The sequence below is a fragment of the Electrona antarctica genome (genome assembly GCF_951216825.1).
Source record: "Electrona antarctica genome assembly, chromosome: 20".
Classification (NCBI taxonomy): Eukaryota; Metazoa; Chordata; class Actinopteri; order Myctophiformes; family Myctophidae; genus Electrona; species Electrona antarctica.
This window is the reverse complement of record NC_136801.1, coordinates 23,215,507-23,359,685: the sequence shown is the minus strand read 5'-3', so window position 1 is coordinate 23,359,685 and position 144,179 is coordinate 23,215,507. Positions and strand designations below refer to the sequence as shown.

At 42.3% G+C, this 144,179-nt stretch overlaps 1 protein-coding gene across 1 annotated transcript; it reads left to right on the top strand.

The window, feature by feature from the left end:
* The first annotated feature begins 59,438 nt into the window (after nucleotides 1–59,438).
* Nucleotides 59,439–142,686, top strand: LOC306913022 (RNA-binding Raly-like protein). The gene is made up of 3 exons (XM_079489519.1): nucleotides 59,439–59,577; nucleotides 125,630–125,905; nucleotides 142,560–142,686. Exons 2-3 carry the CDS (start codon nucleotides 125,653–125,655, stop codon nucleotides 142,571–142,573), a joined length of 267 nt encoding a protein of 88 aa, XP_079345645.1. The 5' UTR covers nucleotides 59,439–59,577; nucleotides 125,630–125,652; the 3' UTR covers nucleotides 142,574–142,686.
* The last annotated feature ends 1,493 nt before the right edge of the window (nucleotides 142,687–144,179 follow it).

Here is a 144,179-nt window from a genome sequence, read left to right as displayed (position 1 = left end):
ATACGGCCATCCTCGTCGCCAAATATGTTGTATATTCGTATGAAATAAAGTACACACGGACAAGGCAGCTTCAAACCATGTGTTCACTTCTTTACTTCCTTCTTACTTCTCATTGACCTCATGACATCATCAATACAATACCATTCACCTTTTCGCATTAGGGCCCCCTAGTCTACCTTAGGGCATTGCACCTTCAGACCATACACAGTATATCACAAAAGCCAGGAGGGGAAAGAAGCGTACCGCCTATGTAGATGTGCTGCGGCGCGACAGCTTGGCTAACAACACTGCAGAGCTCAAGAACCTGATGTTGGATAGGAATTTGTGGAGGGCAGCGATCCAGCAATCCCGAGTTGGTGTTGGCTAGACCTCACTCTCGCAGCAACTACTAACTACTCCTACAGATTTAGTCCAAACTTCACGCAAATTGGTTTACACTATCTCTGTAGTCGTAAATAGTGCATTTATATAGCGCCTTTATCCAAGATGCTTTACATAGATTGTGCATTACATTCACCCATTCACACACACATACACACATTCATACACATATGGCAGAGGAAACCATGCAAGGCACCAAGGTTTACACACGACAAATTAGACCGTTCCTCACCCAGGAGTCAGCCCAGCTCCTAATCCAGACAACAGTCTTATCTAAACTTGACTATTGTAACTCCCTCCTTACTGGCCTACCGGCATGTGCACTTAAGCCTCTCCAACTGATCCAAAATGCCGCAGCTCGCCTGGTCTTCAACCAGCCAAAATTCTCACACGTCTCCCCCCTTCTCCGCTCTCTCCATTGGCTTCCGGTCGCTGCCCGCATACAAAACTCTGATGCTGGCATTCAAAGCAACCAAAGGTATGGCTCCCCCATATCTTGCAAGTATGATCGAACCCTATACAAACCCTCCCGCTCACTCAGATCAGCCTACGCAGGGATGCTGGAAGTACCTTCACTAAAAACGCCAGGACAACGGTTCGAACTGGGAACCTTGCGGTTGCCATCCCAGTGTAAATATGATTATTTTGGGGGCCCGTGGCCTGAAAAGTGTGGGAACCCTTGGTTTAAGAGGTTATTGTCCCCTAACCAAGTCAGCCACCAAGTTGGAAAATAACACAGAAGGACATGAAGTGGTAGAAAGAGCCATGGGCTGAATGGTCCAGTGACTATCAGATAGAGATCCACTTTGTCCTCTTAGGGAGGGGAAGCGGCCATTAGTCAGGCAGTAATCTAATCAATGCTGTTGTGCACGAGAGCGTGGGCGGTGCGCGACGGATCGCTGAGCGGCATTATTCTTAGTCACGTTCTCGCCGGTGAGGGAGGGACATTAGTGGCCCAATCAGGACCGCCCTATATCTCTCCGAGTGAGGAGCATGCAGGGAATGGAATACAGCCCTGAGGCAGAGAATGGAAGAGGGAGTATAAGGATATGGAACAGTGGTGGAAAAATAACTCACGTGATTTAGTAAAAGTATCAATACGGCTATAATGTAGAAATACTCTGTTACAAGTAAAAGTCTTGTAATTTACTTGCGTAAAAGTAGGCTACAAAAGTATTGCTATCAAAACATACTCAACACATTGATTGCCAGGTATTAATTTATTAAAAACCTGATACATTTTGAAATTATTTTGTAATATGGGTTACAGTACAAAAGCAAAACTTACTTACTTACTAAGTAAGTAAGTACAAAAGCAAAAGTACTTATTATGTAGAAGGCCTGTTTCACAAATTTTCAAATTTATAAAAATCTTTTGAAAATAGCATATCTACAAGCTCACAATGCATGCGTTGCATTAGATCGGCGTATCGAAGTAATTAGTAATTATCGTGGAGTAAAAAAGTACAATATTTGCTTCTGAGATGTAGTGGAGTAGAGAATTTTGGTTGAAATTGTACAGTACTTGAGTAAATGTACTTATAGTTACTTTACACCACTGATAAGGAAGGATGGAAGAGGAGTATGTTGGTAAGGAACAGTTGTGGAAAAGGACTCTAATGTTTTAGTAAAAGTATCAATACTGTAATGTAGAAATGTATTAAAACAATCTTTTGAAAATGGCCAAAATCTATGTAGGGCTGAAGTGGGTTGGAGATAAGAGGGTTCTGCCCGACAGACAACAACGATATAATACTTTGAATCATGTCCTGCTTACTTGCTGTAACACTTGCTTTTGCTAACATCTGTGATCTGTCCTTAAGTTATTCATTTGGCATCAGTGCTGTGAGAATGCAGTGTAACGAGTCAATGATATGCACTGCAGTGTAATCACATGAGCTCTCATTAGAGGACGTTAAGTACAAAGTGTAGGTTAACCTACGTATACCATGGGCACACAAAAATGCGACCCACCTGGGGCGTTCGACCCCCTGTTTTGGAACGACTGTCATGCTAGCATTCTCTTTAACCCAAAAAACAAATGTAATAATTTACTTGGCAGCTTGCGGTGCATAAACATGTCTCACTTGATGTTGAGAGACCTGGAGAAGTTTGGCTTTGTTTCAACTGGCAGGAGCAAAGATGAAGCCACAACGTTTTGTAAATGGAGTACTGATATTTTACTAGGCATGCAGAAATATATCGCTGAACCGATATTATGATAAAAAAAAGGACAGCCATGGCTATAAGAAGATATGAGTCACCTATAAAGTTCATAGTTTTGGGATTGATTAACAAGGCTTTTGGCCTCCTCTCAAAGAAAAGAAACACAGCTGCCAAAACTATAGTATCATCATCACAGATGGCATCTTTGTAAACTCTACTGTAGGCCTATGATTAAATGATCGCTTCTCTACATAATACTATATGTTATTTACAATTTAAATGTATGCATTTAGCAGATGCCATTAATCCAGGGCGATTTACAGTAAGCCAGGGCAACACAAGTTAATACATCCAATGCATAGAAATAGTCATCTAGGATCAGAAGTAAATCAAGAACCTATCATCAGTCTAACAGTAGAATATCCAAAGAAAACCAGGACATGAAGACTATACTTTACGTTACAATCTATACTGTACGTTACAATTGTCACAGCCCCTGTAGTTGGCCTACTAGGGCCTGTGGTTTGTTAGGTAGCCTAGGCCTATGTCTTTGCTTCCTACAAGTTCTGAGTTGCTAATCAGTGCTTTGGGAGCACCTGGCCAGTACTCCCAGTGTGCTCTATAAAGGGCTGGGAGTTGGCCGGCCTCACTCTCTCTCTCCTTCCATGAGAGCAGCAGCATTTGTTTGCACCATTCAACACTGTACGTTACAATCGTATCGTCTTGGTACTGTACCTCATGTGAGCTCAGCCCGGAGTTTATGGAACAGCATTCTAAGTGGCCGGTGTGCGTGCGTGCGTGCGTGCGTGCGTGCGTGCGTGCGTGCGTGCGTGCGTGCGTGCGTGCATGTGTGGTGTGCACACGCACGGTTCCAGGTCCCTATAGCTAAATGGAGAGTCTGTAACCAAATGGACCCTTATTATAGATCTTTAACTTTTGGGAGCCCAATAGTTAAACTAAACATTTAGCTGTGAAGCACTTTGAGCTGCATTTATGTATGAAAGGTGCTATACAAATAAAGTTTATTATTATTATTATTACTTAATTGACAAATCTACACAACTAGAATGTAGAAGAATTGTTATTTTGATCAACATTTGCCTGTTAGTAGGGTGGTTTCTTTTTTATAGACCCCCCCCCCCCTCCTCCCTAAAAAATGGAATTCAAGTTTCACAAAACATTAAAATAAAGAAAGAATGAAATTCCATGAATGTAAAATATATAGTAGACATGATTAAATCTATCATTAGTTTGTACCCAGATGGGGACGGATGTCAAATGTCCCTTTAGGGTATAGGCCTCAAGCAAAAACATTTGCCAACCACTGTTCTCAGCAGCTTATAGCTTTGATCTATTCTACACACAGCATGTATATCTTCCCATCTTTACCATGCTGCTAAATGCTAATGCATCCTACACTGGGTACAGAATTATGGATCAAAAACGTGGCTTCTCTCCAAATCTCACCGTGGCGCTGTGAATGCCACGTTCATTACCATCAGTCGGAGCCCCGTCCGGCCCGATGAAGAAAACTAAGCCTTGATTTCACGAGAAGCCGAGATGAGAGCAGAGGATTAGCAGCCTGTCGACACGCTAAGGGGAACTCACAGGGTCTCTGTGAAGCTGTCTGCGGTGTGATAGTTCATCCTTATTAAGGAATGTGAGGATTTACAAATACCATATCTATAATAAATCATGATCAAAGTGGGTATGATTCAAAGTTTATTGCAAAAAAGGAGTACTTCTCTAATTTGTCCCTCTTCGCACAATCTATTTCCATACTGTAACTTGCGCAAATTCAGTTGTATTTCTATTGAACAAAATATTCCGTAGACAATAACAATCATCGATGGATTATAGTTATTTTTTATTTAATTTAGCTGTTTTATACGAGGCTATAGTCTTTGGTGTTTTATTGAGTTAGTATCAGTCCATTCGTATAATTCCCACACCATCGTTACATCGTCTCCGACTGTCGGGTGGAAACCTCATATGTCCAAAACTGTTACTTTTCAGGATTCAAAACGGGAAAAGTTTAAATATGGAGATAAGAGGTTAATTCTGCCCAACAGCAACGATATGATTCAATATTAGCCATGTTTAAGAGGATTGCTTTCCGCATGCAGTTCCCGGAGCTAAAGTACCTCATGTCACCATGTTGGAACACAGCGTTAAAAGCATAGATATTAAAAAAAATTGATGCCTCATTGGCTTCTGCAGTTCGTTGGAGCCATGTGTGTTGACGGGAGGGCGGAAGAATTTACACTGGTACGCCGGAAAAGTGGACGGCACACATTAAGTCACGCTGCCACTCAAGTGACTACTGGCCAATCACAGCGCAGCTTTTCCGGGACTTATCAGACCCGAACATGCGCTCTGTGACGCACACTCATACTTCCGCTGGGCTTCACAACAAGGAATCTCGGGAATGTTTTGCCCTCCCTTGTGCACATACGCTCCAGAGCCGAAAGGGGCGTCTACCTTTATATGTCTATGGTTAAAAGGAGGGCCCTTCAGGAACACAACTCCCATGGATGCAAACAGCTCATTGCTGTCGGGCAGAAACCTCTTACTGTATATTTCGACCTGGCATCCCTGATTCAGGCACGTTCTGTGTTTTTATGTGAATATATGTTCAACATTAAAATTTGCTGAAGTAGTAGATGTACAAGCTACAGTAACAACATGTTGTGTTGTGAGCAGTTGTTTTTCTACTTTTGTTTTTCCTAACGTCACTAGTCAAGTAAATTATCTATAGAGAGTAACATTGGGTCATCTTAGAATCGTCTCATATAAGCATTGTGGTCCAGCGATATTGTCGGGGAGGTGTCTATGTATCGTCTACGACGGGTTGTTTATTTTTGGAACACAGTTCTTATTTAACGCGAAATAACAAAGAGGAAAAAAAAGCTGCGTAGGATGTGAAATGACGTCAGACTAAAGAGATGAAATATGTTTTCATGTGATTTACTATGTGAGATATGATATCTTTGCTGTCGGGCAGAAACCTCTTATCACCATATTAGCTTTTTGTGTTTTTTCGTAAATTAACACCGTGCTTGATCATACTACTACAAAAGCATCAAAACATGGCATGAAGTGACACATTTCGAACTTGTCGGCCTGCTACTTTTGCTGTTTTTGAATTTGAATCCTGAAAAGTAACAGTTTTGGACATATGAGGTTTTCCACCTGACCGAGATGATATAATAATGTTTTCCACAAGACGAGGCTAGACTTTCGTCCGGCGTAGTAAAAGTGAAATGAAAGGTAATCACACGGGGAGATCTGCCTTGAAATGGAAGGTAATGAAATGGGGACACGTCTTATTTCTAGGGCAACGCAAGGTTAATTAAACTAGCTTCTCCATGCAGTACAACATCCAATAAACATGGCGATGAGGCATGCAAAGCAGACATAATGTAAATAGCGTGACGGACAGGGATTGTTCCTTGGCAAAGGTCATATCGTTAGGATCAATACTGATACACAGTATTGACGCTGGTACTTCAATATCCTTATCAACACGCCTCTTGTTTTATTTTTTTGCATCATCAGATTGAACTGTTCTAGCAAGCATATCATGGAAACAGTCTAAGAACCTGATAGAGGGAATCTTGACTTTTAACATGGCAATGTGGTATGGCAATCCTAAGAAGCAAGCTGCAGCGAATAGTGAAACTAGCCTAAAAAATCTTTGGGAAGAGACAAACAATTAAGTTGTATCTATAAGGAAAGCTGTCAAGATAGCAAATGACTCCTCATCCACTCTGCAGGGAGTTCGAACTACTTCCCTCTGGTAGACGGTACAAAATACCAAAAGCTAACTGTAACATCTTTAAAAATTCCTTCATTCTTAATGCCATTAAGGCACTAAATTATACCATGTATCGCTAGATTTGTTTTTAATGTATTTGCCACTGTTGTCCTGCATTTTTGCCATGAAGATAAGTGTGTGTAAGTGTTGTTGCTGTTGTTGTTAAATGAATAATTAAATAAATGAAACTAACTAACTAAGTACTCTGTAGGCTACCAGTGGAAAGTTCAATACGAAGCCATCAAAGGAGAGAATGAGGAAGAATGGAGACACAATACTGATGTGTTTTTATGGACATTTTTAAAAGCATCCATATGTTCGTCTGTGGATTTCTCGATGGATTGACTTCAAAGCCATCAGGGGTCAGTTTATTAAAGCAATATTCAAAGCAGGGTTACAAAGTGCTGCTCTGTCTTCCCTCTCAGCTTCCATAACATCGCAATAAAAGCACCTGCCTCTTTGAAAACACATCATCTGTCTCTCCATCTCCACGCACGCACGCACGCACGCACGCACGCACAAAGACATGAAAAAAACATGTGAAAAGAGTACAGATGAACATGCCGTGTTTCCGTGTCAATTTAGAAAGTATAATTTAACCCATACGTTTACCATGGAATTAAGTCTTGGTGTGTCGCTATATGTGATAGGAACACATCTTTTACACTGGAGCACTGGTTCTCAAACTTTTCCATGACAAGGACCCCCAAGGACCCCCACTATGGTGTGTTATTCGAAAGACTATTTGCAATCAAAATGAACACTGTTGGTTTCCAGACATGCTTTCTTACTTCCAGTCAGAATGTGTGCCTTAAAACCATTCTTCTGGCCATCATAACAGCGGTTCTGAGAAGGCTTTTTGAATAGACCACAATTACATTGATTGGAGAGCTCTTTGCAATCTGTGAAACACGAAGGACAAACAATGCATTGGTGAGGAGGAATGACTCATATCTCATTTGCATATTGATTTGTTGAAGTTGTGGAATATAATGAGACACCATTGGATGCTGCATGCCATTCCACATACCAATAGTATGTCAGTAAAGTGATCTGTGAATCTGTGAATACACATAGGCTACTTCCTGCTTTGATGAAATGAAATGTCTTGCAGATATTGGGGGGAGGCGCTATTATGGTTATCGACGGCAATATATTGTCACGGTATATCGTCTATGTCAGTTGGAAACCTCATCATATCAAAAACTGTTACTGTTCAGGATTCCAATTCTAAAGTAGCGAACGTATAGCAGATCTACAAGCCCAATATGTGACGCGAGTTTGGAGCTTGTGGGTCTGCTGTTTTTGATGCTTTCGTGTGACGCTGTATGATCAAGTAGAATATGGAGATGAATATGGAGATGAGCAGCGATATCTTGATTAATAGGATCAACGACGGCTCCAGAAAATTGTGACTGGGGGGGACTATGGGGGGGCTGCTCAGAGACTATGGGGGGGATATTCAGAGACCATGGGGGGGCTATTCAGAGCCGGGGTCTAATGAAGTTTGGTTTACATAGAAGGCAGTCAATTCACCCTTTGTCAAGTCCCGCCCGTGTTTCTGCCCCTCTTCGCACCCATTGGTTGCCGTTTCGTGGTTGGACAAATCCTCTCTCTCCATCCACTACCATTGAGAACAAAAAAAAAACAGGTTTTTCAGTTGCTCTGTATTGATATTCACAGGTGCAGCATGGTGACTGGGCATATCATGTTTGTTTTTAGTTTTTTCCAAAAATGGAGCAAATTCAACATAAACTAGGCGGAACCAGGGCGGAACAAGGCAGAAGAGCCTGGTGGTTAATCAGTCAGGGACCAATCAGAAGGCTGACAAAGGGTGAATTGTGTGTGTGTGAGTGTGTGTGTGTGTGTGTGTGGGGGGTGGGGGGGTGGGGCTAGAGTTGACCAGAGGGGGCTAAAGCCCCTTAGAAAAATCTATTAACATGGAGGCGGACGGAGGCAAACTTTTTCACTTCCAGTACATTTGCTGTTTACTTGGTAGCCTATAGCAACCCAGACCTATTCATACGGTGGTGAAGAGCGTGATGAAACTTAAACATAAATAGATTTGTCCCTTACAGCGGTAACAACAACCATCCCTGCTCCGTCGGCGGTAAGCAGCTCGTGATGAGGCATCCAGCATTCAGAGAACCTCAGAGACGCCTCCTTAATGTGCTTTTGAAAGTGTTGAAACTCCAGGCCTCTGACAGGTTCCATTTTCCAGATGAAAATGTCCTTTATACATCAGCATGAAAACAACCTCCAGCTGCCTAGAGCCCATGTTCCTATCACACCTGCTCATCTACGTCAGCATACAGTATCCACTCACTGGGACCCGTGGTGTAAAGAAACCAAGTACATTTACTTACAGTAAGTACTGTAGCCTACTTAAGTCGAATTTTGAGGTATTTGCACATTGTATGTTTTACTTGAGCGTTTCCAATCTCCAATACTTTTACTTCTACTCCACTACATTAATTTGAAAACTTGAGTTACTAGTTATTTTGTAGATTTGGATTATCATTGCAAAACATACAGTAATCACTTCAGCCCCTATCGGTCATTTAAAATGGCCGAAATGTATATTTTAAAAATACTTTTATGCTCACTTCTTACTGTACTTTTACTTTTGGTAATTTAATTAATGTACTCAAGTACATTTTGAATTCCGGGCTTTTATTTGTAACTGAGTACTTCTATTGCAGATTTACACAGCAACCACAACGGTACAGCATCACACCTGATAATCTATGCCAGCATGCTCTCTCGGGGAGACCTGCTTTTTGTGTTTTTGCTCACCCATTTGCTTTTTCTTTCATTCCTTTCCCATAACCGTTCTAAATCCTGTCAGCTGGATCAGAGATGGCCTGCTCTTGAGGCTCATGCCAGTTGTGTGGACGGAAAAGCTTCCAACATCTTCACACACACACACTGTGCAAAACAGCTTTATTGATCAAAAGTGGGCAAACAGAATCCTCATCCTGTGAGCATACTGTATTCACCTTGCACGTCCTTCTCAAAGTTAGTTTTGTTTAAGATGGAATGTGATTTTTGTTATGTGTCTATGGAGTTAAAATTACTCTAATAGACCCCCAGGTGTGGTTAGAATATTCAAATATGTCTTCTCTGTGTATTTTTGGTTTCTCAAAAGGCCCAATCGAGGCCCAATCGAAATGACAGTGATATAGTGACATCACAATATCATCCCCTCCCCGTTTATCATACAACAACGGGTGCGGGTTCAGCTTCAGTTCAGGTGGATCACCACCCCATCACCACCCACCAGGCAAACCAGGCATACTTAATGAACTGGTGGGTGTGGGCAAAAAAAGTACAAAGACATGCACATCCAACCCAAACTTGGGCAGGTGCTGAGCGGTGAGTAGTATACAAAGATAAAAAATGAAGACACTCGCACACTGTGGGCTCCGATGCTAGTGATAAGTGCCTTTATTTGCACAAGTAGGTGACTGTGACGTTTCGAGCACAATGCTCTTCCTCAGACTCAGTGTGGGCGCCACATACAAACATATTTTTTATGTGGAAAGGAAAATATTTCTCCTCTATAATTATAGTACCTGATGATTCAAGGGGGGGGGGGTACTCACGTCACTACCTCTTTTAGATTGACAAGAGATGCTTGATTGTGTGATGCGTTTAGTATCCAATTACCCCATGACATCCTTGTTTGGGTATATCTTATTAGGCAAACATTTTACACACACACACACACACACACACACACACACTGAGCTCGCCTCCCATTATACGCTCCGCCAAACGATAGTTTCTCGGGCAGTACAGTTCCCATACCAGCCTGATAGGACAATCCACGATCAGCTCCTTGGTCTTGTGGACGTTGAGGGAGAGGTTGTTCAAAGAATGTACAAGGCATGGCCGCGGGAAGATATTTACAGTAGGAGGTGCTGTATGTTCAGCAGGGGGTGCGTGTGCACGTGCCTCGTGCACATGCATTTTTGTGCATTTTCGTGCATTTTAAGTACGAAAAGTGGCTTAAACTTTCCCTCTCCACACGCATGAGCAAAATAACACAGGCAGGAGTATTTCCAAATGTTCTATACTTCTACTCCACTACATCTCAGAGGCAAATATTGTACTGAGTATTGAAAAATACTTAAATTACTTAGTAGATTTTGATTATTACAAAACAATAAAACATATATTAACCACATCAGCCCTATACAGTTCATGTTGCCCTTTTGAAAATAGCAGATCTACATCAGAGATGCCTAGAGATCGCTTGTTGACGGCCTATGTCGCAGAAGGGGTAGTCTACATCGACATTTTACATAATGAGTACTCTCTACTTTTGGTACTTTAAGAACATTTTGATACCAATACTTTTGTAATTGTCATTTAAAATTTCAGACTTTTACTTTACTTGTACTGTAGTATTTCTACATTGTAGTATTGATACTTTTACTGAAGTAAAAAAGAAAAGGGTACTATTTCCACCACCATTATACTAAACTACAGTAAACACAGTACATACAGTACGTCATGTGGGATTTCCTCATGCCTGAAAAGATCTGAGGCAATACTCATGGGAAGTTTAGATGCTTTGGAAGAACTGAGTTATATTTCACTTTCATCTTTTCTAACAAGGCAATAGATGGCATGTTGATTGTGGTTCCTTCCTGTAGTGCAGTGGTTCTCAACCAGTGGTCCGGGGACCACCGGTGGTCCTTGGAAGGGATTCCAGGTTGTCCCATCGCAGCGCATGGAACCGCCCGGTTGCCTTAATAGTGTGAGATTTATAGATTTTGGGGCATAAATAATATATTAGAAGCTTTTTTGTTCTCTAATCGCTCTTAATCCAGAGCGATTTACAGTAAGCAAGAACAGAAAACATGGTAATACATCAAAACATAAAAATTGTCATCATGAATCCTACGTAAGCTTATAGATTATTACAGTGGAATATCTATCTAAGGAAACTATACAGTATACACTAGAGTGCTATGTCTACATAAAGTGCTATTTAAATTACATAAATTGAGCCTAATTCCCATTGCAATCAGAACTGCAGACACTCCCAATCTTCCTCCGTAGTCTGAAAACCCTTCTCTTCAGACGCCATCTTAGCCCGTAGCACTTGCCCTAGCCTCAACGACCTTACAGGCGTATGCAAAGGCTCAACTTATGTAACTTAGATAGCATTTTATGTAGACAGCACCAGAGCCATAGAGTAAGGTCACATTCACACCAGAAAGCTTTACTGCGATTAAAATGAATCCTGCTGCGCATTGTCCGAAAGTTCGCTTCGTTTGGCAGGTGTGAAGGCTCATTCGAATCCTAATGCGCAGCAAAGAACCGCATTCTACTCCGCCCAAAAATGGGGGTTTTATGAGTATAATTTTATCACCATAGATTTCACTGTGTAGGCTAGTTTATGAATGGAACACATTGATAAAGGTCCCCCCTGCTGTGTTTCCAATTGCTGCGGATGACAGTGTGAAGGCAAACCGCAGCAAATGAAATATGCAAGAATTCCAAATTCTCCGCCCATTCGCATCGAGTCTACCGAAGTATTAGGTGGGAATGTGACCTAAGACAGAGTTACGCAAACTCCGTTCACTTCATGGGGCCAGTCCAATGGCGGCTCTTAGCATGGGGATACGTTTACGGAATGCATTGGAGTCTATGGGCTATGAGTCTTCTGCCCCCTCAATATCGCAACTCTTCTATTAGATGGCTCTGATTAGCACTACTAGACCTGTACGTGCCCGTCGGCTACTGGACTACTGGAGAACGATGCAACTTGGGAACCTAATAATACCCGTTGTCAACTTGTCATAGCACCTGTTTCAACTGTCTGTCTGTGTCCCACATGGAGATCTCTGTATATACCTGTCTCTGAAGAGGGCAAACTGACTGACTGTGAGAAGTGGACTGGTTAAGTAGGCAAATCAATTATTGTCAGGTGTGGGGTTGCCATGGCAATCAATTGGCTGAGGCAGAGGCTGGAAATTGCACAGGTGAGGGGATTGAAGCTCATTAGGCCCACTGGCAGAGCCTGAGCAGAGCCTTTTGTGGTGGTTCTGGAGAACCATGGGTCCGACCCACTCGAGTCCGGGCACTGCACTCCCTGTGGGGGTGTGGAACACGTGTGTCGAATATGAAGTCGGTGGGGCAAACGGATCTCGAGTTACGTGCATTACAACCGTACACACACACACACACGCACGTACGCAGAGACGTGGCGCATTTATAGTAGGATAGTATATATGCATAGTTTCATTATATAGATATTCCACTGTTAGGTTCCTAGCTTACGTATGTTTCATGATGATTCTTTTTGAGTGGTGCAACCACTCCCTTACAGAGCTATGTGTGTGGGTGGATGGGTGGATGGCTGGCTGGCTGGCTGGGTGGGTGGGTATGAGCAGGAAAACAGCATGGTTGTTTTTCACCACCTGTGCGCAACCTAACACACACACAAACACACACGCACGTATTAACTGTATATATGATGCTTTCGGGTGTGCCAGTACAGTACAGTACAGTACAGTACAGTACAGTACAGTACAGTACAGTACAGTACAGTACAGTACAGGGACCGCCACACGGTAACTCTGTCATTTCTCAACCGTTTCGGATGCGGGGCGGCACGCCAGAACCGGCCCGGCCCCCTGGGCACGTTCCTGGCGGTCTGGAACTTTTTGATCAACCTTTGTCTAATGGTACTACATCAATACAAATCAAATGCCGAATAAATACAGTACAGGCAATGCCCAACATTTGCGGTATATTTATTGGAGAATAAAACACATTTTGAGCCAAATGGGGATTTATTCAAAGCAGGACACCATCAACAAAACAACACACAATTAACTCTTAATGGAAACGTATTGATCAAAAGAGACAAGATTGAGATGGAAATTCAAATGACAGCACTGATACATGTGATAATAATATATCACGTCCCCCAAAATAATAAATATTTTACAACGGACCAGATATGCAAAACTATCCTTCAGTTTGTATCCCCTTGTGGAGGCTATAGTTCCATGGGGCTTGTATACAGTACTTTCTTTACCGTGAAAATGAATATTTCAGCAATACATTCCTTGATCATGCAATTTTAATGTCATTGCAAAGATGGCCTGAAAGAAGCATTTGCTGTATCATATTAATAATTTGCTCACAGGAAACACACATTGAATATATATTTTACTTACCCTTTCTGTCGGGTGGAAACCTCATATGTCCAAAACTATTTCAGGATTCAAATTTAAAAAAATAGCAAAATTAGCAGATCTACAAGCTCTAAACGTGTTGCTTTGTGCCGCGTTTAGAGCATGGTGATCTGCTAAACTTTTGATGCTTTTGTGTGATGCTGTGGTATGGTCGAGTAGGGCATTAATTTAAGAAAAAAACAAAGACAAAACACGGAGATAAGAGGTTTCTGCAGCAACGTTATATTCTCACTAATAGGAGATTACATACTCTGTATGTAGGCTTCATATCGTTGCTGTGGGGCATGAAATAGCCTACCGTGCATTTCCAGAATATAAGTCAAAGTCATACGATTTGTCACCCACGTTACCGCAGTAAAATTTGTTCTCCGCATTTGACCCATCTCTTGGAGCGGTGAGCCGCAGCCAAGGAGCGGTGAGCTGCAGCCGTGCCGCGTTCGGGAATCATTTTATTAGTAGATTTGACCCCCCCAATCCAACCCCTTGATGCTGCGTGTCAAGCAGGGAGGCATTGGGTCCCATTTTTACAGTCTTTGGGATGACCCAGCTGGGGATCGAACCCCGACCTCCCAGTTTCAGGGCGGACACTCTGACCACAAGGCCACTGACTGGTATTCCATCGTTTCATGAATGTTATCTTTTGTCATGACGCAACGCAACATGCTATCTATGTAGATCTACTATTTTCGCTAATTTTAATTTGGAACATTTTCCCATATAAATACAAATATTGCACTGAAAAAGTATCAACCTTCAGGATCACCATTTTCACAGCATTTTGCAATAACATAAAACGTATAGTATTCCTGCATCTTGATGCTACCTTACTGGTATGGATATTTAGATTAAAATGAAATATAGCATATATTTCAAAGTAAAAAAAAAATGCTGATGAGTCATACGGCAAATGTTGTGAATAAGATTTACTGTGATTAATAGATGGTTTTGCTTCAGTGCATTCTGCATAACAAGTGTATTCCCAACAGCACTGAGTTCAATTAAAGAATGATCTGCATGGTATACTTATTACATTAAGTAGAGTCAGACCATGGCCCAATTCATTCACATTTTCAATCCTCTCTCTCTCTCTCTCTCTCTCTCTCTCTCTCTCTCTCTCTCTCTCTCCCTCCCTCTCCCTCCCCTCTTATTAGTATGCAGTGTTTTTCTCTGGACCCATGATGTAGGTACCTGAGTAACCTGACTCTGAGCGCACGCACGCACGCACGCACGCACGCACGCACGCACGCACGCACGCAGAATGGCAGCAAGACAGAACACACTGCAAGAGGCAGACAGACAGACGGGCATCTCATGGGTGCTACTGGAATCTGCCAGACCCCCCCCCCCCTCTCTCTCTGCCAAGTCTCTCTCTCTCTCTCTCTCTCTCTCTCTCTCTCTCCCTCCCCTCTTATTAGTATGCAGTGTTTTTCTCTGGACCCATGATGTAGGTACCTGAGTAACCTGACTCTGAACGCACGCACGCACGCACGCACGCACGCACGCACGCACGCACGCACGCACGCACGCACGCACGCACGCACGCACGCACGCACGCACGCACACAGAATGGCAGCAAGACAGAACACACTGCAAGAGGCAGACAGACAGACGGGCATCTCATGGGTGCTACTGGAATCTGCCAGATCCCCCCCCTCTCTCTCTGCCAAGTCTCTCGCTCTCTCTCTCTCTCTCTGCCAGGTGTCTCTCACCTCTCTCGTCCACTCCCGTGTTATCAGTGCTGAACACATGTCCACCGGTGCCATTACATACAGACTGCTAATGGAGCTCGCCAGTCTGAGAAGGACCTCCCATCCATTCGTTGCATGCTCTGCACGGCTGCGGCCCTGTGAGTCAAACACTGTTATTGGCTACTACGACACGGCAGGCATAGACACACACACACACACACACACACACACACACACACACACAGGCACATGCATGCAAGCAGAATTCTAAAAAGCATTAACCACTTTAGTGGTTTTGTTGAAAAAAGAAACACAATTGTGCATCGACTCCTCCACATGAGTCATATATGACTCATATGTGGAGGAGTCGATGCACAATTGTGTTTCTTTTTCCAACAAAACAAAATTTCAGATAACTCACAAATAGATTGAGACCGATGATATTCATTACTTATACAATGCAAATACAAGTGTGAATGTTATATTTGATCTTGGCGACTGGCGTTCAGGCCCCGCCATGCATTACTCCCTGCTCAGCACATTAGCAGACAACCATTTAAGAGCAGGGAGATATACATCTGCTACATTTTCAGGCTGCATGGGCCTGAGACGATACCTAGAACTATACCTAGAAATCATCCCATTGAAAGGGGCTGTTATCATGCACCCGTTATCATCCCATAGCTATGGTCCAGTATAGGTCCCTCCCTACTGGCCTGCCAGGAGGCTCTGGTAGGCTGTTTCCTATGGCCAGCCCTGTGTTATTGCATGTGCTGTCAGCGTTTCCACACCTAAGCGCAAAACGGTCTTAAACTGCGCACTTCTTAAGCTGTGCGCAGCTTATTTTCCGAGTTTTTAGACAGCTGGTGGATGGAAAAGAAGCTCCACCTCCGCGGAAGACTTGCGCGGAGGAGAGCGTTTCCGGGAATCTGGCCGCCGCGCAAGTCTTCCGCGGAGGTGGAGCTTAATTTCCATCCACCAGCTGTCTAAAAACCCGGAAAAAGAAGCTGCTTACAGCCGAGAACATGCGCGGCTCTTTCGATAGTGTGGCAGCACCTTGTAACGGGGCGTCACATTGAAAAACAGCATGAAACCCCAATCCAGCAGCGGCCTCGGCAGCATGCCTCGCTAATCATTAGACTTTCAGCCACAAACTCCTGGGATCCAATCAGCTCAGAGGCGCGCCGTCAAACGCAGACTCGAGGGGGTGCATACTTAGTTTAGACCAGTCATTGGTTAGACATGGGTTAAGGTTAGGTTTAGGTGTGCTGCCCCGTGGGAGGTTAGGTTTAGGGTGAGGGTTTGTAGTTGTAGGACTAATGACTGGTCTAACCAATGAGTAGTCTAAACCAAGTACTGTCTAAACTAATTACTGCACCCGACTTGAGACATGAGCTAAGGCGAGCGAGTTGCCGTGCCGAACGTTGCGAAGTCCATCTCTGCCGACTTAGTGAGTTACATGTCCCGTTAGGCACAGAATCGTGAATCATATTTATAAATCATAAAGCACATTTACAACAATCAAAATTTACCAAAGTGCTGTACAGGGTGAAAACAAAAACATCAACAGTTAAAATATGTACTGTACGTAAGTGGAACAACTGACAACAACATCATACGTACAACAAATGGATCAAGACACAAACATTAAGTGGCGTTAAAAGCTAAGGAATAAAAGTGTGTTTTAAGAAGGGATTTAAAATACTTGAAGGAACACAAGTGTGTTTTAAGAAGGGATTTAAAATACTTGATAGAGTTGGCACTTTGGTAACCCTTCATTTTACGGTACGGTAATTACCAGGTAACTACCAGGTAATTACCTGGTAATAATAGGTAAGTACCTGGTATTACCTGGTAACAACCAGGTAGTAGTTATAAGTATTTGCCCATTAATTACCTGGTAATTACATGGTAACTTCCAGATACATTACTCAGTAATTACTATGTAATTACCAAGTATTACCCAGTATGTATAACTATTTACTGTATAATCTCCTGGTAATTATATGGAACTTACCATGGTAAATTACACACTGGTTGCCAGGTAATTACCAAGTATGTTCCTGACAATTACCAGGTATTTATACGTTTTTAGTATGTAATTACCAGCTAACTACCCGGTATTTACTCTGCAACCAGGCACGATACCCTGGTTGCAGGTACTATAGGTATGTAGGTACTATAGGTATACCAAGTATTTTCAACAACTACCAGGTATTTACTCTGCTACCAGGCAAGTTACCCAGTAGGTACTAGGTCATTACCAAGTATTTTCCTGACAACTACCAGGTAATAACATGGTAACTGTATTCACTGTGTTTACATGGGTACTACCCATGAAACACGTGGGTAGTAGCCTACCAGGAAATTACCAGTTGTACTAGGTAATTTCCTGACAACTACCATGTAATTACCTGATAGGTAACCAGTAAGGAAGGAGGAACTGTACTGTAAAAGGAAGCGTGCTCTATTTCCATGATATTACCATGTACCTACCTGGCAATTGTAGATTATAATCCTCCCCATTACCCATCAGGGTGTATTTTGAACTTTCAACTTTGAATTTTGAACTGGCAATAACTGTTAATTACCAGGTATTTACTGTGTAAATTAACAGGTAAAACCAAGCAAGTTACCGTGTAAGAAAGGTGTAATTGTACTGTGAAAGGAAGCGTGGTTTGTTACAGTGAAAGTACAGGGTAATATTATGGAAACAAACCACGCTTCCTTTCACAGTACAGTTCCACCTTTCTTACACGGTAACTTGCAAGGTTTTACCTGTTAATTTACACAGTAAATACCTGGTAATTAACAGTTATTGCCATGGGTAGTACCCATGTAAACGTATTTTTTGTATTTTGAACTTTGAACTTTGAACTTTGAATTTTTGAAACCTTGCAAGTTACCGTGTAAGAAAGGTGGAACTGTACTGTGAAAGGAAGCGTGGTTTGTTACAGTGAAAGTACAGGGTAATATTATGGAAACAAACCACGCTTCCTTTCACAGTACAGTTCCACCTTTCTTACACGTTAACTTGCTTGGTTTTACCTGTTAATTTACACAGTAAATACTTGGTAATTAACAGTTATTGCCGGTTCAAAATTCAAAGTTCAAAGTTCAAAGTTCAAAATACAAAGAATACGTTTACATGGGTACTACCCATGGCAATAACTGTTAATTACCAGGTATTTACTGTGTATAATAACAGGTAAAACCTTGCAAGTTACCGTGTAAGAAAGGTGGAACTGTACTGTGAAAGGAAGCGTGGTTTGTTTCCATAATATTACCCTGTACTTTCACTGTAACAAACCACGCTTCCTTTCACAGTACAATTCCACCTTTCTTACACGGTAACTTGCTTGGTTTTACCTGTTAATTTTCACAGTAAATACCTGGTAATTAACAGTTATTGCCAGTTCAAAATTCAAAGTTCAAAGTTCAAAATACACCCTGATGAGTAATGGGGAGGATTATAATCTACAATTGCCAGGTAGGTACATGGTAATATCATGGAAATAGAGCACGCTTCCTTTTACAGTACAGTTCCTCCTTCCTTACTGGTTACCTATCAGGTAATTACATGGTAGTTGTCAGGAAATGACCTAGTAACAACTGGTCATTTCCTGGTAGGCTACTACCCACGTAAACACAGTGAATACAGTTACCATGTTATTACCTGGTAGTTGTCAGGAAAATACTTGGTAATGACCTAGTACCTACTGGGTAACTTGCCTGGTAGCAGAGTAAATACCCGGTAGTTGTTGAAAATACTTAGTATACCTATAGTACCTACATACCTATAGTACCTGCAACCAGGGTATCGTGCCTGGTTGCAGAGTAAATACTTATAAATACCAGGTAGTTAGCTGGTAATTACATACTAAAAACTTATAAATACCTGGTAATTGTCAGGAACATACTTGGTAATTACCTGGCAACCAGTGTGTCATTTACCATGGTAAGTTCCATATAATTACCAGGAGAATATACAGTAAATAGTTATACATACTGGGTAATACTTGGTAATTACTGAGTAATTACTGAGTAATGTATCTGGAAGTTACCATGTAATTACCAGGTAATTAATGGGTAAATACTTATAACTACTACCTGGTTGTTACCAGGTAATACCAGGTACTTACCTATTATTACCAGGTAATTACCTGGTAATTACCGTACCGTAAAATGAAGGGTTACCTGCACTTTTTATATTGAGGGACAGCAGGCTGTTCCACAGTCTGGGAGCAGCAGCAGCAAAGGTGCGGTCGCCACTGGGGGGGAGGAGGGCAGAACACAGTCATGGAGCAGAGGTGCTCTGTGAAACCCAGTGACTCCCATTGAAAATGAACTGCGAGCTGCTCTGCCCTCCCTCTCCCCCCGGAACAGAGATTTAGTTTCAGTAGTGTGTACAGCAGCAGCTGACCTCAGTGCCCTTTTTGGGGTGTAGTGTTACACAAGTTCTGACAAATATAAAGCTGCCAGGCCGTGCAGCGAATAGCGATGTATACTGTAGGTGAATTTAAAAAAAAAATCTTAAAATCTATTCTAAAAGGGACAGGGAGCTAGTGCAGTGCAGCTAAAACTGGGGTTACTGTGTGTGCTCTCGCTTTTTTGTGCCAGTAAGGAAGCGAGCAGCCACGTTTTACACCATCCGATGGATGCTCTTAGACGGCCAATGCTGTCATTTGCTGATGGCCCGCCCGCCCGTCTGCAGTTATAAATCCAGTTTAGCATGCTTCTACTGGTTGAGAAACACTGCATTACATGAACCACTCTCACGTGCCTATTGCCTCGTAGTCGTCAGAAAAGATTAAAGTGAAATATAACTCACAGTTCTTCCAAAGCATCTAAACTTCCCATGAGTATTGCCTCTGATCTGCTCAAGCATGTTAAAGCCCACATGACGTACGTACTGTGTTTACTGTAGCTTATAGTACCTGTACATGCTCATTTGTACATGCCGGGCCCGGGAGGCCATGTTCACATCATGCTTATAAACCTCTCGAGTGTACAGTATCTGCCTGAACTAGCTTGCAGGCTATGCATCATTTTTGCATCACTCTGTACTAGGCAATGGCAAAATGGTATGTTCTTCCTCTGAATGTTTTTTTTATTTTTATTTTATTTTGCAGATTCATCAGATTTTATATCAACACTTATAGCGTCGCAGTCCCGCCCCTGAGAAAAACAACAAAAAAATGTTGTACTATGCCCTTTTATTCTTCTTGCTATTAAAGTATTTGTTCAGCTTACAGGTCTTTAAATAAATACTTTCTGAAACGTCTATGGGAAAAATGATTTGGAAATTAGTTTCTGGGCCGCTCGTCGGGCGCGGGACTGCGACGCTCTATAGACACTTTGTTTTCTTTCTTCTGATACATTCATTAATCACTTTAAAACAGGCCTCCCTATTTTGGGCATGTCATTACAGTCAGAACAAAAAAATCATCAAAGCCTCTACTACGCCATGCAGCCACAGCATCAAACACATTTGACAGTATAAAATGCACTATAACCAAAATGGAAAACATGCGATGAAGGGCATTGTGACGGCCATCCATCAACGGGGTATACAGATACTGTAGGTACCCCTTTCCCTAAAATGATGTCCCGAGGTGGCCAGTGTGTCACAATGATGCATAATGCATGAATGTTGCCTTTTAGATGTTGTTAGGAAGGAACAAGATTGAACAATATTAGCCTTGACTGTGTTTTATATTCAAAGAAATGTCACAATTTGCACTAAAATTGAGACAACATAATAACAGTGTTTACGTGCCTGCTAACAGAATCAGCAAGTCGCACACGCACGCAAGCACGCACTGACGCACGCACTGACGCACACACACGCACTCACGCACTCACGCACGCACGCACTGACGCACGCACGCACACACGCACGCACGCACACATGGACCTCTTCCAACTACAAAAGCTGTTTTATTAGCCACAAATTGTTGTTCAAATGCAGTCTGGCACACTGGTCTGGCATCATTGTGTTTCCAGTTTTCAGTACTTTTACTTCCACTCCACTTCATTTCAGAGGGAAATAATGTTCTATTACTACAAGTACTTTCTACGTTTGGTTCATTTTGGTATCCGGCGCCGCTATACCTTTACTCAAGTAAATTTAGAATGTCTGACTTTTACTTGTAACAGAGTATTTCTGCATTGCAGTATTGACACTTTTACTTAAAACATGTGAGACACAGTCATTTAGAACAGAATAATAAAGTATAGCCATGCATTTTAAACAGGCAGGCCACAACATCAGTGCTATCAGGTACGTTGGCTCTCAGGGAATGTTCTAAAACCTAACCTAAGGTTCCTGAAAACCAAATTCTTCTTAAAAAAATGTAAATAATGTTGGTGCATAGCAACAACTAATGAGACACAGAGGTAGCTCCCGGTTTCAAAGGTATAACAACGTTCAATGTATAGGTTGCACCAGGTCTAAGTGGGTTAAACGAGTAGTTCGACATTAAGCCAATTCCTGTAACCTAGCAGTCTTGTCTTTTTAACCCAATTTGTGCCAGCATTAATTAATCCCTCGATAGCGTATTGCCAAGGTTTTATCGCGCATAACACTTACTTTGAAGAGCCAAATATCCGTAACCGGATGTTACAATGACAAACTGCTGTGTGTGGTGTCATGCCCGGATGTTGTTATCTCGGTCGGTGGTGGAAAAACCTGACCGCGAGTGTCAGCCTGCCTGCTACAGCCCGTTGAAAACCCTTGTATTCACCAGAAACGGCCCCCTCAATGTCCTTTCTGAGATACAGAGCTTTGAATACAGGGTTTATAATGGAAGTGGATGCACGCGCATCTTCAAAATGGCCACGGCCAGTGTTCCACTTTGTGTTGATGCGGGTAGCAATATTATAGCTATAGCGATACGATCGGATTAAAAGATGGATTAAAGAATACAAGTCCTCAAACACGAGAGTCTCGTGTTTGGCGGGCTAGGGTACTAATTTAAACCTTCGTGATCCTCGTTTCTGGCGTACTCCGTCTCCGTGTTAATATTGCATTTTAACATCTTGTTTTTTTTTTATTCTGTATACTGTAGCTGCCTGTGTCTGATTATCTGTTTAGTTCAGGGAACTTATGTATTGTTCTTTTATGTGGCAGGTATTTTGTATGCAGAGGAAATCTTAAGAAGGTGGCCGCACACGCCAATAGCCAGAGTGCCAATATTTTATTAGGACGTAGCAGCTGGGTAAGACAAATTAATCCAACGTTTCGGCGGTTAAGCCTTCATCAGGGAAGGCTTAACAGGTATTTTGTATGGACATATTTTGTCTGGGCATGTGGGTTTGTATTCATAATCATTCAAATAACCAGTCAGTAGCAGTATGCCAATATATGGGTTCTGGCTGGGCAACTGGATATCCAAAGTACTCGACGGTGCGGGCACCAGACTCCCTCGAGGTCTTGCTGAGGTGTGCGTCGAGTTGGGCATAGCGGTCTGATTAGTGGCTGTGGACAAATGGCCTTTCGAGAACTACTTTTTACGACCACGGATATGCTCTAAAATTGTGGAAAACAATTTTAATTTCATGTTGTCTTTGAAAGAGAGAGGACTCCTCATTCCTGAAATAAAGTGTTTTTCAGTTGCTTCATATCGATATTCTGTGTATTCAATTCTTATTTTAAACTTGATGTCAGTAAAAAGGAACATCACAGGTGCAGCATGTTTGGTTTCTCAGCTTGTGGGTGTGATGAGGACTTACACACGTGGACTGTTTGCACTGTAGATGCGCACGCATGCACACGTTTCATGCATATGCACACGCGTGTGTGCGCACACACACAGATGACATGATCTGATCACTTAGTCTAGGAACAAGCTAAGATATGTATGCACTTCATTTAGGAGAGAATATCTCAACTGTTCTTGGCTAATATGACCACCGCAAACAACTTGGGAACTATGGCTAATTCTCTATCCGGGACGAAATACCTGAAAATGACCACACCCTATTTAAAATGACCGCTAGTTGAAACATGGCTCTAACTTCTAAACCGTTGGAGCTACAGATTTTCTGAGATGCTCAAAATGTTCAGAATACTCATGTTTGAATACTCAATAGACCATATGCACACGGCGGTCATCTTTCCACAAGTTAATGGCAGGGTGGAAACTAGCCGCAATTTGCCATTGACCGCCCATACATCTAAACAGACAAAGTCCTATCTAATTGTATTAAGTTATGTCAAACTCACAAACATTGCACGCACACACACACACACACACACACACACACACACACACACACACACACACACACACACACACACACACACACACACACACACACACACACACACACACAGTGCATTAGGCTACTACTATCCTGAGAATGGGCTTTTTAAGGTAACATTTTACATTTTACCCTATATCTTATACATAGGTGGCATGAGAAATTGTCCATCTCCTCACCAACATAACTTTCACACATAATAGTTCTCATATAGCAGCGGAGAGGACTGATTATTTATATAATCCATTCCCTGACGAACAGCGTATAGAGGCCATTTCACAATCCTCAAGCAGCAGAAGGGAGCCAGAGTGCCGACATCCATAAAGCTTCAAATGTGATAAGACAGCAATTGATTTGCAAATGATCCACTTAGGATGTTGGAAACCAAACCCCCCTACATGCTGGAACTGCGGTCGAGTTGCTGAGTTAAATGAATGACTTCTGTCATATCGTTGATGTCGGGCAGAAACCTCCTATCTCCATATTCTAACTTATTTTATTTATTAATTTATTTTTTATTATTGTGGTTTTTTTTAGGTAAGTAAATGAACTCTATGGGAGCCAACCCAGGGCAAAGCCAGGAGGGGAAAGAAGCGTACCACCTACGTAGACGTACTGCGGCGCGACAGCTTAGCTAACAACACTACAGAGCTCAAGAACCTGATGTTAGATAGGAAATTGTGGAGGGCAGCGATCCCGGAACCCCGAGTTGGTGTTGGCTAGACCTCACTCTCACAGTGCGTTTTAACAGCGGGAGAACAACGGCGAGCGACACTTGGAATTTCATCGGCTATCTTCTGATCACCCACTATCGCCTGACGATATCGCCACAAAAGATGAATTATTTTCATCTTTTCGGGCGACGTTCCTCCGCCCACTTTTCGACTATCGCCTGTTCGCCTGCTATCGCCGCCGTTCGCCGGTAGTTGCCAGGTCCCATAGACAAATAATGCACTAACGGAAAATTCGTCTGTCTGTCGCCCACTGTTAAAATGCACTGTTACAGACTTGATCACACTGCAGCCTCACACAAAAGCATCAACAGTAGCAGATCCGCAAGCGTATCAAGCTTGTAGATCTGTTATACTTTCGAATTTGGAGCCTGAAAAGTAACAGTTTTGGACATATGAGGTTTAAACTCCACAGAGACGATAAGAAGGATGGAGTGCGTCCCCTTTCTCAGCAATTTCAAAGGAACGTGCCAGAAATTGGAAATGAGCCTTTGGCAAAGAAAGGAGGATCTACCAATTCATATAGGATAGAGCAGAAGCTCTTTTTCACACATACATCTTGGAGTAGATACATCAGTGGATCAGGGGTAGAGTGGCCCAGTTTGATCCTTGGCTCCCCCGTGTCCTTGAGCAAGACCCTGAACCCCTAATTAGCAGGTTGGTGACTTGCACCGCCACCGTTTTCGGTGTATGAATGTGAGAACGGGTGAATGAAATGCACAATCATTGTAAAGCACCATAAGGCATAATAATGCCTCTCTCCCGTTTCTCTTTAAAAGAGAAGGACACACACACATGCCCTTGTGAAAATGCCTTGTGAAGAAGTATCTAAAATGGCTGCTGTCAGCTGTTGGAAATCACATGGTTTCTGGGACTATTATGTGGGTTGAGGTATTCATAATTTATATTGTTTTGATGACTTGAAATCCAAGATGTGGGTTTTCAGTTCAGAAGGGTCCGTTTTTCTATAGGTTCTAATGGTTCTGCTAATGCTGAGTTCAAATATGCGTGGTGCAACTTAAATGCAATAGATGGAAAACATTTCATTTCAAAATGTAAACACACGTGTGAATATTCTATTTGGTGTTCAGGCTCTGCTATGCATTACTCCAACCCTTAAGAGCAGGACAATATTTATACATATACAACAACCTAGGTTAGAAAATATGCCAAGAAAAAAAAGGGGGGGCAGATTAGTCGGTTTATGATTGGATGTCACTGCACCCAAAGTTGTGGGACACTTTTGGGGCATTTCCCATCCACCAGATGCCAACCGAGACCAATGGGCGAGGTCTAGCAGGTCCTAATGGAGCTGGCAAAACATAGTGTCGTATTGGCCTTTCCACACATGAAGGTCCAATTTTTCATCATTAGGGAGGGAGACGGATTGTACATTTCTTCTGCAAACTGTGCCATAGGCTCTGGCCTGCATGTCCACAGGTGACATCTGCACTCTCTCAGCTATAGGGGTGTAACAATACATTTTAACAGCGATACGATATGTATCACGAATCACGATACATGGTTGATTATGCGATACATGGACGATATTGGTTCATTATGTCGATACGATACGAGTCAATGATTTGAAATTGATACAGTAACTATTTAGCAAATACATTAAATACGTGTGAAACTTGTGGATAGCGCAGGTTTTTTAAGGGAAAGATTTGTTATTATGAGTAAACAAAGTGATTCTCTGGCAAATAGATGGACATTGTATTCAAACACATATGGACAAACCCACGCCTTGACATGAATACAATACACACACTTATTGATAGACTAATAAAAGCTATATGGAATCTTTTTAAAATGTGTCTGTGTAAATTCAGGTCAGAGTCCTTGACACCAAGAATACTGGCTTGGATTATTAACATTACTGATTGAAGTTGCATGGGCACTGATTTTTAATCATTTTTCCTTGGCTACAAGAACGATTACATCAGCTGTGTCCTTATAATTATTATAAGTATAATTGGAGACACTTCTGGCACGTCCAGTCATTGATTTGTTCAGTAAATTTTACTCATGCATTTTGTTGACGATTCACACATTTATGCTGCATTCCCATGGAATCGGACGGCAAATCGGACTTCATTTTAGTGGACGGGAGCAGGACGGTAAACGAAACAGGACGGCACGGCAGCCAGAACCAGCGGCAGTAACGGCAGACGGCATCAATGTTAAAATAGTTCATCTTTTACCGTTCCGTACAGCAGGTTTTGCCGTTTGCCGTCTACCGCTTGCCTGATTGGCTGATCCCATGTGAATGCAGCATTAGGCCTACAAGAGGGTATCATCAGCTAGGTGATCAAGTTTTAAATATCAATACATTGAAGTCATGTAGAGTCGACTCTACATGACTTCAATGCATAGATATAGAAAAGTGTAAAACAAAATGCACACTGTAATATTTACATCATGACTACTTGAGTATACTGTAACGTTTAGCACCCTGAGCTGGAGTCGAACCCCGGCCTCCAACTCAGTAGACAAGACAAGCAACAAGCCGCACCAAGAGAGCTAGCTCCCTTGGAGGAGCAAGTTACGGCCGGGTCTTTCGCAGGGTCGTTACACTACCCCCTCCTTTCTGAATCGTGCCCCCGCGCTTCTCGCTTCACTCCTCGAGTTCCTCACGTCCCTCGCGCAAGGGCACGCTCCAGGGGTCCTCGATCCCTTCCGACACCAATGTAACGTTCAGCATCCTGAGCTGGAGTCGAACCCCGGCCTCCAACTCAGTAGACAAGACAAGCAACAAGCCGCACCAAGAGAGCTAGCTCGCTTGGAGGAGCAAGTTACTGCCGGGTCTTTCGCAGGGTCGTTACAATATTTACTGGAGGAAAATACTTTGTCCACCAGACAGGGGCATGCAGGCAGGGCCAAATCATAATCTCTGCCCTCCGGCCTGTCCGCCTGGCAGAGATGATTATCTGAAAGAGGAATATGCTTGCTGGCCAATTTCAACGAACAAATGCCAGTAACTGGGTGAAAAGGTGAACACGCACGCACGCACGCACGCGCACACAAACACACACACACACACACACACACATCATTTGTATGTATCATTATAGGCCTACTGTAAGAATATGACTATAGTATTGGCAACAAGAAAACATCTGTATTTCAACAGAGAGTAGAGGAGAGAGAGAGAGAGGGAGAGGGGCTCTATTTCAACAAATAGACTAAACTTTATTGTTTGAGGATCTCTCGTCTTTGAAGCATTTTTTAACTTTAAACGTTACACTCCTCTGAATAGAAAATGCCATTACCCTGATCTGTGTTAAGTGAATATAAAGGTTTCTCCATCTGCCTGGTGAATGGATTTTATGGATTTTACACAAAAGGTGTAATAGAGACAGGGCGACAACCTATAGCTGTCTTTGTTTTGGCAAATTGTGAAAGTACCGTAAGGATATATGTGACGTAATCTAACGGGAGGCCAGTCATTGTGCAGCTGACAGCTTTTCACTAGATGATAAAGACCGCATTGTTGTTTTCATCCAAAATGAGTTAATAGCACAGGCAGACTCTACTAAATGATGTCTGAAATAAATGTAAGAGCTGAAATTGACATGTGAAATAAATGCTTAAATAAATGCTTAAACATGTATAGGTAGGTGTAATGCTACAGCTGACAATGCTAACATTCTATTACAGTTCCCTGCAAAATTATGCAAATTTGTGGTAAAATCCGTTATTTCTACCCAATCGTTTTGAAAGGTATTACTAGTCTGTTGGCTTGTGTCTAATGTAAATCTCAGAGAAAGATGTATTAACAATTATATTTTGTGAAAACTGTCACGTTCATGTATTGTGGTCCTCCTGGACTACTGGTTCCAGCCGGTTCCTGCGGGGGCAGTGGCGAACACAACAAAGATGCGGAAATGGTCAGCTTGTTTTTTAACGTACTCCTCTGTTGTACTCGAAAACATATATTTTTCATAAATATATTATGGAATTTTACTATTTTTATATTTTAGCTGAAATAGATATGAATGCAAAATGTGGCATGATGCAAGTTCTTGTTTGTGACTTTATAAAGTCACAATATTTTATTTTTAGAGTCTCATAATAAAGTGCTTTGTGCTCAAGCAAGGTCCTGGGACCTTCATCAGTAAAGTATTCCATGAGCAGATATGATGGCATCCAGTGTTAATGCATTTGTGTGCAAAGCCCACACCGCCAATAACGTGTGTTGACTCACTGTTTTCAGTTTTTTACGGTAAATGGTGTGGTGTCCATAATCCATAATATTCATAATTATGCTATGTCTATGTAAAATGGTCAACTACATTTCTGTGCTAAGTCAATCATCATGGGTGAGAAGGAGACTCTCTGTCTGAGAAGCTCATCACCTCAGAGGTTCCCATGGTTCCCCAGGGTACCCCCTGCAGGTAGCCTGCATGGGAACCTCTGTGTTTGAGGCTCTGTGAGGTGTGAGAGAAATGTAGCATTCTATTGTCTCAAGGAACCTTCTGGGATGTTTCTGAAGACACCAAATGTTTCTTTTCACTCTCTATGTAAAGTCTGTAACTCCCCCCAGAATTCAACTTGTTTTGATGTAAACGTATATGTTGTCAATGAAACAGGGGAGTCTTAACTGGCCGCTTGCTGCGGTCAGTCATGGAGCCCCTGAGCTCCAGGCTCAGGGTCTAAGGCGAAGCTCTGCTGTCTTTGTCTTCATGGTTTCAATAAATGGTACATCACACTCCGAGGAAAACTCTCTCTGCCTGCGTTTCTTCATCTGATGCTTTGACAAGGTTTTCACTACTCTACTCTCTAGTTTGTTTTAGAGAACATTATTCTTCTCTATAGTTTGTTAGTTAAGTTGTGTGAAAATACACAACAATGGCACTCTCCGCTAACCTATGAGTCACCACTTGACTCTCAGCGAAGCAGAAAGTACGTGATCTAAAAAAAAACCTGCCACGTTCACTTTCTCTACTTCCTTGTTCTGCATTTTTGGTGAGATATGCTTCAGTATATTTAACCTCGGTACCCAGGCTTTTGTTTTCGTTCGCGTTCGGCTCAAAAACTGAAAGCCTGGAGGAACGTGACACATTTCCTGGTCTATAGGAGAGTAGGAGTGGGAGTCGCTTTCCTCCGCTGATTTCTACCAGGGAGGGGGGGGGGGGGGGGGGGGGGGGGGGGGCTCTGATCCATGAACCAATATTCTCCAGCGGTTGCTCCAAGCACGCCCGCCCCTCTAGACCAGAAAGCACGCTGGCTATAGGTCAGGCTACACAGCATTTGTGTGGGTTTCTCCTTTTATATTTTGCCAAAATTGATCAGTGCATTGATTGGTCATGCAGGCCAGCATTTAAAGCACGCTTTAAATGCTATAACCTCAGGATGACTTCACCCATTTTCAACCTATTTTCATATAATTGGTCCTCACAAATGCTCATGAAAATATGGTATATACCATTTTTGTCTACTCTGTCTGTGTCTCAGGGGAGGGCTGTGGATATTTCAGAAACCCGCCTACCAGTGACATCATCGATGGGGAATCAAAGCTAATAGAAACTACAGGCTTTCTATTCCTGGAAAGTTAGCATGCTATAATGGAACACATGCCTAATGATGATGCCACTGGAAAGTGTCCACAGCCCTCCTATGACTGAGTAGAAAATGTACCATTTCATCATGAGCATTAGTGAGGTGAGGAGTGGACCAAATACAATTATATGAATACAGGTTCAACATGGTCATCCTTTAAGCTATAGCATAAGCAGAGCTGCTTGCTAATTCTTCATGCATCCCTTGAGATTAAACTGCTTGTGAATTCCTCCCATGTGTACAACATGTTGTCACTCATATGTCAGATCAATGCATCAGACACGTGAGCTGACCTTCTCAACATAACAAGAACACACAAGGAAGGGTCGACAAAACATCAGCCCTCCATTAACACAGTCCAAGCTGCGCCATCGTAAAATCAACTATAGGGGAGTGGTTTCATGTCAAGGCCCATTGTTTATTCGGCATTTGAGCCACAGACCACCCTTTGATGAGATTTAGCCTCTCAGACCCAAAACGAAAGAATATTTTGTTATCGTTGGATAACATATTTTGTCCACAATTCCATGCTGTATTGATGTGGTACCATGGGAGAGATATCAGGCAAACATTTGTAAATTAAGTAATGCAGATCCATCCATCGATCCATCTTCAACCGCTTATCCGTAGTCGGGTCGCGGGGGCAACAGCTCCACCAGAGTGCTCCAGACTTCCCTCTCCAGAGCAACATTAGTGACTTCCTCCTGGGGGATTCTGAGACGTTCCAAGGCCAGTGAGTCGATGTGTTTCCTCCAACTGCGCCTTGGTCTGCCCCGGGGTCTCCTCCCAGTGGGACGTGCGTCGAGGACCTCCCTAAGGAGACGCCCGAGAGGCATCCTAACTAGATGCCCGAACCACCTCAGCTGGCTCCTTTCCAGGCGAAGGAGCAGCGGTTCTACTCCGAGTCTCTCTCGTGTGACTGAACTTCTCACGCTATCTCTAAGGGAGATACCAGCCACCCGTCGAAGAAAACTCATTTCGGCCACTTGTATTCGCGACCTTATTCTTTCAGTCATGACCCACACTTCATTAGGTGAGAGTAGGCACGAAGATTGCTCGGTAGACAGAGAGCTTTGCCTTCTGGCTCAACTCTCTTTTCGTCACTACAGTGCGGTACAGCGACTGCAATACCGCCCATGTTTAACAATAATTTGTTAAACATGATATTGTAAAATTAAACCAAATGGACCCGTAAAGGTCCATTTAGTTTACAATCTCAAGAGTTAAAGATCTAATAAAGGTCCATTTATCAACTCCCCATCTTTTAGCTGCAGGGGACCACATGGAATCCCCTCAAGGACCACTGGTGGTCCCCAGACCACTGGTTGAAAACAACTGAACTAGGGCAATATTCTCTCAAATTAACTATTCCCATGAAAGGTACGTGCTTTCAGCGATATTGGCAGAGCTCATTGGAATTTGGTGCTGCATCGCATATTGTCCATTTATTCCTGAGTGGATTGTCTATCAAAAAATGCACTTAACCAATAATTCATAACCCTGCAAGGATGAGTGTTTGGAGCTCGAGCTGGTGCGGAGGTGAGGCCACTAATCAATCAACTCCTCCAATAGGCAACCGGCGAAACAGCCGAAAGGTATAGTCACATTAATTGTGGTTTATAAATATTTTTGGTGAGAAAGATGTGCATGTATTTTTTTTAATCGACTCCAGTAGAGAGACTGAATGTATTGGAATGTTTTTGTCGGCCAGAAACCTCTTATCTCTGTCTGTATTCTAACTTTGTGTGTGTGTTTTTTTCTCGTAAATTAACTTGATCATCCTACAGCATCACACAGTAGCAGATTTAACGTGTCGTGCCTTGTTTAGAGCTTGTAGATCTGCTATTTTGAATCCTGAAAAGTAACAGTTTTGGACATATGAGGTTTCCACCCGACAGATGAGGTGATGTTTTGTTATTTCTCCTTCTTTTATTTACACAGGACAGACGCAACACACAGGCCTCCAAACAGAATCAGACCGAGTCCTCAGTCCTGTACCTTACAATACAGTTAAGTCACAAAGATAAAGTGCAAAGCCGTTGGCTCGGCTCTATACCTCGAAAGGAAGCTTCACGGTTCCCACAGTTCATTCAGCATGACGTGTTTCAGCTATTTGGATCAGAATAATAAAAATTGCACGCTCGAGTTATAAGAATACCTTATATAGCCTCGACAACTCACTCGCTCTCTCTTCTCTCATTAATGCACACGCACGCACGCACACACACACACACACACACACACACGCACGCACACAAATTAAACACAAGGGAGAAAGACTTTATTATATTAGACTGTAATACTTAATGGTGTGTATGCACGTTCAATATAGATACATTACAGTATAATAGCCTACAGTCACGAAGGTAATATCAGTACGCATTGCGGGTCACTAAACTCCCCTGTCGAGTTCTATATTATTCTCCCTGCGCGCGGCTGCAGCACAGGCCAACAAAAGTTTATGAGGTGCGGGTGCATTCTGACCCGGAGTGAACTCCTCCTGGCAGTGTGCCAATCAACGGCGCCATGAACCTTTCTCTCCTCTTTTCTCCCCGTTGCAAAAATGCATCTCCCAATAACTCTATCTCTGCTTATTATTACCACCACAGGCCAAGGGTGGCAGAAACACCGTACCACCCGCACAGCAGGAGCAGGAGGTGGGAAACAAAGTGCGAAAAGTATACTCACATTTTTCATTTTAAGTAAAAGTATCAATACTGCAGTGTAAAAGTACTGGAATTAAAACATTACTTGAGCAAAAGTACAAAGGTATTGGTATCAAAATGTACATAAAGTACCAAAAGTACAAAGTATAATATACAATATATTATATATAATTTGAAAATGGAAACGGGCAGAATGTCCCGTTTCACACGTTTTCAAATGTCTAAACATTGGCTATTAAGTAACTAACTAATAACTAAAGTTTTAATTGTAATGGAGAGTGAAAGTACAATATTTTCATCTGGGATGTGGTGGAGTAGAAGTAAAAGTTGGAAAATTGGAAATACTTTAGTAGTAGTAAAAGCACCTCCAAATTGTACTTAAACTTAAGTAAATGTACTTTCGACGCACCACTGGAGGGGAATCACATGGTGGTGCGTGGGTGTCTGCTGTGCATGCTGCAGATAATGTAGCCTACGCTTGCTTTCTGTATATCGGTGGGTGTAGTAACACAGTGTGACTCAGTATTCCAATCCTCACTACCTCTGATTACATTATCCCCTTCCATCTGGGAAAGCATCTGGGTCATTTTAGATTTGAGATATGCATGCGCAGTTTGCGCACACGTTCGTGTGTGTGTGTGTGTGTGTGTGTGTGTGTGTGTGTGTGTGTGTGTGTGTGTGTGTGTGTGTGTGTGTGTGTGTGTGTGTGTGTGTGTGTGTGTGTGTGTGTGTGTGTGTGTGCGTGCGTGCGTGCGTGCGTGCGTGCGTGCGTGCGTGCGTGCGTGCGTGCGTGCGTGCGTGCGTGCGTGCGTGCGTGCGTGCGTGCGCCATAATATATATGTAGATCTGCAATTTGTTTGAAAAATCGTGAACATTTGTGCACGTGCGCTCGGGAGTACGTCGGATTTGTTTCCGGTGGGGGTTGGCCTCCGCCAGGGCTGTGCATTGTCACCTATCCTGTTTGTGAATGTCATAGACAGGATCTCGAGGCAAAGTCGTGGCAGAGAGGTTATACGGCTCAGTGAGCTAAGGGTTGCTTCATTGCTTTTTGCAGATGATGTGTCGGCCTCAGATCTCAATGGATTAACAATCCAGGCTGCAGCTCTACTGTGTTCCACAGCGAAGGAAGCCACCTCTCACCTCCCTTACGCACATCCTTATTATATCCCCATACCAAGACACTGAACCCCAAATTGCTCCCGATGTGCTGGTTGGTACCTTGCATAGCTTCCGCCGCAATCGGTGTATGAATATGTGTGTGAATGGGTGAATGTAATGCATCTATGTAAAGCGCCTTGGATAAAGGCGCTATATAAATGCACCATTTACCATTAAATAAAAACTAAGCTATGATGACTAAAACTAATATATTTAGTATATTCAGTACTGACAATTTCGTCAAGGAGTGCCTTGATGTGACCCGTTTTCACTAGTTTGATAGTCCCGGGGAGACATCACATTTCTCTTTTTGGGTCTTGCGCTAAAACGTTTGGGAACCACTGCTTTAGATGACTTCTCCTGCTGAGAGGAGAAACATTCGCCCCATGGCTGCCCTGCCCACTGAGCCCCGGTTTAGCTTTTTTTGATTTATTGAAATCCACTGTCGGGCATGAATGCTGACTCACCGGCTTGTGTGGTGAATGCCAGGCTGATTTCTCAGAGACAGAGTCTGTGCTGTGTCCCCCTGCTTTCAGCCCACTTAGCGGCATCATATTGGCATTCTTTCTTCCCTCAGGATGGCAATGGAGGGAGTCATTTTTCAAGCAGTGCCACATATTCACAAGGCTGCACTTGAGTTCAGTGACTGATGCTGAAAACCATGCACAACAGAACAGCATTTTACTTACAAATCCATTGCTTTCTTTGTAGGACATGGGAAATCCATATATTGGTGGATGTACTCCTCAGAGGCAAATATTGTACTTTTGACTCCAACTATTTGGATTTATTTATTATTATTATATAAAAAACCACTTCAATCCTTCTATTTAAAGTTCACAATGTGTCGCTTTGCACATTTCAAACATGTGCGTGCATGCATGCATGGCTGGGAGGCACGTAATAATCATTCATTCGCCTCAGGCTCCCCAAGCGGATCCCAGTTCTCAACTCATTGCTAAAGATGGGATGATGATCAGTCAGTCCATAATCAAGCAGCTCGGAATTAACAAACACACTTTGGGATTGATAGCAGCTAGGTCGTCACTAATGGCAACACAATAAAGGCACAGTGTGCCACAGGGACGAGTGCAGTTGGAAAAAAACGATAAATGAATGTGTTGCTCTTCACAACTCACGCTGTCCATTTCACTCATCATTATGTTTGACTTGAATTTGAATCTTCTTTCTATTGGAGTGAATTTCAAACTCATTAGCAGTGGTACCAGTGGTCGAAAAAGTACTCACATTTGTTTTACCTAAGTAAAATTATCAATACTGTCTGCAATGTAGAAATACAAATGTAAAGTAAATGTGAGTAAAAGTACAAAAAGTATTCAAATGTATAACATATATAAAAGTATTTTGACAATAGCAGATTACAACCTCACAATGTATCTAGGGTTTAATTGGTTAATGTATGTTTTGTAATAATAATCGCACCTCTCAAAAAAAGAGGCAAAAGCATAAATCATTAAAATAATAGCAACAAATGCAATGAATGAGGCAAAAACAGTGAGGACATGAATAACAACACAGAGAATTAAAAATAAACTAAAAGAAAGAGTGAAGAAATAGGTCTTTATTGAGCTGTGCTTTATGGAGACTGCCTGTCTTAGGGAGTTTATTCCAAGAAGCAGAAAGGTGCTTCACCGTGTTTTTTTATATGCCATTGTAAAGATAAAAGATAAAGATAAAGAAAACTTTATTGTCCATTAAATTGACATAAAATGGAAATTTGTCTTTGGCACACCGGCAGTCAGTTACAACAATAAAACATTACAAAAAATACACAGGTGCATTAAAATACTATATAAAAATGCATTCACATTAACAGTGATCATGAGCAGTGGCGATTAGACTATTTAAACATTTTCTTATTTAAAATGTCCACAGCAGTTGGCACAAACGAAGTTTTGTAACCCTTCTTTTTTGCTAATTTTGCCCTAAGCCTCCTGCCCGATGGCAACAAGTCAAATTCAGAGTGAAGAGGATGGGTAGAATCATTGTAAATCTTAATTGCTTTTTTGGTTATGGAGCGGTTGTATATGTCCTGAAGTTGCAGTTGTTTGTCTCCAATGATCTTACTTGCCTGGTTGACTACCTGGGTGAGCTTGTTTTTATCTCTAACTGAGAGATTCCCAAACCAGGACACGATGTTAAAAGTGAGAACACTCTCAGTGAGTGATCTATAGACCATGGTCAGGGTGTGTTTACTGGCATTAAAACTTCTCAGTTTCCTGAGAAGGTAAAGCCGCTGCCTTGCCTTTTTGTAGATGTTATCTGCATTGGTCTGAAAGGTGAGTTTATTGTCTATGGCAATAGACACCAATTTTGGGTAGAAACAGGAACTCGGTTTGACTCCTCCCCTTTCTTAGTCCACTTCCTCCCGCGTGCTTCTGTGTTCATTCCTACTAACAACAACACTATACATGTTTAAAGCAGTGATCCTGATAGATCTAATGGAGGCATCATTACTTCCTATTATGAGTCAAACCACTGATATCACAGACTGCAATCCTATTCCTTGGGTGTGAAACAATAAACCATGCCCAAAAAACATGCCATTATTACAGAATCTCTGCATGCCACACTTGACCAGAATCTAGACTGTTTTCGAACCTACGGAAAATACAGTTTAAAACATGGCAATGAATACAGAGCAAAATCCTGATTCCTGCATGATGTTAAATGGCGCATGGTTTTGGTATTATGGTAAATTTAATCGATCATATCTTGTAATAGTGTCTTTCTACCAGGCGATTAAACACTGCAGAATGTAAACACGTTTTCCATATCTCTGATCTCGGTGTGCTTGTGCAACTGACGCATGCAACCTGAACCGCAGCTTCTATATTCTGTGGAGAAAAATAAAATTGTGTGGAAACGCGACACGTGAGCCCATAGATTAGCCCTGAACCGCAATTTCACCCTGTTTGTATGCACTTTCTTCATTTACAGCCCTTACATCTACATAAATGTTCAGATTTCAAATATATCTAGCTCACCCCAGGGCCACGGATGTTACAATTCCGCTCGGGCAGGTATAATTTTAATTATATTGTTAAATAAAAAAGCATTTTAATCCGATCAATTTTCTCAGTTTTTTCGCCATATGCTTTCAACTAGCCTACGTGCCCCTATCAGTTGGGAGCTGTGATACATTATAAACTCTATGAGAATATGGCCAACAATACGGAAGATATGAGTGCATATAGCCACACAAGTATAATTTTAACATCTGTGGCCCTGGTGTGAGCACTTTATATTTGAAATCTGAACATTTATGTAGACGTTAATGTTGTAAATGGAAAAAGTTGAAGTTCTGCCATGACGCTCGTGTCATCATGGCATCATGTGTTGTGAACCATGGCTAAATCGTTTCATATTTTCTTATTATTACACGGCTTGGTTGAATGCTTGATTCTGATTGGTCAATCGCCAAATTCAGCGGTGTATTATTTCTGGATAACAGACCGCTCTGCTCTATAACAGACCGATGTCTAATTAAAAGCTCGGAGCATTTCTAGAGGATTTTATGTTGTAAGTTGTAACCAACATGATAGCCATGTAAACTAACACACAATGTTATTTAACTAAACAACATGCTTTCAAGAATGTTTTTGAAAACATTTGAAGTGAGAAATAGAAATAGTACCCGAAAATGTATTCCATTTGATCAACACTCGAGGCGACTCGTTGTGCTCTGTGGGGCCAACTTGGAATGCTTTCAATGTATTAATTCTGAGTAGCCGTGTAATAAGTGGGATAATGTATGGCTGTATCGTCCAACAAATGTCTCTGAAAGTGATGCAAAGGTTCGTAATGGTAAGCTACGGTAAGCTATATAACTCAATGAGGACCATTCTGTTTCCCCCGAGCTAAAACCAAATGTGATGTTTTTGGCCGTTCCTTTCTATCTCCGTAGGCTATATATGTGTATAGTACGATTACATTATATTCAACATTTTATGCGTTTCACTTAAGACCACAATAAATATTGTTACAGGAGGCTCATTTTGGTGCAGTAAAAACAAAAAGAGTCACTTTGTGGTATGAGTTAACTGTTTGACAGTATTGCTGGACTCCCTTCATTTCACAGCGGCTTGTCTCACAGTCTGAGAATACAGGCTGACAGATATGCGAGCCTGGTGTAATTGGGACTCACATGAATTGCCTGCATTCACACACCTATCTGGGTGATGGGCTTAGATGATTGAATAACTCTTTTACAAGCGCTTTCTTTCTTTTTCTTTCTTGCTCTCTCCCCCAAGTTTTTCATACAATGTAATCATTATGCCAATTAATTTCCCGAAACTTGTAGTCTTTGACTAGACTAAACCACTGTACTGTTGGTCATGTATAGGAGGGGGTGATGCTGTGTGTGTGTGTGTGTGTGTGTGTGTGTGTGTGTGTGTGTGTGTGTGTGTGTGTGTGTGTGTGTGTGTGTGTGTGCGTGTGCGCGTGAGTGAATTGGCACGGAGGCCATGGAGAAGATATTCTCTACATGGTGGGAGTTGACTGGAATCAGCCTCTCTGGATGTCGTTGACGTTTCTTTTTCTTTAACCTTTATTTATTCAGGGAAGTCAGTTGAGAGCAAGCTCTCTTTTTCAATAACGCCCTGATTATAGTACACAACATACAATATAAACACACAATATAAGAAACAATCCAGAGTGAACAAGTACAGCTAGATCTCAAATGGATCCTTACAAGTCTTTTAAAACGTTCAAGTGAAATCAAGTTGTTCAGTTTTAAGATTGGTTGTAGACAGTTCCACATGTGAGGTGCATAGTAATGAAAGGCTGTTTTACCCAATTCGAAATTCACAATGGGGACTTCTAACATAAGGTAGTTTTGGGAGTGGGTGTGATGTTGGCCAGTTAGCCTTCAACCTTTAGCCTTCAACCTTTTTAAAAGTAGATCATGGTCTACACTATCAAATGCCTTAGAAAGGTCAATAAATAAAGCAACACAGTCCTGTTTTTTGTCCAGGGCATGAACAAGGTCATTTAGTGGCAGCTGACGCAGTGCTGTGTCCTTGTCTAAAAGGACACGTCACCGGAGGGCCAGACGGGTACCAGCTCTGTTGAAAGTCTGGCCAAGTTGTTTGAATGTCTGATGAAATTCTGGGGTTTTCTTCAATAACCTCAGTGGTGCATTCAGTTTTCGTGCAGCACAACCAGATTCTCACAGATGATTTCTCCAAAAGCAAGGCCTAGCTTGTGTACCACATAGCACATACACGGTTGATGGGACAAGGGATATGTGTTTTGGGAAGGCTCGAGGACCATTACATCAGTATCTTCAGAAGTAACAATTGCAGCTTTACACCAGAAGGGGGGGAGGGGGGTGCGTGCGTGCGTGCGTGCGTGCGTGCGTGCGTGCGTAACATGGTTAATAGTGCTTCCACTTGCCCAGGCATTATATTGTGAGTGTTCTGTCACTTTAAGAGTTCGAGCGGTTGCCTTTAAGGGAATGACGCGCACGTCCAATTTCATCTGTGCTATGAAAGCGGTAGGTTGTGTTTATTTTGCTCTGCAGATTATTTTATTATTTTCATTTGCAATTGTGCATTATATTAATGTATATTTTACAGGATACAGACTGTATTTTCATTGTACTGCATCTCTTCGGTTCTGTAGGCTATATTAACTTCCTATTTCATCTGTGCTATGAAAGCGACAATATTAATGTTGAACACACTGAAGAACAGAGCAGTGATTGCCTGCACGTTGTCTGTTTTGTTAAGAATAAATCCAGTCACTGCTGTCTGCTGAGATCCTGGTCTGTGGTACTTCCAAGTTCACACAACACAACGCAAAGATCACGTCTGTTACATGTGCATGCGTGCATGCTGTGTGTGCATGGAGCTTAAAGCAATACTGTACTTTTGTACAGAGATAAGATGTACCTTTGATTGAAGGTCGTCCTTACTTTAGCATCGTAAATAAATGGTAAATGGTGCATTTATATAGGGCCTTTATCCAAGGCGCTTTACATAGATTGTGCATTACATTCACACATTCATACACCGATTGCGGCGGAAGCCATGCAAGGTACCAACCAGCACATCGGGAGCAATTTGGGGTTCAGTGTCTTGCCCAAGGACACTTCGACATGTAGACAGGAGGAGCCGGGATTCAAACCGCCGACCCATGGATCATTGGACGACCTGCTCTACCTCCTCAGCCACAGTTGACAGCATGAAGTCAGCTGTCGAATCTTTTCTTTTTATTAGATGACAACGTTTTGGTCTAAACGACCTTCATCAGGTATGCCGGCTCCGACACACCTGTCCTTGTAGGAGTGCACAAGGCCTTTTCGTTACAAAGAATCTTTCTTTTCTGAAATGTGACAGCTAGGTCACATGCTGCGTTCCTCAACTTCCTCAACAGTTCTCAACTGAAATTACTGTGTGGATGGATGGTAATGGTGACGGATGATGCATACCTGACATTTACAGCTAGAGACCTGGCCGTTATTACCCTGGCACTCATTTTCAACATTTTACTATGTCATTAAATATACCTTAGAGCTGTTGTGTGGAAATAATAAAAAGTCCCCCCATTCTGTGTTTCCTAGAACTGGAGGTATGAAAAAAATCATTAACATTGTGAATCACATCTTGATGACATCATCAAGATGTGATTCACAATGTTAATGATTTTTTTCACACACGCTATCAAAATCACTGACTGACTAACTGACTGACTAACTATGCTTATATGAGACAATTTAAAATTAAACTTCTACGGCCCTGGAGGACCAGGGGATGAGCGAGTGACATCAGGACTTCGGTAGAGATTTCACCGTCTGTCCGCTGACATAATGAAGTGACATTATTCCGGTAGACGGTAGAGTGTCTCAGCCCTGCGGTCGCTTTTCGCCTTTAAGGCGAGACATGGTAGGTGAATAGGGAAAAAAAGTTAACTAATAGCTATCACAATGAAACTTCTCCAGTTACTTATATTAAAACTAAGATTTTTTGTATTACAAGTTTTCTGAAATTACATGTTTAAATATGCAAATTAGGCATTATATGTGCTAATTTGCATACATTTCGGGACGATAAATCTGAAGATCGGATAAAGCCAGGTTCAAAATGATAGTTTCATTTTGTTGACATATTAGAGACAGAAAATTACAGAAGGGATTTTAGATATCTCTCATTATCACAAATCAGAAAATAGTGTCAACAGGCATAAAAAAACCCAATTTTCGGCATGTTTTTAGGTATAAAATGTGATGTAAATCAGGCTGTGAATGATATATCAACAAACCCATCTGTAAATATCTGCAGAATATAGTTATGAATAAGACTGGAAAGTTTGGTGTACGTGAGTGCAACTGAAGTGGAGATTCTTTGTCCCAGGTATGAGGAAAACTCATTTTGAGTAAACGGCCTTTAAAGAATTGTATTGTAAAATTCCAAAACGTTTTATTTGAAGCCACTATTTTGAGACAAAATAGCTCATCCAAACCTTGGCAACAACATATAATGCCATGTATCATTGGAAAGGTCTGGACCTCGAGCTGACTGTGGTGTGATCCAAATATGGTCACTTCCTTTGTACCAACAACCAATCATGAAAATTGAGAGGGTGGATTTTCACCCAGCAAAACGAGCTGTCATTGGCTACAATAAACTACTAAAATAAACATCTAAATCTGTGTTTTGAATGTTTATTTTGCTTCAGTTTGAAAGAAAACATGTTTAGGAAGCAAAATAGCAAAAATTTGCATCGGTCGCATACGCTATATGTCATAACTGTGCGCAGGATGCGGCACATTCTAAAAAGAGCATGATCTACAAGCTACATGCATCTCTATTGTTATCAGTTGATAGCTTGTAGATCTGTTCTATTTTCACATGCCATGCGACAACTTGCTATACTGTACTATGAGTGCATAAAATGAATGAATGAAGAAAAACACTTCACGCTCATTAGTAACGAGTAACGCAGAATTTTTTGGCAGAGTATGGTATAATATTACTGTTTAGGGAGAGTAATGTGTTACACTACTCGTTACTGGGTATAGTAATAATATTACAATAATATATAACTACTAGTAACGTGTTACTGCCCAACACTGCTCACTTCACACAGGTGTGATTTTTGGAATTAAAAGTGAGGATAGGTATATACAATTGTGTAGTCTGCATAGTAGTGGACATCACAGTGCAATGGTAATAATCATGTTGTTAATATATATATAATTTTAAAGAGGGCCCAGTATGGACCTCTGTGGGACACCGTTAAGCCATCAGCAACAACTGCCTGTGTTCTCCCGGGCAGGTAATTTGAGAACCAAATGCATGCATCTCGCAACGTGTTTGAGTGAGTTGTAACCGGCCACGCATGTCGGGAGTAGCGGTGTTGTCAGACTAATGCCTGTCGAACTGTTATTAAGACGTTGGTCCAACCAACGCATGCACCTCCTTTAAAAGACCACTTCACCCATTCCCAGAGGTGCAAAGTAAGTACATGTACTGCACGTACTGCAACTTAAGTTCAATATTGAGTTACTTGACTTTGCTGGAGTATTTCCAATTAACTTCTACTCCACTACATCTCGGAGGCAAATATTGTACATTTACTCCACTACAATTACAACACTTTAGTTACTTTTTTTTTTTTTTACATTTCCATACCCTTTGAAACGAAATATTCCACATAATGAGTACTTTTACTTTTAGTATATGACTATAGAATGTCCCCATGTCTCAGGAGTGGTCTTCAACTTGTAATTTGCTAGTGAAAGACTATTGGATGCTTTTGCAATGGACCCTCTTAGGGGTTGCATGCCTGCCATTGTTGTGGGCTTGAATCCCACCCAAGGATCTATGTTGCATGACAACCATCTTTGTTGCACACACATCCGCTTCTTCTTTAAAAAACAATATGGTTGTAATGGACACAGTGGCACATTCTGGAATGATGTTGCCTCACAGCTCGAATCTCCCGGGTTCGATTCCGCTGTGGGCACTGGGGGCGTGTTCTCTCCTCCGTGTCGCCAACGCCCCTCCTCTAAATTGGGTTAGCGAGAGGGCCTTTATGTTATGTGTGGAGTTTTCATGTTCACCCTGTGCCGGTGTCCCCTATAGGGTAGGTACCCTCACAAAAAACATACATTAATTCTGGTCTGTATACTGGTCAGCCTGATGGAGGGGAAAGGAACTTTTCGGAATACGTCCAACTGGGGAAACTCCTTATGCATGGAAGGAAGTATGAGCTCAGTTTGGGTCTCTCCCCAGGTTGGCAGAGGGAGATTCATGCCCAGGATTACAGCTTAGGCAATTGGCATAAGGTGAAAAATGTGATACAAAATCGTGGCTCGTATATGATGAATACAAGACCAGATTCCCAAACTAAAGGAAGCCAATTACCAGAGACTTCCACAAGGACACTACAGAACATTTCCTCTTAAGTAATTAGAAACTCAACCATGAATTATTCATGCAATTTATTATCATAAATGTAATTATTATACCAGTGTTACTTCAGGCAGTCCCATTAAAACATTCTGGATGCACAGAATAGTGCATTGGAATGAAGCTCTTAAAATTTATTTTGTATTCAAGCATATCACTCGATTCACTCCTAATAGACAACAGGATTTCTCATTAGGTTTTCATAATGGAAAATGCCAAATATATACATACTAATATTGTTAGCCATGATAATAATGATATAATTACATTTCTGTTAATATTAACAGCAATAACTGAAACCAAAATGTGCAGTGAGTTGAGAAATCAACTAGAAATAGTGCTCCTCGGAGCACAGTTCTCCACCAGGTCAGGAACGTTTGTTGTGTATGAGTAGTATAAACAAGTGTTTTGTTTAGTTTTTTTGTATATATGTTTGTTTGTTCGCTAAAATGAGCCTCCTGGTGGTGCTATAATAGGGCAATATGTTAATAATTATAACAGCTTAAGTGCCACAGACGTTAAGACAGAATTACCTTACTTTGTCCCTGGTGCCAGGGCCGAGTTTTGTTTAATCCACATTAACACTTTAATTGCCCGGAACTATTTAATCCATTACATTCATGCGCCCAGTCAATTTATAAACACGGATGCCTTTTCCGGACGGACCGGCCGGAAGTTCATGATGTTGTGTAGCAGCTAACAATAGCCACAGCACTCGAGAGTCGATCGACAACAACGGGAGACAAGAATAAATCTATCGAGACTAGCGACTGGACCGCGGAGCGCCGTCTAACACAAGAAATGTGTTTTGTAAAAATTGGCCTCATGATGGCACTATAACAGGCCGTTCTGGAAAATGTGGGGCAGAGGCTCGGAATTGGCATCCAGAGAGTGCGTGTGCACAGTTTGGCAGCGACCAGGCGAACCAAAAGAAGTAATGAGCTTGTAGCCTCCCATAGCCAGCCTTCATCTGCCTTTGCAATGCATATTGCCCCAGGCAGATTCTGGCCCCTCTCAATTGTGGGAGAACTTCATGGCTGAAGTGGTGACGAGCCAACCAGATTCGTCAAATATGGGGCGGGACATTGCGAACAAAAATCTAATACTGAGAGGGAGGAGGCTAATATCCACACAGTGATATTAGTATCGGATTCGCTACGCAAGGCTAAAGAGCTTGTAGATCTGCGTTTTTTTTGAATAATCTTGAAAATGTGTGCAAATCTTTGAATATATACATTTTTTAAAGCAAACATTTTAAACTCAAATCTTTGCTTTTGGGGGTCCCTGGAACTAAATATTATGAAATGGGGGGTCCACGCCTCCGCGGCCAAATACATCATATGTTTTTCTGAAACGTTTTAGAAGACATTTTTAGAATAGGCCTCAGGTCTTAATGGGCTAAGCAGCAATGAATGGATGGACAGACTTCTCTTGGCACAACAATGATGAAGAATGCTGACTTAACATGTTTTTCCACATAAACAGGCGGTTCGGGCAGAAAGACCTAAGCCAAGACCTATAAGGCGTAAGCCAACAGAGATTTTATAATAGATTTTAGAAGTTTATAAGCTAACTACATGAATATTAATTGTGCCTTCAAACCCCAGGCCCTTACACAGGAGGCCACACTCGCATCTAATTATTGATTTCATGTTCTCCATTGCAGCTACTTGAAAAATGTTGCTGTGCCAGGCAGTTACATTGTTTAAAAACAAATATTTTCACATCGAAAGACTTCTCTGTCTTTCAAGCATAAAGGAAATATGACCTGATAGTTAACACTCGTTCAACTTGGTGCACATGAAAATTCCAAATGGTTTTAAATCTGCAATTTGTATTGCATGTATTGTCTCTGTCGGGTGGAAACCTGTACAAAGCTATTACTTGTGAGGATTCAAATTCAATAAAGTTGCAAACAGCGATAACCGGGCCCTCGCACGTTACGGGCAAATATGGACTAATCAGAACTGGGAGCAGAGCTAGTAACTCTACTGAAGGACAAGGATTCCAGTGAGGTGACTCATGACGACAGAATGAATGGACCATTGTAAAGTGCTTTGAGTAAGCACGTAGTCCATAGAAAATCACTATACAAATGCAATCCATTATTATTATTACTGTTCAAAGGTTATGGCAGATGATGATCAACATATTGACCAATCAGAAGAGGGGGCGTGGCTAAGTTACACCAATGAAGGTCAAGGACTCTGAACCAATTAGTCCAATGACACCACCCACATGTCTGTATGACAAACCGTTATAGGACAGAACTATCAAATATCTACCGATCAGAAGGGGGTGGGGCTAAGTTACACCAATGCATGACAAGTACTCTGAACCAAGTCTGTATGACAATCAGTTCATACTGTACTTACATTAAAAAAAAAATCACTTCCAGTTTGGTGCTGAAGTTTGATGCTTCGACACGGTCACGCCATTTCATGAAAACCCACGATTTTGATAACTTTTCATTGTTACGGTATTTTGTGCACATTGGAACGGACCATCCTGCTAGGAGGAGTTCGTTAACACTTTGACTTCTAAACACGAGTTGCTCGAGTTAATTCATTGTAGAACACATCCCCTGCGGTTCACGAGTTGCCTGAGTTATGTTTCCATTGTTTAATCCACGTTTTTAATCAGTATTAAGTCATATGGGCAGTCCACCGGACAGAATGGGATATGAGACGCGTTTTGATGATGCCATCGCAAAAAAGGTGCGTCGCTCCGGTGTGCAAAGGGTTATGGGAAATTGAGTCCCTATTTACAATGGAGAAGCTGCTGGAGGAGGAAGCCGTGCGCTGCCCGGTCTGTTGTTGTGGTCGCCACTATGGAATACTTTTCTACACTACAACAAGCGATTACACCGTTTTAAAGTGGATTTCCATGACAAGCAACTCAGCGGTCGGTGCAGTGGCTGTTCAAAGGTAACTTTAAACATAGGCAGTCTAGCCTGAAAGACAAAATGCCACAATAAATTCAAAATGGTTGACTTCCTGTTTGGTTTAGGTCATGGCGACAAGAGACTGTTTTGTAAGTTGGGACATGATACAGGTGTGTACCAATTTCCAATTTGTAGAAAAGCACAAAGTTTTGTAGGAGGCGCTATTGAACCATTTGGCCATGCCCCTTTTTGAGACCATTAAAATACGTAGCCACATTTTTCGCCACTTGTGAGTATGTGCAAAGTTTCGCAACTTTTCGAGTACGTTTAGTGCCTCAAAAACACGATTAATTCGGGGGAATAATAAAGAATAATAATATCATTGAAAATTGTGATCGTTAGAATGTCTCTAGAACATGTTTTATTTATTATTGTGAAAGATACATTATTAATTTATTATTATTATTATTTTAATAATTATTATAAATGTGCAAATGTGCACTTTAGGAATGCTGTTCTGATCCATTCGGAAGACATGTCCGAGCCATCTGAGCCGTCTGTGTTTGACTTCCAGTACCACATTGCAACAGTTTGTCTTTTTGTGCACGTCCTTGGAGATCTTTTCTGGCCAAACGATGCGACATATCTTCCAGAGACACCCATTGTGGAATGAATTGAAATTATGTCGCTCTCAACCACTCGCCAGCATTCTGAGCCAGTACAGCAAAACGGACTTAACGTTGCTGTTATACAGTTGGATCTTGGTTTTTAGGCTGTACTGCTTAGATTTCCAGATTGTCTGGAGGCTTGCAAATGTGCGGCGAGCATTTCCGAGCTTTATACTAGATGTCCCTGCTGCATGACCAGATCTACAAGCTTCAGCCTTAATATATACTTTGGCAATTTGAAGATAGAGCTACAAGCCCACAACGCGTAGCAGGCTTGTAGATCTGCTATTTTGAGCACATTTTGATGCCAATACCTTTGTACATTTACTCAAGTAAAATGTGAATATAGACCTTTTACTGGTAACAGAGTATTTCTATATTGGTATAGAAATTGGTACTTTTACTTGAATTACAAATAGGCCTACTTCTTCCACCACTTGTAATAGAAAAGTTAAATACAGTAGTGTGCACTAACTTGGAAGAAAACATTGTGTGAGTACAGAAATTTACAAAATGTCAGCAGTGTTTTTATAATATAAACCTTGTGGGATATCATCATGCTATACCTAAATTGAAACATTGTAGGGGATGATTGGATTTTGTTTTAATTAATTAACAATTAAATGCTGCTAAATCAATATTGTTTAAACCACTCCCAATTAATTCAACACTAAGTCTTAGTCAAGCCAATTTCACGCACCTGTGATTCGACAAAGTACTTAAATGGCTAAAGCATCTGCTAAAAACTTGGAGACGTCTGTCACGATGGAGAGTAACAACCACTGTGCCTAAATCATAGGGTGCCGTGGAGTTAGAACCGAATGGCTAGAGCTAGCTAGCCTCGGTCGCGGCCTTAAGGCTCATTCATAGTCTGGATTTTCGGTGGTGAGGTGACCACCGAACTACAACATGACGTCACAAGCCACGGTGAAGAGCAAACCACCGCCACCGCCCCAGCCCTTCTCTTTGTTTTTACTCACCACCGTTATTTCAGCTCCGGTGGTCACCTCACCACCGGAGCGGTGGTCACCTCACCACCGAAAATCCAGACTATGAATGAGCCTTTACTCATCTACAAAGAGAAAAGTGTCGGAAGAGAAGTGTCGGCCTGGAACATCCGTCAGATGTATATTTCCCCCGGATACTATAATTATATGTTGCGACCTATCACAACACTTGTTTCATACACGGAGAATGTAAACAGATTTGTTAAAGCGCCGTCAACGTCATTTCCTTGACTGGTACTTCCGCCAAAATCCCGCTACCTCCGCCAAATTCCAGCAATGCACTCTACAGTGCAGGTCTTGCCCAGCGTGGGCTAGAGCAAAGTGGGCGCCGTGGCACCCTAGGGTGCCGTGACGCAAGTCCAGGTGCAGAAGAATACTTTGATAACATTAGGGATTCATCAATGTCACTTCAGTTGAACCACTTAGACCCTCTAGTCTATAGTTTGTAAAACGGACCTCAGTTGCACTGTGACTGTACTGCCAAAAATAGCAGATCTAAAAGAAAACTCAACAATGAGCTTTGTAGCCATGGTATTTTGGGGAAATGTTCCACCCAGAATAAGGATGCTGGGGTTCAAGTGGTTATACATTGACTATAAAGTTATTTTCAATCTGTCCATAGCTGGTGACGGATGGACGGATGGACAGGGTGCAAAATATAGTCTCAAAGAGAGGGAGAGAGAGGTGCACACACACACACACACACACACACACACACACACACACACACACACACACACACACACACACACACACACACACACACACACGCTAATTGTGTAACAAATGAGACAGCCTGCCACTGCATGCTGCTGTAGGCCTACATGTCATGTGGTTTTGTGGTTTACAGTATGTTGTTCTGGTGGGAAAGGTCGAAGGTCATCCACCCTGCGTCTCATTGGCTGACGTGTCTGGATTGAAATGTCCCCACTGTATATGAGATGTGACAGTTAACCTGATTGTTGTTAACAAGGTAAGCAGGCAATTATAGCAGGTCCATGTGTCGCTTCAGCTGGACTTTATTTTCCAGTTGTTACTGTGCTGTGTAAGTACTGTACTTAAGTACAATTTTGAGTTTTTCTTTTCCCCCACTACATCTTTGGTGACATTCACACCAGAAAGCTTTGCTGCGATTAAAACGAATCCTGCTGCGCATTGTCAGAAAGTGCACTTCGTTTGGCAGGTGTGAAGGCTCATTCGAATCCTAATGCGTATCAAAGAACCGCATTCTACTCTGAGCAAAAACGGGGGTTTCGCTTCGCTTCCAATCGCACTTGATTACGATTCGGTGCAGGTGTGAATGCAATCCGCAGTAAATAAAGGAAATGAAGCAAACGATGTGGCGGGTGAGGAGCTGAACACAGTTGGAGACGGAGAAGGCATATTTTACGCAGCGCAAAGATGTCCCGTTACCGTGGATAGACGTGGTCGAATGAGGAGACTGAAGCCCTGATCGAAATGAGGACGAGTACATTAATCAATTGCTTAAGGAAACACATAAAAACACTGCAGTGTATTATAGCCAGAATATTCTGTCTGTCTGTCTGTGCGTGCTGTAAACATCTCGATAAACTTGTAAACATTTTGCGCTGCTGTCTGTTATATCAGTGCGCTCAGCGCTGTGCCTCCATGCCCAAAAGAACAGTGTGTGGCTGCATGCGTAGAGAGAGAGAGAGAGGGGGGGGGGGGGGGCCCAGACGGCACGACACATGCACGTTATGAGTATAATTTTATCACCATAGATTTCACTGTGTAGGCTAGTTTACGAATGGAACACATTGATAAAGGTCCCCCCTGCTGCGTTTCCAATTGCTGCGGATGACAGTGTGAAGGCAAACCGCAGCAAATTAAATATGCAAGAATCCCAAGTTCTCCGCCCATTCGCATCGAGTCTACCGAAGTATTAGGTGGGAATGTGACCTTAGATGCAAATTTGTACTTTTTACTCCATTATTATTTGAAAACTCAAGCTCACAACGAGTTGCAAAGCGACGCGCTCTGTGAACTTGTAGATCAGCTATTTTCAAATGATGTTTAGACACGATGAACTTGTGAAATGTGACATTCTGCATAATGAATTCATTCTGATGCCTATACCTTTTGTACTAGTCTCTTATTGAAGTACATTTTCAACAGCCTTATACTCGTAATTACCACAATGTATTTCTACATAATGGTATTGATACTTTTACTTAGTCAAAAATGGCAGTACTAAGGGCAGTCATTCTGTTTACCATTCTTTATTCAAAGCCAATTATTTTGCTGGTCAGAAATGTGAGCCATTCTGCTCGGCTCCTCTTGTCAGCTAGTGACTGTCTGAGCACAATTAATTCTGTGCAGAGGCCAACAATGTCTTCTTCTTGTCTCTGAAATTAATTAGAAGCATAAACGCTTTGTAACGTGGCAGTTCAGCATGGAGTCTCAAAAGTGTGTGTGTGTGTGTGTGTGTGTGTGTGTGTGTGTGTGTGTGTGTGTGTGTGTGTGTGTGTGTGTGTGTGTGTGTGTGTGTGTGTGTGTGTGTGTGTGTGTGTGTGTGTGCGCGTGCGCGTGTGCGTGCGTGCGTGTTACACAAATTGTTTCCTAAAATCCCATTTAAATTATGCTATTGGATTCTCCTTTGGCGCCACTAAGACATTATCGTCAATGTCCTGCAGAATGCAGCTAACTCCATTTGTACGTTTTGTATTATTATTTTTTTGTTCATAAACCAGACGCCTGGGGGCGAGAAGCACGCATCCGCCTGGGTGACAGCAGACTGGCGCTTTGGCATGGGAGGTCAGATCAACATAATAATGAATTCTGTACTGGCCATATGGTCTTGACTGAGGTGACATTCACACCAGAAAGCTTTGCTGCGATTAAAACGAATCCTGCTGCGCATTGTCAGAAAGTGCACTTCGTTTGGCAGGTGTGAAGGCTCATTTGAATCCTAATGCGTATCAAAGAACCGCATTCTACTCCAAAACGGGGGTTTCGCTTCGCTTCCAATCGCACTTGATTACGATTCGGTGCAGGTGTGAATGCAATCCGCAGTAAATAAAGGAAATGAAGCAAACAATGTGGCGGGTGAGGAGCTGAACATATGGAGACGGAGAAGGCATATTTTACGCAGCGCAAAGATGTCCCGTTACCGTGGATAGACGTGGTCGAATGAGGAGACTGAAGCCCTGATCGAAATTAGGACGAGTACATTAATCAATTGCTTAAGGAAACACATAAAAACACTGCAGTGTATTATAGCCTACACTACAGAATATTCTGTCTGTCTGTGCGTGCCGTAAACATGGAGTGCTGTCACTGTGTGGGGACTGGGGAGTAGGGACTTTCATCTCGATAAACTTGTAAACATTTTGCGCTGCTGTCTGTTATATCAGTGCGCTCAGCGTTGTTCCTTCCATGCCCAAAAGAACAGTGCGTGGCTGCGTGCGTATAGAGAGAGAAAGAGAGAGAGAGAGAGGGGTGGGTCGGTTGGGTCCAGTCCCAGACGGCACGACACATGCACGTTATGAGTATACTTTAAAATTTTGATCACCATAGATTTCACTGTGTAGGCTATAGTTTATGAATGGAACACATTGATAAAGGTCCCCCCTGCGTTTCCAATAGCTGCGGATGACAGTGTGAAGGCAAACCGCAGCAAATTAAATATGCAAGAAGTCCCAATTCTCCTCCCATTCGCATCGAGTCTAACAAAATATTAGGTGGGAATGTGACCTGAGTGTACAGGGTTTGATGAGGTCAGATCAACATGGAATGTCGGAACATTTTCAACTCCATATATGGAGATCTAAGGGTGGTAAGCGGGGGCAGTGTCTTGAGTGTACAGGGTTTGATGAGGGCCTAGGTAGTGCCGGGCCTTAATTTTCGGGCCTGTTGAGATAATTATATACCTACCTTGAAGCGTACCATAGTTACGTCACCCTCATCAGGCAATAAGGGACCACCATTCTTACCGACATACATACATACATACATACATACATACATACATACATACATACATACATACATACATACATACATACCTTACCTACTTACCTTTTACCCACCCAACATTGAAAAATATCTTAATTCACCTTTAGCAAAGGCCTGCCCTCTCCCAATTAGACACTTTCCAGCCAGGCTCATTCATTCCAATGTAAATATCATGGATTTTACACGATAGACCTGTACGTGCCCGTCGCAGTCGGCCACCGGCCTACTTGGGAACGATGCAACTTGGGAACCTAATGATATACATTGTCATAGCACCCGTTTTAACTGTCAGCCGGTGTCCCACATGGAGATCTGTGTATGTGCCTGTGTGCCTGTGTGTGAAGACTGCAAACAACAAAGTGTACTTGGCAATCAATTCGGCCCACTGGCAGTGCCTGATTGTTTGAGCCTCAATTGGCTGACGCAGAGGCTGGAAATTGCACAGCTGAAAGGAGTTGGCCTCATTAGGCCCACTGGCAGAGCCTGGCCCAGGTGAAAGGAGTTGGCCTCATTTGGCCCACTGGCAGAGCCTGACCAGAGCCTTTTGTGGTGGTTTTGGAGAACCGTGGGTCCGACCGACTCGATACCTGGTACTGCACTCCCTGTGGGGGTGTGGAACGCATGTGTCGAATGTGAAGTCGGTGGGTCAAACGGTTCTCGAGTTACGTGCATTACAACCGTACACACACGTACGCATGCACGCACGTACGCAGAGACGTGGCGCATTTATAGTAGGATTAGATACTGGTTCAATTTTGGAACCAGACCTTCAAAATCTCTTCCAAATCCGTCAACAAGGCCTGATTAGTGCCATTAGTGCCATATGCACTGGAAAACAATGTGCGTGACATTTCTTTTTTAAAACAATGCTTTATCATATAGGGAAACTATTGGTGGAGAGGTTTGTCTAACCCATATGTTATGCTTAGCTGTGATTGGACCAGTCACCATAGCAGTTTGGTCACCATCAACAGCCAAATATAACCACGCACACCATGCATACCACTTTTGATCCAGCCGACCACAGTACTTGCACGTGCGCTCTGCTTGCGCAAGTAAACACTTTGGGGCAGGCCCGTCTAGAGTTTAAATGGAGGTATCAGTCAAAAGGTAGACATCGAAGAGGAAGGATGGATGGGGAAGGATCAACATATGGATTGTCAGAACAGGTAAGCTCCATATATGAAGATCTAAGGGTTCGAGGTTAGATGTAGAGTTGCTGGCCAATATTGATGACATCAGGGATCTCCATATGGGCTTAATATTGATGACGTACATATTTTTGTAATTTTCATAATGTTGCTGATGTCTGAGGTGGGTGGGTCTTTCAGCACATTCATGATGCTCAGTGACATATAGGGTAGGTTTGTTTCCCTGCCCACATTCTTCAGTTTCCAGTTTTTCACTGGACCATTCTCACATGTCCCAGGAATGGGTGCACAAAAGGAGAAGATTCCAGCTCCATTCTTTTTTCAGGCATAATTTTAAAATAAAAAATGTAGGGGTGCAAAATGTAATCAATTTTGCACCCCTATGATAGCCCCTCCTCTTGTTCTGGCACAGATCTGGAGACGATCCGCCCGTGCTGTTGAACCTTGAGAAACCCTGATCACACTGGAAAAGCTGAATGTTAGTCGACAAACATTTTGTCGTCCTAGTTTTATTTGACAAAATCAACACAGTGTCAGTAAGGTTCGGCACATCAGGATTCTGTACACCGTGTCTTGTTGTCGCCTCCCCTGTCTCCCGTGTGAAAACCAGAAGGTCAGCCAAGTTGTGCTTGGAGAGAGAGAGAGAGAGAGAGAGAGAGAGAGAGAGAGAGAGAGAGAGAGAGAGAGAGAGAGAGAGAGAGAGAGAGAGAGAGAGAGAGAGAGAGATGCTGGCAAGACTAATGGGAATTAAATTAAAACATAAGCAACAAAACCACATTTGCATGGGACATGCACTGCCTAATACTTCTGTATTTAGTTCTAAATAGAGCATAGCAGTATAGGTCGTGGTTTTCTGGGCTCACTGAAAAATCTGCCATTCGTTTTTCCCATAGAGATTTACAAAAATATTGATATCAATTATTTTAAGGCTACAATGCAGCCATCCAGGATGCAGGTGAATCATGACCATATCACCTTCGATTCTGTGAAGAAAGAAACATAAGGTGGGAGGGTGGGCCATGCATGGACCACGTGGTTTACACCCAGCCAAGCAAATTGAGTTTATCATTTAATGCTTCTGTTCTCACGCCAGATGGCGCTCTTTCCCAATGCGAGTCACTGAGCGCAGTATTAATTGAAAGAACCGCTATACAAAGGGTATGTATTAAATGTAGTATATCATATAATTAATTATTCAAACGTTTTTTTTTGACAGAATCAAAGTTTTTATATGGTCACGATTCACCAGATTGTATGCATCCGCCTGGGTTATGGCAGACTGCTGGGCGAGCGCTGGCGCTTTGGCACGGGGGGGTCAGATCAACATATGGAATGAATTATGTACTGTATATGGAGTGTGTCTTGAGTGTACAGGGTTTGATGAGGTCAGATCAACATTTGGAATGTCAGTATACAGGTCAGCTCATGGAGATCTAAAGGTGGCAGCGGGTGCAGTGCCCTGAGTGTACAGTGATGGTATCAGTCAAAAGGGAGACATCAAAGAGGAAGGACGGGTGGGGAAGGATCAACATAAGGAATGTCAGAACAGGGTTTTAGGTCTGATGTAGAGTTGCTGGCCGGATGTAGAGTTGCTGGCCGGCTCCATATATGCAGATCTAGGTGATGATCCAGTCTTCTCCATGTACGGCTAACCAGGGTTTGAGGAGGTCAGTGTTGTGATCTTCATAATATGGAAAAGGCCATATATGGAGACGTGATGTCACGAGGCGTGATGGACTGATAACCATACTGTTCTGCCCACTGTTAGTGTGCATTATTGCAACCTAGTGGTGGTTTTCTTATAGGTTTAGGTTTGCACGATGTGATGTTTTTTGACCCTTCTAGCTTGCCATAGTGTAGTATGTGTTCAGTGTTTGCAAGACAGCAGAGGAGAGAACATGCTAGATCCTGTTCTTTTGACAAGCCTTGGGAAATATATGACTGTAAGCAGATTTATGTTGGTTTTCTTAAAGTATTGTTTTCTGTATTTTCTTATTGCAGTTTTACAACTTCTCCAGTGGCAATGGACAAGCTTATTCTGCAAACCGTTTGTGCTCATTGGAAAGATGCTATCTGCCAAACGAGCCTGCAATTCACCTATAGGGAGGGCAGAATATACATATACTGTATATGGAGGCATGACACGACTGACTGTCTGACGGACGGACATGTTTTGCAAGTTTTCATAGTAATCTGCGACCTACGATCACAACTATAGGCTCATTAAGTGTCTAAACATACAAAGAGCCCTGATGTCATACTCATAAAGTAATGATTAATGTGTTTCATTTCAATATGGGCATCCCTTTGCCCTTGGGAGTTTCCTTCTATTATATGATTTACATGGCTGATGTCTGTGGCAATAAACACGGCAGTGGCTTTGCTACATGCTGTCACGTGTATAGTAAATGTATAAATCCTTTCAAATGTGATCAAACTCATACTGAGTGAGTGTATACTATATATATAGAATGCATAAAAGGTATTATAGCACCAAACTGAAGGGCCATGCATGCAATATGTCAAACCAATGAATGGGATTTTCTTCTGTCAATAAAAACATCTGAGAATCAGATGGAGGCTATATATGGAGGCTATATATATTGGCCTGCAGGCAATATGAAAAATGTAAAGTGTTTAATCGTTCATTCCGCCTTGATGTACTTGTCACATCTGCTGAAGAAAACCAGTGATGGATGAAGGACGAGTGCAGCAGCTAGAGTACTAACAAGGAAAAGGAAATTTGATCACATCACACCCACACTCATAGCACTACACTGGTTACCCATACAGGCCAGAGGTGCTCCTCCTGATCTTTAAAGCGGCCTAAATGGACTTGCTCCACCATACATGTCCAGCTTAATAAAAGCATACATCCCCCCACGACCTCTACGCTCCCAAGATGCTGGGAAACTCAGTCACATACCACAACGAAATAACAGCACATCGTGCCCCCTGTCTCTGGAATGCTCTCCCACAAACAGTTAGAGATGCCAACTCACTAGACATTTTTAAATCTAGACTTAAAACCCATCTTTTTCCCCTGCATTATGGTTCCCCCTAGTTCAGAATTCTCAAATAAAGAACGTCTTTCTTGTACCTGTGGTGTGCAGGCTCCATCCAATATCTACTGAAGTTTATTTACCCAGCCTGTTGATGTGCGTATTCTATACGTCCGCTCCCCTATAGTTCACTCAAATCACTATACTCACCTTGCTCTGCCCTGTGGTCTTAAAACCCTATGTTATATTAATGGATCTTCTGAACGCATTTTTACACCTATTTGTGATGATCTATAGCTGTGTCCTATCGCATGGTATACTTACTGTATGTCAGCCATGTGTATTGGCACACTGTATTATGCTTTACTGTATTTCTTCGCTATTGTGTTACCGTGCTATTGTGTTTTTTATTTCTGTTTTTTTTGCTGTGTTATTGTTGTGAAGTGCACAGAGACCCCTTGGGGTGATGTTGCACTATAAATAAAAATAAACTGAAACTGAACTGAATGAGAGTCTGTACATTGGGGGGAAGTGTGTCACCACGATGTTCTGTTCTTTAGTTATTGGCAGTTGAATAGCTTGTTTTCACCAAAAACTGAAAACAAGAAAGCAGAGACAAATGTATTATTAAGGGACCAAGAAGTCACGAAGTGACTTTGGTCACTTATTGTTTTTGTGTTTATTTTTCTTCTCCTTCTCAATTTACAATTTAGGCATTTAGCAGACGCTCTTAATCCAGAGCGACTTACATTAAGCAATAACAAAAGCATGGCATACATCACATATATAAAAAGTAGTTATCATGAATCATGCGTAAACTAAGAACGTAACAGTGGAGTATCTATGTAAACTATACATACTATACTATATAATATATTATACATGTGTACTATAAAGTGCTATGACTACGTAAAATGCAATTCTAGCATTCAATTGAAAATGCAAACTTTGAACGTGCATAGCTCATGAACCGTTTGACCGTTGGCAATAACACTTTGATACCCATATGTGTCTCCTCATGCCGAACAACTTTCGTGTTCTGACTTTTGACCTCTGACCTTTAGATCACCCGCCATTTTGAATTATATGAAAAACAATTAAAATGTATCTCCTCCCAGGATATTTGATCAAAATGCACAAAAACATCTACAAGTGAACTTTGGACCTATACGGACAGCAAATCGTAGTACATTTATTTTAAGTGAAAAAATTAAGTTTTTATGAGCCAATGAAAATTGCTGGTTCTTCTTTTGTCCCTAATACATAAATGCAGCGCTTTTGCAACTGGTAGAGGGTCATGCCAAATAGCACTGAAAGCGTACAAAGAGAAGTTTGTACGTGAAAACACACTGTAGTAATGGATAAAGACCAGGACAGTTGTTACCACAAATACTGCATGATGTTACTGTTTAGAATGAGTCAACTGACTGTGTCTGCATAGCTCAGTCGGAAGAGCTCTCACCTTTGGACCACAGGGTCACTGGTTCAAATCCAGGTAGCGACAACTCAGCCTGTGATTCTTATTTGTGCATATTGTTCTTATTGCATATTGTCTTCTTTCTTGGTCCCGCCGTATCGCTGCTTGCAGCTATATTTATTATTATTATTATTATTATTATTATTAGACTGGACTGGCTTTAATTTTTTTACACTACATTATTGCCGGGTGTACTCCTATAGAATCACTCACAGGTTGCAGAAGAGCGCCCTATATCGTAAACACTGAAAAAACAAATGACAAATAGTATATAGGGCTGAAGTGGTTTTGTAATTTGTAATTTCAAAATCTATAAAGTAAGTAAAGCTTTCAAATAACTGTAGTGGAGTAAAAAGTACAACATTTGTATCTGAGCTATGTAGAGTAGAAATTTGGGAATACTCCAGTAAAGTAAAGTACTTGAGTACATGTACATAGTTACTTTACGCCACTGAAGAAAACCTGTATAAAAATCATTTATAAATCATTAAAGCATGTGGAAGCATGAAGCAAGCTGCACAACACTTATCACATGGTTTGGGTGTTGGATGTGAACAATAAATGTTGCAATAACAAGTTAGACATTTCTGAAGATGAAAGCAGTGCACCGCCCTTGGTTAGGATGAATACACACTGACAGTTACTTAGTCTCCAGCTCTGTGCATGCATTACACAAGCTTATAGATATATCTGACATAGTGTGTATAGCATACCCAAAACTATATATAGTTCCCAAACTTTTCAGGTTGAGACCCAAAAGAGAGATTAGATGTCTGCCCGGGACCCAAACATGGCCAAACGTTGCGAGCTTAGATGGGCTATTTTCACTCGAGTCGCGACCCTCAAAAATGTCCCGTGACCCACAAATGGGTCCCTACCCGGTGTTATTGTTTCCAGTCAATAGGCATACCGGTAAATGAATTGCATTTTTATAGCAATTTTTATTCCAAGTGCTCAAAGCGCTTTACAATGGTTCATTAATTCATACTGCATAAAAGGGTTACAGTGAAAACGCCAAATTGCTGTTACTTACTACACTGTGTGTGTGTGTGTGTGTGTGTGTGTGTGTGTGTGTGTGTGTGTGTGTGTGTGTGTGTGTGTGTGTGTGTGTGTGTGTGTGTGTGTGCGCGCGATATTTGGGACGTGTACTGTACAGTATATAAGGCGGGCTGCAGAACAATCTTCTTGCCCTCTGTCGGCAGAACGCAGTAGCGCTGTCCATGGTTCTGAAACACACTACTTTCAAATGCGCGAGTGGAAGTCAATGAGCATCAGAACCTTGGACAGTGACACAGAAATAGGCGACTAATACAAGCCGTATTTGCTTCAACAAAAATATTGGCGGACGGGCGCCGCGGACCTGTTTGTAGTTTGGCATGCAATCAATGCACACTCTTGAAAGCAGCTAGCCCGATGATTCTGTATAACTTATCCTGGGACATGGTTGTGTCGGTAACAGGGACGGTCGCCCCAATTCCATCTCGCCCCAGCTTTTTTCCGCCGACCTCACGCCGACAGCTCGGTGCGGCGGTTCTTGTATTCTTTATGTTTTACTGAGAATAAGGTTAGAAATAAGTTTAGGGTTAGGCATAGTTTTACTGGGGTTACGTGGAATAGGGTTAGGTTTAGGCATAGTTTTACTGGGGTTAAGGTTAGGAATAAGGTTAGGTTTAACCGTTTAAGCATAATTTACTTAATTACTTTAGGAATACCAGGCCGCGCTGTTCCGCCGGCTGTACGCCCGGGGCGAGTTGGTAAAGGGGCGAGTTGTTTTGTTGTAGCGTATGTCTCTCTATGTATACATGATGCAACGACTGTGACATGTATTTATGTTGTTGGCAACGGTTAAATAAACGCCCTATAGGCTCAAACTGACTGGATCGCATAAACACTTAGAACAGCTTTGATGTCACGTAGCCAACGCATTGCATTGCACTGACATCGTCAGAGTTCTGCATCTTTAAAAAAGAAGAGGAAATAGGGGAGGGGAAAATGGAGGAGGGTGAAAAACGGCAAAAAGAAAAACACAAGCAGCTCTCAGACAGTTGTAACTGTGAAATGATAAGGACTATACAGTACCTCTTTTACTTTTGGAGAGCGAGCCGTGGCAGAAAAAGCATTCAGCGTCAGCTGGTCGACACTATAGTCGCTCATTGCTGGAACTACGGGGCTGAACGTGGGTCACATGATCGAACCGGAGGAGGCAGAGATCTAGGGAGGAATAAGCAGAGCGTTTGGGGCTTGCCAGCCAGCCACCGCCATACTGTCTGTATTTTGAGCCATAATCACACAATTTTTATCGCAACATTTTACTCCCGCTCGGTGAGTACCTTTCAAATGGCCTTTTTGTAAAAAGCTCTTTTTTTTCTTTTTTTCTTTTTTGTCTTTTGAATTGCCCTTTTTTTCTTTTCTTTTTCCTCCTTTTGCTGCTGCTGGTGTTTGAGATGAGAATTTGGAAGTGGTGGTTTTGAGCGGTTTTTCCCCCCCATCCCGCAGGCTTCAAGTTTTTTGTAGCATGCAGTTATTTCTGGTCGAGGTTTGCCCGGTGCCGACAGGGTGACGGAGGGTGCTTTGGGAGCCTATACTTGCTTGCCGTTTTGTTTCCCTGCTCGAAACCAAAGCAGGCTTTGTCAGTATAAGATTTTTCCAAACATCCATTGGTGGTTTTGAGACGGTTTTTTTCCTCTCTCTCTCTCTCTTTTCTTTTTTTGTTTCTGTCCACTTTTGCTGTTGTGTGCTTTGGGTTTGCATTTTGCAGTGTTGTTTATACTGTAGCCTTCGAGTTTTGTGATTTTGATGATGTGATCGGTGAATCCCATCACCGATATCTTTGCTTTTACTTTGTTCTCTTTTCTCTAACAAAGTGATTGTTTTTTAAGCAAGCCGTTTTAACCTGATACCCTTCTTGCAGCTGAAGCAGGTTTGTTTTTTTGTTTATTTTTCCCCCCTTGCACTGATTCATTATAGCCTACTTTTGCTGGTGGTAGTATCGAATCTTTTTCTTCTTTTTTTGTGCACAATTTCTTTTTAATAGCCTATTCTATTTCTGATGATGCTGGGTGGACAGTTTTTGTCATTCTTTGAAGAGTTCAATGCGTTTTTCTTTACTGTACCTACGAAGATGAACTGCCATTCTGCTTTTGCAGGTATAAACCTATCAGTCGATTAACACGTTCATTCATAGACCGTATTGTAACTGTATTTACAATAAAGCAAAAGGAGACGTATCCCTGTCATATTCACCTGTGGCTGGACGTGTTCATTTGTAGCCTATAGTTAATGGCATAATTGATTATTTAGAAAGGGAATTGTTGATGTAGGCTACAGCATATGCTGCAAATTTCGCTTAACGCTTCAAGTCAACATAATTATTCAGTCAACCTTTCATACAAAAGCTGGGTGTTTGTCACATATACCTACACGTACGTTTGATTCATGATGCCTGCTTGCTGTCACCACTCTTCTAGAAGAGGCAGACATGAGACCAGTGGTGGAAAGTACTTTAATTTTGAGATATTTGCACTTTTCTTCAGTATACTTTTACTTCTACTCCACTACATCTCACATCCAAATATTGTACTTTTACTCCACTACATGTATATATTATTATTATTACAAAACATACATTAAGCACTTCAACCCATACATTTTGGCCATTTGAAAATAGCCGATCTACAAGCTCACGTGTGCACAATGAGTACTTTTACATGCATTGTGAAGCCAATACTTTTTTACTTTTACTCAACTACATTTTGAATTCCAGACTTGTACTTGTAAGCGCATTTCTACAAAGCAGTATTGTTATTTTTGCTTAACTGAAAGTTGCTGACAGGTAACTTTGTTCACAGCTCTTACTATAAGTCTCTGTCCATTCTCGTCAAACAGAGTCAGGGTGCTGATATTGTTATTGTTGGTCTCTGGAAACACTGCCAAATCAGTGGGTCTCAAAGCATGGTCCAGGGACCCTCGTGGTTCCTTGAGGGGGCTGGACTCCAAATGGGCTCTCTTACAGGTCCATTTGGTTCCATGTCAGTCAGACATCCGTGGGGGTCCTTGAACTTGAGAACCAATGAAACACTAAATGGAATAGAGCCTCCATTAGTATCATTGGTAACACCTGTGAAGGAAGTAAGGAAGAGGCCCAATTTCACACCACGTTTCGAGCTTATAGATCATGCTACTTTTGATGCTTTTGTGTGAGGCTGTAGTATGATCAAGTCGGGCGTTAATGTACAAAAGAAAACAAACACAAAAAGTACTTCTCATTGTCCAGCGAGAGATCAACATCCGGTCGAGACAACACACAATCATTCTTTAATTAATCCACACACACACACACACACACACACACACACACACACACACACACACACACACACACACACACACACACACACACACACACACACACACACACACACACACACACACACACACACAAAATATATATATCACATTTCTCAGTCAGTCTCCTGAGCAGGTCTGGCTGGGCCCAGATAACGGGGAAGTGTCGCCTGGAGGGGTTAGACACAGCAGGACGTAATGCAAGCTATCATAAAGCTCAACGGGGGCTCCTATCAATGTGGCAGAGACACCTCTCATAATAGACAAAACACTGATAAACTGCACACCTGATCCGCTGCTACAGTATGTATGTTGGGTGATAGGCAGGCAGGCAGGCAGTATTTGTGTGTATTCTGTTCCGTACTTTGCTTGTGTTAATGCAATTAATGCTGAACCAACAATGTAAAGGTATAGGACAAGTGATTTGCTAATAATATGAGTTAAATGGCTCTGTTCTCATAGTACTCGTTGCTATAGAATCTTTCCAACTCTTTATTAAACAGAAAATGGTTGGGTCAGGGACCCACTTTTATCCAATCAGGAATGAGAACTCAGTCAAGATACAGATTCAGTGATGACACAAAATGATGACAAAAAAGACAGGGATACTATGTTATGACTAGTGACTACCATCAGAACATGGTGCTTTCATTTTTATTTTATTATTTTTTTAAACAAGACATATGACTTACCCTTCCTTTTAAACTCTAGCTATTTTGAAAAAAGGAGAACATAATTGTGCAGCAATACGTTGGAAAACCTCATGCATTTCCTTCAGACCCAAAACATAGAATATTGTTGTTATCTTTGGATAAGGTTTTGTCCACAATTCCATGCTGTATTGATGTTGTACCATTAGGAGAGATGACAGGCAAAACAACAATTATTCTGCATTCTCTAATTGTGTAGTATTCTTACAAATTAATGCAAGAATTGTTTAACAAGAGTGTAAAATTAATTTGGTTTAATTCTAGTCTCAGAGTTAAAGGAATACCACTTATTTTCATTGTTAAACCCCCCTTCTTTTTAGCGTAGAACTGGAGGTCTAGATCATGGGGTTATGTTTATCAGAGACATCACAAAGGTAATTGTAGTGGAGTAAAAAGTGCAGTATTTGTCTCTGAGATGTAACGGAGTAGAAGTGAAAAATATACTGAAATTTGGAAATTCTCCATTAAAATGAAGAATCATCAAAAGTGCACTTGAGTACAGCACTGTACTCTTTACTTTACACAACTGGTGGATACAGTATTCATACTGATGCTCCATCGACCATCGTATGACAGTGTCATGTGCCAAACATTGCAGATCTACAAGCTCATAACATGTGGCATCCGCAACGCATTGTGATCACATTGATGATTCGATCATCAGTATGACGATATGATCATAGATCGACAATTGTTTGGGTGCGTGACAAAGTAACGGGTAACTAAAGTTTTTAAATAATTGTAGTGGAGTAAAACTGCAATATTTGCCTCTGATATGCACTGCAGTAGAAGTAAAGGTACATGGAAATAAAGTAAAGCAATATAATTATGTAAAATTGTACTTCAGTACAGTACTTGAGAAAATGTAGTTACTTTACACCACTGCTTAATGTCAATGAGGCATTTATTTCGGGACTACTCTTCCTTTGAACAGTTGGATTACCTTTGACACTTTGACATGACCCATTTCATTTATGTAAGCACTAATTGCTTGACTGTCTCCCTTCTCTTAGCTGTTAATTTGATAAGTGAGGGATATACTGCTCTATCGCTTCATGTTCTACACAATTAAACCCATATCTGAAGAATAGGGTCAGACTCGATGTGACTTACGTGTGCGTGTGCGTGTGTGCGTGTGCGTGTGCGTGTGCGTGTGTGCGTGTGCGTGTGTGTGTGTTGTCTAAACTTTTGTTTAAACTTTTGTTTAGACAACTCTGCTACTCTCTAGAGAGCTGCTGTTGGATATGGGGAGTATGGTTGGACCACTGCCTTGTTTAGCAGCTGGCAAACTAAGTACCAATGCTTTTCTCTGATCTGTTCCTCTTAATTTGACACACCACACAGGAATATGTTTTATTTGATTCCATCTGCGCCAAACCTATTTGCAAAAAATAAAAACAGATCTACGAAGCATTGTGTGATGTTGATGTACAGCAGATTTGCTGTTTTCGTCTAAGGTTCCCCTCACTAATAGGGATGCTAAGGTTCACGTGGTTAAAGACCTAGTGAAATGAAATATATCTGACATCCAGACATTGTATTACTCATTTTAAACTTAATCAGCACGCTACAATATGTATATCAGAAAATAAGCCACGTAGTGTCTCTCTCTCTCTCCCTTGAAACAAACCGTAGCGCTGCTACACACAGGTGCAATAATTGAGATTCTATACGTCTCATATAGCCTGAAGGGATGATTGGTTCAGAAACATACAGGAAACATAAAATGACCGAAAAACCATTGCCAATTGCAGTCAGACTTTAAAGCAGTAGACCGTAGTTCACCGAAAAGATGACTTTTTCTTTTGTCGCATTTCTAAGTCAAACTTGTTGCTTGTTAGCTGTGTCTCTAGAGGCTAGGAGATCAGTAGTCTCCATAGGGAACCACTGCTGGTCATGAATTCAATGCATTGCATTGCGACGCATTGTGAGCTTGTACATCTACTTTCAACTAGCCAAAATGTATACAGGCTAGAAGTAGGTAATGTATGTTTTGTAATAATAATCAAAGTTTTCAAATACATGTAGTTGAGTAAAAATCCAATATTTGGATCCGAGATGTAGTGGAGTAGAAGTAAATGTATTGGACATTGGAAATACTCAAGTAAAGTACAAATTCCTTTACATTGTAGGCCTACTTGTAATTGTAAAAAAGAAACGTTCCACCACTGTGGATTTGTCTCCCTTGGGGTTGAAGCACAAGCCTTTTTTTCTCTGTACCTTTTTCCCGTTTTGATGTGTATATTTATTCTAAGTCATCCGTCTACACGAGCGTCTTCATCAAAGTACTACCCTTGGGCAAAAAGATGTCTTCAGCTTTGTGAACACATAATGGAACTGCCACATTTTCTATTATTATTACATTATGGAAATCCTCTCTGTCGAGTGGAAACCTCATATGTCCAAAACTGTTACTTTTCAGGGTTCAAATAAAGAATCACACTCGCGTGAAGTGAGGGGCGCTCTTATCATATACATCATCATACATCACATTCCATGCTCGGCCAATCAAATCATCACAAATGTCATTCCGGCCAATCACTTTTGGCGTCTTCACTTTTCTGCCCTCACTTTCTATCCTCAATATGTACTTTGCTCAACCAATCATATCATCGTCAAAGGTAGCAGATATACAAGCTCGAAATGTGTCTCTTCGCACATGTGCTTCGGGGCTTGCAGATCTTTTGTGTGATGCTAAAAATACACAAAGGGTTAGAATATGGAGATGAGAGGTTTCTGCCTGACAGCAAAGACATGTTTTGAAAGAATTCACCCCCCCTTTTTCCTGGAGAAGACAAGAATAATATTATGAATAATATTCATAATCATATAGCTATTCATCATTTCCTAATGTGAGAAATCATCACACACATAGAAACATGCTTTTGGTGTAGGCTATAACAGGATGCACACGCAGATTAGACAGTACACACCATACATGGGCAACTGGCGGCCCGTGGGCCACATGCGGCCCCCACCTTCACTTAACCCATTCGTTCTTCGATTTTTCAAAAATAGCAGACCTACAAGCTCGTAGCGCGCCACTCGGTGGCATGCTATGAGCTTGTAGATCTGCTATTTTTCAATAGCTAAAGCATAACATAATGCTAACACCAAAAGGGGTTCCCGCCCAAAATGGGTTAATGTGGCCCTCAGATTAATTTTGGAATACTAATACAGCTTGATTTTAGCTGTTAGAATTCCAAACATGCAAACATGACCCGCTTTAATTACTTACAGTCTAAATTAGTAGCTTGCTGAGTGGTATTACAAATAATGTTATTGTCTTTTTTATGTCCAATATATTTGTATTTAGTTAAAATGACTTTTCAGGATTTAAATTCAAATATAGCAAAGATTTTCGCTACGATATGCATGCAATGTGGCCCCTCTGGAGTGAGTATGGAAATATAATGGCCCTCTCCATCGTCAAAGTTGCCCAACCCTGATACACACCAACGGACCGACATGCAGAAACAACGGTCGCCGGGTCGGACATGCAGTCGATCATGCGCTGCTCCCATGCTTGTGGTTATAGGATTAGGTTAGGGTATGGTATAGGTTGTCGGTCTAATGACAGTCGGACCAATAGTATGTTTAAACTAAAGCCTGTACCCGGCTATAACACGTGTGAGACAGAGGGGGAGGGTATAAGTTATGTTGTATTATTACATGGCTTGGTTGAATGCTTGATTCTGATTGGTCAATCGCTGAATTCAGCGGTGAGTTATGTGTTGATAATGACCGCTCCGCTGTATAACAGACCTCTGCCTAATCAAACCCTCTGAGCACCAGCTGCGTGGCTGCACCCCGCTTGATTTACTGCTGTTTCCAACATGACATCCATGTAAACACACACACACACAAGTGACACACAATGTCATTTACAGCTAAACATCTCAAAAATGTTTTTGAAAACATTTGAGCGAGAAATAGACGAAGCAGGACCCGAAAATGGATTCGATTTGATCAGCTCACTTCCTTGTTTTCCGACAGTGCTCCCGCCCTGCAGCTGGCCAGACGCAGCCAGCGCGAACTTATGGAATACTTTTTTTGTTGTGTTTTGGGTCAATGTATTAATTTATATCTGGCTAGGTGGTCATTGTCGGGATATAATTCACCTTCAGGGAGTTTATCCCTTACTTAACATACTCAAAAATTGCATTTTATTCATTGAAAATTAAAGCTTTAATCCTTGTTGAAAGTGCTAGTTACTGGAGGGAAATCCTCTCTCAAATAATCCTCAAAAAGGACGACGTCACCGATTTTCAACCTACCTTCATATAACTGGTCCTCACATGATAATCTGGTACAATTTTTGTCTACTAGGTCTGTGTCTCATAGGAGGGCTGTTGAGAGTTCAGAAACCCGCCTACCAGTGAGTGACATCATCGATGAGGAATCCTATAGCTAATAAACTGAAGGCTTTCTATTCCTGGGAAGTTATAATGGAAGCCATTGTTCTCGCGTTGAATAAACAGAATAGAAATCTTAAAGATGGAGTGCCATGCCATCATAAAACATGATCATCAGGTCTTATTGTTATATTAGGAGGAAGACGTTTTTCAAAAAAGTGTACAGTATTTGTTAAAATGTCGTTTTTATGTGGACACGCCCACCAGTTAATGAAGTATGCCTGGTTAACTGGTGGGTGGTGATGGGTGGTGATCCACCTGAACTTAAGCCGCACCCATAGCTGTAGTTGTATGATAAAGGGGGAGGGGTTAGGGGAGGAGCTGATAATGTGATGTCACTATATTACTGTTTTTTTCATTGGCACGTTTGACTGTCAAGGGTTCAGCCTCCAGGAAGAAACCCTAAATACAAAGGGAATACATCATTGCAAAAAGAAAACGACTCCAGGGTGTCTAATGAAGTACTGTCATAAACACATGAAAAACTAGAAAAATACAAACATTGTGGCACTCCATCTTTAATCTCTGCCTATAACGATGATGTTACTGGAAGGCGGGTGTCTGAACTGTCCACAGCCCTCCATCATGCATTAATGAGGATAGAGGTTGAAGATATGTTGAGTCGTCCTTTAAGCTGATCCAATACATATTAGTAATGCTATTAACTATAGTAAAAATACATCGCATGGATGCACATGGATGTATCCTGAGGTCAACGGGGTTTCGGGTCTTCCAACATCATACCCCTCACTCAGGCGACCCAGCCGGGGTGATCAAGTCCCGACTTACGTCCCAGTAGCTACCCTCAATCAGTCCCACTAGGGCAAAACCAGGGCCACACAATCCGTTGGAACTACTCCAGAACTACTCTGCCAGGGCTGGGAGGTACACTTCTGGTGCATGGAAGGACTAGGCTCTGTGGGTTGTTTCCTGTCCGTGCCCCTCCTACGTCTCACCAGGTCCACTCCTGTTCTCACCAGGCCCAGGACCTGTGAGTTGCACCAGACTCCCAGTACCAGACACTTCATTCAGGAGTGGTGGGAACTGGTTCCACAGGGAAATGGTGCTCACCAAAAAAAAGGCCTCACCAAGGGTTTTTGGGCTTCCTCCTCACGGAGGACACAGGCTGGGGCGCTAACCCATACTGCTCACCCGGGTGCCGTCTACATTCCGGCTGTTGAATATAGTCAACTGAGAGTATAGAATACATTCTAGCATACTGTAGAGTAGATGATTTAATTCATCCTACTGTTTATTAGATTACACTTGACCTGGGGCACTAAACAGTATTAAAAATGAATGAGCATATTATCTTTATATGGAACCAGACTAATAAGAGTCAATTAGATTCAATTAAAGACTCAAAGATTGTATTGCTCTCATGCTCAAACGTGTACTCAATGTTGGCCCATTGTCTTGGGCAACAAATACCATACAAGGTATCACAAGTAACCTAACGTAATACCGTAGGGGTGAGTGGCTGGATGGTAACTGCAAGGTTGCCAGCTCGAACCCGGGCTCCCCCAGAGTTAGTGTCGAAGTGTCCTTGAGCAAGACACTGAACCCCAAATTGCTCCTGATGTGCTGGTTGGTGCCTTGCATGGTTTCCGCTGCCATCGGTGTATGAGTGTGTGTGAATGGGTGAATGTAATGCACAATCTATGTAAAGCGCCTTGGATAAAGGCGCTATATAAATGCACCATTTACCATTTATATAAATGCACCATTTACCGTATATATGCTACTTTCAGGCTCAGACTGAAATAAGAAAGTACAGTATGGTCCATGCTTCCCACATGAGGCTAAGTGTGATGCGTACTATAAGTGTAGGGGAGGAATCAGAAGGAGTAAACAAACAAACAGACAGGATATACGGCAGTACACGGGCAGATGGACCAGGCTGTGGCCCTCCAGAGTCCAGAGCAGGTGGCAAAGTTTTCCAGACGCTGACGAGAAGCAGTCAGGAACATAATGTCCTCCCCAGGTGGCTTCTGGGACCTGATTACAGTGGAACAGTCCCAGCTGGGTCGCTTCCAAGAATGATTGTGTGGAGATCAGCTGTTTGTGCCTCAGCTGTGTTTCACCAGATCTATACCAGTGTTTCCCAATCTGGGGGTAGGGGACCGGAAAAAACAGTAAACAGTGAACAACCCAACATACAGTATTGTATACAGGGTATCTGCATGTAATAATAAATACATTTACATTTGGGGGATATCTTTCACAATAATAAATTGACATGTTCTAGACACTATATATATATATATATATATATATAATTTATTACAGGCATTTTACTTACTTTTTTCAGGGTTAAACGTTAAAAAATGTCCAGAGATTTCTGACTCTGTGGGGGGTATTTATTTATATGCAAATATCATGACCAATGGCATTGCAAGACTAAACAATGAACATCAATGATGATGTTTAGGTGAAAAAAGAACAGGGGAAAAATTGTATTAATTAATTAAAATATGAATTGTTGTAATGTTGCAACGGTGGGTCTTCCAGGGTTAATACCAAATTGTCAAATATTACGCAATTCCAAGTGCGTGTCAGGCTGGGGGGTCCCCAGTTCAAATATGATCATTTTGGGGGGTCATGTACTGAATGCCGTGTTCACACTAACTACAACATCTGACAAGTGGACCCGGGTCTGCTAGTGGACACTAGCCAGGAGTGTCCAAGGGATGGATGGATTGATTAGTTGATTGATTGATTGATTGACAGTATGCAGAATACATACATACATACCCTAAGTGGGGTTGGCGAAAGGGCCTTTATGTGTGGAGTTTGCATGCTCTCCCCGTGTCCCTTAGGCCTAGGGTAGGTACCCTCACAAAAACATGCAGTAATCCTGGTCTCTAAACTGCCTCCCCCTGGACAGCCGGGGCACCTGATGGAGGGGAAAGGAACTTGTGGGAATAACGCTTCTTTTCACCTGACAGGGGGAGATTCCCCGCGGTTGGACGTAGCGTGTGGAAGGAACACGTTATTCCAACCAGTTCCTTTCCCCTCCATCAGGCGCCCCGGCTGGACAGGGGGGATTTTCCCCGGTTGGACGTAGCGTGTGGGAGGAACACGTTATTCCAACCAGTTCCTTTCCCCTCCATCAGGCGCCCCGGCTGGCCAGGGGGGAGTTTCCCTGGATGGACCTAGCACGTGGAAGGAACACGTTATTCCAACCAGTTCCTTTCCCCTCCATCAGGCGCCCCGGCTGGACAGGGGGAGGCAGTATAGAGACCAGTTCCTTTCCCCTCCATCAGGCGCCACGGCTGCTGGGGGAGGCACAGTACAGTTATTATTAATCTGAACTATCTCCACTTCAGTACAATATGACAAGTGGCTGCACAGCACTGTGATCTGGCCCTCATTAAGAACTATACCAAGGACGGTGTGAGTGATAAGTGAGGGGGAGGAAAATGAAAGCTACTGGTGCACATTTATCATGAAAATCAATGTAATTGCCCTTCCCATTGCCTCTTTCCTGAGATGCATGTTGAGTTTCTATTCCTGCATTGACAATTACCATCATCGCAGAGTTTGAGTGGTCGAGGTTCAATCCCAAAGGCTATAAAAATGCGACCCAATGCCTCCCTGGTTGGCACTTGGGGGTAAGTCATACCGAAGTTACGATGACAAACTATGACTAAATATATTGAATATACAAATAAAAACTATAATGTTAGGGAGGGACTAGTGGAGAAGAGATCCAGTAGAACTAAAAGACAAGACATTTTCGATTAGGTTGCACCCTGGTGTTGCAATCTGAAAATAGCAGATCTACAAGCTGAACGTGCTGCATGCTACGCGTTGTGAGCTTGTAGATATAGGCTGCAACCAAGTGTAAAATCAGCCATTTACGAGGCCATCAAGACCTCCCAAAATTAATTTGAGTCGACTAAATCAACTGTAGATTTACCGGTAGTCGACTAAAGTCTTATGGTATTTAGTCGACTAAAACTAAAACATTTCAGATAACTTCAGAGGTTTTTAAATGAATAATGTGAAATAATCACAGGGTGAATTAAATACAAATACTGCTTGAAAGGTGGTCACATTTGAGAATCGTGTGTGTGTGTGTGTGTGCGTGCGTGCGTGCGTGCGTGCGTGCGTGCGTGCGTGCGTGCGTGCGTGCGTGCGTGCGAATCACGAAAGCCAGCTTGCCTTAGATTAGACAGCACGAGTCAGTGTGTGAATTGAGACGGGATAGAAAATTTTTTATGGTGACTCTTGAGTGTATATTTGCATAGAAATGGATAGTGTGTTAGAATAAAAGTCTGTTCCTGTTCTTTTTGCCCATCTGCAATAACACCTGCTGAGGCTCAGTAAATGGAGGAAAGAAAAGCCAGAGAAAGAAAGATAATGAAGCAATTTCTCTAAAATATAAGGATGCCAAACCCACACAAAACATTAATATAATATGTCTCATGTATTGCATTCTGCTCACACAGCATTGCTCTGTACAATATCACTTTTCAACACGGTAAATCACATTATATATATTGCCTCCATGCCTTGTATATTACGTTCCCTCTGGCACATTTTGAGTACTGTTGAGGGAATCTAATGCATATCCAAAGTGTGCCACTCAACCGCTTTCATGGTTAATGGTATAGTTAGGCTTGACGCTTTGTAAATTGTAATCTGAGGATCTCTGCTGCCACATTTGGCGTCTAAATCAGCATCAACATGGGAGAGAGTGGTTCTTCTGCAACAAAAGCAAGAGACAGACAGCTACATAATCAACTGCCGAATAGAATGGAAGCACTGAATTTTTTGTCCTTGATTTTTCTATAGGCCTATAGAAAGCCCTCTGTGTAATAGGCTAAGGAGGAAAAGGCAGTGGATGAACAACAAAATGAGATGAAAGCCATCTGAGAACAAGATCAAAATGAGACAAAGCCAGTCATTATTCATTAGAGATGCTGCCTTTTTTTGTTCTGGTGATGCATCAACGTTTTAACATAAAACTCTGGACTGTTGGAAAGTGGGTTATAGCTTTGTATCTGAGAGGTGAAGCCTTTTATTCAGCTTTCATCTGACAGGGTTCAGGATTATTTTGGCTCCCCACTAGACAATTCTAAGAATAAGGGATTGTATGTTTCTCTCAGCTTGTGAAAGAATGCATTATCTTTTGACCTGGACATTTTCTGCCAAAGTTGAAAAAGAATTGCAAAACATGAGGTTCTTCAAGACTTCACTTTAGGCTTACAATTATAATTGAATACTTTATTAGCAGTTTGAAAGGGGGGGGGGGGGGAAGCGCTTTTTCTCTGTCAGGTTACATTCAGTGTTGCCATGTTCGCTTAGTATAAGCGATTATCGGCTTGTTTTTTCTGTAAAGTTGCTTGTCAATATAGTTGTGGGTTGCGTTTTTTGGGGCCTTGTTTCTAAAGTGTAGTTGCTTATGTGTGGTGTGCGTGCGTGCGTGCGTGCGTGCGTGCGTGCGTGCGTGCGTGCGTGCGTGCGTGCGTGCGTGTGCGTGCGTGCGTGCGTGCGTGCGTGTTGTGAGCTTGTAGGTCGTCTATTTTTAAGGAGGTGTAGCCTAGTCGCTTCTTCTGGGCTTGGTGTTTTCATAGACCTGGTTTCGTATTTCAAATCTATCAACACTGGTTAACTTACACCTCATCGACGCAGAGGTGAGCTCCATAGCCTTGGACAGGAACATGTTTTATCACTGACACAGCTTTGCCGGTTCGTTCACGTCAACATCACTCTCACTCCCTCAGTCAAGAAATAATTGGAACCGGAATTGCTTTTCAAATTGTTTTCAACGTGCACTGTGCGTGCGTAATTACACAAGTGATTATATTTTTTGCCGGGAAGAGATCGCTGCCTAATTGATGTGACTAATTTGAATGAATATTTCAAACATCATGTCTGCAATTAAAGCTCTTTACATATGTAATGTGTCTGCTTGATTACTTAATTATGTTTGCGGTCCTTGATGATGCTGTTGTCAGGTGTCTTTAGAACTGTGCAAGAAAATAAGCAAGAGAAAGCCTACAGTACATATTTTCCCCGTTCACCCTATTTTAGACCTGAGGCGGATTCTACAAAATGTCTATTAAATCCTAACAGTTTTGTGAAAAAACGGGCTGCTATCAGTGGTTCTCAAACTTGTTCATGTCAAGGACCCCCCCCCCCCCCAAATTATATATATTTGCCTGTGGACCCCCATCTCAAAACATTTTTGTTCCAGGGACCCTGAGAGTGTAAAAATAACAGATCTATAAGCTCATAGTGCAGCACAAAGTGACGCGCTATGACTATCTGCTATCTGCTGAGCTTTTATCTGCTATTCTTGAATAGCCCAAACTATAAAATATGGCTGAATGGGTTAAGAATGTGACATTGTGCACAACCGTGCTGTTGGAGCTCGCTGTACATTCCCCGTTGCTTTACATTACATATATAAAGCCAATTAAGATAATTTATTCATTGCCATAATCCAGAGTGTTGTCAGAAATGTACAACTGGGACTGGCTTGCCGACGTGGCTCCCTGTGGCACCAAAGTATACATGAAAGGCCTCCTTTAGTTTCCCTTACATCAATGTCACCTGTCTGTCAGCATGGCATTTATACATTGCCGACTGTTGTTCAGTGGTTTGTGTCAGATTATTGTGAATCCACAGCCCACTGACTAAGTCTGCTTTTATGCCATCATATAAGCAAGATGAGTTCTGTGAGGTCGATTTGTTATTTACTGAAAGGCAATACGATCATAATTGTTTGATATTTAAAGGGAATGTTTATTGGTTCTGAATTATGCTTTATTCTGGATGCGGATAATATTTTATGTCATGTTGTAGTCACTGGTTTGTAGTCATTAGGCCGGAACCCCCAAACCAGAACAACCGGAATTAACCGGAAGTACCCGAAATATATAATATAATATAATGTGATCATCATTTTAGGGCCTACCCAAAAAATAGAATTTCCCTGTGTGATAACAAAGGTATATACAGTGCTAAATAGTCTCTGGAAAGTACACTCACATTTATATTTATTTTTACAGATGATGATGAAGGCTCTGTTCCATTCTGGCCAACCAGAGTCAGGGCAACAGCTGGGTGCTGCTATTGTGCATGTAGTACGTGGGCTCACTGGAATCACTTCGCTAGACCAGAAGTGTCTTTGAGTGGGTTCCAAATGGCCCTGTACGGCGGTGTAACTCTAAGTGTTATGGGGGTCCTTGAAATTAAATAAGTTTGAGAACCACTGTACACTAAATGGAGCAGAGCCTTAATTAGTATCATCGGAAACACCTGTGAAGGAATTAGGAAAGGGGTTGGGAAGGAGGTCCTTTCAGATGGGCAGCATGTGACGCAAACGGCGTCGCCTGGATCAACGACAGATCTGCTCCAGGTCTGCTCATGAGGGGCGTAAAAAAAGCTAAACATAAAGGGCCTTTCAAACGTGAAGCGATATAACGCGCCTATAGTTAATTTCCATTGAGACCTGCGTTTTTGCGCGGAGCAGTGCGCGGTGCGACAACGCAAGCGTATTTACGTGAGCGCGGTCCCGTGGATTTGTTGCGCACGTGCTCGTTGCGTGCACACGCCCGCGACTCACCAGACCTAGATTCTGTTTAGCTTTTTTTACGCTTGCGTTGTTGCGCCCCTCTTGAGCAGACCTGGAGGATCCTGTCGTTGATCCAGGCAACAACGCCTGCGTTCCTCGCTTCCTGTTTGAAAGGCTCTTAAATCCAGGTCTAGTCGGTCGTGGGCGTGTGCACGAAACGTGCATGAGCATGCGTGCGACACAGGACCGTGCCCACGTAAATATGCTTGCGTTGTCGCCCCTCAACTTCTCCATGACGAAAAATGTCCGTCAACTATACCTTTTCTCACTGATAAAAACTAAATGAAAACTAAGCCATGATGACTCAACCTATGACTAAATACTGACAATTTCACCAACAGATAAAAAATATAGACTAAAATGTTAAAGATGGAGTGGAACAATTTTTCCAGTTTTTCACATTAGACACCCTGGAGTTGTTTTTATGTGCAATGGTGTATTAACTTTGTATTTAGGGTTTCTTCCTGGAGGCTGAACCCTTGACAGTCAAACGGGCCAATGAAATAAACAGTAATATAGTGACATCACACTATCAGCCCCTCCCCTAACCCCTCCGCCTTTATCATACAACTACAGCTGTGGGTGCGACTTCAGTTCAGGTGGATCACCACACAACACCACCCACCAGGCAAACCAGGCATACTTAATGCTGGTGGGCGTGTCCACATAAAAGCATGATTTTAACAAATACTTTACACTTTTTGGAAAAGGTTCTTTATATTATAATAATACCTGATGATCATGTTTTAGGATGGAAAAGAATCGTGGCACTCCATCTTTAAGGAGGAACTAGTGGAGAAGAGATCCAGTAGAACTAAAAGACACGTAATTTTACGTTTTGCTCACTAGGGTGTTGAGCTCTGAAAATAGCAGATCTACAAGCTCACAACGTGTTGAGAGCAACATGTTGTGAGGTTTTAGATTGGCTATATTTTCAGCATGCAACAATGTGTAAAATCAGGCATTTTGACGGCATCAAGGCCCGCCAACATACATTGTAGACTTTAAGTACATTTTGATGCCAATATTGTGCTTTTACTCAATTTACAATTTACAATTTAGGCATTTAGCAGACGCTCTTAATCCAGCGACTTACATTAAGCAAGAACAAAAAAAAGAAAAGCATGGGAATACATCACATAAAAAGCATTTATCATGAAACATGCGTACCGTAAGCTAAGAACGTAACAGTGGAATATCTATATAATGAAACTCAAGTACCTTTTGAATTATACATTTGAGTACTTTTTTTCCCACAACTGATGATATCTTATATCTTTATTAAAAAAAACAGGGTACAACCAGGGAAAGCTGTAGGCATTTTGGACAATAAGGGATGCAAAAAGAGCCCAATTAAGTGAATCAACTCTGTATAGGCCTACAGCAGGGGTGGGCAACTGGCGGCCTGGGGCCACATGCGGCCCCCACCTTCACTTAATGCGGCCCGCATGTTAATATCAGAATACTGATATAGTATTGGTTTCAGCTGTTACAATTCCACAACATGCAAACATGACCCGCTTGAATTACTTCCGTCTAAATTAGTAGCTCAATGCTCAATAAACAGTAATATAGTGACATCACACTATCAGCCCCTCCCCTAACCCCTCCGCCTTTATCATACAACTACAGCTGTGGGTGCGACTTCAGTTCAGGTGGATCACCACACAACACCACCCACCAGGCAAACCAGGCATACTTAATGCTGGTGGGCGTGTCCACATAAAAGCATGATTTTAACAAATACTGTACACTTTTTGGAAAAGGTTCTTCCTCCTTATATTATAATAATACCTGATCATGTTTTAGGGTGGAAAAGAATCGTGGCACTCCATCTTTAAGGAGGAACTAGTGGAGAAGAGATCCAGTAGAACTAAAAGACACGTAATTTTACGTTTTGCTCACTAGGGTGTTGAGCTCTGAAAATAGCAGATCTACAAGCTCACAACGTGTTGAGAGCAACATGTTGTGAGGTTTTAGATTGGCTATATTTTCAGCATGCAACAATGTGTAAAATCAGGCATTTTGACGGCATCAAGGCCCGCCAACATACATTGTAGACTTTAAGTACATTTTGATGCCAATATTGTGCTTTTACTCAATTTACAATTTACAATTTAGGCATTTAGCAGACGCTCTTAATCCAGCAACTTACATTAAGCAAGAACAAAAAAAGAAAAGCATGGGAATACATCACATAAAAAGCATTTATCATGAAACATGCATGTAAGCTAAGAACGTAACAGTGGAATATCTATATAATGAAACTCAAGTACCTTTTGAATTATACATTTGAGTACTTTTTTTCCCACAACTGATGATATCTTATATCTTTATTAAAAAAAACAGGGTACAACCAGGGAAAGCTGTAGGCATTTTGGACAATAAGGGATGCAAAAAGAGCCCAATTAAGTGAATCAACTCTGTATAGGCCTACAGCAGGGGTGGGCAACTGGCGGCCTGGGGGCCACATGCGGCCCCCACCTTCACTTAATGCGGCCCGCATGTTAATATCAGAATACTGATATAGTATTGGTTTCAGCTGTTACAATTCCACAACATGCAAACATGACCCGCTTGAATTACTTCCGTCTAAATTAGTAGCTCAATGCTCAACACAAGTATAATTAAAGGCATTTGAAATGACATAAAAATGTTAATTTTCAGGATTCCAATAAAAAAAAACAGCAAAAAAATAATTCAAGATTTCAATTTGAATATAGCAAAAATAGCCGATCTACAAACTCGTAGATAGCTTGTACATCAGGGAAACTAAGCAAAAGCGTACTCCCCTGTCGCACCCCTCTCCATCTTTTGCTAATGATCTAAATATCTTTTTCAGCCGTTTTGATAAGAATGACTTCAGTGCTGAGCGTGATAGTGTGTGTATGTCCATTCCGGAGTATGTCCCTATCACACTCAGTGAAAATGAAATTGTAGCTAGCCTTTCCTGTATTAAGCCCAACTTGGCCCCTCGGCCTGATGGCCTTAGAGGTAGAGTGTTGAAAGAAAATGTTCATGAACTTAAAGGTATTGTGTTGATGCTATTCCAGTATTTGCTTGACTCTCAATGCCCAACTTAAAGGTATTGTGTTGATGCTATTCCAGTATTTGCTTGACTCTCAATGCCCAATTTATGGAAAATGTCTTGTATTGTGCCTCTCCCCAAGAAGCCTGGAGCCACTGAACTAAAAGACTTCAGGCCCATTGCTCTTACTTCCATTTTGGGAAAATGTTTTGAAAGAGTGTATAAGCAGACAAATCACAGCGATGGTTTCTAACAGCTTAGATCATCTCCAATTTGCTTATAAAAGTCAGAGAGGAACTGATGATGCAACTATCTGCCTGTTTAACACCCTGTCAAAGCATCTCCAAGTCCCCTCCCACTTTGCCAGGGTCCTTTTTATTGATTTTACCTCTGCTTTCAACAGCATGCAGATACACACCCTTCTGCAGAGACTCATTGACATAGGGGTAAATAGAGGTATTATCCATCTTGAGACTTCCTCTCTGACCGTCCTCAACAGGTCTGTGTTAATGATACTCTGTCCGACATCACTGTGCTTAACACCGGTGCTCCACAGGGGACTATCTTATCCCCCTTACTTTTCTCCTTATATACAAATTCCAGGTAGACCAGGATATGTTTCATTTGTTCAAATATGCGGATGATATGGCCCTGGTTGCCTTACTGAAGAAGGGGGACACAGCGGGGGAGGAAGCATACAGAGTACATGTGTCATCTCTTCAGAACTGGTGCGATAAAAGCTCCTTAGGGATCAATGTGACAAAAACTAAATAACTTGTCATTCATGAAAAGGAACCTGTGCAGTCCATTACAATTGGTGGCAGGGCCGGTTCTAGGGGGGGGCAGGGGTGGGCACAGCCCACCCAAACGTGCGTCCTGCCCACCCAATCAAAAGTTATGGGGATCCTTTATTTTTTTGCCTATAAAAAATATCATGAAATATCTGTACCGTTTCTGATTGGGTGGGCACTGCGCAGCATTTTTAGACCCAACAATGAACGCATACCGCAAAAGTTGTGTCTCGGTAGCGAGGCGGAGGGACCCGACGTCTAGCAAAATTAGCACAACAGAGAAGTGTTCAGAACACAACACAGGGCACACACTGAGGAGAATGAGCTGCGTCGAAAACCCCCTACACATAACCACGCCTCCAGCAACAGATCCACGAATCAGGAGTTCTACATGCTCAAACACAGACAATGAGAAAATACGTTTCAGTGATTATTTTCTAAATAAACTTTATCTCACACAATCACTCTCTCTGTGTGCTCCCGTCTGCTCACTCTGTTGGTAGCAAGAAAGAGAGCGACATGCATCCTTTCTTTAAGCCTATAAGCAAAAGCAAGCCTAGTGCTGCTTCTGCCTCTGCAGTGAGTGCAGTCCCTAGCACATCTGTTAGCACTGTTGCTAACACAGAGGCTATCGCTGCTGTTGCCTCTGCAGTGAGTGCAGTCCCTAGCCCATCTGTTAGCACTGTTGCTAACACAGAGGCTATCGCTGCTGCTGCTGTTCATTCCCCCCCCACAAACAGTGTTTCAAGTACTCTATGGTGGCAACTGTTTTGAGAAGTAAACTAAAAAGTCAGCAGAAGAATGCGCTAAAAATATATATAAGCAAAATGGCAACGCAACCAACATTAGCTCAGCTCTTTAAGAGAAAGGAAAGAGTTGAAGAAGATAATGTCATTAAAGACAAAGTTAGAAAAACAACCAAGACCATACAGTTGCATGACAGAGAGTGACAGATGGGGAGGAGGAGGCAGAAGTGGCAGCAGGACCAGCATCAAGCACAGGTAATAATAATAATAATAATATTATGAAATTCCTGATATTATATCAGGAATTTTATAGCACAGTATAACTGTGCAAAAAAAAGCAGTTTTCTATGCATTTCAGGGGTACTGTGGGTTTACTTTGAACCCCAAATGTTATTGGCACAGTATAAAAAAAAGCAGTTTTCTATGCATTTCAGGGGTACTGTGGGGTTTGAACCCCCAATTGTTTTATTGGCTGTGCCAAAAAAAAAGCAGTTTTCTATGCATTTCAGGGGTACTGTGGGGTTTGAACCCCCAAAAATGTTTTGGCCACGCCGCTTCGCGGCGCGTCCGGGGTCGCCCCCCTTACAATTCTGTCTGCCCACCTGAGTGGGGCTGGCTAAATCCGGCCCTGAATTTGGTGGACAAATAGTGGAGGTAGTAGACACTTTTAAATACTATATATATATACATATATTGACAGCAAACTCAATTTCAGTGAAAATACTGACCAGATTTTTAAAACTTGTAACCAACGCCTCCACCTACTACGCAAGCTCAACTCCTTTAGAGTGAGCAAGCATATTATGGAAAGAGTCTATAAAAACCTGATAGAGGGAATCTTGACTTTTAACATGGCAATGTGGTATGGCAATCTAAATGTAAAAGGAATAAGCAAGCTGCAGCGAATAGTAAACCTAGCCTCAAAAATCTTTGGGAAGAGACAGCAACAATTAGGCTGTATCTACAAGGAGGTACTTCGTAAAAAAGCTGTCAAGATAGCAAACGACCCCTCTCATCCACTCTGCAGGGAGTTCGAACTACTTCCCTCTGGTAGACGGTACAAAGTACCAAAAGCTAACCGTAACATTTAAAAAAAATCCTTCATACCAGATGCCATTAAGGCACTAAATGATACCATGTCTCGCTAGATTTGTTGGTTTTTCCAATGTATTTGCCACTGTTGTCCTGCACTTTTTTGCCATGAGAAAATAATTGTGTCAAGTGTTGTTGCTGTTGTTGTAACTGTTTGTTTTTTACTGTTGAGACCGGAGACAAATCTCCACACGTGGACAATAAATTAAACTAACTAACTAAACTAACTCTTTTTTGCTACGACAGTAATATGCACTGTGGCCCTCTGGAGTGAGTGTGGAAATATATAGTGGCCCTCTGGAGTGAGTGTGGAAATATATAGTGGCCCTCTGGAGTGAGTGTGGAAATATATAGTGGCCCCTCTCCATCGTCAAAGTTGCCCAGCCCTGGCCTACAGTATATCCACCACCTCAGAGACTCCACAACCATCCGAGTACAGAGGGTTACAACAACAATACACCTATACGAATGAACCGGATAAAATTCATTTAATCCATTCCCATAGCAGTCACCTTATAGCCTCTCTTATCAGACCAACTCCGTGTTTCAACTCTGGGTAGAATGAGTGTTCAGCGACCTAACAAATCCACCACTCTCCTTGAGTGCACACAGTGGCTGAGAGAAGGGTTGCTTTGGTGGACATGACATTGCCCCAGGGGTACACAAACTCTTTAACTGTAGCTGTTGCTTGCCTCCTATACTCTACTCACCCTGAATGCACCTGTGCTCTCCAAAGTGTCTGAAAATTGAGGTCATGAACCTTATGACTTGAGTTTGTATTATGCCAAGATGCCTCTGTGCAAAATCTCTCTATCTCTCTCTCTCTCTCTCTCTCTCTCTCTCTCTCTCTCTCTCTCTCTCTCTCTCTCTCTGTATATGTACATCTTAAACGAAAAATAAATACCCTATTACTTTGGATATTAGTTCCTAAAGTGCAAAGATCAGCCCGAGACTGGCAATTAGTTTGAAAAAGAGAAAAAGATCCGAGCACTAAAACAATAACGGAGCCAATCATGCTTCGACCAAAGTAATCTTCATAGAGGCAACAAATAGTATCTGAATAGCCAAAAATATGCAGGTTATATATGCATTTGTAGGCATTTCACGTTAAAACCCTGTGTTGCAAGAATAGAGTGATTTTGTGAGTGAGTTTTTATATTTCTGGCATGAGTACTGTTTTTTTTTAGCAGCACTCATGTCAGAAAATAATAATAATATAAACTATATAGGCATATCAGTGAATATTCAACTTTGATGTGGGCCTATACAGTGTCCAATAGTGCTTATGATATTTGAACAGGCCTAGTCGAATATATGCCGGTATACTTGATGAAGACCAGTTTGGTCGAAACATGTTGGATTTTAATTTTTATAATATATGATTAAAGTACATTTTTACGCCCTCTCCTCCATTCAGTGATCAGATCTTCAGAGCCTGCCCTTCACCATTAGAAGTGTCCAGTGTCTATTGAGGCTTTCAAGTCTCTTCTTAACACTCAATGATTTTCAATGGCCTTTGATGAGGTTATCTATTTCATTTTAAATTAGTTTCTTGTTGATATGTGCAGTGTTATAGCTGCGATTCATTATAGATAATGATTTTGTGAGCCTATAACCTTAACCCAAACCCTTTACTTTAACCGTAAACCGCAGCAGCCATTGTGGTGATTGAAGTCTTTAGCAGAAAACAGCAGATCGACAAGCTCACACGGTGTCTGTGAGCCTTTTAGATTGGCTATTTCGCCACAGAAAATACTAGTTTAAAGCCCTGAGGTACTGCGCTCAACCATATGGGGTTTAAGTGGTTAATTGACGTGAAACTGAAATGAGGATTGCATTGCCACTTTGTATAATTGCTTGCAAATTGCAAAAATGCATTTTCAAATTATACATTTAATTGGTAATTTGAAAATGTATTGTCATTTTTAATAAGACACGCATGTACACACACACATACCCAAACAAACGAGAGAGGGAAAGCTGAGTCAGTGATTTGTTTAGAATGCATTTATCAGTTTTTTTGTGTCACTATCGAGATTGTTTAACAATCACTTGAACCCCATGCCTATTCTGGGGGGAACAATTCGCCCAAAATAGCAGATCCACAAGCTCACAGCGCGTCGCACAGCATGATAGTAGACAGCCGGTGTAAATGGGAAAAAAAAGAAAATAAACTGTCTTCTTAACTGTATTTTAAGAATAGAGGGTTTAAGTCGTTAATGTGCACTTGTTATCAGCACTAAGCTGCAGGGGGAAAACAACAAATTCCTGACATTCCGGTGGAGACAAACGGAAAGAAGCTCGCGACTGCTTTATCAGATGCACAACAAAGCGCATGTGAATCAGACTCTGATTAAAAGTATACTGCCTTGTACTTCATCATGGCAAATTGGTTGAGAACTCTATACGTCGCCACTCCCTCTCGCCTAGCCATGCTCAAGAGGTTGGCTGATTGGTCCTTAAATGGAGGAGAGTGTGAGTCTGGAGTGGAATGCGGGAGAAATGCAGTTCAACTGGAGTGTCATTGATTATAGTTCCTGAGTGAGGCAGACAGATGGAGAAAGAAAGGAGTACAGCAACCAGGCATTGCATATTCTATAAGTGATATGTGATGATGTATCATGTGTCTGAATATACATACTTGTACTCTGACACTTTCTGACCGAAATTTGATCATAACGTGGATTTTTATGAAATAAAAACTTTGCAGATAGAAGATAATTCAAGCTTTCCGTACAGCTGCAATGGTGGTGAGTTTAACATTGTTTAATACAATGATATAGGACTTTTCTGTTTGGATGTATGGGCTGTCAGTAAGTCGTTTTTTGCCACTCAGTAGGCGTTTCCACATACTGTATCTTCCGGGTATCATAATGTCACACGCATAGCCTCTATTAAACAGTTCCTATCATACACAATGATTTGGCTGGCCCCCTGTAGTAACTTTGAGGACCCCCAATTGAAGACGCATGCTGTAAAAACAAAATCAGCATTTATTTTCATGCAGTATAAATCCATCTTTACACTTTCAGAGTGTATATGCTCAAGATTCTCTGAGGATGCTCTTTTTCACAGTTCTTGTTGGACGAGACAAGAGTTCACAGCCCATCTGTTGGGCATCATCATCACGCAATCCTCTCAGCTTTAGCTAAAGAAAACTAAAGCCATTTGTGTCGGAGCATTTTTCAAAACAAAGTGAGAGGCCAACGTGGAAAACCTGTTAGCGAGGTGTTGAAATGTACACCTGGTGTGTACAGTGGTGGAAAGTAACTAAGTACTTTTACTTAAGTACTGTACTTAAGTACAATTTTGAGGTATTTGTACTTTACTTGAGTATTTCCAATTTCCAGTACTTTTACTTCTACTCCACTACATCTCAGAGCCAAAATTTGTACTTTTACTCCACTACAATTATTTGAAAACTTTAGTTACTAGTTACTTTTGCGATTAAATTTTTGATTAGAAAACATATACATGATTAACCACTTCCACCCTATACATTTCGGCAATAGCCGATCTACAAGCTCTCAATGCATCGCAACGCGACGCATTGAGAGCTTGTAGATCTGCTATTTTCAATAGATTTTGCACACATTTTGAACTTGTGAAGTGGGACATTCTGCAATATGAATACTTTTACTCTTAGTACTTTAAGTACATTTTGATGCCGATACTTTTGTACATTTACTCAAGTACATTTTCAATTCCGTACTTTTACTTGTAACGAAGTAGTTCTAAATTGCAGTATTGTTACTTTTACTTAAGTAAAACAATTGAGTACTTTTTCCACCACTGACCATTAGAGACCCATGAAGGGCTTCTTCTCCTGCTGGCTGGTGTCTCTATTCTATGGAGTCACATCTGTCAAACAAGACGAGCATTTTCCAATGTACATTATGTAATATAAATCTGAAAATAATTATTTTAAGTATTTACAATTTTCATGTAAATTAATTAATATTGATTGATATCTGTATTACTTACCTACTTAATCTTGTCTTCTTCCTTCTCAACCAGTATCTTGAACCAGACCGGCGAATCTGCGTACTTAGGAAGTATGTGTGTCCCTATTAGCTTATATATAAACGATATTAATTTTTTATTCTAATTGGGTCAAATGCCCTATTTCCACTCGGTAAAGTTTACCCCAGAGAAGGGGCATAGCCTTCAAATATTTGCTAGGCTGGTCTATGTGGCTGAATAGGAAGGACATGTCCAATGTCATTGGCTACAGATCATTGGAAAAATGCAGTTTTAAATGTAAGTCTGAATGTCTGAAAACAAAACTTTGACACACACAAATGTAGTGATTTTCACACATGACAAGCAGTTTGGAAATTCAAGTTCAACAGTTTGTATATAAATGTAACAACATCCTAATATGATTTTGAGGAAAATTGCAAATCTAACGATACATTTTGCCAATCTCTCTCTGACCGATTGACTTCAAACAAGAATTGCTGAGGACCCGATGGAGTGTGGTACCAGGCATCAAGTTGGATGGATATGAGACTTGTCCTGAACATATTTGGTTGTCCAGAAATGCAGATGGAACTAAAATGGGACAGATACAGAGATTTCCATGTATGGGTAGAAATGGGACAAAGACAGACAGGCAACAGCAGCTACTTAATCAAGTGGGGCATGCATTCCCAACTTGCATCGTTCCAATGGGAACATTAATATTATGTTACTTTATGTGTAGCATAATATGAAATAAAGTTGACTAATTCTAATTCTAATTTGCAAGCAGTGGCAAAGAGAAGTATACTGTGCACACAGTAGAGGCCAGGGCCTCTCCAGAGATGACAGATGGCATGTCAGAGATGTCAATGTGATGCTGTACCCAAAAAGCCCTGGCACAGCTCCTCTGTCATGACACTGGGGGCTATATATGGATGACACCCATGAAATGTAAATGCAATGAGAAGGACATTATAGCCATAGAAGATGTAGCATCTATACACTTCACTCAGCTTTATTGGTTTGACTTTTGCAAAACTCCATTGTTTTCTGTAAATGTTAAATAACATTGAGATGTTAACATATTGCCGCTGTCAGGCGCAAACCTCCTATCCCCCGTTGTTCAACTTTAATAAATCAGTGCTATTGAACACCATACATCTGTGGGTTTTACAACATTTTAACCAATTAAAAATCGCTTCTGACTAAACCTAATTCCATTGGATCCTCAAACTGTCGGTCCACCACCACCTCCAACTTTGTTTTTGTTTTTTTGTTTTTGTCTGACTTTGTCATTCTAATCAATGATGGACATAACAATTATCTCCACATCCACTGGTCAAAAACCTCTAGTCCATCCACCTGGGCTAGGTTTGGGTAATAATTATGACACATGCAAGTATCTGACAGCCATCTACTTCTCCACGTTGATGAGGCAGTATTGTGTTGTTTTAGAAACATGGTTTATTTAATTTCCTGAAAAGTTTATGTTTTGGACATACACTGTGGTTTCTGCCCCACAGCAGAGACAAACATTATATTCCTTCTCAATTGTCATCATCACTCAGGCTGGGCATTATGGGTACACTGCACAATATTGTAATATTGGCCAAACCATGTACCATTGTGTCCTAGTAGCTCAGTTGGTAGAGCTCTCGCCTTTGGACTATAACGTCATCGGTTCGGTCACCACCAACACAGTGCCGACTTACCACAACCAGCACGGCTTAGTTGTGGCAAGTTGTGCGCTAAGTACTGGCAGTTGATGGTAGGTGTGGCACTCTACCTCAGCATCCATCTCCCAGGGGTCTAGTCTGCATTGTAACAGAGACAGACTCCTGCGTGTTACCGGCTGATACATAAGCTACTACCCACCTACTTACTGTATGTATTGACTGCTATGCAGATCAACACATGCAGGGAAGGGGTGCCCGCTGGCCTTGTGGTCCGGGCGCATGCCACATGCGAGCTCTGGCCTGGCAGCGTGTCGCGTGTTCGAGTCCCGTTCATGACAACCTTTTCTGCATGTCCCCCGTCTCTCTCTCACTCTTTCCTGTCAATCTTCACTTGTATCTATCTATCAATAAAGGCAGAAAAGCAAAAACAAAACGCGAGGGTCGCGTAGCGGCCCAAACTTCTAATATTGCTTCATTATGGGCAGGTAGATAAGGCAGCAGCTGGGATTTGATTAACACAGAATGAATGTGTTACTAGAATGTTGGAAAACATTATTCCATCTCATAAATATGCTCCAGCGTGGGTCATTATAACTAGGAAAAAGTAATTTAATCACATGTGTTAAATAATGCAGATGGCAGTAGCCTTGTAAGTTAACGTTCAATTAGAATAATTACTGTGCTGGTTGCAGTCTGTTACAGTGCTTTCTGCTCACGGGCACTCCAGTGGCGGGAACTGAACGAGTGTTGATCATTGACCTCCCTCTTGACCTCCCTCTATACCCAGATTCTGCCAGTCCGGAGGTGGAGGTGAGGATCATACTGCCAACCTTCAATTATAGTCATTATATTCTGGATGTGGCCATGATGCTGCCATGCTCTTGAGCATACAAGCTAATCTATAATCAGCATAGCATTTGTAGCCACATGTTCTCAGTCACATCTCGACACATATCTTGGGAAGCATTATCCTTTTCTGGGTTTATGATCCGGTCGGGAGCGGATGATATCTTACGTCATTACGTTGTAGTCACTGGTTTGTAGTCATCAGGCCGGAACCCTCAATAAGAAGTACCCAAAATAATTCACTGCATCGTAATTTTAGGGCCTGTCCAAAAGCCTTGATGTGGGGTATGAATCCGACAAGTTTCTTCAAGTACTTCTTGGAATAGTTTGTTTTGTACATCCATATTTTAAAAACAAAGGGGGGGAGGGACAAAAACAAAGTGACGCAGAGGTTTTTATCATCGAGTCTAAACCACGCCTAGACCTAATCTCACAGCGATTTCGTAACACAGACCAGGCTTTTCTCCGAGGTGGAAAGTCTGGTGACGCGAGGTTACTCGGCACAAGCAATTGCATGCTTGTAATGGACTTATAGTCTTCACTTTTTCTATACATTTGTTTTTATTTCTCTTCATGAGATTTATCATTCATGAGATTGTCATCCATAGGCCCAAAATTATATAGTTGAACTAGTGTGTAGTAGGATGGTGTTAGGGGTTGGTAGACAAAGTAAAACACACACACACACACACACACACACACACACACACACACACACACACACACACACACACACACACACACACACACACACACACACACACACACACACACACACAGAGAGAGAGAGCAGTATTACGATGATTAATAGGCTGTGAAATGTGTTACTGCCACGAGTAATGGCCTCAGAAATGAAAGTGCTGTTTTGCACTGTCAAGAAGCAGTGATGTTCAGATGTGAAAATCCATTCCGTGTTGGGGCACGCAGAGCAAAGTAGCACTTTAAAAGCTATACCGTTAAAAGGTAAATCCATGAAATGAGACCCATTTAACCACTTTAACCACACGAACACTATAGCATCCCTACTTTATATTCAGCGAACATACCGATATCTACAAGCTCAAAACGTTTGCCCAGGGTGCCGGCCCAGTTCCACCGAGCCGCCCTGCGTCCGAAACGGTCGAGAAATGACAGTTACCGTGTGGGGGTCCCCGGGGTTCCCTGTACTGTACTGTACTGTACTGTACTGTACTGTACTGTACTGTACTGTACTGTACTGTACTGTACTGTACTGTACTGTACTGTACTGTACTGTACTGTACTGTGTCTGCGCAACAGTGACACTTGGTGATGAAAACCAACCAACCAAACACAGGGACACAGCCAGCCAGCCAGAGACACACAAAGCCCTATAGGAGTGGTACGTTGCACCACTACGTTGCACTGTTTCCCAAACACTGGGTCAAAATTACTGCTGTTCTGTTTGGCCAACGGATTCGTCCGTTATCACTGTATTAATTATTTCAGCGCCATTGCCGTACATCTAGGTCAAATTGAAGCCTATTTTTTGACACTACGCTTACCGCCATTGTCGTTGATTAATGGCAATTGCGCTTTTATAGTGCATTCGATCGATCGAGCCATAATGCTACTTACGTTAGCCGGTTAGCTAGCTATGTTAGCACAGCACTGGATCGCCCATTTTAGATCGTCGCCACCATAATAATCCATTTTGTTTCTTTCAATCGCCTGTATCTCTATATTCCTTGTCCCATATGGCATTTTTGTCAAAACAACGTTTCTTTGACAGCAGTATTGGCTGTATTCCCCCACTGCACGCATGCAGGGTGTGGTGCAGACATAGACTGGTCAACGACTCCCCCTGCTGAACATGTCATTTCCAACTCTATTGTCGGGGCATGGAAACTAGGGGCTTCTAATATTTACTATTCTCTGCCTATCGGGACGTAACTCGGACGGCGCTGAGTCGGGTCTGGTGGCCGTCGGCGGTGCCTCACGTGGCTCAAGGCCACCAGACACGACGTGCCTCCGTCATTGACACAAAAAGCAAACGCTCCCATTGTTTCTCTTCCGGATTTCCCAGTATGTTGATTATCACATACTGGGGGTATTTCTAAGGTGCTGCTTACGAACATTTTCTTGATTATCGGGTGATAACATCCGAAATGGGTGCGGCGGAGGAGCTGCCATGGAAGTCCCTCTGAGACTGAACCGTCCACTTCTCTCTCTGACACCTTGGTGTTTCTGCTGCGGCTTGCCTGGGGAGCAACCCATGGGCCCGAAATTAGAGTATCAAAAAAGTATGGAATTTTGAAATTCCAAATGTGTAGGAAGGAACCCTGTCGTCAGTGTTGTATGGTGCAGACAACGGAAGTGTCACATTTATAATGTCCGTAGGTGAGACACCTTCTCCTGTCCGTGTAGATACAAATAACATCCAACCAACTAGTAACAAAAGTGAAATTACAATTCGCATTCATCAACAGAACATTTCATAATTTTTATTGCAAAAAAAGCAAGCCTTGTTTGCAATACAAGTTCAACCATTTAATGACTTTAAAACGGCTATCTGTTGGGAAGAATGGAAATCACAGACACAAAAAGATTATTATGCTTATTTTGCTTGTTTAGTGCTGTTTCACGGCTTTAACCTCCAGACTCCAGACCCATAGACAGATGTCGGGCAAAATACTGCATGTGCTCTGTTGGTGAGCAGGTCATTAGCAGGTTAAAGACAGCTGACCTGCTCTGTTGGTGCGCAGGTCGTTAGCAATAGCAGGTTAAAGACAGCTGAGGTCAGAGGTCAAAGCTCTGATAGCTTGAGGGAAACCTCTCTGTGCATGTGTGTTGGCTTTGTGGAGGAGCAGGCCTTTCACCTCCTTCTATCCAATGAATTTGAATAGATTTGATTTAATTTGCTGTAGTGCAGTGGTTTTCAACCTTTCTCATGTCAAGGTCCATTATTTATTCGGTATTTGAGCCATGGACCACCATGCCCCTCAGACCCAAAACCTTTTGTTATCGTTGGATGAGATTTTGTCCACAGTTACATGCTGTATTGACTGTACTGTACTAGAGAGATAAGGCAAACGTAAAAATAACAATTGTATATTCTCTAATTGTGTACACTTGTAAATTGAGTAATGCTTTACTTTTCAGATTTTTAAACAATAATTTAACTCTTGAGAGCGTAAAATGAAACCAAATTGACCCATACAGGTCCATTTGATTTAATTTTACACACTTGAGAGTTAAATGTCTATAAGGGTACCATTTGCTTATCAAAACTCCATCATTTAATATGTGGACCACTTGGAACCCCCTCAAGGACCACTGGTGGAGCCTGGACCAGTGTACAACCACTTCTGTAGTATATTATCACAGTTTATTACACGGCTGGGTTAAATACTTGATTCTTATTGGTCAATCGCTGATTTCAGCAGTGTTTAAATTTTTTGATAATGACCGCTCCACTCTAATCAAAGACTGAGAGCACCTGCTGCACCGCTTGATTTAGCCTACTGCTGTATCCAACATGAAAACATTTGAAGCGAGAAATAGACGATGCAGTCTACCTAGCCTGGCGCAGCCACACTTCACCCGCCCCTCTTGTGTGGTGCCTCTGTCGAGGAGATTACATTGTCTATTATCAATCATCAACTACTAGTAGGCGATAATAATAATCTTTGTGATGGTTTCGGTGTTACATTTCCATTTGGCCCCGATAGACCTGTACAGTCTCACTCAGGGCCGGTCCTGAGCAATCTGGCGCCCCAAGCAGGATTTTTCTTTTTTTTACTCTGTCCCAAAAATTGAGGAGACACTGTGGAGGCACTGGGGGTCCATTGGGGAGGCACTGTGGGGACACTGGGGAGGCTCTGTGGAGGCACTGGCGGGACACTGGCACTGGGGAGACACTGGGGAGGTACTGGGGAGGCACTGGGGAGGCACTGGGGGGACACTGGGGGGACACTGGGCAGACAGAGTTGGGACAGAGTACAAAAAAAAAAAAAAAAGAAAGTAAAACAAAAAAAAAATGTTTAAAAAAAAATAATTAGCGCCCCTCCCCCATGGCGCTCGAAGCCGTTGCTTCGTCGGCCTGTAGGAAGAACCGGGCCTGGTCTCACTCTACATTTAGCTTTAGGATCGTACCACTTTTAACTTGAAAGTGACATTCACATGTTGACATTTACTGTGATATATATTTTAAGAAACCGTGTAGACTGTAGATGAATTACTAACACAACAATTCAGCTCAAATCATCAGCAGGTAAAAAGACATAATGCTGTACATCAGCCTCCAGGAATGATTACAACAAGGGGTACAATGTTTGGACCTGGTCTTCAGACCTGACGGGGTCGAAAACGTTGTACCCCTTGTTGTAATACATTCCTGGGAGCTGATATACAGTGTGTGAACTCTCCTTCCTTCCTTCCTTGATGTAGGCTACGTACAGTATTTTAGTTTGGCACCTGTGACTCTTTTGGGGATGTGTGAGCTTCCCTCTGGATTATATGCTCCCATTATATACTCCTAGACCAGCTAAGAAGGTGTTGCTGTCAGCAGTGTTGCTGTAGTGCTACTTTTAGAAGTGGGGGGACGCCCATAAGACACATGCGCACGCACATGCACGCACATGGCGTGCACTGCACGTGTGCAACGCGTGCAGACACGCACTATAACACATGCAGACGTGTATAGCCTATTTAGAAACAAGGTTTACAATGATTAATTAAAGTAAATGACAAGTCCAAAAACATAGTTTTGCCCAAAAAATATTTTAGGCGTGAGAGAAGTGGGGGGATGGCGCGCGTCCAAGAGTTAAATTATTGTTAAACATCTACATTACATAATTTACAAGAACACAATTAGAGCATGTAGATTAGAAGAATTGTTATTTCGATCAACGTTTGCCAACGTCTGATGTCCACAACAATACAGCATGGAATTTTGGACAAATCCACACTTGAGGGGCTACATCTTATCAAATGGTGGACCGTGGCTCAAATGCCGAATAAATAATGGATATATGAAAAGGGTTGAAAACCACTATTGAAAACTATATTGTGTCCAAGATAAAGTCACATACATTGTTCAAATTAATTGAGAAACCTGTGAACATTCCCACCTCAGAAGATCACACTTCTTGAGAAAGCATGGTGTTTCTTTCTTTCTGTCGACGTCTGCTCTCGGCAGGTTAGCTTGAACAATTTCCTGCTCTTACACCTTCACTAAGACACAGAGGGAACTAGTAGGATTCAGGAGATGACTAATGAAAGTAAATTGGGCATCACACTGTGATGGTGTGGAGAAGACTCCATGTTTCATCTGCAGGAGCAGGAAGAAAGTCTAAATTTGCAGGCAATAAAAAAGTGTGATCCTATGTTCTACCTGAGTGTTCATAAGATTCTCAATTTATCCGAACCCTTACTGTGACTGTAACAGACTGTGATAGGTATTTCAAGTGACCGATGATAATGATCAGACTGGTCAAATTATTCAAGCTTGCAGTGGTGGACATAGTACACAAGTACTGTACTTATGTACATTTTTGGAGTACACTCAGTCTCGATCCTCCCCCCCACCCCCACACCCCCTCGGACTTGGTTTTTAATTGGACTCGCTTTAGGTGGACTCGACTACAACACTATAACTGTGTAACACAAAATGTTATAAATAATACTAAGAATACTAATAAACCATCAAAGTACAATACATACACCCAAGACACATAAAACATACACACCATTTCTAATATTAATCAAAAATAGTTAGAAAATCACAGAAATGGGTGCAAGAGTAGGGCCAAAATTGGTCCCGGACCCCCTGTGGAAGAACCCTGGTATTAGCTACTACTCCATTTCTTTATCAGAGCCCAGCTACAAAAAACGTTTATGCTTCAATTATGATCTAATTTGAGGTACCATTAACATCCAATATAAGGCAACATTTTCAATTTTTCATTATGCTTTTAGTAGCATGTGACAGGTCAAACTAGGGGTTTTCAATGATTCTGAATCCATTCCAAGCATACGTTTTGCACGGAAAACACTCCTTGGGCTAAATCTGGCCATAGCCAGTTTTTAGCCGAATGCAAAACTAATGCTTGCAATGGATTCAGAATCATGAAAACTCCCTAGTTTGACGTCACATGCTACTAAAAGCATAATGAGTTTTTGAAAATGTTGCCTTATATTGGATGTTAATGGTACCCCAGCTTATGCTAATTATGAAAATTGCCCAACATATGCAAGTTAGCATCCGGCAGTTTCTAAATGCTGGGGACCCATACTCAACATTTATAACATACAAACTTATAGGGTACTCAAAATATCCGGATTCACAATGGGGTTCTATGGGTTGGCAAGTATCCAATCCAATCCAACTTTATTTATAGAGCACATTTAAAAACAACAGAGTTGACCAAAGTGCTTTACATAACATAACAAAAAACACAAATAAAAGTGCACAAAATCGTCAAAGATAAAAAAACATAATTATTATAGAGATACAAAGTAGACTAACAGGAGCAGTCAGAGCGAGAAATGTAATGAGTACTGAGATGAGTCCGGGGGTCCCGGGTGAAGAAAGACCCCAGCCAAAAGTCAGAAAAGATTATTCTGGCTACTTTAAAAGTGTAAGAAATCAACTTCTTTTAAAACCTACAAAACAACACTAATATTATGACAATCTGACATTAATTGTCTGGCATACTATAAAGGGATGGGGGTCGGGAACATTTGAACCCCATCATTTTCTGACAGTTTGGTCCCTATAAACGCAAAATGTTAGCAAAGAAATCCTACGGAAGTACACCTTGTATAACACTAAAGGCTAGATGCAGTGTTACACCAGAATGTTAACCTCTTAAACCCCAGGAGGGTAAAGGGGGTAAATCCGCAACATCGGAGTTGGAACCGGAGACGATTTGGGTCTCCATTGACCCGCTGAGCACTGTTCAGAGGTGGACAGCCGCTGCCCCCGCCGGCGGGGGCAATGGGGCTCAGGAGTGTAGTGCTCAACATCAGCATGAGTACACATGTTACCAACGAGAATCTGTATGCCGGAATATTCAGGGTGAGCGACAAAATAGCAGCCAGGACAATGAGACTCGCAGGACACATGCCAAAGACACCAAGAGCTCCCAGCCAGCAGACTGGTGCTGTTCCCACCAACACATGGGCACCGGTCACGAGGACGTCCCATACTAACATATGTGGATGTACTCAAGAAAGATGCAGGAGCGCAAAGCACCAACGAGCTGGCCGGATGTATGGAGAACCGGGATGAATGGAGGCGACGATGGAGGGCTCGTCTGTGGGTGTGGGGGAATCAATTGGCATATATGACATTTTTGGGGAGGAAAAAAGTGGTAAAAATCAAAATTATTACATAAAAAATAAAAATCACACCCGTGTCCCTGGAACTTCCAGACCCACAGGTCCAGGCCCAGGGTGGTGGGCCGGTTCCGGTGAGCCACCGGACCGAAACTGGTTGAGAAATGACAGAGTTACCGTGTGGGCGTCCCCAGGGGGTCCCTATAGTCTACAGTACTGTACTGTAGCCTGGCTAATAAACCAGACTAATATCACACAACACTGTCGCGGTATATTAGTCTGGGCTGGCTCCACTTGGATTTCATTTCCCGGGGGGCGGGTTCAAACATTTTCTCTTTGACGCAATTGGTCAGAGCTACTGTCAGTCAAAGGTCTCAAGCATTGAACGTCACTGTACCAAAGCTGTACCATATTGCATACCGTGTCCCGATTGGCCCGACCTGTTCTCGGTTGTAGGAAAGAGGCGTGCTACTGAGCCTCGCCAGACCCTAATCCGCTGGCAGGCACATTTGTTTTTGCCAACGGCTGATTCGGTCTGGTTTATTAACCAGGCTAACTGTACTGTACTGTCACTGTACTGCACTGTCACACTCACACCCAAAATCATCATAAATACTGTGTGACTGTGTGTGTGTGTGTGTGTGTGTGTGTGTGTGTGTGTGTGTGTGTGTGTGTGTGTGTGTGTGTGTGTGTGTGTGTGTGTGTGTGTGTGTGTGTGTGTGTGTGTGTGTGTGCGCATGCGTGTAACTGACAGTTGGTGGTGGAAATCAGCCAAACGCTATTTTCGTGCTTGGATAGACCCAGGGACACACATACTGTAGCTCGGCAATGGAATGGTTGCACCACTCAAAAAACGCAACAGAGGCCAGATGCTGAAGGAAGAGAAGAGATCAGCAAAGAGTGGATATGAGAGATTTATTTGGCCAGTCTTCACCATGCTGCACCAGAGTGGTGGAAAGTATATAAGTACTGTACTTATAAGAACAATTTTGAGGTATTTGTACTTTACTTAAGTATTTCCAATTTCCAATACTTCTACTCCCTTTAGTTACTATAGTTACTTTGTAGATTTTGATTATTATTACAAAACATACATTAACCACTTCATCCCTACTGTATAGGCTACATTTCGGTCATTTGAAAATTGCCAATCTACAAACTCACAATGTGTTGCAATGCGACACCTTCTGACACTTGTAGATCAGCTATTTTGAAAAGATTTTTGGGTATTGTAAAACTTGAGAAATGTGACATTCTTTCTACTTTTGGTACATTTTTGATAGAATGATAGAATTTGATAGAACATGCAAGTACTGTAGGCCTACTTTTTATCCACCCCTGCATGCTGCACCTGCTGGGCTCCTCAGAGCATGGTAAACATTAAACTGCCTAGAGGCACTGTCATGCATACATAACATTGGAGCTTGCTATACTACAGTATAAGAGATACTACTCCTGGCACGTAAATCCTCTTGAGCTCTAGCTCTGCATGCAAGCAAAAAGGGAAATCAGCGTACCGTAGCTTATAGCGGCGGGCACGTGACGCCGTTTCCCATCTCTTCCCATGAATGCAAATATACGAGTGAAAGAATTTGGATCGTAAGTGAATGATCATCCAAGTGCTTTCATTGTGAATCCAATATATTTTGTAATAAAACAGTTGTATGGAATTTGACTGGGAATCGGGGGAGGGGGACTAAATCATATTGAGCCAGTTTAGCATTATGAAAATCCATTTATTACCACCGGCAAGATAAATAAACAGGATTCACTCACAGTTGTGTTTATCTGTGTTAACCTCCCTGAGGCTAGAGTGTGCTGAGGCTAAACGCGGCTGTCTGTCATCCTTTTCTGGCGAAGCTTTGTTCATTAGTTGACCTCTCTACCTCTCCCTCCCTCCCTCTCTACCCTCCCTCTCTTTCCAAAGCGATTCCTCTCATATGAGTCCACAGGCTGAGTTCTGTCTTCATTATTAATGAAAGGTGACATGTTGTGCGGCTGGGGTGTGAATGACATGTCGTCGCTAGCAACAGAAAAGTGAGTGAAACGGCGGGTAAAGCAGGGAGGGGGCTTCAATGTTTTTTTCAGGCCAAGGACCCCTTATACTGTAGCTGTGAGAAAGATGAAGCAGGGACCCCACCTACACATTGTATGAAATTGTGTCAGTGGATTAAACCTTGTCATAGATTTGCTCGGCTGCAGAGGTTTGTTTAACTCCCGTGTGATAGCGCGCGGCTGGTCCAATCGAGCGATAATCATAGAGGCGTTGGTAGTGAAAGAAGGCTCCGACGCGACTGCCATTGACAGCACAGTCAAGGATAAATGGAGATGGGCTTGCGAAGTTGGGACCAAATGAAACGGGGCCCCAAAGTGTTTGCATTGGCATGCCTGTATGGGTAACAACAAGTGTTCTATTTTAATGCAAGGGAACCGAGCGTAAGAACGCTTATTAGTAATTTCTGTCAATACATGTCCTTCCCTGTAAACAAATAGCCTAATTAGATCGTACCTGTTACATGGTGTAATCCACTTTCGATTTAGAACTCCAGTGACTTCCATTATTCCTGTAATTTCATCTTTTGTACTCTGACATGATCCATACGAATCAAATTCCATAACTTCACAGTGGTAAATCCATGCTACTTTAAGTCAGAATGGCAGGGGGAAATAGAGCACAACATACTAAATTGCGCACTGGTGTTGCGTGCAGTAAATAAGAGGTATACAAGCTCACAATGCGTACTGTAGCATTCGTGACACGCTGTGAGCTTGCAGTTCTGCTATTTACTGCACACGTCACCGGCACGCAACAAAGTATAACTGAGGCTAACTGAGGCTGGTGCGTAGGCAAACAATTGCACATTTATGCCTGAAACAGGTTGTCAGTGACCAAAACGTTGCTTCTTTGAATAAATCGTTGTTCCTGTGCCATGCAGTTTGGCACTGTGCGGGCGTAGTAGTAATGTTGATCTCTTTATCTGCAAAAGCTTTCATTTGAAAAGCTATTTCAGAAGTTGTTTTTATCAACTATACTCAATTATTTTGTTTGTGTGTTGCTTTGAAGTGCATTTTTATTGATGTGTGCGTGTGCGTGTGCGTGTGCGTGTGCGCGTGCGGGTGCGCGTGTGCGTGTGTGTGCGTGCGTGCGTGCGTGCGTGCAATTTTATTACTCTTAGAAGTGAGAAAAGTGTGGAAGACATGCAGTTGACAGACGTCATAAACTTTCCTATAGCTTCACAAGAGACAGCACACACTGTCAAACTGTCAAGCGGTATTCTTCAGCGTTTGCAATAGTCCCACTGTGCACCAAGTTCAAAAGCGTGTGTGTGTGCGTGTGCGTGTGTGTGTGCGTGCGCGCAGTATGTGTGTGTGTAATTCTCAGACTGCAATTTAATTCACTCATCCATGGTGTCGGCTTATAGTGGTGAACAAATCCTGTAAGTTGGAACGTTCCAGAAGGAAAACAAAAAAATGTCTGTTTCATTAAGGGTCCCCTTGGGCTTGAACTATGCCGTATAAAATACATATTGCTGTCGGCCTGTATCTGTGTACAGGGGTTGGGGCCAGGGCGGGTCCCAAGATGATTAGATTAATGTGCAACATTGTTTTCTCACTCAACAGTAAACAAACCAACATAATACTACCACTACACTATATATCTTAATTATTCTCATACATTATATATTATTATTATCCGACAACATTGCTATACCATATTATATTATCTTACACTATTTCATTAATGATATTATCCCACACTATTTCATTCATTAGTATTGTTATTGCTACTACTTGTATTTGCCTGTATCTATTTCCCTGTCCATCTATTTCCCTGTCCATCTCTCTTCTATTAGGGGAATAGGGGCCCCCCCTCTCCCCCGACACGGTCGAGGCAGATGGCCGCCCACCCTAGAGTCGGGTTCTGCCTGACGTTTCTTCCTAAAGGGGAGTTTTTCGTAACCTGACTCCGCCAGATGGGGCAGCAGAGAGTACACTGTGTTCCCCCCTCCTGCTCCCATCTGGGAACTCTCAGGCAGACTTGATGCCCGGCCACAAAACGGCCTGGTCAATCAGCAGCAGCTTCTAGCAGCTTCTAGCAGCAGCTTCTAGCAGCTTCTAGCAGCAGCTTCTAGCTTCTAGCTGCTGCTGATTGGCCAGGCCGTTTTGTGGCCGGGCATCAAGTCTGCCTGAGAGTTCCCAGATGGGCGCAGGAGGGGGGAACCCAGTGTACTCTCTGCTGCCCCATCTGGCGGAGTCAGGTTAAGTTTTTCGTTGCCACTGTCGCAATATTGCTTGCTCTGCGTGGTTCTTTGTTGGTTTGTAAAGTGTCTTGAGACAACTTGTTGTGATTTGACACTGTAATAAAATTGAATTGAATTGAAATTGAATACAGTACAGTAAGTGTATACAGGGTATATCTGCACATTTCTAAAGTGACAATTTAAGGGACAAGTCCGGGTGGACTAAATAACATATAGGATCATTTTCCTATGTATATTGATCCCAAATGACTGGCACCTACGCACCTACGCACCTACGCACTCAGTTTCATGAGGAGGGGGAGACGTCCCTTCCACTTTGGAGAGGGAAACACCTGTGCTGCCTATTACTATATAGGCTATTTACCGGTACTTCCTGAGAAGCGATTTGCGCTGTCATGACAACCACGCACACTCACACACGTCTTCATGAGAATACAGAAGGGATTAAGTAACGTGACAGTCGGATGTAAACAGCTGTACGTACGGGAGACTGGATCTTTGAGAACCTTTTTTCAAACCATTGAAAACAGAGTGAACAGTTGTCCATATCATGAAGTTAGTTGAATAGCCTACGTTGTCAATCATCAATGGTAAGAAGTGGATGTCTCAGCATGTAGGCTATGCAGTAAGCAGGCTGCAGGCAGACCCTGTAGCTGCTTGTGCCCTCAAGCCACAGTCAGGAGTTTTTCTAGAGCCCACATCTGAATCAGGTAAGGATGACTGGCTTTTCTGTACGACGTGTTGGCAGTGTTTTGCCTTGAAATCCGTGAATAATTGTAGTGGAGTAAAAGTACAATATTTGCTTCCGAGATGTAGTGGAGTAGAAGTAAAAGTACCTAAACATTTTACAGTACTTGAGTAAATCCACTTAGTTACTTTACACACCACTATGAGACACAAGAAAAGGAGTGCAGTGGCGTGACATTTTGAGGGGGAGGTGCTCAAGTGAAAAAAGGGCACCTCGTGCAGCGCGTGGAACCACCAGCTGCCTTAATAGAGTGTGACAGATTTGTGGGCATAAATAATATATTAGACGCTTTTAATCCAGAATTGGATCAATGTCACCATGGGCCACATATACTGTACACAAAAAACTGTATAGGCCTACAAACAAACAAAACAAAACAAACTTTCAAAAGGGCACATTGCTGTCCAGAAGGCATAAGGGCAGGTGCTTTAGCACCAAAAAGTCGTACGATTTGTCACACACGTTACCGCAGTGAAATTTGTTCTCCGCATTTGACCCATCTCATGGGAGCGGTGAGCCGCAGCCAAGGAGCGGTGAGCTGCAGCCGTGCCGCGCTCGGGAATCATTGGATTAGTAGATTTGACCCCCCAATCCAACCCATTGATGCCGAGTGTCAAGGAGGGAGGCATCTGGTCCCATTTTTTTACAGTCTTTGGTATGACCCGGCTGGGGATCGAACCCCCGACCTCCCAGTTTCAGAGCGGACACTCTAACCACATCCCACAAGGCCACTGAGCTGGTACTGTCTGTGCACGCCCCTGGGAGAGTGAGTAGTCAAAGGTTCAGCCCCTTCTCATTAACCCTGTGTGATCCTGTCTGTTCTAACACGCATCATTCTGCCCGTGCAATAATCTCTCCAGGTCTGAATTAGTCGGATATCAAAGGGACTCCCGCGGGAGGCACAATGTGAGGTAGGATATACACATCACATATTCCCAGGCTCTTTCTAATTGTGCTTTATCTACATCATTATTGCCAGTACTGTGAAATTAACTCCAAAGGAAATTAGAGGACGTTTATGATGAGAAATGTATGCGCAGAAGGAGGGGGTCGGAGGCATTTTTTAATTGAAACTACCATGTGTGCACCCCAGCAATTAAATAATGCAGCTGAGGATATACCATGTGCTGCTCTCTGAATTCTTCAGCGCCTCAAGACCAACATTCAATAGATTTGTTTTGGACTTGTACTGGATATGTTTCTCTATGAGAACTATACGGGGGCGGACACTTTGGGCTGGTTCTGGTTCTGAACTCACTCAACTCAGACAGTGGTGGGTGAGGTGGAGGAGGGGGCTTCATGAGCTTCATCCACTGAGCTCTCTCTAGGTCGTCCTCAGACGAGCCTTCCATCGTCGCCTCCAGTCATCCCGGTTCTCCATACATCCGGCCAGCTCGTTGGTGCTTTGTGCTCCTGCATCTTTCTTGAGTACATCCACATATGTTAGTTTGGGACGTCCTCGTGACCGGTGCCCATGTGTTGGTTCCCACAGCACCAGTTTGCTGGCTGGGAGCTCTTGGTGGCTTTGGCAGTGTCCTGCGAGTCTCATTCTCCTGGCTGCTATTTTGTCGCTCACCCTGAATATTCCGGCATACAGATTCTCGTTGGTAACATGTGTACTCTTGCTGATGTTGAGCACTACACGTCTAGAGCCTTCTGTAGAGTTGGCTTCAGGGTCCAGCATTCACTGCCATAGGAGAACAGATTCTACCGTTGCGTAGAAGAAGCAGAGTTTGATTTGTCGGGGGAGGTTGGAGTTCCATCCACTCAGGTAGAGAAAAGGTGATGACAAGGTCAAGTGTGGTGTTTCTACCATGAACATAAAAATATTATGCATTTTTAGCTATGCACTGTAGCTATAATTTGCCCTGTTTTTACATAACAAAACAATAAATTGTCGCTGTCGGGCAGAACCAACTCTCTCAGTTTTTCCAACGTTTTTATTTTCTTTAATAAATCAGTACTATTGAACACCCTCCACGTCTGTGTGGGAATAACAAATACTGAACCAATGAAAAGCATTAAAAAGTGCTTCTGACTAAATCTCCTATAACCCCACTTCAGCTGTATTTGGGTAAAGTGATGATAATTGTACAAGGACACGTTCAAGTGTCTGACATGGCTGCCGAGAAATACATTTTTAGTTTTTACCCATGATTTCCCTACATAGCTACCAGCAGTTTTCAGACACTGGAGTAGAGTGGTGCATGGTGGTGTTTACCTGCAGAAACTCAAACACATTGCCCTCTCGCCTCCTTGGTGTTTTCACGGTTTGTTTGTTTTGTTGTTTGTTTAATTTTGTAAGCTGCTACTTACAGTAACACACCCAACTGGACATTGAAATCACCTACGTAAGTCTAGGGGTCATGCTGCAATCAGATCCCATTTACAGTTTATGACATATCTTGTGAGCAATGTTGGTTATTTCTGGCCTGGAATGTGCTCAGCAATTGAAGTCTCATGTCAATCGGTTAGATTTCGAGATATCTTGTGTGATGTGCATGGACATATTGGCGCTATAAAGGAGGATAGCGAAAAGGACATGGGGTCACCATGGGGTCAGCTAAATGATGGAGAGTTGGTAACCAAATGGACCCTTATTAGATATTTAACTCTTGAGAGTGTAAAATGAAACCAAACAGACCCTTATAGATCTTTAACACTTGAGAGTGTAAAATGTATCCATTCATTTTATGCTCAAGAGTTATTGTTGAACATCTGCATTTCTTAATTCAGAATGTGGAATAAATTGTTATTTTGATCAGCGTTTGCCTGTTATCTCTCCTATGGTACCACATCAATACATCATGGATTGTGGACACAATCCTATCCAACAACAACAATTCTGGGTTTTGGGCCTGAGACGCTAAATCTCATGAAACTGGTGGTCCGTGGCTCAAGGCCACGGGGTCACGGGGTCACTAAAGTCAAGAGACCGCTCATCCTCGCAGGCACAAATGTCACGGCAACCAATCGAGTGGATTCTGAGATTATCTTGTTTGGGAACAAAGTATAGTAGACAGACATACGGACAAACAGACACATCCATCTATTCTTTATTTTATATTTTTATGGAGGGACAGACAGTAGGCTGACAGGAAATGGGGGAGAGAGATGGGGGGGAAGAAATGCAGTAAAGGCTGTCGGGATCAGGAGACGAACCCGCGGCACTGCCAGACTGGATTGCCAGCCAAGGTGGCTGGACCGCTGAGCCATATGGCCCAGGCCACATCCATCTATTCTTGATAGCAATGTGAGGATGAGACATGTCACATGATCATTATAGAGAGTTATTTTTGCATTAAACAAAGTCCTTGAAATTATCATAATAAAGGGCCTTCTGCTATATTTTTCCAGCACATTCATCAATTACTACAGTACGTATACTGTACAGGACACTGTGCCCTTCAGTGCAAGATGCTCGTTGAATATGCACTGAAAATAAAATAGTTTGAATAGTAATACCAGCAGTGGCCTGGGCCGTGGCTCAGCGGTCCAGGCACCTTGGCTGGTAACCCAGTCTGGCAGTCCCCATCTCCCTCCCCATTTCCTGTCAGCCTACTGTCTGTCCCTCCATAAAAAAATATTAAATAAAGGCGAAAGCCACAAAAAAAAAAAAAAGTAATACCAGCTGTAGTGACTCCCTATTGTATAGCTTTACCCTCGATTCACTTTCATTTACACAAGAGTTATTGTTCCAATACCGAATGATACCATGATCAGAAAATCGATTACCGAAACAGCATAAGTTTGCACTGCACATGATATTTAATTTACAGTAAACAATACAATGTTGGTGTTGCACTATATTTATACTGTTCCTATTTACAGTACATTATATTTTACTAACTTTTGGCTGCACAAGAAATATGAATATAATTGTTATTTATTCGGAACAGCTCTACATTGCACAACGCCACAAAATGTTTGTGCATGCACTTGACTTTTTCAGTGCTGCCACCTTAAGTTAAACACTGTAGGCCCTAATTAGATGATCTATGGCGAAGGGCACAAACGCCTCCAGCACAAGTTACGTTGGGGGATTTTGCTAATTAGATGGTGCTTAACTGGGAGCTAATGGGCGGCACATGGCGCTAAGGGGTTGGCACCACTGTGCCTGCATCGCAATGGTATTTAAATGATGGATGTAGTAAGTGTAGGAGACGCAAACTTCTGAGGAATATTGCATTCCACCATAGGAGCTCCACAAGAGACATCCGTGATATCCATAACAACTTAATATTCACATGCTCAGTTGTATAAACCGCATATTAAAAACTGTGGTCAAAAGAACTACCATCGCCATTCGCCACATATTTGGTTCTCAAACTATTTCATGTCAAGGACCCCAAAAATTATATGTAATAGGCCGCCGATCCCCATCTGAAAATATGTTAATCCAGGAACCCCTCAGAAGCAAAGATTTTAGTTAAAAACATTCGCTCTGAAAGAATATATATTCAAAGATTTGTGCCGCATTTTCACGATTTAAAAAAAATAGCAGACCTACAAGCTCGTAGTGCGACACTCAGTGGCGCGCTATGAGCTTGTAGATCTGCTATTTTTCAATAGCTAAATTATAACATAATGTTTAAAACACCAAAAGGGGTTCCCGCCCAGAATGGGTCAAGGCAGATACACAGATACACATGTTTATACGCATGTGCACTCTGGAAATATACTGCATGTGATGTGTAAGCAGCTCACCAAATTGGTCAAAATGACATTTCATTGCATGTCATTATGCTTCTCTCCTTTTGTCATTATGCATGTAAAAGGGGTTTAGCACAAATAATAACAGAATCAGAATCATCTTTATTGTCACATCACAGTTTTACAAATAAAAAAGTGGGTGATATTTGTTTTTGTGCATAGTTCCCATCGTGTTATTTTAGGTAGTAGGTTCAGGAAGAGCCAAAAAAAAAAAGGAGGCGGTATTGCCGCCGAGCAAGGCATCGCCCGTCATCAGGCCGCTGAGCAAGACTCAGCGACCTGCTGGCAGAGTGGCAGACTCATGCCATGCTTCAGCAATCTGACGGCTGTCGGGTAGAAACTGTTCCTTAGCCTGGCGGTGATGCTCTTCATACTGCGGTATAGGCCTCTTTGCGCTTCCGCAGGCGGAGATATGATAGGCTACTTGTGCTTATCATTATCATTCCCTGCTGAAAAATCCAGCATAAACCAGCATAAGACCAGCTAAAACCAGAAGGGAATTAACACACAATTAGCAATTTTTCTGCCTCTAAAAAGAAGGGCGGCACATTTAATTTAATTAAATGTTTAGTCCTTGAATGTAATAGTGTGGAGATATGTGCATCTTATTTGTGGGCATTCACCTGTGAAAGGTGCAACAATGTGAGCTGTGTATATTTATCCAGATGCCAGAGAGTGTACAGTATACATACTGCAGCTGCCATGCCAACTGTTGCTGGCTGCGGAACACATTGTAGAACAGCAGGTTCAAGATCATCTACGATTTCTTGCATGATTCCTTTATCTGTAGACTACATTTTCTAGCGTGTGTCCGTGCGTGCGTCTCTCGTAAACCGCTGGACTGATTGACTGCCGGTAGCTCAAGGAAGAGAGGAAGACGACAAAAATATTATGATATATAGCTGACAATAACTTGACTAAAACTAAAACATTTCAGATGGCTAAAATATGACAACTAAATGGAATTTTATTCAAAAGACAATAATGACTCAAACTAAATCAAAATTATGTGCCATCAAAATCTACACTGAGGTTCAGTAACACATTCTAACAATATTACTGTGAATTGTAAATGTATGTTGCACTTAAGGCTTTAAGATTCGCCACTAGCAGCAACACAGCACCGTGCAACTCTTGTAATGGGCAGAGAATGTCTATGAAACCAACTCTGCAGTAAGTCTGAAAACCTAATCCATTTCCCAACACGGCTCTTAGAGCCTAATATTCTCAACACACTGCTTTGTTCTTGTTCTTCCACCTCACATGGAGCTCATTTCACTGGAAAATTGGTTGTGCTTTAGCCCTTTCCTGTTTTTTTACTCTTTTTACTTACGTAAAAGTACTTTTGCACTTTTACTCATGTGCATTTTTAATTCTGGACTTTTACTTAACAGAGTATTTCTATATTGCAGTATTGAAACATTTGAGTAACACTGCAAAATGCACTGGTTATTGGGGTGCCTATACAGCCTTGATCAAATTTGCCAAGACACAATCAGGGATGCAGGTCTCTCTCTCTCTCTCCACCGTCGGCTACTCGGCTCCAGTGTGCCGGAGCCGACAATCAATGGAGAATTCTAATTGTCCAACAGATGTGCGTTGTGTCATTGTTGTCGGGAGATAGATGGACAGGCGGAGCAGTCGTGCGACCTAGGGGGGTGTTTAATTGCATTCCACGGCAACACACAGCTGCATATGGTGTTGAGGCTAATCTGTTCAAACATCATGAAGCGCAGATCGATCTCTGCCTGCTCTTAATTCAACTGGATTGGTAAAGGTTGGAGCCGGGAGGTGTGATTCATCATCATTTGAAAGACCACTTTACGTGATTGTTTTGAAAGCTCCATCTCCACACATTGCACACAAGTGTGTGTTCATGTTGAACAGCTTCCCCTTTCAACCACGCAATGAGATATGTCAACCCCTTTAAATGGTAAGTTTGACACCCTTTAAATGGCAAGTTTGGCACCCTTTAAATGGTATAGCTTGACAAACGGCATCATGCTTCTGAGTTTGCAATTGCAGTGATGTTATGCATATAATATTGTAAACACTTCATTCACGCGTCTGGCATAAACCAAACATTAGGAAGAGTCATTTTATTTACTAAATTGACTTAAAGGTTATTTCGGCCTAATTGATAGGTTTTTGTTTAAAAATGAGTGTTAACACAAAGCTTGCTAACGATTCCGTCAGCCTGATTACCTCTGATGCTAATGCTGATAGCATTGGACGACCAACCTTTTCCAAGGCCGACAGCAAATGTTCTCTTATAGCGAGAAGCACACCGCATACCTCAAAGGAAAGCTTAATGTGTCCACTCCAATTTAAAAAAAAGATTTTACCATCTTCCATTCTGGAGATATTTACGTATCTAACACGTATTATGTAACACCTGCTTTTGTAGTAACGTGCGTGCGGTTCTTGAACAGAAAGCCGAGCTAGGGACCGTTTTATGTCAGACAAAACATATCCTATACTATACACCGAATGAAAGCCCTGAATGTCTACTTTTACGAGGAAAAAGGTAATTGGCTTTTGTATGAGCTACAGAATGAGCATATCAAATCAAATCAGCCTTTATTTATATAGCACATTATAACACAACCAAGGTTGACCAAAGTGCTTCACAACAAATGAATTAAAGCAAAATACAAATACATCAAGCAGAGCATAGAAAAAACATATAGAATATAAAATCAAATAACATTGAAAGCCATGGAAAAAAGGTGCGTTTTGAGTAGGGACTTACAAATGGCAATGGTTTGAGCAGCTCTAATATGGGGGGGGGGGGGGGGGTCTGCCACCGCAAATGCACGGTCACCTTTTGTTCTGAGGGTTTGGGGTGTTGGCACAGTCAGCAGTGACTGGTCAGCCGACCTCAGAGCTCTGGAGGGGTTGTGATGCTGTATGAGTTCGGCCATATATGGGGAGTCCAGGCCGTTGAGAGATTTATAGGAGGATTGTGAAGTGAGGTTAAAACAGGTGTGATGTGAATTATTTTTTGGTACCAGTGAGGAGGTGGGCAGCAGCATTTTGAACTAATTGAAGTCGTCTGAGAGAGTATTGGGGGATACCATAGTATAGTGCATTACAGTAATCTAGCCTTGAGGTGATGAATGAATGGATGACTGTTTCAAATTGTTTAAGGGGGAGGTAGGTGGTAGAAACTTGTTTTAACAACTGAGCTGATCTGTTTGTCGAAGTTGAGGTGGTTGTCGAATATAACGCCAATATTCTTTGCATTAGTATGGATGTTGGATTTAAGGGGGCCGAGGTTGTTAACAGGGGTGGGGTGTTGTCCAAAGATGATGATTTCGGTTTCATTGTCATTGAGATTTGCAGCCATCCAGGTCATCTATGCAGTTAATTAAAGGGTCAGATGAATTATTGGTGGCGGATGTAAGTGGCATGTAAATTTGGACGTCGTCAGCATAACAGTGGAAGGAGATGGCGTGTTTGGAGACGATGGGTCCGAGGGGCAGCATATATAATAAAAACAGTAATGGGGACAAAATAGAGCCCTGGGGGACCCCACACGTGAGAGGGGCAGTGGGGGAGGAAACGTCACCCAGCTGGACGGAGAAAGTCCTATCGGTCAGGTAAGACTTGAACCAGGCTAAGGCCATCCCGGAGATGCCGACCTACTGTTCCAGCCATGCAAGCCGGATTCGGTGGTCGACCGTGTCGAAGGCAGCGGAGAGGTCCAGCAGAACTAAAATGGCGGGGCTACCGGTGTCAACTGTTAAAATGAGGTTGTTAAAAACTTTTAGGAGTGCTGTTTCCGTACTGTGGCCGGGTCTAAAACCAGATTGAAATAGAGGTCACGATTAGTTAAAAGCATAGGAACTGAGGGGACATACTGGGGATATTGAACATATTGGGGCTACATTACTACTGTTTTGTTTATTTTGTATGACGATGATGATGATGATGACGGATCGGGTAGACGCCAGACGGGCAGATGAAACGATGAAAAGATTCATTGTCATTATTTATCCATCTATGTACATGTCTACTCTGTCACTGTGTATCGTTCCAACTCGGTTAGCCGAGTTCCCTCGCCATCTGACCATTGATCATCATCATAAAAAAAATAACCGTCCACTGTCCCTCGCCGAGTTCTCAGAGGGACGATACAATCTGTGATAGTTTTCTTGTTTGTTCGAGTATGCAGAAGGAAAGGAGACATGAATCTGACCGACTTTAGATCTGTTATGATTGTGTCCATGGGAGCCGCCATGTTCCGACAGACACTACACACAAGACGCCCTCCCCTCCCCTGAAACAAACAGGAGGAGGAGAGGAGAGGAGAGGAGAGGAGAGGAGAGGAGAGGAGAGGAGAGGAGAGGAGAGGAGAGGAGAGGAGAGGAGAGGAGAGGAGAGGAGAGGAGACATTCACAACAACATCCGGTCCGTCGGTAAAAGTGGTCCGGGCGCTATAAACGATGGGCACATTTTATTAATGGATTAAATAACCCCGGGCCCTTAAGTTGTTAAAAAAATACATTAATGGAGACGGAGAACGACGTGTTGTTTTTCCAATCCATTAAAGGTATATTCAGTGATTTCAAAATATCAAATATCACTTTTTTTTGATAATCCTCCCTACCATAGAGTGTGCTGACCATATAAGGAGTTCCTCCCTGTCCCCAGTGAGCCCCTGGGGTAAAAAAACCCTAGTTTCCGTTTTGGTGGCGGGTGGCAAAGCCTTCATCCAATCAGGATGAGAGGGACTTTCCTCCAATCATGATCGAGTGGGGGCACATGCTGTTGGCCTGTTGCACTTCCCCCCACTGTAGAGTGTGTGCATGTGCACATTTTGTTACCGGGGCGGACTGGGTGGTTTTCCAAATAACCCAAATCACTGAATGCTCCTTTAAAGGGAAATGATGAGTATAGGTATACAGTTTCAGTTCATTTTCAACATGCCGTCCCTATTTTGAGCATGACAATGTATGCAAAAAAAAAAAGAAAAGATTTTATAGAGCGTCCCCGTCGCAGTCCCACCCCCTTTTCATGACGACACCAGGCCCAGGAAATAATTCCCAATGTATTTTTCCCATAGACTTTTCAAAAAGTATTTATTTAAAGACCTTATAAGCGTCGTACAAAGCCAACTCGAGTTGTGACAAATCATGACAATAAACACAATATTTTGGACAAAACAAATAATTTCAAAGAAGAAAAACAAGAAAAGTGTTGTAACCTGCCGTTTTCTTCTTCTTTCTAATTATTTGTTCGGCCCGAGTTTGTTGACAGAAAAAAGCAAGAATTGATTGTCCCCTCTTAACAACAACAATTTGAACAGCGAGTGAGAGCAGCCCTGCTGCCGCTGGGGAGCAGAGCGCTGCAGAGCGGGAAGCCACAGACACGGCTATAGTGTGAGAGCAGAAGTTGAAACAAAAATCACACTTGTGTGAAGTGAGGGGCGCCTGGCGTGGCTTTCACATGACGTCACAGGCTCCCTTGAATAAGACAAAAAGTCCATATACTTAGCTGCCACATAATCTGAAAGCCAGCCATGGTGGGGTAGTGCCCCTTAAAAACGGCCAACCTAAAAGTACTCGGTACTCTACAGCCTTCCTAGAAATTTACTCAAGTAAAAGTAAAATAATTTGTCTTGGAAATGTACTCGAGTAAGAGTAATAAGTATTTTAAAAAATCAAATACTCAAGTGAAGTACAAATCCTCAGAATCTGTACTTAAGTACAGTACTTAAGTACATTTACTCAGTTACTGTCCACCTCTGAAAGCAGTGATCCCCTTTAGCATATTGTATAGACATATATCACCCTGTGCTCATACTGTGCACAAATAGCCTACATCAGTGGTCCTCAACAGGCGGACCGCGGTCCGGTCACACCTCTCTGCGGACCCTGGAGAAATGATAGAATAAAGAGAAGAAAAAAAGTCACCGCGACCGCGAGTTGAATTCTCCGCTCAATGCCGAGCAACGCATTGAGGGCTCGGGCCTATTTAATCCCTTAATAAAATGTGCCCATCGTTTATAGCGCCCGGACCACTTTTACCGGCGGACCGGAAGTTGTTGTGAATGTCTGTGTAGCAGCTAACAATAGCCACACCACTCTAGAGTCGATCGACAACAACGGGAGGTAAGAATACATCTATCGCGACTAGCGACTGGATAGCGGAGCGCCGTCTAACACAGGATATTTTTTCATAATTAGACGGGATGATTTAGATCACGAGTTATGAACGTTTTAAGATTTTCGTTGTCATTAGCTAAACAGGCAGGGAACATTTTCGACAGATGACGTGTCACTGTTGTGCAACACCGAGGATTGGGCAACAAGCATTCCTAGGCTGTGGAGTGATGCGACCGGTTTTGATATCATTAATCTCCGTCGTTTTTATCAATCTCCGTCTCGGGTGCACTTGAACTTGACGGTGATCTCCGTCTTGCGCCTCCAAGGTGTTAACGCTCTGAATATGGACCGACTGATTGTGTGTGTGCGCGCGTGTGCCTGTGAATTATGGGCCGGCATGTCATGATGACAATGTTGCGCTGACTGGCTCACTAGCTGTTAATGGGGTCGCAGTGACACATTCACACATGGATTTTTGGAGGTGAATAATGAATATTTGTCAAAGTGAAAAAAAGTATTTTCATACTCTGCACTACACACAATCATTCTACAGTTGTGGCCCCCGACCTAATCTAGTTGAATACCCCTGCCCTACTATAATATAATAGTATTGTATATGAATTTGTTAAGCTAGGCCTCGGCAGCCCTTCCCAGCAAGCACGGTCAGGACCTGGACAAATTTGTGATGTCACGATTGGGGCCAGATCAATTCAAACCAAGACTAGTCAGATCTGGCCCAAGGTATCACTTGATTTCAACAAACATAAATTCTGCCTACTAAAGGCTCATTAATTCGTCTGGATTTTCGGTGGTCACCTCACCACTACAACATGACGTCACGAGCCGCGGTGAAGAGCAAACCACCTCCACCGCCCCAGCCCTTCTCTCTGTTTTTACTCACCACCGCTCAACGTTATTTCAGCTCCGGTGGTCACCTCACCACCGGAGCGGTGGTCACCTCACCACCGAAAATCCAGACTATGAATGAGCCTTTAGACGGACGTCCCGGGGTGAATCAGAGAGAGTCCAGATCGAGGCCAGATCAACTACTGTACATAACTAGAAAAGCAGGTCCTGCAGATACTGCATGGGCTCGCTGAAAACCCGCAATGTATATGATGGACAGTAGAAAATGTATTGAAGCTGAAGAAAAAGTTTTAAAAAGTATTAAATGACTAGTACTTAATGACTAGTATTACAATGTTATTGTCTTTTTGTGTCCAATGTAGTTATGTTAACAGTTCATAAAGTTAACATAACTATAACAAAATGCATTTGAAATTCAATAAAAAGGTTACTTTTCAGGATTCCAATTAAAAAATAGCAAAACATTATTCAGGTTCAATTCAAATATAGCAAAACTAGCTGATCTACAAGCTCAAAACGTGTCACAATGCGATGCGTTTTGAGCTTATCGGCAAATTTTGCTATGACAGTAATATGCACTGTGGCCCTCTGGAGTGAGTGTGGTATTGGTCCTCTCCATCGTCAAAGTTGCCCACCCCTGTATTAGGGGTGGGCATCAATATGTCATCAATATTAAGCCCATATATGGGAATGTCAATATATGGACATATTGTGACAGTCTCATGATAACCAGTGTGGTTGCCGCAACGTGAGTCACACTTGCAAATTAACCAAGTTGGTACAACGGGTCGCGGGGGCAACAGCTCCACCAGAGTGCTCCAGACTTCCCTCTCCAGAGCAACATTAGTGACTTCCTCCTGGGGGATTCCGAGACGTTCCCAGGCCAGTGAGTCGATGTGTTTCCTCCAACTGCGCCTTGGTCTGCCCCGGGGTCTCCCCCAAGAGGCATCCTAACCAGATGCCCGAACCACCTCAGCTGGCTCCTTTCCAGGTGAAGCAGCAGCGGTTCTACTCCGAGTCTCTCTCGTGTGACTGAACTTCTCACCCATCTCTAAGGGAGATGCCAGCCACCCGTCGAAGAAAACTCATTTTGGCCGCTTGTATTCGTCGGTTTTGTGTCATCTTGCCTGGATTTACTGTAAAACCCTGTAAAACCCTGTTCTGACTGCAGCTGTTAGTTCACAATGCACCCTGCAAATACATTCACTCTAGTGCTGTATGGCCTCTTCTCTTTGCTGCCTTTACATAAAACAAAAACAAAAAAACACAATTACATTTATTTTAGCCACGTAAGCCCTATTAAAAAAGTTACAAAAATAAATAAAGTACAGTAGGCCTTTACTTACTTTGTTGACTGGTGGTGTCCCGCAAGGGTCTATAGGTGGTTCCCCTCTACACAAAAATTCCCCTGGACAAAATAGCCCTTCTACAAGACCACAAAGTGTTGCAATGCGTTGTCATGATTGATTGAAAACTTTATTAACAGTTTGCACAAAAAAAATTAAAACACAGAAGATCACGGTTTAAGTACAATGCTAAAAGGATCACCCAATACTTGTTTCCATTGGGGTCCTGTGTATTCAATTAAAACATTCAGTGACTGACATGCAATACTATGCAAAAAAAGAAAAGAAAAGAAAATCATATAAATGAGCTACTAATCAAAAAGAAAAATATGTACATTAAACAGTTGGGGGAGGGCATTTATGGTGATGGGCTTTTTACTGGGGCCAGTTCCGAATTGCAGCCATCTCCTTTAGACTGTTGGTAGGGCGTATTTTGATGCCAGTAGAACGGATTTAACCCCTTGTTTGAGCCAAAACTGGGTTGAACATGATTTGTGGAACACTGGTGTTGTGTTTGTGGACGTCTTTAATGGGTTATTTTTTTGTACATTGACATGTGTATGGGTGCCTTTGTGGTGTAGCATATCTTGTAGACCAGGCCTGCTGCGAGTTACTTTACTCTGTCCTCTAACCTGAGCTATCCCACCCTTGTAAAACGTAAGATAAGTTGCAGGTGTGAGGCCAAGTAGTAGCCTGACCAGTTTGTTAGGTTGGATATTTTTCGCTGAATATTCAGCCCCTGGTTATGGACACCACGGCATGGTTCTAGCCTCATAATAATAATAATAATGCAACACAGGATATGTAGAGTTGTCCTTAAAGGAGTAGTTAACCCCAACATATTTTCTATCAATTCCAGCATTCCGAAGCCTGCTATTCCGACTCGCTCAATACTACTACCACGGAAGCCACGTAAACGTAATGTCGGTACGTCGGAATGCCACTCTTTTTCTTTTACATTTTTCAGTCTATACCCAATTTAGTCGTTATGCTAATGAATTGGCATAACGACTAACCCTTCTCCCCACCCCGGCTTCCTTCCCCCGAACAGTTAGACACCCAACAAAGCCGGAGGCATAACATGGTGGATTCGAACCCACAACCTCCCGCGGTGGTAGACAGGGACTTTACCACTGCGCCACCCGAGCACGAACTACTCCTTTAAAGCACTAACGCAACATTACTGTGTAGACTATTCATATTGACACAATGGAATAAGACTATTCTAAAGTAAAGTGTTGCTGAATGTGGTTTATTTGTAGGGGCTGATGCCAAGGGAATCTATTGAACCCCTTTACACCTTACTTGGCAGATGAGGAGGACAAAATGCTCCAACAGACTATTATTGCATTGTACAGTGAGAACGTGTTCTGCGATGGCCATAGGCCTGATGCGGTGGTTGCATGCACGCACGCACATGCACACAGACTCTGCCCATGTTGTTTTCTTCTTTCATCTAGTGCCACAGAATACCGAGATACTCCTGGAAGAAAAGAAACACGAATCAAATGTCTTTCTTTTTCTTGGGGGGGTGGGGGGAAGTTTGGCATTTTGTTTACTCTCTGGAACTTGGCTGTTCCTTACAGCCAAGTCTAAGAACAATGATAGCACTGGGGTGGCACTGCGGTAAAATAGCTGCCCACCACCATTGAGGTCGTGGGTTCAAATCCACCGTGGTGCATCCGGCTTTGTCGAGCCTGGTCTACATGAACAGTTGGTCCGTGTTCTGGGGGGGGGGGGGGGGGGTGTTGGCATCTGCAATATATAGCAAAAATATGCCTCAGTCCTAAATGGGTTAAGGACATTAGTTAAGGTGCTAGAATAAAAAGATACACATAAAACACAGAAGACAAAGGTCAGTGCATTGTACATGGAATTAACGTGTCACGACATTGCCTGTCGTCAGACGAAAGACTATGCCATGTTAGTCTGACAGCAGCCGGATGAAAGCTGTTCCTCAGCCTGATGGTGCTATACTCTACTTTTGAGACTGCGGTAGACCTACAGTGCGGTAGGGGCCCTTGCCCGGTCGTTGCAGGGGGTTATACAGTTTGTGACTTGGGTGGTGCTTGTCCTTGACAGTGCACTGGGCTTTGACTATACGCATCGCTTGTTGTACAGTTCCTGGAGCTCGGGGAGCGTGCCTCCTATTATGCGCTCTGCCGATCGCACTACTCGCTGTAGGCTGGTGCTTTCTCGGTTGCCAGTTAACATTTTAATAAAAAAGGCACAAAATATGTTCAGATGGATGTCTGTGGACAATTACATATTAATCTGGGGTTCCTTGATGTGAAGAAATGTGGAAGCAAGCCCAAATAAGCAACTACTGTACACTTTAGAATCAAGCCCAAAAAAACAACTACCAATCATTTATTTGCAAGTGACTTTACAGAAAAAAACAAGTCAAAGGTTGCTTATAATAAGCAGACATGACAACGTGGCCTGAAGGAAGCAAATCACACACACAAGGAGCCTTGGCGGGGAAAAACGTGGATATATCTATAGGACTATATACCATTTAATTTTAGGATCAAGTGGTGCACAAATAAAGACTGCTTCGGTCCAACCTTTTTAAATTGTAAAGTAATATTAACCTAATCTGAACAGATCAGAGGAGGCTTCATTTCATCTCAGTCTCAGCTGTTGTCGAGGGATAGTTTACAGTAAAAATATAAAATAACACTCTGTTGCATAATTCTCAACTGATGATAGGCCATTTTGTTTGCTTTTCCAAGGCTTGACAACAACTTAAATGGCTTCAGAATACATTCATTAGGAGTTGTTTATGGACTGATTGCATGGATAAGCAGCAGTGTTTCACACATTTTCTGAGTGCATTTTCTCATCTTTGTGCAATTGGCATCCAGATATTATCATTATTTGTAAATAAACTCAGATTCACTTTATTTTCCAGGTTAAGCAGCTGTTCCTAATATCGATGAAGGAGTAGCAACAATGTTTGTCAATTAATTTAAGCCTAGAATCAATCCATCCAGGATCCTGGCTAATCATGAGTCATGACAATGACAAAACATTTGATTATGTGAATGAAAAATATAATAATTAATTATATGATAGGCCTATAGGCCTACGCACAGATTATTTTACGTCACATGAAAGGTGTGATTTGCGCTTGCAAGGTGCATGGGATTAACGTTGGATTTAGTATTCTGCCTCATTTAGACTCGGAGCTCGGAGGAATTTTGGAGCCAACCAAGAATAAACAAAGAAGCTAAAAATTCAGTGATGCTGAAATGTATTAATTAATAGAACACTAAAGCATGCATTCAGCTCCAACTGAGGGAAAGTGAATTTGTGTGACTATTGTTCATAAAATGAATGCATTAGGAGACAAACAAAAGCAGATGGCAGTACAGGGATTTGGTGGATTCAGCATTCACTGTGTGTTTAAGCTTGCAGGGGAGACGCACAGATTAGTGATACCAGGTCTCGGAGACACACAGAGAGAATCGGGAAATAACCAGACAGGGGTGCTGCATGGAGTGCATATCAGTGTTATTGTTTTTACTAAAACTAGAAAACTTAAAAACTAAAACAGGGCATATGCTCGAACCAAGATTGCTTCCACCTGTTGTGTTCCAAAACCAGGCCCAACCATCTCACTAAAACAAATAAGTTGTAATATTACTAAAAGGTTTGTGTATACCATCCCAAGGAACTCTTAATTTCAAGCCGTTCAGTTAGTATTGGTTTGTAATTCACGAGACATGGCCAAAGTATTTTTGGAGGTTGAGAACCGCAGCCATAGAAGCCCACATGATTTCACGTTGGGGTTGATTGGATGTTGCATGGGTTCATGATTGTGTTTTGTGTAATCGGCTCCTCCCACTAATACAGTATGGGATATCAAAAAACTGTTGACGGTCATTGTCACATTTTCAGTGCGCAACCAAGCATTCAATTACTTAGAACTACTGGATCTCTTCTCCACTAGTCCCTCAAACATTGTTTAGTTTTCATTTGTTGACGAAATTGTCAATACATTTAGCCTTAGTTTTAGTCATCATAGCTTAGTTTTTATTTCGTTTTGGTCAGTGATAGTGCTAGTCAACGAACATTTTTCGTCATAGTTTTAGTCGACAAACACTGCCAGGCACCCCAATATAACCAGTGCATTTTGTGAGTCAAAGGGTAAGATGTGGAAGTAAAGAGGTAGTAGAGAAAAGAATCAGGGGAAGAGCTAAAGCACAAGCAATTTTCCAGTGAAATGAGCTCCATCTGAGGTGGAAAACAAAGCGGTGTGTTGAGAATAGGCTAAGAGCCGTGTTGGGAAATGGATTAGGTTTTCAGACCTACTGCAGAGTTGGTTTCATGACAGGAGACATTCTCTGCCCATTACAAGAGGTGTATGATGTTGGGGACAGAGTGACATTCCAACACATTCCGAGTCCGACTACATTCCGCTTGCGGTTAGGATTTAGGGACAGGGTTAGTAATGCGGCGAGTCGGAATGGCGATGCGAAAGAATAGCAGGCTTTTCCGCTATTAATATAATGTCCCTCTCTCTCCATCATCAAAGTTGCTCACCCCTGACCTACTGTACACCACATGGCTGAGGGAAGTAGGGGTGCTAGGGGCTGGAGCACCCCCCCCCCCCCAGGCACAGCCCCCCCTCGGACAGGAGGGGAAAAATAATAATAATTTTAATCAAAACAGATTTATGTTACTAGGCCTAATACATAGACCTAGTATCGGTGCCTTATCCTGGTTAATTGCCTGTGTCAGTTTGCTCATGCATGTGGAGAAATGTGTGGAAATGCACGAAAATGCGCATGCACGCACATTTTGCGCACACCCCCTGCTGGACGTTCAGGACCTCCTATATCTTCCCACGGCCATGTTACACCATCACACCACCGATATTATCGGCCGATATGCATAAAAAAAGTTATATTGGAAAATATCGGTATCTGAATTTTATTTTTATTTTGGAGTGGTGCAACCACTCCTAGAGACAGCTATGTGTGTCCCTGGCTGTGTCCCTGTGTCCCTGGGTCTGAGCACGGAAACGGAATATTTTCACCACCAAGTGTCACTGTTATGCAGCCACACACACACACACACACACACACACACACACACACACACACACACACACACACACACACACACACACACACACACACACACACACAGGGCAGGGGGGAGAGCATGTACAGTACAGTACAGTACAGTACAGTACAGTACAGTACAGTACAGTACAGTACAGTACAGTACAGTACAGTACAGCGCCACACCACTCACTTCAGACGGGTCTGATTTTTAATAAATTACAGGAGTTCTTACTGTATGCGGTGTGTGGTATGCAATGTTGGACAATATTGCATACTTCACTATTCTTCTTGCAGTGTGCCTGCAGGGACAAAGTATTACGCATTCATGTGAGCACCGCGCTCTGACTGTAGGTGCGCTACCCGTTCAAAACATATACAAAACTAGAAAAAGTGCCCTTCCGGGCACAGGTCTCCACCAGGAGGAGGAGTGTGTGTGATGTTTGGCAAAATGTTTAGGAGGATGTTTTTTTTTATTTGTTTTTGCAACAATTTTTATTTTGTTGAGGAAATGCAGAGCCAGATCACTCATAGCATCTCTGAGGATAGAATTCTGGATGAGCAGGACATGTGCAGCATTTTGTACAAAACGGGCCACTCCTGAAAACTTTGGAAGGCAATCTTAGCCAATCAGTGTACAATCTGAGAAATCCAACAGACTCGTCTTGATCACATGACTACAGAGATCATGTGTACCGATTGCCATTTCTTCATACGCCTTTGATGGCAATTGGATATTTTGAGGCATTTTGTTCCAAAAATGTGTTTTGCAAAAATCAACCTGTTGGTGGCGCTATAACAGGCCAATGTGAAAAGGGTGGGATATATTCCTCAGCCTAGTAAGAAAATGTGTGAAAGATTTCACGTAAATTGCATGCTGCGTTCATGATTTGAGGCTTTTGTTCAAAACGGGGCAATCTTGCAAACTGTGAAAGCCAATTATAGCCAATTAGGATGGAATATGAAATATCGGACAGATCCGACTTGAGCACATGACCATAGAGATACTGTGTAACGATTTGTGAGATTTTTGGACAGAATCTGGAGGAGTAATATAAAAAAATGTGTTTTACAAAAGTCGGCCTCCTGGTGGCGCTATAAAAGGCAGATGCGGAAAATGCAGGTCAAAGGTTTGTCCTTGGCCTCTAGGGAGTGTGCATGCAACGTTTCACGCAGATCGGTGCAGTTTTAGGTAAAACATGTGAAAAGCTGCCTCATGGTGGCGCTATAACAGGCCGTTCTGGAAAATGTGGGGCAGAGGTTCATCGTTGGCATCCAGGGAATGTGTGTGCAAAGTTTGGTATCGACCGGGTTAACGGTGCCGGAGATTAGCTGGTAACGGACGTACGGACGGAAGGGCGGATGGACGGACGGACGGACACACACACACACACGGACGGAGTGCAAAACATACTCTCTCCCCATGCCTTCGGCCTGGTGGAGACAATAACGGTATGAAGGCTGCATAGCCGAAACGTTTGTCCCTGTTCAAAAATGCAATAAATATTTTTAAGTCTTGGTGCAGTGTGCGACCCTGGGACAAAGTGAACGCCTGCATTCCGCCTGGTACAAAGTAAGTAACAGTGATCAGAGCCGTCTCTCCCAGACGGGCAGGGAGAGATTGAAGGGGAGTGTATACGAGTGTGTGGAGAGTCTAGTGGTGAGTGAATTACACAAGAAATCAATGTTCTGTTCTGGGAAAAAAATAAACAAATTCTCCACGGGTCCGGCAGGAGCTTATTCGAGCCAGTCTACTGACGCACAAGGCATTAACCCATTCTGTCCAGGAAAGCATCAGTGTAATTTTTGATTTTAGCTATATATATATACAGTATATGTAAGTCATGATTCTTCAATAATCAATAATCACTCTGTGCCGGCCCGCGCTATGAGTTGTTAAATAACGCCCGACAGGATGATTAAACACTGAGGCATATCCCGCTTATTACATGGCTACTTAATAAAGAAATGAATACATTTACCCAAAAGTAACAACAAAATAAAGTATTTCCTTGCTTACAGTAATGAAAGTATTCCATAAGTGTTGCACTGGACTGGTTAGCTATACGTTGCCGGTTAAGACGGAGGTTGGGGTTAGGGTTTGGGATAGTGTTAAGGTTGGAATTATGGGAGGTCGGAATATTGAGAGGTTGGAATAATGACATGGCACGTACCAGACATGATTTTCTGTTATATTGCATTGTGTATTTCTGTCTTCCAAAGTTTTCAAAAACATTCTTGAGCAATGTGTAGTTGTGTCAGCTGACAAACCAGTCAGCTCATTATTATGTGAGGGCACAAAAGGGGGCATACCCGGGTGATAATTGGCATTGCATGTACTCCTATGTGCTGCACCAGTCCAGAGCCATAGAGTATAGACAGTTACGCAAACTCCGTTCACTTCATGGGGCTTCAGTCCAATGGCGGCTCTCCTACATAGACTTCTATTGGTTTGTCCCTAATTGAAGGCTCCACATGGGGGCAACCTGAAGTTTACGGAATGCATTGGAGTCTATGGGCTCGTGCGAGTACATGAACCACGTGACCAGGCTGTTTTCTGCCCCCTCAATATCACAACTCTTCTATTAGATGGCTCTGGGCTGCACCTGACAGCTAGGAGTGTTAAGCGGGAGGAGTATAGGACAAATGCTCTACGTCCTCCTGGTGGGGGCTCCTCACTGGCAACTTTGGCAAGTGACTCAGTAGGATACAACAGCAGTGACAACACTGACATGTGTGGGGGGATGAATCAATTGGAGTAACAACGAAATTGGGGAGAAAATAATAGAACAAATATAATATGAGGGTATGCGTGTGACATCATCATCATAACCGGAAGTTATGCAGGAACGCCTACTGAGTGGCAAAAACAAAACTTTTCTGGCCTTGATAGCCCTTACTTCCAAACAGAAAAGTCATATCTGATTGCATTTAACGACGTTAAACGACATTAAACTCACTTTGCCAAGTCACTTTGCCACTCGATTTGCCACTCAATTTCCCATTCACTTTATGCATGCGCATACCCTCTATTGTCTTGGTACATTGGAGCGCCGGAGCTGTCTCTAATTCACTAAATCCCTACAACATGGGACATAGCCATTACATTAGCTCTTTCCCTCGTGCCAAATGTGCAGAACATAAAAAATTACGCCCCTAGTTTGTCTCACTTCCGAGTTGTTTTGCCCCCACGTCTCTCTTCATGGCTCTCTCGCTTCGCAGGACAGGCTGCGCTTAATGGAGGTCGTAAATAAAGTAAAGCGGCCAGGTCAGCGGGAAAACTGGTGACTGGAATAAATTAAGAGGCGCAAGAGGCTCCACAAAAACAACAGTGAAGACTACATGCGGTGGCGAAAAGTAACCAAGTACATTTACTCAGGTACTGTACTTAGATACAATTTGGAGTTTTTACTTTACGGGAGTATTTCTATTGTTCAGTATTTTTACTTTACTACTATTCCACTATACATCTCAGAGACAAACTTCCCAGCAAGCCAAATGACGTCATGATGACGTCCTCCAGTGACTCCGGTGACGTTCAGGACTAGGCCAGATCACAGCCCATAATGGGGATGATCTTTACGTTCAGAAGTTAGGCCAGATCACATCCCATATGGGGATGATCTTTACGTTCAGGACTAGGCCAGATCACAGACTATATGGGATGATCTTTACGTTCAGGACTAGGCCAGATCACAGCCCATATGGGGATGATCTTTACGTCATTTCAAGGACGTCTTCACCAGTTGAAATAATATAGCTTATTCTGAGCCAGATCTGACTAGTTTGACTTGATCTAGCCCCAATAGAGACGTCACTAATTCGTCCAGGTCCTGACTGTGCTTGCTCGGTTCAGTTACTATAGTAGTTACTTTGTATATTTTGATTATTATTACAAAACATACAGCTCTATACATTTTGGCCATTTGAAAATAGCCGATCTACAAATGTGGCTTGTAGATCTGCTTTTTTTCAAAAATATTTGTATACATTTGAAAACCAGTGAAACAGGACATTATGCACAATGGGTACTTTTATTTTGGGTACTTTACGTACATTTTGATACAAATTAATACATTTGTTTATTTAAGTAAATGTTGATTTCCGGACATGTAACAGAGTATTTCTACAGTATTGCTACTTTTACTAAAGTAAGGAATAGTGAATATACTTCTTCCACCACTGCCAACATGAAATATAAGGGTCGAGGTGCAGATGAGAGTAGGTCCAGGCAGCGACCGGTAAAACCACCACTCATGACCAGAGAGGCCATCTATAAAGCCTCTGCATGCTCCCTGATTTGTGGATATTGTCCATGCCCTCCCGTCCACTTACATCAATATGGGTGTCAGGCTGTAGGACCTAAATTACTCTAAGATGGTCATTACGGCTTGTGTGTGTGTGTGTGTGTGTGTGTGTGTGTGTGTGTGTGTGTGTGTGTGTGTGTGTGTGTGTGTGTGTGTGTGTGTGTGTGTGTGTGTGTGTGTGTGTGTGTGTGTGTGCGTGTGTGTGTGTGTGTGTGTGTGCGTGCGTGCGATGTTTGCGAGTGTGCGCGCATGGAAACTTGAAACTGGACATTCTGCATAGAGTATATTTCTATATTGCAGTATGCAACTTTTACTTAAGTAATAATACTGTGAGTACTTTTTTCCACCGCTGCAGAGAATCTCTCTCATATACTGTACGTCACATGGCTGCTCACTCTTATTTCCTGGATGACTGGACACTTCTCTCTGTCAGCTGCCAGGTACAGAACGAGTGACATTTACTGCAAATGGACTTGCGCCACCTCAAAAGTCACCATGGTGAATTGCCACCTCAGCCCACCTGCATGGATTGGGTTTGTTGCTTTGTTAGAACATGCCTACGGTGCAGTAGTTCCCCAGGATAACTCTGTGACTCCACCAAACAGCCTCCAGCATGTGACGGAGCATGTGTTCCTGATTTCCTATTCCTAAAGTCGATTATGCGCTGTTTTGTCTTCGAGGTCTTGAGTGTTGAGTTTTTGTCTTGAGTGCCAGGATGTTAAAGGTCATCATAGGTACCCTCACAAAAAACATGCAGTAATTCTGGTCTCTATACTGCCTCCCCCACCCTGGGCATGCCGGGGCGCCTGATGGAGGGGAAAAGGAACGTGTTCCTTCCACGCATTACTTCTACCGGGGAAACTCCCCCCCTGTCAGGTGAAAAGAAGCGGCTTGGACTCCTCATGCATAGAAGGAAGAACGAGGTCAGTCCGTTGCTCTCCCCAGGTGGCAGAGGGAGTGTAGCGCCCTGGATTACATTACATTAGATCATTGCCATTGGGTGAAAAAATATATATAAAATATAAAAATGTTGATACAAAAATCACCCCTCCCAAAAAAATAAATCACATTTTCTACTCTGCAAGTCTTCTACCGGATACAAAAACATCAACATGAATTCAAGGCTTCATGGATTGTGTAATTGATAGAAAATAAGTAATTTGGGTGAACTACTACTTTAATAAAGCACGTTGAAAGTTTATTCAGATTAATAAATGATGTCTAATAAGTGCAAAGAAGATGAAGAAGACAATGCATCTATCTCCTATATCACACATTTTCAAAACTCAAAGGCATTTATGTCCATGCAGCATAAGCCGAAGTATACAAGAACACCTTGTACAAAGGACATAAACACGGCCAGTGCAGTCAGGCAACAGGAAAACAGCCAGAACATTGTTTACATACAAGACATGCACACGTGCGTGCGTGCGTGCAGTCCGTGCACTATAGTGTTCAACAGATTTTGGTTACATTTTTAGATTGCTATTTTAGCTTTAGTCATCATAGCTTAGTTGTTATTTTGTTTATTATGTCAGTGAAAAATAGGTAGTCGATGAACATGTTTCTTCATAGTTTTAGTCGACGAAAGCAACACTGGCATGCGTGCGTGCTTATAAATACAGTAGGCTACGTTTGTTTATGTTTTCATCGCTCCAACAAATACATTGTTACCATACTAATCCTATTTACCGCTAAGACCGGATCCATTATTCAAATGTTTCGCCTCAGAGCTGAATCGTTGCTATCGCCGTGTCTCAGAGACAGAGACACAGGAGACAACAATATTCAACCATTCTTCACAGCAGAAGTGTAATCCGTTTTAGAGCAATACCAAACTACTTTGAAAAGCCGTGGAAACCTGCACCTATACAGAAATGAAATTGTGTACTTCTAAATCTTGTTATATTTTTCATGGAAAGGCATTTAAACCTTACTAATCTAATTTAACCTTCCTCTTAAATTACTATTGTTTAATTTCCTAAAACTTCGTCTTAAATTACTATCTTTATTTCCTGTCCGTTTGACGAAATAGGAATTTATTGTATGCAACTTATCTAAAACAATACAGTGCACACAGACTTACGATTTCTACAACTTTACTTTCAAACTGAACAGATGGCATGCAAGGTCACTATAAATGCCAACCAGTTTCAGGGAATGCAGCTGGGGCCATACTAATCTCACACCGCGTTTTTTTGGTCACTGGCAGATTCGCGTATGGCCACTGCGAGGCTAGGGGTCTTCAACGTTTTTCAGTTTTCAGGCCAAGGACCCCTTAGATGAGAGAGAGATGAAGCAGGGACCCCCGCACTACATATTTTATAAAATGGCGTGTCAGATTAAACCTTAGATTTCATAGATAGCTCAGTAGACTTGTTTGGCAGCACTGTCACCAGTGTTGTGTTAAGATCATGTTTGTTGGTTTCTTCTTTTCTATTAATATGTTGGATTCATACATTTAACCACTTAAACGCTCAATACTTTTTAAATTGTAAGTTGGTCTCTGTACTTGGTCTGCTCTTTTTCCCTCTACACCAAAACACTTTGCCAGAAATAGCCAATCTACAGATCGGTTATTTTTGGCTAATGTTTGGCTAAAGGGATTCTATAGGGTTCATATGGTTAATGAAAAAAAGAAAAACAAAAGTTCCAATCACACAAAGATTTAGAGCCCCCCCCTGTAGTAACTCTGAGGACCTCCTGTTGAAGACCCCTGCATGGTATACTATGATCTATAACTTGGTATCTGTGTAGCCACAAGATCAATCGCTGGGTCCTGTAATGAATTTTTGCAGGATGGAGACAACCGATAAGATTCAATTCAATGGAAAGGTCACATTTACATGGTTTGTTGTTGGGTTTGTTGTTGTTATGAGGGTATAATAGCTATATACAGGCAGAGTAAACTCGAACAAGATTTGCATCATTTTCTGTAAGCAGTCTAAATTCTCCTCTCATGCAGTGTGTTACAATGGCAGTCACGGTGTCTGGTATCGTGGAGCTCACAGAATGCTCCAGCAATTACCTCTTTACTGTTCCATTCTCTGAGCAGTTGTAGGAGCATTTCACCTGTGCCAGATTGTGTCTGGAACGAGCATAAAGAATATTAATGGCATTCAGCCATCATGGTGGATTCAGTTGTGGCCAGACTTGAATGTGCTGTGTCACTAAAGAACCATGGTCAATTTGAAATGTCATTAAAGCCTCACTATACCTTTTTGTCCAATCTGTATGGTATTGTCATTGTGCTAATACAATATAACTTATACGATCTGTATGGTCGAGTATGTTAATTCAATATAACTTATACAATTGGGGTGGTTGTATTGTGTCTCCCATCTCTTCTAGACGTTTAGATGGTGTCAAAGGTCATGTCTTTGTCACAAGATTTGTAAGAGGATCTGATACAAATTTTGACCTGAAGGTTAATATTCAATTTATCCCCTGGGCAAGCAGGCCAGACCAATGGTATTTTATTTTATTGTGTCAAGACACAAAGCGTAGCTAATTTGTTTGTTTTTCTTGTTTATTTATTTTTTACCTTGTATTCAGTTGAAAGATTCTGAAAAACAACGAAAGGTATATAATAATTTCAAGTTTATTTTGTATTCTTTTGTTGTATTATTATAAAAGAAAATCAAAGTTATCACCTAACGCGTAGAAGTTAAACATAGTAATCAAACATAAGGCATGACAAACAACAATCTTATGACAGTCATGTTTCAGGGCTAATGCGCTACAGGCATCGCACTGCAGTAGGAATGGCAGCAACTCAAACAAGTCGTATCATTACGAGCTAAAATACGCCACAGACTCAAATGAGAGGGCGATACACAAGCAAGCAAGATGGAATAAAGCTGCCAAGTTGTCATATCACCAATTAACAACAATAGACACGCCAGTTACTTGAAGATGAGGCAACATGTCACATACCCAGGTGAAATAAATCACAAATTGTAATTTAGCTAATGAATGTGTAACAACTTCGCTCGCCATTGTGTGTGGATTCTGTGGAATCAATGTTTACACACTACACTAGTCTGATTAAAAACTCTGTTACACCTGTAGCCAATCAAAGCATAATGTGAGTGACATTTTGTCAGCCTCTGCATCTTTTAAATTGAATAGCCTTAAAAAATGTTGAGGTGAGGTTACAGTTGCTTTGTATAGAAACATCCGGTAAAAATACTTTTTACTTTTACTCTAAAAGTACTTTTCAGAGCCTGTACTTTTGTACAAGTAACTGTACTTCTACTTAAGTACAGAATGTGAGTACTTTTCCCATCTCTGCAACAAATACACTTGTGCGTGTACGCGTGTACCATTGGTTGAGAACCCCTGGGTCAAACCAAAAAGGACCAGTGCTTAGCCGATGTAAATTAGCCAACACTAAAAAGCCTCCCAACCCCCATTTACTCCCCCCTCCCCCTTTTCTGTTCATATCCCAGGAGGGTTGACTGGCGACTGAAGAATGACCGGTAAGCTCACCAGCAACGTGACCAATAAGAATGACCCGCGCTCCCTCAACGCCAGAGTCTTCATCGGCAACCTCAACACGGGCCTCGTCAAGAAGAGCGACATCGAGGTGATCTTTGCCAAGTACGGCAAGATCGTGGGCTGCTCCGTGCACAAGGGCTTCGCCTTCGTGCAGTACATGAGCGAGAGGAACGCGCGGGCGGCCGTGGCGGGAGAGAACACGCGTGTCATCGCGGGGCAGCCTCTTGGTGAGTTGTTGATTGTTTTGTTTGTTTGTATGTTGGAGAGTTCTTTCTTTGCTTCGTACTTTCATTCGCTCTTTCGTTCTTTCTTTTTCTTTCTTTCTTAGTCTGGGACGCGTGGAGCGCTGTCCTGGATGTTTTAGGGAAGGTTCTGACAGCTTCCGTGTGTTAGCTGATCTGAGAGAGCGGGAGGGCTTTGAAGATATGGGCGTGCATGCATGCATTGTTCAATCAATGCCTTTGGTTGCTTTGTAGGCCAACATCTGTATTTTGTACGCACTGGGAGCCGAGGGAGGCGGTGGGGGGTAGATGATGCATGTGAACACAATATAACAAGAAGGCAGTTAAAGCTCTCACTTTGCATAAACTACGCTGTCAGTATCACCATGTAGTCCAAGAAAATAAAAAAAGACGCTGACATTCAACTATAATTGGAAGAATCGGTGGGTTCAACTGCAAGACTGTGTCTATGCTCAAAGCAACACTATGAGACAAAGAGACAAAATATGACAACTATGCAGGAGGACGCAGAAGGCAACAGTTAAATGAACTTGAAGCAGCACTGGATAACCACTGTTCCTTGTTGTTTGGTACATGAGGCATCAGCATATCTCTGTGCTGGTTTTCTCAGCAATGAACATTAATAAATCTCAACAGCGCTCAACAGGTGACACAAATACTGTACACAGTGTACAGTATCAGACACTGGTGTTGACAAGCTGGTAATAAAGCCACGAGATGTCAGGTGTGAGAGTGTAACCGTAACACCGCATCCGCTCTGGCAGCGATGTGAGCAAGCGAACGTTGAAATCTCATTAGAATACATGTTTTTCAATGAGACTGTCCTGACCTACCACGAGCGACATTTTAGTGAGGTTTCGCGGTCAAACACTTTCATTGGTTGAGGTATATCGCCGACTGCGTGCCGACTGCTCGGTGGGGTGTTTCTTGTGTTCTTGTATTTGTTTTACTGAGGATAATGTTATTAATAAGTTTAGCGTTAGGCATAGTTTTACTTAGGTTAAGTTTAGGAACAGGCCAAGGTTAGGAATAATGCTATGTTTAACCATTTAGACATAGTTTACTGAGGTTAGGTTTAGGAATACCAGCACATGCTTAATTTGCATAGGGTTGGTGAGTAATGTCAACCCACAGGCCCCCCACTAGGGGGTCCCTCTCGTCAGTGACTGGAGGACTGACAAGCACCTGTCAACGTGCGTAAAACATAACAACAAAATGCCACCAGCCTGGATATAAGGAATATACACGTTGGGGCAAAACTTCACCCTGCTCTGTAACCAACAAAAGTGTGTTCTTCCTCCATTTCAGCACTCGTGAGTAATTGCTGATATTGAAGTTTTCATTCTACATTCTGCACTGCAGCACACGTGATGCTGCTAATGAATGAGTTTGTAGATTAATATTTGGCCAAAGTAACGTGTAGAACCGTGCCAGAACCGTGCCAAATGGTCCCGACAAATAACCGAGTTTCGCTCTTGAGTCTCGCTTCGCTCGCGTGCGTGTATGAGCATGCGTGCATGTGAGGGGCCCCTTTCATCAGAAAACCCATGGCTGATGAAGCCTATTTTCACCACTGAATACTGGGGTGAAAATTGGTATTCTGCCGGATTAACACCCGGTCGAGATATTATCTCGAGTTTAACTCGAGCTTGTCAATCTGCTACTTTTGAATCCTGAAAATGGACAGTTTTGGACATATCCTATGAGGTTTACACCCGGCAGCAGCGTTATATAGGAGACATGTTTTATGTTTATGGATGCCTGATATAATATATAGTTATAGGCAATAGCCAAAAAAAATCTCTTATGCTCCAACAGCGTGCCAAATTCCATGCTTGTATCGTAAAGTCCACAATTCCATAACAATATTGCACTTAGCCCGGCGGACCATTTTGGCCTGGATCCAGTATACTCCATATACAGTAAACGATCAAGATGATATCCTAGCTGCATGTGTGCTGCCTGCAGGATGCTCCATCCATGACCGGCGAGCTCTACAGGGGATAATTATACGGCATACAACACATCTCTTGAGAAAAGCTTAAAAGTACAAGAAGATTGCCTACTTGCTACCAGCTGTATTGTGCGAGGCAGAAATAGTACTGCAAACCTCAAATTAATTACTCACATAAGCACTACTACTACTAGTTGACCATTATTCCTGAGGGCTCTATACTATCTCTGTACCAAAAATAGCCGTTGCAATGCTTTGTGAGCATTGAGCAGTGGTTCTCAACCTGTGGGTCTCAACCTTTTAAGATCTTTTAAATACCTCTAGAATAAAATAAATGACTACAAATAAGACCTGTGTCAAAAATAAATCTAACTATAAAAACTGGTCAAACATTGGCCAAATGGTCAAATAATAGGCCTATATGATAGACACAAAAAATGTGAGATCTGCAATTTTCTGCAAAAATATTGAGGGGTTAAATGGCTGAAACAAACAAAACCATGAATGACAATAATTTACACATTGAAGATAGTCAGATCTGAATATTAAAAGAAAGTATAATATGTAGTGGGTCCCTCCTTCATCTCTCTCTCAGCTATGGGGTCCCTGCTTCATCTCTCTCTCAGCTATGGGGTCCCTGCTTCATCTCTCTCTCAGCTATGGGGTCCTTGCCCTGACATTTTTTTGAAACCCTATATACATTTTGGCCATTTAAAAATAGCCGATCTACAAGCTGTAGATGCGATATGTGACACATTGTGAGCTTGTAGATCAGCTACTTTCAAATGATTTGTAAAATGGGACAGTCACATATAATCTGCACAATGAGTACTTTCTACTTTTGGTACATTTAAGTACATTTTTATGCTAATACATTTGTACTTTTATATCAAAATGTATATCTGCATTGCAGTGTAGTGTAAAAAATGAGTACTTTTTCCACCACTGGGCATCAAGACATTTGTACATTTCACACATTAATACCGGAAACATGTGATGTTGTCAGACTCTTCTCTAGAGAGACCAGTCATCCCATGCATTCTCACAGGGATAAATAAATGCCTCAGGCATCTTTTAGGCTTTTTAGTTTGCTGCTTCCTATGGATGTTAAGGTGCTAAATTGTATGCTTGTTGGCATGCAGTTTGGGGATAGGGGGAATCCCCTGCTGAATCCATTACATTTAACACTTTTTATTTATTTTTAAACCAGACTATAACTTGCTAAAGTATGTCAAAGTTGGTGCAATTCGGGAGCCCATTAGGTAAAAAAAAAAGAAAAAAAAAATAGTTTTACTCTTGCTTCTGGGGGCACTACCTCCTTCTTTGTTTAGAAACAGGAACTGTTGTCTCGATATCTCCTCTCTTTCTTAGTACACTTCGTCACGGGTGCTTCTGTGTTTATTCCTACTATCCAACAACAACAAAATATTCTAAGTCTTGGGAGAGGCTAAATCTCATGGTGGTCCGTGGCTCAAATGCCAAATAAATAAATTATGGACCTATAATAGAGAGATGGCATCTCTGCTTCACTGGACAGCAGTCAGGAAAGAAGGGGCATATCAAATATGACCTCTGCAGCAGTAAAGCACTCGACCACCACTGTGGAGTGACCAAGGTTATTATAATGAACTAAAACTAACAAAATAACGAAACATTTTCGTTAACTGAACTTAATAAAAACTACAACAAAAAATAAACAATAACTTACTGAAACTGTATGGTGTGTTTATAAAACTAACAAAAAGCCCTTTAGTTTTCGTTTGTGGATGGTTGTTGTTGGTTCATCTGTAACGGAATACATTTTTAATTGGCATCTTTAGTTATGTTTTTATTACATAATACTTACTTCAATCCTGCACCTGACAAATAACCCAAAGTATAAAAAAACTAAAACTAATACTAAAACTAATTTATCTAACTAAAACAAAATAGCATTACTTTTGCATCTTCACTTTTCTGTCCTCTATACGTACGTACTTTGCTCAGCCAATCAAATCTATGGGGTGCTCAGCCAAACAAATCATCGCTATGGGGTGCTCAGCCAATCAAATCATCGCTATGGGGTGCTCAGCCAATCAAATCATCGCTATGGGGTGCTCAGCCAATCAAATCATCGCTATGGGGTACACACAAACACACAAAGCTGGGCATAGGAGCGGCTAGAGCCGCTAAAGAATTAATACAATAAAATAAAAACTAATAAACTAGCAATTGTGCTAAAAACTAAAAACATTCAATATGAACTAAAACTAAACTAAAATGAAAAATCCCAGACTATTATAACCTTGCGGGAGAGACTGGGCTTCCATTCCTTTCTTGGCGCCTCTGGCCTCTCCATGGCAGGGATGTGGCACTCCAACACAATTGCCATTGTTTGTGGGGGAAGCCGGTGTGTCCCCGATGCCATGTTGGTTGGGGCTGTTGGAGCAGCGCTGGGAGAGAAAACATGAAGCTTCTCTACATGCCGTCCCAGTGAAACTCCTTACTACATAGTAGAATGGTTAAACATCAAAGGAGCATTCAGTGATTTGGGTGATTTGGAAAACCCCTCGGTCTGCCCCGGTAACAAGATGTGCACAATGCACATGCACGCAATACAGTGGGGGGGACACGCAACAGGCCAACAGCACGCACACCACTCGATCATGATTGGCGGAAGGCCCCTCTCTATCCTGATTGGATGAAGGCTGGGCCACCTAGCCAAAAACGAAACCTAAGGTGTTTTTACCTCAGGGGTTATAACTGGGGTCAGGGAGGAACTCCTTATATGGTCAGCACATATAGTAAGGAGGATTATCACAACAAAACAAAAAAGAAGTGATATTTGAATTAAGTGCACTGAATATACCTTTAATATACCTTAGAGTTCTTGTGTAGGCATAATAACCCCCCCCCCCCCTCCCCCCCCCCTCTAGCCTAGAACTGGAGGTCTAGAACTTAGGGTCATGTGATCAGTGACATCACAAAGGTGTACTATTTGGCCTGCAGTCAGAGTACACCTTCATGATGTCACTGTTCCCCAAGTTCTAGACTTTCCGTTCTATAGGCTAAACAGAACGGGGAGAGTTTTTATTATTTCCACACAACTGTATATATTAATGGCATAGTTCAATGTTGTGAAATGAGTGTTATTCCCCTGTAAACCCCATAAATATGCTGTTAACTTCAAGTCATGATACAAAGGTCCCCTTTGTATGGAAGTGCCTAACCCTAAAGTGTCGTATATTTTTGTTCATCATTGATGGTGTTTCTTTTGAGTGTGATGATATATTTTACCCTTCTGTATCTACTGCTGCCTTTGCTGACAGAATTTCCCTGGCGGGATCAACACACAGGTCTGATCTTTAGTACAGTGTGTACTGTACGTATCTCTACAACACAGACTGGCTCCGCGAGCGGGAAACACATTGTGGTTTCATCTCAGGGTGTTGCTTGGCAAAGAAATACCATACTGCACAATGTGTGTATTGTTGGCCTTTTGCTCAAGGACCAAAAAAGCAAAAAGCCTCCCTTGGTCTTCACTCACAATGGTAAATGAACAGGCCATATCTGGTGCTCTGTGGCCAGAGGGAATGTGGAGAAGGTTTCAACAACAACATTTAAGAGGATTCCTTTTAAGTAGGGGTGCACGATTATGAAATTATGACCGATATCCGATCTCCGATTATTTGCAGGGTCATATCTGCCGATACCGATTCTGACCGATTCCGATATTATACAGAGGACCACAATGAAAACAACCCTAGGCCGTAGGGGCTTGGCCAAAAGCCTGTTAATAAAGTATTCATTCAATCAATCAATAAATATACTCTTTTCCAAGTGTCTGTTTTCACAACTGAATGAGAATGAGTACACACATTAAATGTAGAAAAATGTAAAGTTTATTTTTACTCATAATTTTACATCATTTGATTTGGCTTTTGTTCTAGACTAGAGGTACTAGACACTTTTGATTTATACATTGATTTTTTACATTTTTCATTTAAAAAACAATTTGCTGGTGAAAACCGATTCAATAATCTGTATTATTTTGAGACTGATCCGATACCGATATGGCATTTTTATGGCCGATTCCGATTATGCTACCGATTAAGCGTGCATCCCTACTTTTAAGGCATCCCTGCTTCACTGGACAGCACAGTCAGGAAAGAAAACGGGCATATCGTCGCTGTCAGGCACAGAAACCTCTTACTCGCCCACCACTGAGGAGAGACTGGGGTACCATTCCTTCTGGATGCCTCTGGCAGGGCAGTGGCACAACACAATTGCCATTGTTTGTGGGCGGGAAGCCTGTGTGTGTGTGTGTGTGTGTGTGTGTGTGTGTGTGTGTGTGTGTGTGTGTGTGTGTGTGTGTGTGTGTGTGTGTGTGTGTGTGTGTGTGTGTGTGTGTGTGTGTGTGTGTGTGTGTGTGTGTGTGTGCGCTGCCGTCCCCTGATGCTGCTGCAATTTAATTTGGCTACTGCTACTGGGATGGATCAGTGTAGAAGACGGGGCAAAACGTCACTGGGATCGGTATTTAAGATGGTCAAAGAGCTTCATTCCTGTCAACGTACTTCCCCAAAGTGAGTGACAGCCACAACACCAAAGGGAGTGACCATGATCTGGTACCACCCAAATATAGAACAAAGCAACAAACAATACAAATTTGCATGCTTACTCTGCAAGTGTGGAATGCCCTGACACCGTGCATCCATTGAAGGATCCATTGAACACTGGTTTCTTTCAAAACTGGCCTGAAAAAACGTATCAGGGATGTAAATGTAAATTCTAGGGGTGGGACGATATGGGTACCTCACGATAATGATAATATCCCGATTGCGATATTCAGACACACACACAAGACGTGGCACATTTATAGTCCATAAAATAAAAAAATCTGGAATTATGCCACAAACTGGCAAATAAGTACATGAATCCTCCTCCAAACAGTAAAACACTGCAATTTGCAACTTATTCACAACAAAAACAATGGGAGCCTACTACTACTAGTACAAAACGAATCAATAATAATAATTTGTATTGTCCCAAAGGATATTCGTCTTCACAGTCTGTTCAAACACCCACATCAAAAACAACACAGAGCACATAACACCAAGACAATACAGAAACATGAGGTCCTCACAGTATACAGAACCATCCTATCGGCGGGGCAGTTTGCTAATGGCTGAGGGAACAAAACTCCTACTTAAACTGACCTTTTTCCATAGCAAGGTTCTGTATCTTTGTCCAGATGGCATGGGGTTAAAGAAGCGATAAAGGGGATGATCAGTGTCATTTGATATTGAAAGTGCTAGCCGTGTGATGGCCTTATTGTTCATATCAGAAAGTGTGGGTGTAGGAAGTCTGATGATCTTGGAAGCAATACGGGTAATACTAATACTGAAAAGTTTGTTCCTGTTAGGCATGGACAGTATATGGTGTAGAAACATGTAGAACAGTACAACAGAACAGGTTGAATAATGATTTTGTACAATAATAGCATGAGGAGCAACAGATAATGGCTGGGTTTCCCAAACACATTTAGTATAAGACTTGTAGTGCCGCACATGCTCACGACACCCTCTAGGCCGCACACAGAAGCCTGTGAACATAGACATTCCGTGCATAGATGGCCTGAGGCCTGAGGCCTACCATTGCGTGGCACATCTAAGCACAGAATGTCTATGTTCACAGGCTTCTGTGTGCGGCCCTATGTATGTATGTATGTATGTATGTATGTATGTATGTATGTATGTATGTATGTATGTATGTATGTATGTATGTATGTATGTATGTATGTATGTATGTATGTATGTATGTATGTATATATATCAACTATATATATATCATCAACTATATATATATATATATATATATATATATATATAGTTGATGAATACACAGGACCACAATGGAAACAATTCTGCATTGACTTTCTTGCGTTATCCTTTTAGCCTTAATGTCTGACAATAAAGTAGCCTATTCAATCAATCACTTGGATGTGACACGTAATTGTCTGCATGCGCCCTCCCCTGTTAGCAGTGCAGGGACTGTACATTGTTAAATGGGAAATTGGTGATTAAAGAAAAAAGGAAAACAAAAAAGCGATAGAAATCAAATCAGCTGCACTCCTAAACCCCTGATCCCAGGAAATTGTCTGTCTGTAGCTGTACCTACCTATAGTATTCCGTGCGCACGCACGCACGCACGCACGCACGCACGCACGCACGCACGCACGCACGCACGCACGCACGCACGCACGCACGCACGCACGCACCCACACACACGAGAGACTGAGCCTTCAGCATGCCACCAAAAACACTGGTTTGATGTTAATGATGATACATCCAGTGTACAGAACGTTGCGGAGATAACCTGCAGCACTGAGGGAACGGGAGACCGACTAATCTTTACTGCCGCAGGCTGCAGATGTGCTGGAGCTCTCGTCAAAGTCCACACCGCGCCACATTTTATCGGATAGTCCATGGCAACTATAGGCTTCTGTTTTGTTTTAGGCCCGGGTATCATTTTTTCAGTATTGGTGCAAGATAAAAATGAAAGGTAAAAAAATAGATGTCATTATATATATATATATATATATATATATATATACACACAACATACTGTAGCATAAATAACAAAACGTTATACAAATTGATTATGTTAATATTAAAAATGAGAACAAAAAGGACATTACTCAGTAACAACAATAATGATAATGATCATTGGTAATGATGCCAATGAGGATAATAATAACAATAATAATGTGTAATCTAACGGTTATGTAGTGCTACTGTATGTAACTCATAGGGATCCTGGTGGATCTCTACGGTGACACGGGGGTGGGTTTGGTGTAGGATTGAATTCTCATATCTGACTTATATGTTTTGGGAATCTGTTAACTATGAGTACTACGAATTATGTTCTGTTGTAAGTAGGATAGGCATTTATAAGCTTTCAGCTTCTGCCTATTCCTTTTGATCATCTTCATGTTTTGTAAAAGCTTCCATTCATTGTTAACTAGACCTGTACGTGCCCGTCGGCCACCGGCCTACTTGAGAACGATGCAACTTGGGAACCTAATAATACCCGTTGTCATAGCACCCGTTTTAACTATCTGTCTGTGTCCCTTTTGTGCCCATACTGTATATGGAGATCTCTGTATCTGCCTGTCTGCCTGTGTGTGAAGAAGGCAAACTGATTGAATGTGAAAAGTGTATACTGGTTAAGTAATCAATTTGCAGGTGTGTGGTTGCCATGGCAATCAATTGGCAGAGGCTGGGAATTGCACAGGTGAGGGGACTTAGTCTGATTAGGCCCTCTGGCAGGGCCTGAGCAGAGCCTTTTGTGGTGGTTCTGGAGAACTGTGGGTCCGACTGACTCGATACCGGGCACTGCGTGCCGATTTTGAAGTCGGTGGGGCAAACGATTCTCGAGTTACGTGCATTACAACCATACACAAACGCATGCACGCACGCAGACACGTGGCACATTTATAGTAGGACTAGACCTGTACGTGCCCGTCGCAGTCGGCCACCGGCCTACTTGGGAACGATGCAACCTAATGATATACGTTGTCATAACACCCGTTTTAACTGTCAGCCGGTGTCCCACATGGAGATCTGTGTATGTGCCTGTGTGTGTGAAGACTGCAGGAGTTGGCCTCATTAGGCCCACTGGCAGAGCCTGACAAGAGCCTTTTGTGGTGGTTCTGGAGAACCGTGGGTCCGACCGACTCAATACCTGGCACTGTACTCCCTGTGGGGGTGTGGAACGCATGTGTCGAATGTGAAGTCTGTGGGTCAAACGGTTCTCGAGTTACGTAGCCTCGCGTTGCGATACTAATATACCACTGCATGCGCTGGGCTACAGGCATATGCATATGCAATAGGGGCGGGGGAAGTGTGGCTGCGCCAGGCTACGAGTTACGTCCATTACAACTGTACACACACGTACGCACACACGTACGCACATACGCAGAGACGTGGTACATTATATAGTAGATATTGTATTTGAAACTGAAGGATGATCAAATAAACTAAACTAAACTAAAACTAAACTAAATGTCCAGATGGACTGAAACATCTGTCACTTTGAATGAAACAGATGCAGGATGCTGCTGAGCAAGAGCAGAGTGAGAGATTTTTGTTCATGACTTATTACTTGCGCAAGCAGAGCGTACAAGTAATGGTGTTTGTGGCTGCGTATGACGTAATGATTAATTTGTGCTTGATATGGCATTGGTTTCAGATTACATACATGTATACATAGGGGCATTAACTTTAATCCACCCGAAACTGAAACATATTATTATTACGTCACCATCGAGAGCCAGTTATACCCTGGCATTGGTACATATATATCTTCATCACAAGTATATACTGGTGATTGTCGATTATTTTTAATTATGTTTGGGAGACAAGAAACACTTTCCTGGGGGTTTTATGTGGGTAATATGTGTTTTTAGATATTTTAGTATGATGTCATGGACACTGGTCTCTGGTCTTCCTTCCTGGACTACAAGGTGTCTCAGTAAGACAGCCCTCTCCCTCTGCACAAGAGAGTGCAACAAGCATTATGGTAATTGTAGTCATTAAAATAAGATCTGGTTGCAAAGGGGGTGAAGTGTCCCTTTAATAACGTTTTCAATCAATGGATCAATCTCTGTGCCAAGCCTTTATAGTGCACAGGCTTTGATTGTGAGAAAATCGGTATATAAGTATGCATTTCAATGTGTACGGGTCCCTGGCATGAAAGCGTCTTTGTGAGTAGTTGAGGCAGGCTGACATGCGTGTTTCCATGTTTGTATGAATGAAAGGTTTTTGTGTTCCTGGCTGATAAAGGGTACAGGCCAAGGGGCCATTGAGGCTCTCCAACATTGAAGCACTGGGCCCTAGTGGTAAGAGGAGGGACTGCAGGCGGACCAGTGGAAGTATGATTGGGAAACCCCGTGCAGCTGGGCTGCACGTTGAGCGCGTTTGCACTTCAGCATTTTGGGCAACTTTCACTGACATTAATAGCGGGGGGGTGGGGGGGGTGGGGGGGGGGGAGCTTCGGGCCAGTTCAGTCTCGACTCTCTATCCTTCTTTATACTCTATGGTACAGGCTCTTATGACGTGTTTCATGAACCACTATTGAGTGATTGGATGAATCACACAACCGTGTAAAAGAGAGAAATAGCTACAAAACTAAAGGGCATGTAATGGACGAACTGCACTCAAAACTCATCTTGTGTTCTTTTATGTTGATTTGCGACTGAAAATGTAGCAATGCAGTTTTAGACTTTTAGTTCAGGTAAAACGGTAAATCTATATATATTTTTACTTACGCAAGCAGAGCGTGCAAGTATTGTGCGTTTGCTCGGAGGTATGTTAATGGTGACATAATTAAGATATGTTTCAATGTCGGGTTATAACTGGCTGTCAATGGTGACGTAATTACGATATGTTTCAATATTGGTTGGGTAACAGGTAACATATGTATGCATACATACTTTAGTATTTCATTTCAATGTTTTACAGAGAGGCTGAGATTTGAAAGTTTGTAGCGGTCGACAGTACTGTTCTAGTTATTTGTATGATCGCTTCATTTGTCACTATCCCACGCACCTGCATCTGAATATGCATGGATGTGCGAATATTTTTTTTGCAAAGTATTTTCACCACTTCAATGTCTTATTTTAATGATGTTTGGGAGACAAACACTTTCCTGGGGTTTTTTATGTGGGTAATATGTGTTTTTAGATATTTTAGTATTTCAAAGTGTCCACCATGACGTGTCACAATTGAAGGCACAATTTTCCCGACAATCCTTGCAAAGCATTTGCCTTCAATGAGCACTTCCGCGTGCGTAACATAAGTCCCGGAAAAGACGCACTGTGATTGGACCAGTAGTCACTTGAGTGACAGCGAGAGACATGGAGTCGCATGAGTGACGTCACTTGGGTAGCGACGCAGCGTGCCTTCAGCAAACGCCTTCAGCACTTCTAAATAAGAAAGCTTGTGTTCATTATTTAATGTTTTCTGTTAGTAATCCCCCCTGGCTCTGATTGTATTGTTGTATTAATAACTTTGTTGTTTGTTTGTGTTTGTTTGTTTGTCTTGTTTCGTATTGTAATGTATTGTCATGACTGTTATACAAATTTGTTTAAAAAAACAAAAGCCTCCAGCACTGCACTTCCGCTTGACTTCCTGCCTTCGTTGGGAGACACGTCGCTCCAATGAACTCCAGCGGCAAGTGAGGCATCTATTTGTTTTAATATCTATGATCATGGACACTGGGCTCACTTACTTCCTGGACTACATGTTGTCTCAGTAAGACAGCCCTCTCCCAATCCACAAGGAGGAGCAGTGCACAGTGACACTTTGAAATACTAAAATATCTAAAAACACATATTACCCACATAAAAAACCCAGGATAGTGTTTCTTCTTGTCTCCCAAACAAAATTGAAATAAGATCTGGATGCAAAAGGTGAAGTGTCCCTTTAACATCGTGGGAAACACTATTCACAAAAAGCTGTCATTTGTTGCGCCATAGTTTTTTGGAATAAAGAAAATACATCATCCTTTTTAAATTGCGTTGGTTTCAGTTATTAGTTTTCATGTAGGCCTATATTATTTTATAGATACTTAAGCACCACCAAGCTCATCTGCACAGAAGATTATGTAATTCCGTCTTAAAGTATCCCTTTGGAATAACCTGCATCCCAATATTTTATATCCGTATATATCAACTTCCGAGACACAGAGATCGCTACTCAATTCAGCCCTTTCACTCACTTCCCTATTCATAAGCCCTGAAGGTCGGACCAAACGGAACTCGGAAGGCTGATTTTAATCAATGTATCCTGACTCTGTATTATGCATACATGCTGTTGCCTGTTGCTTCACAAATTTGCAAAACAAATACCTTTAAAAATGAACCTGGCTGCAGAAGACGTGAGTATCATTGGGTTAGATATATAACTACCAAGTTATTATAGGCAGAGACCTTGAGAGAATGAGTTCATGCTCTGCCTTGTAACTGCAAAAAAGGGGATATTATACTCACAAACAAATACGTTGTAGGAGTGCCGGTGTAGGCAGAGAAAAGGAGATGTATTCTCAGATTGGAAAAGCCAACAATGGTGGCACTCCGTTTATTCAGAAAACAAGAGAGAGCAAAGCAAAGTTCTTTGTTTACCCAGGGAGAATGGACTATAAGCTCGAGATGCTTGTTTACAGCCAGACCCTGCTCATAGAACATTTCATGGTAGGGGTTCAATGCCTTGCTCAAGGGCACTTCAGCGGTGGTAATTTTAACGTGCCGGTCCGGGGATTCGAACTGGCGACCTTCCGATAACAAGACCGCTCCGAAAAACCGTTCGGCCACCGCTGCCCCTGACAACAAACTTGTCGCCGAGGTAAATATACGTCAACCGGGAAATACGTCAACACCTCGGAGGTGTGTTTCTACACTCTTAAAGGTAACGCACTATGAATTGCATTATGGTGAGAGGAACAACCATATTAAACAAAGGCAAGAACGCAGTGAATTATAAATGTCATAACAACTGTCCTGTGTGTTCCTATCCACCACAACGTCCTATTTGCTCTGTTACTTGAAAGCGCGCTGTTACAGGTCAGCCCGCGCATCACTAAAATTTGTTCCTTATAAAAATAAAATGTTGCACACATATGCACAGCGGGCCCTTTTGATCTGAAGTGCAGTAGCAGTATCCATGAGCACCCACTCTCTGCTCCACAAACAACAGCTAATGCGTGTTAGCACACATTTAGGCCCAGTTCCACACGACAGCCTTCTGCCATGCATTTCACACATTAGACATTATCCAAAATTGCCACTTTCTGATAAAACAAACAAACCAGCAACACTATCATCAGCACCAGCGCTTCTACCATCCAAAAAACACTGATTTATCTAGCCCACTCTGTTGTGTAATTGCGCATGTGTGTGTGCGTGCGTGCGTGCGTGCGTGCGTGCGTGCGTGCGTGCGTGCGTGCGTGCGTGCGTGCGAGACTGGGAAACAGAACAGTATCATCATCACCATGGAGTACATTGGAGTTCATTTTGAACCAGCCTTTTGCCAAGAGGCAACAATCTCTGTATTGGTGGGGAACATGATTTTGATCAGGAATGTTACGTGATGCGTGCAATAGTTTGCGTCGGAGTAATGGCCCTTTAACAAAATAACTGCCCACCTTTTGTAAACAATCGTTAAACCGTCATTATCCGCGAGTTGTTGTTGTTTATGCCTGGAGCCAATAGATGAATATGACACACACGTAGGTTTATGTGTCACTGATGAGTTGCATGCAAGCACATACGTTTTGTTGCCTATCGTGACCATGCAATCGTCTCTGTTGGGTGGAAACACTTAGTGATGCTTGCGGAACTTCGCCTTGTTCCTAACCGCATCACTGTCATGCCAATATAATCACGGTGAAGGACAGCCTCTCGTGTAATATTGCTTAATTTAACTCTTGAGAGCGTTAACATGAAAATTCATGTCACCGTCTCAAGAGTTACAGATCTATAAGGGTCCATTTGGTTACCAACCCTCCATCATTTAGCTGGGGACCACCTGGAATCCCTTCAAGGACCCCAGATCACTGTTGGGGTGAACATTACATTTTGTTCTGGTTTATTTTTTGTTTGTTCATAATGACAGGGGAGTAGAAAGGAGCTTTTTAGCAGTGTTTGAGCGTTGGAATAATCAGCTGCTGAGAGGAGCGTGTGAGTAATCTGTGCACTCAGTCACACACAAAAAGTGTCAAATGTCATATGATTACTGCCACCACAATGTGTGTGTGTGTGCGTGTGCGTGTGCGTGTGCGCGCGTGTGTGCGCGCGTGCGTGGGAACCCCTTTTGGTGTTTTAACTAAGCATTATGTTATACTTTAGCTATTGTAGGAGAACATATACCAATGGTACGCAAACCTTTTCATGCAAGAACCCCCAAATAGATACGGTATGTATTTGGCTGCGGACCCCCATCAGAAAAGGTGTGTAAATGGATAAAGTGGTTAAAATGATTGTGATGCTGGTGTACTAACTACTTTTGCTGGGGACCCGTGGGGGTCCCCGTACATCACCTTGAGAACCACTGCCATATACGTACATGTGAACACCATTCTGAATCCACAAGCAGTTTCTAGCATTATTATTAAATCATGTCATATAAACTCAGTTTTGTTCGAGTGCCCCTGGTTCCTGTACAGAGAACCTGATGACTTTGTTTTACTAAATCTAACTAACGCACGCACGCACAACATGCACAAGCCCTAAATTGTCCTATGAATTTCAGATTTTTCTTTGTGAGCTTCTAATTTTAGTTAAGTAGGTCGCTACCTTCATAAGGGATTTAATATAAAGGCAGGGAGGCCTGCAGCTATTGTTTTAGTATACAGCCTGTCTTATAGCATGTCCTTGTAGCAGCCAGCTTGGATTGATTGATTGATTGATTGATTGATTGATTGAATACTAGATTATATAGTTTACTAATATTTATTTACTGCATATTTTGACTGACTGACAGACAGACCGACCGACCTGCAGTTTAGGTGTGTGTGTGTGTGTGTGTGTGTGTGTGTGTGTGTGTGTGTGTGTGTGTGTGTGTGTGTGTGTGTGTGTGTGTGTGTGTGTGTGTGCGTGTGCGTGTGTGTGCGTGCGTGTGTGTGCGTGTGTGTGCGTGCGCGCAATACCATTATCCTTCATCATCATCATCATCCATGTGATTTATGTACAATTCCTCTTCAATCAGCTCCAACCAGATAACAACAGAGCATCTAATAACACTGTTGATACCAGTTTAATATCCAGCAATGCATTGATTGCAATGATCAATCATGAGGGGGAACAGAGCAGGGGAAAACAAAAACGTGTTGCCAAGATGCTTTTTTTTAGTGAAAGAATTCTATGGCGTGAGTGCATTAATTCATGAATGCATTTATTAATTAAACACAATGTCATATGCAGTGACTTATCACATACATTAATGATGCTGCTAGACATTAGGACGGGGTGCTGTTTGTGTTTGTGTGCGTCACTGTGTGGCTTTTCGAACAAACTACATCTATTGGTGCATTAGAATTTAGAAACGGTTATTATTCCATTGAGAACTAATGCTCCATGAATGATAACAAAACAACATTTATTTCTGCCTGGGAGCCACATTACAACTACAACCAGTCATGTCTACAAGAAAATGAACTTTGATTCATTTTCTTGTAGACATGACTGGTTGTAGTGTGTGTGTGTGTGTGTGTGTGTGTGTGTGTGTGTGTGTGTGTGTGTGTGTGTGTGTGTGTGTGTGTGTGTGTGTGTGTGTGTGTGTGTGTGTGTGTGTGTGTGTGTGTGTGTGTGTGTGTGTGTGTGTGTGTGTGTGTGTGTGTGTGTGTGTGTGTGTGTGTGTGTGTGCGAGAGATACATTCCTGGTATCCTGGAAAATAGGGAAAAATATATATAAACAAGACTCAATAAATACTGTAGATCAATTAATAGACGGATGGATCATTTGAACAACCTGACTGTTATCTGCTACAATCTCCACTGAGGTAAGAACAGGCAGATAAAAATGTGCTAAAACTATTACGATTACTACAACCACTACTATTGCTACTACTGCTACTACTATAACTTTTAATTCATTTAATTTAATACTCATGATGCTCATAATGTTATTGTTGTTGTTTTGTCTTCTATAGTTTTCCTGGTGTAACAGCCTCAGGGAACATTCCAGATCTGATGTGTGACCGGCAGACAAAATGGCTTCCCGTTTGACTGTTCAGGAAGAGGAGGTGACCTGTCCTGTGTGTCATGACATCTTTAAACACCCCGTTGTGCTGTCATGTGGCCACAGCTTCTGCAAAAACTGTCTGCAGGAATGGTGGATGGAGAGACCAACAAAAGCATGTCCTGTTTGTCAGAGAACAACCTCCAAGGAAAATCCTCTTGTTAACGTTGTGCTGAAGAACCTGTGAGAGAACCTCTTGGAGGAGAATGTCCGGAGCTCCTCGTCGGTGAGCTCTGAGGTCCTCTGCACCGCACACGGTGAGAAGCTCAAGCTCTTCTATCTGGACGAAGAACAGCCGGTGTGTGTCGTGGAGTTCCTCCCCGTGGACGAAGCGTTGGGACTTTACAAACAGAAGGTCTGGGAATCACTGAAGCCTTTAAAGGAGAAACTAAAGGTCTTTGACAAAGTTAAAACAGATTATGACAAAACTGAAAATCACATCAAGGTTCAGGCCAGGAACACAGAGACGCAGATTAAGGAACAGTTTGAGAATCTGCGTCGGGTCCTACAGGAGGAAGAGGAGACCAGGATCGCTACTCTGCGGGAGGAGGTATAGATCAGAAGAGTCAGGAGATGAAGGAGAGGATTGAGGGTCTGACCAGAGAAATTGAAACTCTCTCCAATGCAATCCAAGCTGCCGAGGACCAGCTGAGATCCGACGACCACGTCTCATTCCTGCAGAACTACAAGACCACGATGAAGAGAGTCCAGCTCACCCTGCAGGACCCACCGCTGGTCTCAAGAGCACTGATAGACGAGGCCAAACACCTGATGAACCCGACCTTCAGAGTCTGGGACAAGATGAAGCACATTGTCTCCTACACTCCTGTCATCCTGGACCCCAACACTGCTCATCCATATCTTATGCTGTCTGATGATCTGACCAGTGTGAGATGTGCAGGGAAACCGCAGCTAACTCAGGGTTTCACAGTTGGGATGTTGAAGTTGGAGACCATGGAAGCTGGGAAGTAGGGGTGTGTGTGGAGTCTAACCAGCGGAAGGGAGTCATGTTGAGTGGATACTGGTTTATAACGTTAGGGTTAGGGCTCATTAATTCATTACAATAGTTTAGTTCATTCAATGTCGACTCCTCGTCTGATGAGGAGTTACCAGATTCCGATGATGATGATGATGATGATGATGAGTGGACAATTCTCGCAGTGAAACAGAATAAGATGACAAGCTTCTCACTGAATCAGAAACCCCGGAGGATCAGAGTCCAGCTGGACTGGGACAGAGGACAGATGTCCTTCTCCGATCCGGATTCCGACACACGCCTACACACATTCACACACACCTTCACTGAGAGACTGTTTCCATTCGTTGGCACTTGCTATGGTGATGATAGGTCTCTGAAGATTGTTACCAGGGAAGATCTGTGTCACTCTGGAAAACCACGGTTAGAACGTCTGGCGACCAAATAAAAAAACCTACATAATGTATTGATTCGATCTGGTATTGATTCAATTATTATTTTGAATTGCATGCGATTATCTAATGAATGTACAATTCGATTTTCTATTACTTTTGT

Coding starts and splice junctions, on each gene's coding strand:
- LOC306913022 (XM_079489519.1), top strand. CDS start 125,653: ATGACCGGTAAGCTCACCAGCAACGTGACCAATAAGAATGACCCGCGC.